Source organism: Phallusia mammillata, chromosome 4 (genome assembly GCF_965637545.1).
Source record: "Phallusia mammillata chromosome 4, kaPhaMamm4.hap1.1, whole genome shotgun sequence".
Lineage (NCBI taxonomy): Eukaryota > Metazoa > Chordata > Ascidiacea > Phlebobranchia > Ascidiidae > Phallusia > Phallusia mammillata.
The window spans coordinates 17,307,594-17,409,995 of NC_137255.1; the positions used below are offsets into that span (position 1 = coordinate 17,307,594).

The following is a 102,402-nucleotide window of genomic DNA, read 5'->3' on the forward strand; positions in this document are numbered from 1 at the left end:
TGCAAACTATCTGATCTTGTGGTGTTGTTCTTACCTGCACAACTTTCCCTTGGTAGGTGCTACGGAAAATGACTGAACCGTTTTCGTGACCTACCTACCAGTTTGTCGACAGAAATAGCTCAAATGTTTTTTAAAAGTTTGCAGCACGAGTACGTGTTGACAATATTTCACATGTACTGCTCCCACTTTATTTCTGCAATGCAATTAGATGTCGGTGCTCTTGTCATTTGGAACACGAAATATCACTGGCCTTTAAACTGATTTTGTGCAGTTTTATTACATACTTCTCAATATACTTTTTATCTACGTAACGAAACATTTTCATACCAGACATAGCGTAAGCTGGTAAATCAACATCAATGGTTGAAATATATTTTTTTTATTTTGACCTTCAACTACTTTTCTGCACATTCAAATGACCAGATCAGTTTAGCAAAGTTAAACGATAACAACATCCGCACAAAAGTCTGCTACTAAACACTAAGATCGCAACAAATTTATATCCCAGTTTGCTTCAGAGTCGTGTTCGAGCCGTCTCCATTTTATACTCCATATCCTATTTACTAATCACATCCTTTGATCAACATTTTACACACATGATTGTTTTTGCAGCAAAAACAAATGGATCCCCACATACGTGTTTATGGGAATTGGTTGCGCTATTAAATGGTGCGATATATGAGTCTTAAAGACAAATTAATATAGAGCATCAACCCATATTAAGGTTTTGTACTTTTGTCAAGATTCTATTTACATTATTATATTGTCACATTTTTAAAAAAAAGTAGTAAAAAATACTTCTTTTCGATATTGTTGTCCAAGCCCAAATTTTTTACAACATTTAAACCCCTGACAGTATTAGAAACACTAAGAATTAACAAGCCATTTTGCAGTAAAGAGGGTAGGGACTCATAATTACCGTCGTAGGAGTATCGTCTTTTACAGCTCTCATCTGAACAATTAAACACGGCAAAGACCAAGATATTTTCATGAGACGATTGTCCCATGTCGGGTCGTATTTTTTATTACTGCACTACTGTCCGTACATGTTGGTGAAACTAGTAAATGTGAGAAATGACAACCAGACAAAATCGGATGATCGGATTTATATTTTTGGGGAAACAATGATTTTCTTCTGGATAACTATCAAACTGCAGACCGTTCATAGCCGAAACATAAAGATTAAAATTGGATCATTTAAACTTATCTGCGCTAATTGAGGTGCCATCTAGTGGTAAATCATTTTTGTAGCTAAAGCGACTTTTGTAAGTTTCATAAATAATATGTTATACATTATGCACACATGTTCGTTACACATTTGCTATTTTTGGTATTTACGTAGCATTTAGCCCCAAAACACTCGTTAAGGTTTTTCGGTTGCAGTTCTTCTGGGTTAATGCTGTAGCGTATTGGCACTCCGAAACTTCTGCAGTTTGTTTTTATTTTTGGTCTCGCCGGTTACCTGGCTGCCTTATGGTCATCGTCGAATCTGTCTAATTTATTCCGGCCGCCAGACCATTTTTAACTGATTTTTGCGGCTTTTAGTGACTTTAACCTATCAGCTTTCTATGGGATTCCGCTCAAGTTTCTTGCTTATCGAAACACGGGTCGAAAGAAGTGGTCGAAACACATTTGTAACTCAGAACCCAACCTTTAAGGAGATTTGCTTATTACTTCGACGAACTGATGTACTAATGCAGCATGGTTTATTTGGTTTGTACAAGTCATGCTACGCATCATACTTTTTATCCGATATAAAGTAGACCAAGGGAAGCAACACAACCGTCCACCAACATTTCCAAGATCTTAGGGGAGTCAAATTCAAGGTTGTTGCAGCTGACGTAGTCGTGGCAACAGTTGTTGTTGTTGTGGTTGTTGTCGTCATTGCTGCTGTCGTCGTCGTTGTTTGGGCTGCTTGCAAATAGGTCCAGTTTGTCATGTCTGTACAAAAAAAACATAGTTAACTCCATTAGTGAACGGGTATACGTGTGATTTATTCATATAAGCAGGTATATTTTTGTAGAAAATGGTGTGGAGATTGAACGTTTTGCCTACCGGTAACTTGAACAGATACAATAATGGAATCGTGTTTGATGTACGACTTCATAGTACGCACGTTGTCTACCACCTCGAAATTCCGATTGCCCCATCCACCATTAAATTCCTGTAAAGATTTTATAGGGAAAACAAGTTAGTTCTACATAGAAAAAGCAATAAGTCATATAACTTGTTTTTATATTACCGTGGTTGGTTGTCCCCAAGGTTCCGAGTTAGTGTCTGTGAGAAAGTTTGAAACAACGTTACTTTGCTGCAGGGCGTCGGCAGTTTGATCAACGAGAGAAAGTTTGATGTATCGGTTTTGAAACGGCCACTCAAGCTGATCATCATTTACTCCTCGAGCGATGTGAAAGAACACTGACATATAAGTTGAGTCAGATGACAGGCTGTCTCCTAACGGGTAAATCTGAGGATAAAAACCCCAAAGATGCTTTTGGCCTATAATTTGTCGTTTTTAGCTATGTCTTACTAGTTGGTTCGTTGAAAAATCTTTTTAGTTGGACGGTTGTGCATTTGTAGGTCACAAGCATTTACCGTGCAAAATTAGTTTTAGCATTAGGGCACAAACCGTTCTCGAAGTCAAGAACATCGTATTACCGTGAGAACAAAAGCATATCCGTCGTCTGTATACATCAAAGGACTTCTGAAACCGTCTCCTCTGCTGGATGTATCTAGCTTATCAGAAAAACCTTCAAGGGTGAAGAAACCAGTTTCACACGATCTGTCAATCACGTTGACGTCATCGATCGCAACAACATCAGATGTCCCTAAAAGGTTGTATTTGCAAAATTTGAATCGTTGGCTGTGTTTTTGAAAGAACTAAAAAGTTTTCATATCCAATACCAATTTACCGTACGGAGAAGTGACTTGGTTGAATATCGTTTTAACTTTTTTAAACTCTACATATGAACATAGATATTTTGTCTATGGGTTAAACTCACAGGAGGAAATCACCTTTTTTTCAAACTAACCTACCTGCTGTGGCTGTAAATTGGAGATGAAACTCTGATGGAGCTGACATCGTCACTCGAGCTTTCCTCCACATTTCTCCTTGGGCTCCATTTAATGTAAATATTTCACCGAGATTGCTTGAAGTAGTTGACTCCAGTGTTACACTGAAACGATGCAAACTATGTTAACAAACTGACCTTTTTTCCAAACCTTTTACATCAAAAGCATCCACACCTTAAAGTTATTGCTGCGCTTGTAGAGTGCATGTAGTATGAAAACTCCAGACACTGTTTGCTGACAGTGGATTCCAGCAAAGGGGTTCGAACATTCACCGAAATGGGAGAAACATTTGACGACCTTGCAGCAACCAGGACGCTTCCTGTAAATTTTGCAACCAAGATTTAGAAATAAATGGCCGTATTTACAACTCAGATAACGTTTAAAACAACTGTGTTTTATGTTACTGGCGACTGTTTGGTTTAAGTTTGAAACGATAGATCACCTGAACATCCAAAAGAAAACCCCCAAATGACTCTGAATTATGCTTACCAGTATCAGCTTGACCAAAACTTGCATCAGTTTGTGGAAGAGTAGGTGACGTTGTGGCGACTGAGTGGCGTATCCAACCTGTGTTTTCTGCTACATACCCACATATCGAGTTGTCTTCAAAGTCGCAAAAGTACGAATACCGCTGTGTATCGCCTAAACCATATAATGTTTTACAGTAGATTGGATTTGACATCAATACGTTGTACAGTACATCCTCACCAAAGTCGTACATCCGTTGAAGTTTTTTCAGATCCCGGAACTCATAGCTTGTCCTTTCCCGATTACACTTTGAAACGCGGGGTTAAGGGTCACTATCGATGGTGAACCATTAGTTCTAAAACATAATAAGTTCACCATAATTGTATGTTAGTGGTAATACAGTTAACTATCCAGCATCAACTTACGAGAATGCGTTTTGGGTGTAGTGCATGATTGAGTAGTAATCATAAGGAACCCGCTGATGATCAACATGGCTTACTTCGTATCTGATAAAGTTGTGCTGATTGTCTAATTCAAAAAAATGTGTGTTCACGTTAGATGACATATATTGTTTTGTTACGATTTACCTTCTGCAACATTTTCTAACTGCACTGTGACGTAATCGTCGCGGTCGGATCTGGATTGTTCGTGGAAGAGACCTAGAGCGTGCAAAATTTCATGTTGTACTATGTCTATCAACTCACAACCGCTTCCGATTGAAAGAGATTGAACACCACCTTGGCGTCCAACAAAGGAAAAACACCTGAAAATGATAGCTTTGTGCTTAACATATTTGTTTAGTGGTATTTTCACAGTGTTACAGAAACGTTTAGGAAATATTCATGTGACATTTAATCAGTTTCATTTTTCTGTCATCTTATGGTTGAACAGCAATTAGGGCCACGTGCACAACCATTTACAACTATTTTTGACCAAATTATTACTATTGTCCATTAAGACGTGCACCTAGCCACCTACCCATCAAGTGGCGCTATAGTAATGTAGTCGGTTTCAACGGTCTGGTTGACAAAACTGAAACATGTTTTAAGCTCAAGATCTTCGATCGATTCCAAAATGGTCGCAATGGCCTGTGAAATCACCAAAAAATGTTTCAATCTCAAGATTAGAAAAGTACTTGGTATGTTTCATATGGTTACCAGAAGCGAAAGCTGATCAGTGAAGTGAACCGGAATAGTTTTGCTCCATCTAGCGTTCTCGTCAATAAGACCGTTTCTCGCAGTTTCCTCCAGAATATCATTGCCATGAAGAAAATTATCTAAAAAACGTTCCACACTTTTTAAAATCCTAATTAATAACCATGTGAAGCAACCAGTTCAAAATCGGCGTAAGCGTCTCTTGATATGGTGATCTAAATTAGAGTTAATATTAGGCCAATTGAATTAGCTGTTTAACAATTAAAGCTTTTGTTAGTTGATAGAGTAAATTTTTCAAATTGCGCAATGACTTTAGTTTCACAAGCCTTTGAATGGCAGTTTCGCACCTTTGTTAACTTCTGTGATTCGTCTTTTGTTACCAGCGTCGACATCAACGCGGTTGGATTTTGGCTTGTTTCCTACAGCACAACTTAAGTATTTACAAAAGATTTGGCACAAATGCTAAACTTTTTGTGATTATTGTGGTATGCCATGCTACAAAATGAGTATTCAAAACATTTTTAATTGATTTAATGGTAGGGTCCAAGTTTTTTCCTTACGGGAGGTTTTGAGAACTCTAGTTATGGTTTATGTATAAGACATAATACTATATCGTAGGAATCTGTTTTCAAGGGATAAACTTTAATATCACCGGCCAAGTCCACTCCTCCATTATCTTCTATTCTCGGTATCAAACTTGTCTGCGGGCAAAAATAACTTCAATACAAATCTATTTCCCAAACGAGTGAACTTAAAAGCAAGTACATACTTGAAACTGAGGCAGTTGATAAATTAGAACAAAAATAAGAAGTCTGCCATACAGATATTTCTTCATTTTGATTTACGACTGCTATATCTATAAAAAAAACTGATTAATAATCGTTTACCCTATGTCTTTAACAACGCTAACAACATCTGAAGAAAGTGATGTGCAGGTGTAGTCTATAATAGCAATATGACCAGCCACGCCTCTTTATACCTTTTTGCGTTACAGGTACTTTCTAGCTAATCGTTTCTTTCACTAAACAATGTTTAAAACGTCCTTCCTGAACTGTATGAACATTCAAAGCTGTATGGAACGGTTCCGGGGACGTGCACTGAAGGACTCGTCTATTGTGTCTCGTTTTGTTTTTCTTGAAAACACAACAAAAGAGGATCATGTTTCTATATGACAGGTATTTGTGGACTGGTATGGGTCTTGGAAAACATGTGACAGAGAGGTTTAATATATCTCGAAATAACTTTAACCTGTGCCTCACGAAAAATATATATTCTCATGTGCCAAACGTTGTTCAAGCGCACGACAAAAGACAAACTGATTTGTGTAATTAATAGGTTAACGCACCATCGTTCATTGCCAAAGAAACATGACTTGACCGGCCGATTATAGGCACCTAGTACGCAAAGAGTGTCGAATATGGGTATTATTAAATCATTAAAAATTGTATGTGAATGGTTCTTTAGATTAAATGTATGATAAAACTTTTTTTAGGCGTTAACTAATCTTTAAGTACACTTACGTATCTTGGCGTGAAACAAACAGTTACACCGGTCGGAATCTGACATACAATTTCACTTCAAGAAAATAAATGCAAACAAAACTGTAAACTAACCGGGGCAGAAACATACTGATATTTAAACACCATTTTACAATGGTAGAATGCAGTTTCGCATCATTATTAGTCTACGGTCGGTGACCTTTCTTCAGAGCCGGGGGTCTTTACCTCGGAGTGGGCGTATTGGAATTGTGACGTCACAAACGGGTTGTCGGAGGCTTTTAGCGCTTGGCAAACATCCGACGACACAAATCACGTGAAACGACCAATTTGCATGACGTCACGGCGATGGACGAACTTCGCTTTGAAAGTTCCTTTAAACGACGAAAGAAACTCGTTGGCCAAACACTGGGATCATACTGTTTGTTGCCCTTGTCTGAGTTTGTCAGCGTCTTGTGCCGCGAGGTTGCGCTTAGTGAGGCTGCTTGGCGCTCCCGGACGCCGATACAGGCGATTGAAAATGCGCTGGTTACAGCCTCAAACCCTTGACACCGGGCAAGGGTTTTAGGCTGGTTCGATCATGAAGGGTTTGTTGTTACTGGTAACTCGACCATACCAACCCTGTTTTCGTGAAAACTGCCAAACCCTTGAAACATTTTTTTGAAGCTGTGGCCTAATTAACTTTCCACAATTGCATTTTTTTAACCTTTGTAGTTTAAAGAACTTTTGTCGAACTTGAGGTGTTTTTAGGTGAGGTTTTCATAAAAGCATGAACTTCTCATTCTATAGCTTACTACATAACTTGTTTCTAATTTGTTGTAATTTACAACCGTAACAGGAAGCAAACAAAAGCTCAACCCAGAAAACTAACAATACTTGTAGCACCAACTGCTAAGTCAGTTAATGTTATACCTAACTAAGTATCTCCATAATTTGATACACCATTATATTAGGCATTTTAGTTGTAAAGCCAAAAACAAGCGCTTAGTTCACATTCTTTCTATTTTATTTTTGATGTGATATTTTACAATTTTTGAACTCCCGACCAGTTTCTAAACTTTGTGAAACAGTTCATATTTGGACGACAAGTTATAAGGGCAAAACATTTTAATGCTAACGTTTCTTCAGTGACAAAGATTAGTGGGAGCAAAATGGATGAACAATAATCATACATGTAGGGCCTACCTACATTGTAGGCTATTATAACTTAGTGTAGAGTGAACTAATATATCGTATGTTAATCGTAAGTACAACAGTCTGTTTATATATATATATATTATGTATTTATATGTACAGTCCAATAGTTTTGTGTTTATGCGTATGTCCATAAAATCAGCAGAACAATTGCCGAAAGACAGTGCCAATAATTTAATTGAACTGATTTGCCTGCACGCGAATTGGTCCAGTTTGTCATGTCTGAAGATAAAACAGTAATATAAGCTATATGTTAATATAAGCTACGCATTTCGTATCGCGCAAGCGGAAAGTTTAGTACTGATTTTTGCACCTACATGTTACTTATACAGAAATAACAACTGAGTTGTGCTTGAGGTACGACTTCATGTTGCGCACATCATTCAACTTTACAAGTGTTTGATAACCACTTCCAATATTTAACACATTATGGACACTTGCCTGTAACTTGCACAGAAATAATGACTGCATTGTGCTTGACGTATGACCTGAGGTGACGCACGTCATCCAACTTCACGAATGTGCGATAGCCCAAACCAGTATTTACACTCTACAAACGTAGAACATAGGTCTACATGTTTTGTTTATTCGAAATATTTACATTTACTGTATCTGGTCTTTTCCAATATTCCGCCGAGTCTGTGAGAAAGTTTGCAATAACGTTACTTTGCTGCAGGACGTCGGCATTTTGATCAACGAGAGAAAGTTTGATGTATCGATTTTGAAACGGCCACTCAAGCTGGTCATCATTTACTCCTCGAGCGATGTAAAAGTACACTGACATACAGATTGATTCAGACGACAGGCTCTTTCCTAGCGGGTAAACCTGGAAAATTAACATACACCTTAGTTTGACGGACGATTCTTGCAGATGAATTGTTTTTGTACGTAAAGAGTCAAAAAAGGAACACTAGTGATTACCGACACCCTAAAAGCGTATCCGTCGTCTGTGTACATTACAGGACTCAGGGTTGCATCTCCTCTGTGGAACACATTGAGAATTTTCAGAAAAACCGAGTGTAAAGAAACCAGTTTCACACGACCTGTCAATCACGTTGACGTCGTCGATCGCAACCGCGTCTAAAGATCCTTGAAATAATGCGTCACAGAACTTGTTATTTTGCGATTTGTCATTAAAGTTTTGAAACATGTAACGATTTATTGCAACCAATGCTGAACCCTTAGATAGTCATCAGCACTTACGACGTTGGCGGAGAGTGTGTGGGCGATAAACCTAAAACTATACTATTCTTTTGTTTCAATGTTTACAGCATTAATGGAATACCGACGCAACGTCAACCGGAAAACTTAGACCTCTCTAAGCATTTATACTGAAACTCGGCTATGAATGGCTAATGGTTATCCTAGCTAATGGTTATTTACCTGACGAGGAATGGGATGAAATGATTTTGCTATCAGATTGACATTTTAATTAAGATTGAAGTTAACTATAAAGTTTTTTTTGTGTGTATTTTTCAAAGAAAAATTTAGTATGTACTTGTGACAAACCAACCTGCTGTAGCTGCAAATTGGAGATAAAACTCAGATGGAGCTGACATCGTCACTCGAGCTTTCCTCCACATTCGTCCTTGGTCTCCATCAATTTCGAATATTTTGTTACCCATCATATTTGATGATGGTGACACTGACACCAGTGTAACACTAAAATAAATTTTGTTGTAGAGTTTTTTAATAGCATTTAACGTGAAGTGAATTGAAATTACTTTGCTGAAATATTGTAGATAGGAAATGTTTACCAGATAAACAAAATCAGTTTTACCTTAAACTTATTGATGTACTTGTCGAGTGCAAGAAGTAGGAGAACTCAAGACACTGTTTGCTGACAGTGGACTTCAGTAGAGGGGTTCGCACAAACATGGATGAGGGCGAATAAGTTGGCGAGATGGCAACCAAAATGTTTCCTATAAAGTTAAAATGTTTTAAATTATGTCAATTGTTGTCGCCCGGTCATTACTTTTTCTGTCAGTTATGAAAACGTTTCAACATTTAAAAGATATTGCGGGGAGTAAAGAACCTTGGCGAAGGGTATTTGGCTCTATAAATTCACTACTGTGATCAGATCTGAAGCGTCTATGCCAGTGGTTCTTAACCTTTTCATAACGGCCGAACCCCTACGATATTCTTCAGCCTTTGGTCGAACCCCAAAGTTACATCCTAGGTTTTGGCCCCATTTTCTTTGGTAGGTCATAATTAGTTTTTGTTCAAACGTAGTGGCAACAGTTACTGTTTGTCATTTTGTTAAATTCTGACATAATAGTACAAGCAACTTCTTCATGATTGCTTTAATTCCGGCAATTTTTTGTTTTTACCAAAATGAAGCATTGTATTTTTAGCATCTGTACACAAACATGAAAAAGATGAAGAAATAAGTTTTTGCTGCCAACAAAATTTCGTTGCGTTTCTGCTTAGGAACAACGCGAACAATGCTCTTTGTTACGTCAAAAAAGATAATTAAAACCTTAGTGCAGGGGTGCACAACCATTTTGCTAGGTCGGCCGCATCGCAAATTCTTATTTCACCAACGGCCGCCATTTACCTATTTTATTTTTTTGTATTTACCATCTAATAGCGCCCAAAAAGCCCAGATTAATTTCTAGCTCGGTACACAGATTGAGCTGCACAGCGAGGAGATCAGTCTTAAGTGTTTATGATGTCATAATCTATATTGTGATGCTTGTGGTACCTGTTTTGTTCGCATTGTTGGCACACAATAGGCGTACAAAAAGTCTGATACATATGGTTATTAGTAGGGCTGTTATCAAATAAAGGTTTTGAATTTTTCAAATAATCAAATAATTTTTTCCTTTCAAATCAAATAATCAAATAATTCAAATAATTTAAAAATCCAACAATGTAAGGCCCAGAACCGTTAAAGAATAGGGGTATTTATTAAACATAAATGCAATGTGGTTGTGCTTTTAATCATTAAATCGATGCTAAGCCTTTTTTAATAAAAGAAATTAGTACAGACATGCACAGACATTTGGTTATTCTCCGTAATTTGGCAGAGCCATGTATTCTACACAGGTATTTTTTTCACATTATTTAACAGGTTTCTCTGGGACACTTGGTTAATTAAACTTTGGTCTTTAACATTTCAATCACTTGCTTAAATAACCTTAAATGTAAATTTTACCAGGTGTAATTAATACCAAAATATAAGCTAAAAAGTAAAGTATCATGCTTTAGTCCAATATAATTTGGGAAAGGTTATGTAATGCTGGAAACACATGTTTCGTGCTTTTGTTTACACTCCATTTCATAAAAATGTCACCAATTTGTCAAAATAAATTGATTTTGCACCTAAATTAAGATTTACTGCATAGGAAAAAATTGTTTGATTATTTGAAATTGAGTAGAAAATTATTTGATAAATTTTTAAACAATTAAAAATTTCAAATGATCAAATAATTATTTGTTTGATAACAGCCCTAGTTATTAAGCTGGTAATACTCTTTTTAGTACCACAAAAGCTGTTTCGAGATGTTTAAAACAGCCCTGCCTAAGTTTAACCTTCCAGTGTTTTGATATCTGGCAAATACAAATTGCCATTTTTAGCGACTATAGACCCTAAAGTCAAAAACGAGTATTTGTATTGCACTTCAAAAAGACCTTCGTCGAACCCCTGATCCGGCGTTGCCGAACCCCTGGGGTTCGATCGAACCCCGGTTAAGAACCACTGGTCTATGCAGACCAGCGATCACGGCACACTAAAAAAATCACAGTAAGCCAGACATAACGATTACAATGGGCCTGGCGTATACTGCGAAGATTTAATTGTATATATTTTGGTTTATTATCAACAAACAAAAATACCCTGTGACATTTTCACCATAGTACTGGAAATATCTACACTTAGATTTTTACCTACCTTTTCCAGTTACACCAAACGTTGCGTCAGTATGTGGAGCAGTTGATGACGTAATTTGAGATACCGAGTGACGTACCCAACCCGTGTTTTGTGGAACATACCCACAGATTAAAAGGTCTTCGAAGTCGCAAAAGTAGGAATATCGCTTTGTGTCGCCTGCAACGCCATTGTGTATATTTGACTTGTAAATCCAACGTTAAAAACTAAATTTACTATTTTACTCACCGCAGTCGTACATTCGTCGAAGTTTTGTGAGATCCCCCGAACTCAAAGCTTGACCTGCGCCGATTACGTTTTGAAACTCGGGGTTGTGGTTTACGATGGATGGTAAACCGTTTGTTCTACATGTAATCGGTTTTTAAAGAAAGCTGTATATTCAGCAAAAAAATTCGCATACACTTACGAAAACGCTTTTGGACCATAATGCATGACCGAATAGTAATCGTACGGAACACGCTGATGATCCACCAAGTTACGGTCATACTTGTTAAATGCGTGTCGGTGTTCTAACACAAAAGTGTTACTTTTACTTTGTATGCAACAACATGTTGTTATTTTTTTACCTTCTAACACATTTTGTAACTGAACTTTTACGTAATCGTCGCGGTCGGATCTCGATTGTTCGTGGAATAGACCGAGAGCGTGCAAAATTTCATGTTGTACTATGTCTATTCGTTCACACCCGATTCCGATTGAAATGGTTTGGGCATTGCCTTGACGACCAACATACGAAAGGCACCTTAAAAGAATAATTGTTCATTTGAACAGGAAAACCTCGTTTTCTAGGGTCACATAGCTTAAAATGCTCTTTTTTGACCCCTTTGAAGCAACTTGGTTGCCTGTATATCGACGTTATAGAAACACCATTGTGTTACACCCACCCATCAAGGGAAACCACTTCTAAGTAATCTGTTTCAGTTGATCGATTGACAAATTTAAAGCAATTTTTCAGCTCCAGATCTTCTAATCCCTCCAAAATTGTTGCAATGGCCTGATGGATTAACAGACATGAGAATAGAATTTCAAGTAATAATTTGAAAAAAAGTAATTAATCACCAAATAATCTTGGCAATGACCGAATACTTTACGTTTATAAGTGCAAAAATACAGGCAGAAATAGTTTGAAAAACTCTTTGCAAATATTTTGCCTTGCTGACCAGAAGCGAGAGCTGATTGGATAACTGATAGGGGATAGTTTTGCTCCATCTAGTGTTCTCGTCAATAAGACCATTTCTGGCAACGCTCTTCAAAATATCACTGCCATGGAGAAAATTGTCTAAAAACCAACAAACCAACAATCCAAGTTCAAAGAATCAATTTTGTGATAGTTGATGATCTGATTTAGCGGTAAAATTCATTCTATGCTCTTGCTGCAGTGATTTTATTGGTATTTACTGTTTAGTGAATAGTTATAACGTATATGACAACATCGTTTTTAAGTCCAAGCAGCGGTTTTGTGGCAATGATGCAATTAAAAAAACGGAAAAGGAGTCATTGGATTAAAGCAGGGGCGGGCAACTTCTCCAGTCGGCGGGCCTGATATGGGAAAATGAAGTACTTGGCGGGCCGGATTCCTGAATCGATACATTAATCGCGTATTTATCCAGTGATTTAAAACGGATTTTTGACCACCTAAACCAGGGGTGGGGGACCTTTTTGTTTATAAAAGCTACCTAACGATTTATCGACACTCGTGTAGGCCTACGCCGCATAGACTATTTCCCAGGCCAAGGGCAGTGATGTTCAAACTTTTTGACTTACAGAATGGTCGTTTTGCTATTTCCTCGTAGTTTGTAGGACTTACGGTCCCAGCTAATTAAAATTCCTCACTACATTTTCATCTTCACTACAACATTCAGGATTTATTTAACCTAGAAATTGCTGAACCTGGAGTTTTTGGTAGTCCTAACTATGGAAATCGCTTTATGTACCACTATGGGACCACATGGGTCTTGTTTGAAAACCGCTGCCCTGGAACTAATCAAAAAATAATCTGCAATAAAGTCAAAAATACGTTTCTGTCTATTTTTTTCAGCGCCTGGTGCAGTCGGTTATATCAACATCTTAAAAATGTATTTTGCCATCGAAGGCCGCACTTAGTGCCCTGAAAGGCCGCATGTGGCCTTTAGGCCGCAGGTTCCCCACCCCTGGGCCTGAACTAGGCTATACGTGTGGAAACAAAGAAAACCGTTGAAGTAGGACACACACAAGGTTGGTAGTTATGTCGTAACAATGGACGTATGGTGCAATGGTAACAACGGCGGGAAATGTTTTTGCTATTGGGGAGCGTTACTGTGCGTTACAACTGTAATTTGACGTAGTAAGCAAGTAATGGGGGATTGCGGCAGACTGTGGCCGCGGGCCACATTATCATGTAAGACCGGAAACTGTCCGCGGGCCGCTCAAAATCCCGTTGCGGGCCGGATCCGGCCCGCGGGCCGTATGTTGCCCACCCCTGGATTAAAGGATATATGTAGAAAAATAGGCCCTAGTACCCACAAAATCACTTAACTTCGCAATATCTAAACATATTTTCTCATACCCTTGTTAATTTCCGTAATTTGTCTTACGTCGTTGGAGTCGACATTATCAACAGAAACTGAACTTGATGTTTGGTTGTTTCCTGCATCAATTATATCCATACAAACTAGGTTCAATAGAACAAATTAGTAACAAAACAGCATTGATTAATTTCTATTAATGTCACCTGTCTCAAGTATTAATACACTTGACTGTTTTAAAGTTTAGCGCTAGACTTGTAAGAAATTTGTATTGATCGTTGTTTCAGCTAAAAGCTAAGCGACAAACAATGTATATAGCTCTCAAACTATTTTCTTACATTACCTTGTCTTTTTAGTACCCAACTTGCTGCCTGTAAGTAAAATATGTTTTTTTATAAAATCACAAAAACTAAACAAACATTTTTATACCAGACATAGCGTAAACTGATATCAACATGAACATGAAAAGTTGAAATATATGTTTTTTCATTTCAAACTTCATCTACTTTTCTGTACATTTAAATGTCTTTAGCAGTTTTGCAAATTTAAATAGAAGCCTATGTGACACAGCAACAACATTTGTACAAAAACCTGCTACTAAAAATTGTGATCGCAAACATTTTATGTTCATGTTTGCTTAGTTTGTAAAGTCGGGTTCATTCGGTATTAACTACTTTTTATAGAACTTAACTACCGTCGTGGGAGGTTAGCAGGTCTCGTCCAAACAATTAGATTCGGTAAAGACCATGGTGGAATTTTCATGAGACATTTTTTTCCATATCAGGGCTTATTTTTTATTACTGCGCCTTTGTCTGCACATGTTCGAGTAACTAGTAAATGTAGGGAATGTCAACCAAAACAAAGTCTACATAAAAAGCTAAAATTTAACGACTTTCGTTCCAGTGATACTGGGGCAACATCAGACATATCCTACCGTTATTTTGGAGAACGTTTAACAACTGGTGATTAATTTGTGTTGTTTAAGTTGATGACGTTACTCTTTCTCTCATGTTTTGATTTCTTGAAAATATTTACATGTTACCTATAATTATCCAGACGCATCCACAACATTTGGCGGAAGTAAACAATCGTTACGTTTGAGAACAAGAACAGATTGCTGGTTTAACGTTTTCAAACGTTAAGACCGGATTTCTTTTTGGGAAAAGGTACATATTTTCTTCTGGGATACTAATAAACAGCAGGGTCGAAACACATGTAGGACTCATAGCCCAACCTGCACAAAGCGATTGCTTACCATATCGACGAACTGATTACTAATGCTGCATAGTTTATTTGCTTTGTACCAGTAATGCTACGCTTCAGTTTTTTGTCTGATACAACTTTATGGGCACTTTACAGGATATATATACACAAAAGTCATTATCAAATCACTCGATAAAGTAGACCAAGGGAAGGAACATAACTGTCCACCAACATTTCCACAATCTTAAGCCTGTCGTATCCTTGGTTGTTGCACCTGACGTAGTCGTGGAAACAGTTGTTGTTGTCGTCGTGGTAGCTCTCGGCGTCGTTGTTTGGGCTGCTTGCAAATAGGACCAGTTTGTCATGTCTGTATAAAAAGCATAGTTCATTTTATAAGTTAACATGTATAGGTGTGATTTAATCATAGGAAGCAGGTACATTTTTGTAGAAAATCGTGTGGAGATTGAAGTTTCGCCTACCTGTGACTTGAATAGAAATAATAATGGAATCGTGTTTGATGTATGACTTCATAGTGCGCACGTTGTCCACCGTCACGAAAGACCTATAGCCCCATCCACGATTAAATTCCTGTAAAGATATGATTTGAAAAACAAATTAGCTCTGCATAGAAATAGAAACAAGTTTCGACAAAACATAATGACATGTTTTCATGTTACCGTGGTTGGTTGTCCCCAAGGTTCCGAGTTGGTGTCTGTGAGAAAGTTTGCAATAACGTTACTTTGCTGCAGGACGTCGGCAGTTTGATCAACGAGAGAAAGTTTAATGTATCGATTTTGAAACGGCCACTCAAGCTGGTCATCATTTACTCCTCGAGCGATGTGGAAGAACACGGACATATAAGTTGAGTCAGATGAAAGGCTGTCTCCAAACGGGTAAATCTAAGAAGAAAAACCTCTTTTACCGATGTCTTATAAAAATATCGTTGGTTGGACGGTTGTGCATTTATAGGTCACAAACATTCACCTAGTTAGTGCAAAATTAGTTTTAGCAATAAGGCCCAAACTCTTGTCGAAGTCCAGAACATCGTACAATACCGTGAGAACAAAAGCATATCCGTCGTTTGTATACATCAAAGGACTCTGAAAAACGTCTCCTCTGCTGGATGTATCTAGCTTATCAGAAAAACCTTCAAGGGTGAAGAAACCAGTTTCACACGATCTGTCAATCACGTTGACGTCATCGATCGCAACAACGTCAGCTGATCCTAAAGGGTTGTATTTGCAAAGTTTGCATCTTTAGCTGTGATTTCTACAGTTTTCATATCCACGGTTTTCAATAATTTATGTACTTAAAGATGAGTATAGGTATTTTGGTGTCTGGTTTAAACTCACAAGAATACAAATTTGTCTGTAAGCTATCAAACCTGCTGTAGCTGTAAAGAGGAGTTTAAACTCGGAAGGAGCTGACATCGTCACTCGAGCTTTCCTCCACATTTGTCCTTGGTCTCCATTTAATGTAAATATTTCACCAAGATTGCTTGAAGTAGTTGATTCCAGTGTTACACTGAAACAGTATAATTTTTTTATCAACCTAAACTTTAAAATACACACAAAATAGTGTTAAATGCGTTAATAGTTCCAAACAATCACATGGAAGCATTCCCACCTTAAAGCTATTTCTGTGTTTGTAGAGTGCATGTAGTAGGAGAACTCTAAACATTGTGTGCTGACAGTGGATTGTAGCAGAGGGGTTCGAACTTTTAAAAAAGTTGGAGAAGGATTTGACGAAGTTGCAACCAGGACGTTTCCTGTGAATTTTGTCACCAAAATTTAGTAAAAGAAACTTTATTTACAACATAGCCACGGCCCATAGTGGTACTGTATTGACAAACACATGAAACGTTTTTCTCGGCATCTAGCATCCTACAGGGTTTGAATTTGGCCCAGCTACAGTCCTCTGATGGGTTTCAACCAAGATTCTCAACCTGTAGTGAAATTCTAAACTTATTTGGATTAAGAATTGCAACAAATTACTATCCACTCCCAACTGGCTGCCCTGGTATTCGGCGGGAACTCGTGTCTTGGACATTCTTTTGGGATAACATCATTGCTGACAAGGAGTCAAGAAGAATTTACCCACTCTCTTGGTACAACCATATAATTCAGATTCAGGTGGTACGCAGCGATAGGAAAAGTCATCAGGTGGTACGCGATCAGTAGAAGGTTGGGAATCACTTGTTTAAAATTTAAACAATGGACCACAAAACATTATCTGCAGAATATCTACAAATGACTGAAAATGCACTTACCTGTATCAATTTGACCAAATGTTGCATCAGTTTGCAAAAGATCGGGTAACGACACGGAGACTGAATGACGTATCCAACCTGTGTTTTCTGCTACGTATCCACATATCGAATTGTCTTCAAAGTCACAAAAGTACGAATATCTCTGTATATCGCCTACACCACATAAATGCATAACAGTAGATTGGATTTGACATCAATAAGCTGTACAGTCGACCCTCACCAAAGTCGTACATCCGTTGAATTTTTGTCAGATCCCCGGAACTCATAGCTTGTCCTGTACCGATTACACTTTGAAATGCGGGGTTAAGGGTCACTATCGCCGGTGAACCATTAGCTCTAAAACATAACATGTTCGCCATAAATGTATTTTAGTGGTAATACAGTAATAATACATACAGTGTCCAGCATCAACTTACGAGAATGCGTTTTGAGTGTAATGCATGATTGAGTAGTAATCATACGGAACACGCTGATGATCAACAAAGCTAACTTCGTATCTGAGGAAGTTATGATGATTGTCTAATGAAAAAAAAAGTTTGTTCATTTTAGATGACTTCCATTGTTTTTTACGATTTACCTTCTCCAACATTTTCTAACTGCACTGTGACGTAATCGTCGCGGTCGGGTCTCGATTGTTCGTGGAAGAGACCTAGAGCATGCAAAATTTCATGTTGTACTATGTCTATCAATTCACACCCGCTTCCGATTGAAAGTGTTTGAGCACCACCTCGACGTCCAACAAATGAAAAACACCTGAAATGGTACCTATGCTTTGTGCTTAACATATTTGTTTAGTGGTATTTTCAAAGTGTGTACAGAAACGTTTTCGGAAATATCCATGTGTGACATTCAATCGGTTTCGTTTTCGTGTCATCTTATGTTTTCAAGCAATTGCACAACTATTTACAAATATTTTTAACAAAATTATTAATATTGTCTGTTAAACCTTGCACCTACCCTTCAAGTGGCGCTATGCTGATGTAGTCTGTTTCAACGGACTGGTTGACAAATTTGAAACATGTTTTAAGTTCAAGATCTTCGATTCCTTCCATAATGGTCGCAATGGCCTGTGAAATCACCACAAAATGTTTCGATCTCAAGCTTAGAAAAGTACTCGGTAGTTTGTGTTAGGTTACCAGAAGCGAAAGCTGATCAGAGAAGTGAACCGGAATATTTTTGCTCCATCTAGTGTTCTCGTCAATAAGACCGTTTCTTGCAGTTTCCTCCAGAATATCATTGCCATGAAGGAAGTTATCTAAAAATGTTTCACACTCTTAATCTTAATTAATGACCATGTGAAGCAAACAATTCAAAATGGATGTAAGCATCACTTGATTTGTTGATCTCAATGAGTTAATAATAGACCGATTTACTGAGCTGCTTAACAATTAAAGCTTTGGTCAAGCCCAGAGATTTTACAATTGGTTATTGTATATCAGTCGATCAATAGGCTGAACTAAATGACAGCAAACTTTTTAATTTGCGCAATGACTTTTACTTCGTTTCACAAGCCTCTGAATGGCAGTTCCGTACCTTTGTTAACTTCTGTGATTCGTCTTTTGTTACCAGCGTCGACATCAATGGTGTTTGATTTCGGGTTGTTTCCTACAGCAAGTATTGACACAACTTACAGAAGATTATACTTTTTTGACTATTGTGGCATACCATGCTACAATATGAGTATTCACCACATTTTTAATTGATTATTGGTAGGCTGCATTTTATTTTTCCTACTGGAGGTTTTAAGCAGTTGAATTAAGGTTTTATGTGTAAGTCAAAATACTATATCTTATGAATCTTTTGTCAAGGGATAAAATCATATGTCACCTTCCAAGTCCACTCCTCCATCATCTTGTCTTTTTGGTATGAAGCTTGTCTAAAAGAAAAATAAATTTAATACAAATCTAACGAGTAGCAACTTAAAAGCAATGACATACTTGAAACTGAGGAAGTTGATAAATTAGGACAAAGATAAGAAGTCTGCCATACAGATATTTCTTCATTTTAATTTACGACTGATAAATATCTTTAAAAAAACGTATGCTTTCAACAACGTTAACAACAATTGAAGAAAGTGCTCTGCAAGTGTAATCTATAATACCAGTATGACCAGTCACGCCTCTTCATATACTTGTTGCTTATCTTTTTGCGTTACAGGTACTTTCTAGCTAAACTTTCTTTTACAAAACAACGTTTGAAAGGTGGGGATCGCTCCTGAACTGTATGAACAATTAAAGCTGTATGAACCAGTTCTGGCGACGTGCACTGAAGGAACTCGTATCTTGTGTTTGTTTTTCTTGAAAACACAACAAAGGAGGATCATATTTCTGTATGAGGTATTTGTGGATCGGTATATGTCTTGGAAAACATGTGACATACAGTTGTATATGTGTCAGCTCATATCCTGATTTAATATATCTCAGAATAACTTTAACCTGTTCCTCACGAAAAATGCATAATCCCATGTACCAATCATTTTCTAGACGTTCTACAAAACAAAACTGACGTGTAGTTAAATAAGTTAACGCGTCATAGTTCGTGGCCAAATAAACGAGACTTGTTTAAGAAACAATCAAAATGACCGGCCAATTATAGGCATCTAGTACGCCAAGAGTTTCGAACATGGGTATTATAAAAAAAATTAATTTGCGTAAATAGTGCTTCATGTCAAATGTCACCTAAACAAAAATATTGAGTCCCGTTTTTTCTCAGACATATATATAACATATTTTACGTACACGTACATATTTGGTGTGAAACGAACAATTACATAAAATAAGATGTGCCATTTGCCCTACCGGTTGGAGTCTAACACACAATTTTACTCTCTTGTACTCTCACGAAATTAAAAATGTTACTCTCACGAAATTAAATGCAAACAGCATTGCGAACTAAAACGGAGTGAAAATATTATGCTATTCAAACAGCATTTTACAATGATGGTGAGAAATGTAGTTTCGCACCATTATTTGCTTAGTCACTCGTCTTTTGTGCGTTGCCTTGACTTAGGCGTCTGTTGATATTAGGTTGTTTCCAGACTTGCGTAATACTTCGTATCCATATGATTTCTATGTTAGCTTTTGTTTATTGGGGTAGAGCTACTAACACGATACCTCCTGGGTGATCCAAAAGTGCCTAATTTTTGAAACGGTATATCTAAAAAAATGCTAACGGTTAGGGCTATTAGGGCCGGGGTAAGGTATTAGCATTTAAAATTCAATAAAACTAACCCAAAAAATTAGTTACTAATGTAAAATTTTCAAACATTTGCATCCTTAACCAACCCCTCTTTAGTCGCTAAAAAAATAATTCAGCTCTTTACGCCACTTATCGAAAATTAAGCACTTTTGGATCACCCAGGAGGTATCGTGTTAGTAGCTCTACCGGTTATTGGCTGCAAAACGCGACAGTTACATGTTTACAAAATACACCAATTATTGTTTAAAACGCACTATATCTGTAGGTTCTATTGCACTTAACCTGTAGTAGGTGTGTAATAAATTGTTGGCAAACCACTTTCCACTAACTTTTTATCTGTCAATGGACTTTTTGTAACAGAACCGGCTGAAAAATATGACGTTTGTGATAAAACCGGCTGACAAAAAGTTTGAATCCACCACTGCTTGTAAACCTATTGTTGTACCTCCCTATTCTATATGTATATATTGTATTTCTGTATTACTGCTCATTACAAAACATCATCTGGTGGGCAAAACATTATTAGCCAGAATCGTCGCAGCAAATTTTGAAACACAACACAGGAAGCATATTTTTTATGCATTCAGGATTCTTAATAACAAGCGAATGCAAACATCTAAAGCCACGCGAAAGACAACGACAACGGCGTATATTTAAGCGCATTTGGTTTGATTGCACCTAAATGTACAACATGCACACAATCATATGCAACAAAACGGATCCTGGCCATTTTGGTAAGAGTCCAGCAGAACCACACTGCCTGTCATCATCTGCCACAGACGTCTTTTTCGGTAATTCTTTCCATTTGTTCATGTCTGCCACAGAAATTATAAATGCGATATTATTTCTATTTGCAACAACTAGTAAAACGAGACAACCTTATGTTCAGTAAAACCATCATTACACGGTCAGCGTGCAGTTGATGTATATAATAATCAATAACTAAATAAGCTGATTTCTTTTGTAGACTTGTAGCTTTTTCGTTTTTTTATCGTTGCTGAAGAGTTGCTTTTGAAATAACCTATACTCACTTCTAATTGCTACTTATAATTCCTACTGTATTGAATGCTACTCACCTTTAACCTGTATGGAAAACAGCAAAGTATCATGTTTTATGTACGAGTTCTTGTTGAGGACATCTGCAACTGGCATAAAGTAGCTGTAACCCCAACCAACACCAATCTCCTGTGGACAAAAAAACCTTTATTCCACCAAGCATTTTTTTCAGCACAGCTGCTACAGACTTTATTTAATCTTTTGAAAAAGGGTTTTCTAAAGAACTTGTCGATTTCCACGTGTGGCGTTTTTTTTTACAAAGGTTAATTAGCTGGACCGATAGCCATGACATCGTAACTAATTAAACCAATGAAGAGAAAAAAAGCTCTTACTGAAGTTGGTCTTTCCCAAACTGGGTTATCAGCAGTAGTGTTGAGATTACGAAATGAGTTCATCCGATGCAAACTATTGGACGATTGGTCGACTACCGAAAATTTTATGAAACGATTTGCAAACGGCCACTGCAGTCGATCATCATTCACTCCTTGAGCCAAGTGAAAGAACACGGACATATATCCAGGATACTCGCTGCTTCGTCCGACAGGATACACCTGTATGAAATATGAATATCACTTTGTTAAATAACTTCTCTTCTGCGATTCACACCTGCAAGTTCCGGTAAGCAAACTCGGTAAGTGACCATATTTTCACATAACTTACTAATAACAGTACGAACCAATTTAGCATAGCCAGGCTCTATATTTACCGATATTCTGAAAGCATATCCATCATCGGTGTAAAGCAACGGGCTTATATAACCCTCAGCGATTTCAGTTGTGCTTAAAATTTGGGAATAGTTTCGAAAGTGCACGTGCGCGGTTTCGCAAGGCCGGTCGATCACGTTGACGTCATCGATTGCAATGACGTCATTAGACTCTGCAGAGTTATGTACGATTATGATTAAAACGTTTTGCTTTTATAAAATTCGGATGTATGCAGTAGTACTGTGGTACATCAAAGTTTAGAATTTCTCCTGTTAGTTATACGCTAATTACCGTTTACATTTAAAAGGTCGTTGATGCAATTGAGTTACCCAATGTTACAGTGAAGCGTAGTTTGTATTCTGTAGATGAGGTTATCGTTAATAACGCTGTGGTCCACATTTGTACTTGATTGTTATCTACAACTAACAACTCCGTAATGCTGACGCTGCCATCAGAATTTTGCGTCTCCTTAGCAACACTTAAAAAAAGAATTGTTTACGCAGCTATAAAACAACCTCTTTAAAAGCAGTCTAGTTTTCAATGACTTTTTGACAGGCATTAATGCTACACGTATTTGTTTACCTCAATGAAATCGCGTTTGAACTAACATAGTATGAGAATTCTAAACACTGTGCATCAGCTGTAGGTTCCAGTAACGGTGAAAACATTCTCTTTGTTGTTCGGTAGAAGCCACCAGTTTGCTGGGCGATCATCATATGTCCTGTGACAAGTTCAATTTTGCACTGTGTGCATATTGTTTCGCACCAATGCAAATGTATTAAGATCTGCTGGTGGTCGATTGAAACAAGTAACTGATAAGCAAAAAGCGTATGACATTGGCATTTCAACCTTTGTCTGCTACATCATAAGTAGCGTCGGTTTTCGGTAGTATCGATGAAGAGACTGTGGCAGATTGATGTTTCCAACCGCTTTCGGGTACGTAACCGCATATTGAAGGATCCTCGAAGTCGCAAAAGTACGAAACCCGCGCAGTGTCGCCTTCGAAACACAAGCAAAATATAAGTGATGCCTGCACGTGCTCAGACTGCAGAATTTGTATAGTATTTTTGTATGACAGTTGTAATTTCGTACATGTCTAAGCTTGTTTCAAATTTTACTTCGCGGTATGGCACAAGCGTAACGAAAGCGTGCGTTATAGCCAGGGTTGCCATCGACTTGAATCCAAAAATAAGGACAACCGAAAAATTAAATTTTAAAACGAAACGAAGCCAACGTTTTTTTAACAAATCTTTGCATTTATACGTCCCCTGACATATAATATGCAATATTTTGGCCAGAAACAATCTGTTTCAGCAACTCCTTGCTCGTAGTAAACACCTTGCGCATCTCACGACCGCTAATGTCTCGTTTTACGTTTACTAGTAGCATGGTTTTGACTTGTAATTGTTGAAAATAAGACAAAAGAAGGACTCAAGTCCAAAATAAGGACATTTCTTAGAAATAAGGACATTGAACTTTTCTAAGACACTACCGTTCAAAATAAGGACAAATCTTAGAAATAAGGACGGTATGGCAACCCTGGTTATAGCTAACGATAGTGCAAGCCGATGTATAAATTTTACAATGCTTTGACGTCAGTAATTCGGATAAAACAAACTACAAGAGATTTCATGTCATGACGCAATCCAGTCTTAACATCACGTACACCCACAGTCACACTATTCTAGATCTTACCACAATCGTACATTCTTCTCACTTTTGCAAGGTCACCTTCACTCAAAGCTCGTGTGGTTCCAATAACATCTTGAAAAACTGGATTTTTTGTCACGATCGTTGGTGATCCATTCGTACTAGTTAGTGTGATAAAAAGTATTTGTAAATGATTTTACCGATTGGCTATGTTCAAATGCAATAATTTTGGAACAAAATGATTTTCTGTAACCAAGTAGTTATAGGACTGTTAAGTTCTGAAGGAACACTGAAAGCTTGAAAAAACTGTGGTTTGTGACAACATTTTCCCCTGTACATAAACTATGAAGTGAACTTTAACAAACAATGCTATTAGACCAGCTTTTCAACATAAATATGCGGTAACATGTAGTGTACATCCAATCCTATATTTACGCTTACCTAAATGCTGTGGATGTATAGTGCATTAGCGAATAGTAATCATATGGGATTCGCTTTGGATGTATCAAAGTCTTGTCGTAGCTGTCAAAGTTATGTTCTCTTCCTGAAATGTAAACAAAAGTTCACGCATGTACATATGTTGGGAAAGACATTTTACACAGCAAATATACCTTTAAACGTTATAAACCACCAGTAGATTGCAAAATTTACAGTCATCGCCACATTTCACATTTTACCTTCCAAAATATTTTCAAATTGAATACTGACGTAGTCGTCGCGGTCCGATCTCGATTGTTCGTGAAATAAACCGAGAGCGTGTAAAATTTCATGTTCAACTGTGTCCATTAATTCACACCCGCTGCCGATCGACAAAACTTGCACACCACTTTGCCGACCGACGTAAGAAAAACATCTGTTAAATTTAATCTACAGTTGAATTTAAAACCGAAAAAGGAGTAGATATGAAAGTACATGAAGAAAAGAAAAAAAATATATTGTCAAGTTTTTTTGTGTTATGAAGTCGCTTTTGATTTTCAACTCATTTTTTTTCAAAAACAAAACACCAGTATTTTGATTTGAAAATATATAATATATCATGTTTGTAAAATAAACTGGATAATATACCCCACAAGGCGTTGAAATTCAATGAAATCTTTCTGGTCCGTTCGGTTAACGAAAGAAAGACATGTTTTTAATTCCAAATCTTCAAATGCTTCTAAAATAGCCGCAATCGCCTGCAAGTACAAACACCAAGCCATATTGTTTGAATTCCGAAATTCCGGTTTAAAGGCGTTACCACAGGGTATAAGTGTTGAGCGAATTGAACAGGGACTACTCTACCCCATCGAGTAGTTTCGTTAATAAGGCCGTTCTTCGGCGATCCTTTTCCGGGAACAATGTCATCACCACCCAGGAAATTTCCTTTTAAGCAATAAAATCCATTGTGCACAATGCCCGAACCAACGTGTTTAATTGAGACGAAAGCATACCTTTGTTTACTGCTGTGATATCTCTCTTGCTAATGTCGTCGACCCCGATTACTCTGGCCCCTTCATCTGAAGACGTAAGTAAATTTGCACTGCGTTAAGATCAAACCGCGTACTATACTGCCTAACTTATGTAAACAGTTTTAACATGAAATAACTTGTTACCTGACGATGCTTGCAGTCTTGTACTGAAGCTGTTGATTTTTATTATTTCTCCCTGTAAAGATTGTATCTTGGGTCTTAAAGTTAAAATATAAACTGACAAAAATTAGAGGTTATTGTTTGAGACGTTAATAGAGTCAATTTTGTGTTCTGTTTATCTTATTGTCATGAAATTCCACCTTCACGAACCAGTAAGCTGACATTTTCTCTGAATTAATTAATGCACAGCTAGATTTGCACTGTTTCCGATGTAGTAGGACGTACTGTTAAATAAGATACAAAATGTTCTTACCAGCGATACAGCATACTGCAGGCCAACCGCTAAAAGCAAAAGCAGAACCAAACTCGGAATAACTTTCATCCTGTGGATGCTTTTCTATTTTTATCTGCAATGTACAAAAACTGTTTTTGTTTCTTGCTGATAATAGATTTTTTTATTTCCAACGTATAAAGAAGACAATGCTCATGCGAAAAATTTAAACAGAGACATAAACGTTCAATCTTTGACTGATTTAACTTTTGCGACACAACCTTTTTATAGGTCTTCGGAAGAACAATAGAACAATAGCAGCTATTTGTTTTAGACTAGATGAGTAACAGCGCGTTGGTTGCCAACTTTCAGGTTTAGCTATTCTTATTGGCACGTTTAGTTTTTTAAGAATCATTGTTAAATTTTCGGAACGCTGAAAGGAGAATATAAAAGGCAAACAAATCGTTTTACCTTACAATAAAAATAATTGACAAATAAACTTGGGGATCTGTACTTTGTTTGTCAAGGTTTATAGCATTTTCGTAGCAAGCCTGAACCTGTAGAGATGAAGCAGTTGCAAAAGATAATAAATTATTCACAATTTATACATTCAAACATTTTGCTTTTTGTTTAACCTTTGAAGGTAACTTTGTATTCATTTAGATTTGCTCGTGGGCTTTAATCTTAATGAGTGGGTGATGCAGCTCTATAATTTCATATTTCTTACTATCAACAAGACCCTTTCAATGTTGTTTTTCACAGTAATAGCTGTAGGGATGGCTTTGATTAGTACTTTTATTGGAGATTTTGTTTATTTTATTGAAGTGGCTACTGATCATCGTAGTTACCTGCGATAACCCTATTAATTTGTCTGGTCTTGTATAATTCTCTGTAGTAGGAAAAGATGGATTTTTCATAAAGAATACATAAATATAACCCGTTTAAATTATGTAAACAATCATCAAGACAAACAATTACCCGTTATCTGCAGGTATTTCATAACTTATATGCAACGAAGCGCTTTAAAATTCAGTGTCTTTAAATGAGAACAGCATATTGCTCAAACTACATTCCACATTACTAAACGTACAAGCTGCCATACACCCAACAATTAAAAAAAACACAAACTGTTTGAAAATAAAGTTCAAGAACCGAATCTGCTATACAAAACCTACACACTAATACAACTATATAGGATTGGCTTCTTTGCTCGGGATTTCCGGCCCCGGAACCACCGGATCCGACCAATGCACAGACAATTTTCTCGAATCCCTTTCGGGCAAATCCAAATCACATAAGTTCCTTACATCATCAGTTTTACGTGGCGATGACCTGCTACTTGCCCTTGAGTTTGATGAACGTACATAGTCTCTCAAAACTGACCACTTGGAATTATACTTTTTCCACTGCTGTGATTCAGATGAAAGAGCAATTCGGTCACAAAACCCACGAATCCTGGAATCAACTCCCTGATCGTGCGTCAATTGATCTTTCATTGTGCCAGGAACGGCTTGCGATCCAACTTGATACTCGGTCGCTTTAGGCGTGTTAGAAAATCCACCAATTGGGCTATAGTAAGAGGTTTTTCTTGTAGGAGCCAAGAGTCGCTGGCGTTGTTGCATTCTCTGTAACTCACGAAGAGATTTTGCGTTGTTGGAAAGTCGACAGGAGGTTCTGCGGATCGGAAGAGTAGCGTTGGTGGTCGACGGTCTGGAAATGTCTGCGCTTTGTGTGCTTTCCTCACAAACACTTCTCGATCGAACTCTTGAACACTAATGAGACATAAAGATTTCGTGAAACGATATTTTCATCCTGAAATCTTTGCATGATAACTGCAAGTGCATTTATTCAACACGTGATAAAATATAATTTAAATGACAAAAAATCGTTTTCGAATGTATGTGAGTCAATTATGCTGACACATCTTTGACAATGAACATTAATGTACATATCACTTAATTATTTTGACTACTTTTGTTTATCATCCAAATATACCAAGTAGTTCTATCTGTCCGTTAAACCAGGGGTCGGCAACCTTTTTTGCACTGCGGACCGTTTTTGAAACTAAAATTTTATCGCGGACCCGTCTTTAAAAAACTACATATATTTAGCAATAAAAACGCCTAAATTAGTTTATCATCCCCGGGATACTTGGGCAAAATATTTAATAGCATTTAACCTGAAAACCTATACGGCCCGGTAACGAACTCCTCGCGGACCGGTACCGACCACTGCGTTAAACTAAAGGTAATTCAGCTTTGTACCTGTTGCGTTTGAACATCACGACGTGACTCTGGTCCAAAACTATCCCGGTTGCCAGAATATCGCATACTCTCTCTTCTCTCGCTCCACGATTCCCTTTTGACTCTGCTCTCTAAAATCTGTGGCAGAGTTGGGGAACTGTGCTCGCTGGTTTGTTGAGTTAGGAAGAACGACTGTGCAGGTTTCTTGGAGGTTTCTGCAAGTGATTCTCGCAGACGTTTGGTGTCCACCCGCTGCATCATTGCTTGTGAAAGATAGATCTCTGAAAGTTCCTTATAAAATATAAAGTCCTTATAAATCGTATAAATCAGTGTTTCTTAACCTTTTTAGCGCTTGTACCCCTTGAGATTTCATGACATTTTCTCGTACCCCCTGTCTACAATGGCCAACGGAAGTAAACAATAATGGGAATTAAACTCAGTGTATTTATAACTTACGTGTTGAATGCATGCATTAAAATAGTCTTGAAAGTTCAACAAAATTTACAGAACACCAACAATCAGTCAATTGAAATCAACTACACATAACAAAGTAACTTGTTACGCATTCTTCACAAATATGCCTAAATAATGCATAATTTCACACTGACTGTCGTACCCCCTACTTTGGTGCTTCGTACCCCCAAGGGGTACATGTACCCCTGGTTAAGAACCCCTGGTATAAATCATTGCAGGTTGTGTCAAAGTTGTAAGCGGGCCTAAACCAGCCCGAAAGTACAAGACTCGTTTCCGACCTGAAACCATTTTTTTGTTAAAACCATCCCCGAATTAGGCCCAAAACTGCAACACTAATGAGCACGAGTGCAAATACAGGTCAAAATCAAAACTCATTTAACTTAAGCCCAAACCCGACCCGACTATGACTTAAAGTAGGGGCTACGACATGCAGGATGAAATTATATGCTATTTAGGCATATTTGTGAAGAATGCGTAACAAGTTACTTTGTTACAGTATCCAGAACGGGTTGGTTTTGTACTACTTACAATACTGTTTTCACGCATGCATGCATACAACACCCAAGTTATAAATACACTGAGTTTAATTGTTACAATTTTATTTACTTCCGTCGGCCATTTTAGACAGGGGGTACGAGAAAATTTTATGAAAGCTCAAAGGGTACGAGCGCAAAAAAGGTTAAGAAACACTGACTTAAAGCCTGCCCCGGACTTATAACTTTGGCTTATACCCCAATTTCTTAAGTTCACAAGCGATGTGGTGGGACATGAAAACATTGCTTTGTAGATTTTTACCGTATACCGTAACCAGCTTCACGTCGTTAAATACATGTCGTTGACTATTAATGTATAGCTCGGAATAGTACTTTAGATTCGATCACAAACAAAACGAACTATTGGGCGACCAACAACTTTTTGTGGTATCAAACCGTCTCTCCAGGAGTCACTGACACCACTTTAGAAACCACTATTTTGTTTATTTCTAAATCAATTACTTTTTTGGTTACGATGCAAACGGTCCAATGATAATTTTAACATGTCTTAGTTAAAAAAGGCCTGCCTGTATACGTTGCATTGCTTCCCGATCTCTTGAGGCGCATATCCTTGCACTTGACTTCAAAGTGGAAGAGTTCTGGTTGGAAGAATTTATAACGTCCATGACGTAATCACGTGCTGCTTGTGTCCGGTTGTGCCAAATTTCATCAGCTGTTTAGGTAGAGTGTATTTCAGCAAGCGAGTTGTTTTGGACACAGATTTTAGTTACCTTTAATCCGATAATCTTGGTTGATTGCTTTCAGTTTTTGCTGATGCTCGCCTTTCCACAAGATGGCGTTCTTTGTTATTGCGTATTTCAGATGAGGTGACAAAGACTCCAAATCGCTCGATATCGACATAATGTCACGATATTGTACGTAAATTCACAGGCTTCAACGTTATGTCGAAAGGTATAACAATTTGTCAACGTATTAACTATAAATCACTATCTGCAGTTCAAAGTAAAATTCGATTCTTGTTCGTTGATCTGTTACAATAACGACTGTAATTTATAGTTACTGTCTTGAACTTAACTAATATGTAAACTATTTGAAATAAACTTAAAGGACAAATTACACCTTACTTGGCGGCAGAATATGCTATAGTTTCATTAAATCACTGCAGACTTCAATATGTACAGTGGACCTGGGTTAACTTATGGTTGAAACTTGTTGCTGTTGTATTCTGTCATGGTCGAAATTGCGTCTTATCACTTGTTTGCTTAACTCACTACTCTTAACTCCACTGTTCGAACGTTTTTGGCTTGTTATCTTGTTTTCTTAGGCGCAGACAATGTCATTGTTGCGAGTCCTAAACGAACGGATTGTTTGTTATCAGAGGGCAAGCGTAAGAAGTGAAAACGCAGCCAAACATGCGTTGGACCTTACCAAAAATCGTTTGTCTAAGTTCGTAATCCTAGCAAAACGTAATACCTGTTTGCTGTTTAAATTTGTAATTGGTATTGTAAAGGTAACACGTTTCATACACTCTTCGATTTGCTGATCCTGCAGTTTTGACAAGTATTATTCTTTGCGTCCAAAATGACTAAATATAAGCCCTCTGTCACCAAACCGACCCTTACACATTGTCACAGTCCATTCGTAAATCACACAAGGCATATACTTTCGTCAACGTTAACACAATAACTTAGTCCGCAAGTCAACACAAAAAATCGCCTTACAAATGGTTCTTCGGTTATAGTGGCGTGTATTTTTGAGGCAATATTTGCAAAAGATCAACACTTTACCAACAGACAAAGCTGTGTCAACACAGGCCGGTTTTTGACGCCATTTGTCTGGTTCCGTGTAATCTTTATAAGTTTCTAAGGGTATTGTTTACGCGGAAATAGATTTGCCGTGAAGTGGTTATCGTCATACAAGGGTGGGCAACTAAAAACCTTGAACATTATTTTTTTATTTCTCAAAACAACTTGAATCGTTTCCTACACTATACCAGAAAACACTATTCTCAATGATTAACCAGGTTTTCGCATAGAAAGCTTGGCTTCTAAAGGATGAAACATATTGCAGACAATTATTTTATTAAAAGTTTTAAATACAGTGCTTGCGTCAGGCACAAGGTCGTGTTGTTTACGGCAAACTTCTTTAACAAAAAAATACTTGTTTCGGCGCACTTGAAAACTTGCACAAGTGCAGTTTCAGCGCAGAAGTTATTTCCGGCATTAGTCTGATAACAGGTACGTCTTCGTCACATGTACGTCATCTTCGTGTGACCACCAAACGTGACATCACGTGGTTTCGAAGGAAGTTCTTGTATTTGAAGTTCGCTGATGACTTCAAGGTTAGAAGACGGATGTTTTCCGCATCCATGTTGACCAAGGACTTTGGGTGGTAGATGACAGCAACATCCGACACTGACTCCTGAAATCAGTTAGAATGAACATAAATCCATACTGGGATCAACCTTCATGCAGACGAGCAATGATGACATTCGAACACATGAATCGCAACTTAGACATTTTCAGGAATAAACCAGGCCTACTGAAGGTGTCATGCCGAATTAACCGATTATCAAGCATTCATTTATCGCAAGATATAGGTTAAAAATAAAGCCTGCGGTGGGATTTGAACTAATGACAGAAGCCTATTCGGGCCTGGCGCTATGACACGGTGGTAAGCCCACCAAAAGTCGAATCACAGCATGGAATGCTTATAATTCATAACAAAACTTTCACTTGGTCTGGCGTATTCCTGAAAACGTTTAAGTTGTGCAACAACAGCAAGTCAATAGCATCAATAATATTGGCAAGAACGTTTACCGGATCCGCTGCGACTCGCCACGTATGCTGCAGCAACCGTCGCAAGAACAGAATCTCTTCTCTTGGCGGCGTTTTTGCGTTCTCTTAAAAAGATTGGTTGCAGTTAACACGAGGTTGACACAAACTAAAACCACAACAACATCTTTAAAGACTACAGTGCGTCAGATTTGAAGGGGTGTATTCAAACCATATAGCAATTATTCTGGCTAGTTGAAACATACATATAAGTGTTATCCTTTCCTATCTTGCGAGAACTGTAAAACGAATTACGCTAACTTTGCCATACCCTTGTCATACCCAACATTTACACCTTGTGTTGCAGTTTTTATAATGTAGCGTACCTCCGCCAGATTGCGCTGCCAACCCATAGAAAAACCGCAGCTGCGTAGGAGAAGGCCACAGACCCCCAACCAACAAATATTCCATCCGAAAGTTCCATCGCCTTTCCCTCGTCCCAGGCAGAGTTAATGACATCAAGGCCATACCAAGTACTTGCAACCAACGCGAAAGTTCCTGAAGAAATCGTGTGAGTTTTTATTCGTTGTTAATTAGCCTAAGCGCTTGTTGGATTACAAATGTAGCTAACTATAAACTTATTGGTCACAAAGTTAAGACAGTAAACGTTCACCAATTTGAGATACCGTCCCAAGAAACAGGGTAATTGCAAAACTGTCTTAAAATTGCAGAATAGTTTAAAACCTGCAATTTTGCTTTCCTATTATACCTAATTTCTCAACTGCACTTTGTGAATAGATACAACAGCACAATAGGCATGACCAAAAAGAAGGCGCGTGCAAACACTAAAAAATCAGTAGTATGCAAAATAGTTCAAACTTTACCGGATAAAGACCACACGAGGGCGCTCCAGCGAGTTAGTTTCTCTTTGGTTTTAAGGGAGAGTGTGAAAAGCAAAACACATTTCATTCCGAGTACGTTGAGAAGAAGAGCAAAGAAACTAAGCAGACATGCTGTTATCATCAGTCCTCTGCATACGATCCTTTGCGCTACAAGCAAAAAAATGGATTATATTTTTTCTAATCCTTTTTCAAAAAAAGACTAATCCTAAACATTTGGTCCTGGCAGTTTTTACGCTTTCGTCTATACCTAGTAATAATTTATTTTCCTTTACCTCCGTGTGATCCAAGTAACGAGCCAGAAAGCCATTTTCCACAAAGTCCTGTTGAACTGCAAAATTTCCATAACCCATAGCAGTTTTCATAGGGTGAAATCTAAACAAAAAACAAATGGGAATTTTAACAAATACCAAAAATATTGTTTTGTTTCAAATGACATTTTGCGCTAGTTTCGCGCTTATTGCCACACAATGTTTAATGCCACGTGATAACAAACATCGCGTCAACCTAAACCACGTGATTGGTTTGCATCTTGTCATAAACGATTCGACTAATTTAGCGGTATCTATTCTTTAGTATTCAGTTTCGCTCCAAATCTAATTTGGGCGATCACTTACAAAAACACACTTGGTTGCACCCATGATGGTACAGTGGTTATGTTTCGTTTACGTTTTTTTCCCAACCCGATTTGCGCAAAAGTTTACAGATCTAGAACATTTTAAAGTTATGTATGCTAATATAAAAGCAAACTTACCGAAGCCTCTGCATAGCTAACATACCAGCAAGGTGTAATTGTAACAAATACGTAGGACGAGGCAGCTGCCAAACCAAGTAGAAAACCACATACTGTGCAAGTTGGTGCAGCAGCGCTTGAGCAATCACCGTCGCCACCCATTATTAACGCCTGCACCGTATTTATTACAACATGCCCTACCCGTAACTGCTCCACACGCTAAGTGATAATCAACTGAAATCTCTGGACCTTTGTTTGCTAAAGATAGTTGTAACAAACCTCTCATGCACATACGTTGGCAAATAATCAACAACAAGGTACACATTTAAAAATATTACCAACTGGCATTCTTCCAATGCAAGAAAAAGGCACAAAGAATTTTGAACGCACTGTTTTCGCACCTTTTGGGAAACGTTTAGCAACAAGGCGTTAATGTCCAAGAAACAAGACAACGTCGGTACCAAGTAAGGTTCAAATGAGGATAAGGACACAGTAACAAGCCGAGCCGCATTTACACGATTGCAGGCAGCGACCTATAAAGTTTTTGAGCCTTTTTTTACACATTTTTTATTTCATGTTGATATTTTTTACCTCCCTGCATTTTTATACAACTTGCATTTAATTTTTTGGCATGCAGACATTACTTAACTTTAACACCACATCATGTGGCTAATAATTGGGAAAATAAAACATGTAGAAAACATTTTATCAGTCTTGCTGGGGATTTAGCATGTTTAGAGGTTGATTGCTTGACTAGATTTGCCAGGATAACAAAGGTGACTGACTGTTACACATCAACATTTTCACTGTAATATAAAACAAAACTACAAAGATTTTTGAACATATAACGAAGGTAATCTGGTATTCAACCTTTCTGTTTTCACATCGTCAAGGTTCACTGTCAAATGAAACACAACAGAAGAGCTTTTACAGCCTGCATATGACAGCTCAGTCAGCCTGCATTTCACTGGTGATCATGTCATGATACTGAGACTTCCACACCATGATGTTGGACTTGCCGTAGAGCTACATAGTAAACATGTGTGCAACAATGATTAATTCAATGCATATTTATACAAAAAAAAATATGAGAGTACATGCAATACTGTATTTTTGCATAGATAGGTATAAACTCAAAAATAATCCAATTCGGTAACTTAACTGATTTTTACAAAAAGTAACAACAGTAGTGTTTGATGTACAAAGGGTCAGACATTATTGTTCTTTGTACTACATACTGCTATGATTACTCTAGTACTTTCATTTATTGCTCACACCGAAATCAGGTAAGAGAATAGGATGTTTTTTTCTGGTTGATTTCAAGTTATTTACCTTGGTGACGAATTCAAGTATTTGCTTTTTGCTTATTTCATGTTCAGTTCTCAGTCCCCATCTATAGTTAAACTGTGGTGGATCACAGTTTGGAACTTTTGTGACTTCAATATACCTGTAATCAAGTTTAAATGCAACTTAATAATACACAGAATGTTGCTGCCAAATTAGTGATCACTAATCAAACATACATTTGTCTTGCAAACTCCTGGTGTAGTAATTTTTTAACATCTCCAAACACAGCATGAGGTTTGTCTTTTTCAATTCCCAAACCTTTGAGCGCATTCCATAATGTTCCTAAATTGGTGCAAGTATATACATGCAGGTAAAGCATTTGAAATTTCAGCCTGGCATGTCAAGAAATAAATCAACCCTTACCATCGGACATGGAATTTCCTGACATAAATATTAGTGTCAGCACAGTCAACAGCAGTCCACGCTTAGAATTTCCTTTCCTGTTAAAAATACAAAATGACCTTATCAAGAGATAACATAATATATGAGGAAAGTAGGAAGCAGTTTATACACTTTTCAGTTTAGTACCAGTTCATCATTTCACTGCTGTTGGATTGATCCAGTACTGATACAAGAATATAAGCTTTTTTGGGAGCTTCACCAATTTCTACAAGCTGTAACCCAAATACATCATGAAGTTTTTTTTCAACATGTTTCATCACTTCAGCATAGGATGATTTGTGATCCTGGATGATATAAAAAAATGTTAAATAGGATCGAAAATAGGATTGAACACATGTGCAATTGTTTTAAAACTTATAAATATTGACAAAATCTATTATTGTATGTGGGTAACAATCTGTCATTTTCAGGCAGTTCTTTAAGATACCATTACACATGACAAATTAAATTTTAATGAACCCATACCATGAGACCTGTCAATCAAGAGGGCCAGGGTAAGAAATTTAATCTGACTGGATATTAAAGTAAGATATGTAAGTTTAAATGCGAAATACCTTCATGACATATTTGTTAATGTCTGCTCTTTTTATTGGAATTTTTCGTTGCTCCCAAACAAGAAACAGGTGAACAACATTGTTTGCCTGAAAAAAGTAAACGTCAGTAAGGTCAGTGCCGCAAAATAGTAAAAAAAATGTGGACGTACCTTTCGTTGAATTTCACTAGAACCCAGGGTTTGTGATTGACTCATAGCAGATGCAATTAGAGGTTTCCGAACCTCAACCAACCTCCAACTGATTCGCGAAAGTTGCAGTTTGCGCGGTAAAGCTGTGAGCGCCGTCGAACCACGAAAGGGAATTTCCCCAGGCTAGAGAAATCAAATATTTTTTTCTCTCCAAAGTATCCACTGTAATAAAACTACAATGTTTGTATTGCAACAAAATGTTTTTATTACAAAACGTTTATAATTTCTTTTATCGTGTTTTCATTGATCGAAGCGAAAAAATTGATCATTGGCTACACTAAATCAAAAGATAGAATAAGTAAATAATTTGTGGGTAAACATTCTCATTAATCAAATACAGTATTGTTAGTCGTGTTTTTTTGTTTTATCTGATCTTAGAGCTATACTTTATTCGGCGTCAGTGTTTGAACGAAAGCGTGCATTTTGAGCCAGATCAACACAACTTCCAAAGTCAGGTTCTGCAATACGTATAGGCCACACTCGCATGCGATCAAGCTTGAGCGCTGTAAAATATTAAACATACTTTGGTTTTTGATATTGAACTTTGGCACAGTCCGTCGCTGGCTCCCATTTTTTTCTCACACCACGGTCGCCGTTTACACAATCGCGATTACAGTTGTCAGATACGGTGACATGGTAGGTCAATATTTGCCATTTTAATGCTGAATAATGCTCTGTTGGTCGGATCTTTGGCACTCACAAACGAATTTTTGACAGTGTGTGTGCTGGTTGTTTTTTGCAGTAATTACACTCCGAAATACATTTATTGTACGTTGATACTATTTTAAACTTAATTTATATTTTCATTTTTGCATTGATTTCCTAAGGCTGGATTACTGACGCTTGCTGCACCATGTCTAAGGAAGCTGAAAACTTATTGGGTGAAACAGTCGACCTGCTTCCAAAAGAATGCTTACCAGGCGCAAAGAAAATGGCGGAATTTATCAAAGAGTGTTTCGTGGATCGAGGCATGCCAAACGAAACTGAAGGTTATCAACTGCAACCTGGTTTTGAACCAGAGACCGCAAAGTATGCTTACGACAAGTTGCAACTGGGCAAAGGAGATATTATAGTCTCAACTTATCCCAAAACAGGTAGGCAAATTGTTAAATACGTTTTTAGGGGACAACCAATACGTTTATTGCGACGTTGCTTGTGTGTAAATTGGTCTGTCATTATCTAAACCAGGGGTCACCAAACTTTTTTCACTGCGGGCCGGATAAGTTTAATAATAATTCGCGCGGGCCGGATAGTTTACATGGCCTAGCGCCGTCTTTCCGAACTTAGCCGAATTTCCGAAATAGGGGCGCGCGCGGGATATGGTCTTTCTATAATCCCATTAAAAATCTGGTCATGCGACTATTAAATTGTATAGTTAGTCTCATCTTACAAGCAATGCTTGTATATTACGTCACAAGTGACCAAAGAAAGCAATTGTTTGCGCACAATTAACACTACATGTAGTTTTGTTTGTGACGTAACAAACTGACTTTGGGTCAATCCTCGGCGTTGTAATCCCACAAAACAAGGTAATATCAATTCTACATATCGCGACAGGAAAACTTTCGTAACAAGTAGATTAATTTTTAAATGTTACAAAGTTATCAATGCGATTTTACAAACCATAAAATGTGGTCGCGGGCCGGATGAAATGACCTCGCGGGCCTGATCCGGCCCGCGGGCCGTAGTTTGGTGACCCCTGATCTAAACAATGGTATTTTTTTAATGTCCAGTGGGTAACTTTATCAAATTTTACGAAACCCCTAAAAATAATAGTTAAAAATAAATAGCAGAATACAAATAGGTTACACAGAGTTACAGTTGACTTTATAGTTGCCGAGAAAACGATTTACTTAAACGCATTGCCATGTTGCATGGGTTGTCGTTTATATTCTTCACTTGCAATTCGACCGCAGAGTAGGCCTACTGTAGAATCAATTTCGTAATCTTGACCCTAGAATGATGGAAAAGGTGAACCACACTGTATATGCCAGCATTACTGTTCGCAAAGATACTATTATATTTGATTTAACCCTTGCGAAACTCCGGTGGGCGTTGCATGGAACCATAAGCTACCGCGAAACCCCGGTTAAAAGAGCGCTGACCTGGTTGGCTTCAACAAAAACAAAGACTTACGCTGCGGGTAAACGCAGAACAAACTTGGAGCTATATGTTACTGTACGTTGTCGGTAAACATCAAATATCAACACAGTGCATTTTACGACGCAGTGTCACGGTTAAGTATTATGTCGTTACACATTTTGTACTGCAGGTACAACATGGATGCTGGCTATTGTAAATCATATCTTGCACGGAAATAACCCAGAGAAGATGCAGAAGTATCAAAAACTTCGACAGTTTATTGGCTACCTTGAATTTAACCATGGTAATAATAATAAGTTATAAAACTAACAAACTGGGTGACGGTATGTTTAGTTGTCAAAAATTTTTGCGCCTTTTGAGCAATAAAAATGTTCATTCCATCAACAACGATCATTCTATCAATGCCTTATATTTGGCAACAATACTATGTTGCACCATACACAGTGTGAGACTTGCTGCTACATGTGCTGTCTCAACATGTTTTTCTGTTCGGAAAAGACTCCCTGTATTTGCTCAAAGGTTCATGTACGCGCCGATAACATTCCTGCCGAGTTGCTCTTATTTTATCTCTCTTCTAGTGTTTATGACGAAGCTGGAATCAATAACGCCTAGCTGTACGTTTCAATTTTAACAAAGCCTATGTCCCACACATAATTATGCAACAATTGCTTGAAACTATTTGAGACTCTAACTAATTATTTAACCAACTAAACTTACCCTCGTATTTTCGTCTTTCACAGTTTCGAAGTACGTCGACGTATGGGAAAAACTATCGTTTCCGCAGCAAGTGTTCGGAACCCATCTACCCGCCCCTTTGATCAATTTGAAACGATATCGGGAGAATGGGGTGAAGGTGATAACAATTAACAGTTTAAAATCAAAAAATCCATAAAAAAGTTTTTTTTTATATAATAAGCTTAATTATTACTACTAATTCAGAATAATTTACTTTGAAGGTTTGTGGCTTTTGCTTTTCTGTGTGTCAAATAAAGTTCAATATAATGGTTAAAAAAATGTTTTTTCAGGTTATATACGTGATACGAAATCCAAAAGATCAACTTGTCTCTTGGCGAAACTTTGTCATGAAGTTTCCTTACGCCAAGTATGACTTCTGGAAATCGTGTTTTCCCGAAAACGAAACAGAGTTTTACGACAAATACTTGGAAGGTATGAAACTTATTCTCTGAAAAATTATTGAAACTTTGAAGGTGGCGTAAGGATGGCGACAAACTTACTAGTCAGAGCTAAGTTAAATTGTTTCATTATTAACAGGAAAACAATACGCCTTTGCCAAGGAAGGCGAAGGTTATTTGGAGATTTTGCGAGAATGGTATGCTCATAAAGGCGACAATATCTTGTTCGTGGTCTTTGAAAAACTAAAAAAGGTGTGTTTACTTTACAATTAAAAAGCAGTTGCTGTTTTTTTTCCAATATTCCAAAAAACATACAGAATCCTAACGAGGAAATAAAAAAGATAGCAGAGTTTATTGGTAAGCCTTTATCAAATGAAGAGTTACAAAACGTTGTCGACAAGACTTCTTTCAATTCGATGAAAAAAGAATACGGAAAATTGTATTCAGAAAAATTTGGCATCACAATGTTTCGCAAAGGTTTGTCAAATAAGGATGTCATTGGAAATTGTTCGTTACAAAAACAACAATAATGTATTTTAGGTGAAATTGGAGAGTGGAAAAACCATCTTACAGTGGCACAATCAGAATTAATTGATCGCAAAGTTGAACAAGTTCTCGGGGAAACAGACATCAAATTTATTTATGAATAAATATGCTGAAGTAAAACTGGCTAAATGCTACGAACCATTTTTTGTGAGAATAAACTTCGTGGATCACTAATCACCATTACCATCCTTTTTCGAAACATGTAACCCAAATTAATTGCATCCAATTTTTTCTGACAAACCAGTTTTTTAACTAAACTTTATGTTTTTAACTTCACGCTTTATTGGCTTTGAATCAATAAAAGCATAGATAACTTAATTCACTAGATGCGCAACTCGGCGAAATCGCTCAGACAGGTCACGCTTGAATGAACCAGTACACATGGGCTTCTTTACAATGGCGGGTAATGGGTGAAGAGTGAAGATATTGGCAAAAAATCGCAATTTCTTGCATTAAACGTCAAATAACTTTGGAATTGAAGTGATAATAAACTTGCAGGTTACGTAAGTGTCATGTATCTCGTGTATTTTATTCGTTTTTAAAAGTTTATTGTGTGTTTTAAAAGGATCACTAACCGTTTTTGTTTGATTGATTTTTTATGTCAAATATACCGTGGACAAGACTAAATTCTCGTATTTGTGATTTGGTTGTATTTCTGTGTAATAGCTAGGTAGCCACACCGTGCCAGCCAAAATCAAACAGTAATTCTTTTAGAGCATTCATATGTGAAGATCACATTAAAAAAGCGATCTGCTGATTATTGGTTGCAGAAAAAAGTTAAAAATTGGTGCTTTGCCATCCAAAAAAATTCCTAAACAGCAGTACAGAAAAAAATTGGTAACATTGCCTATGAACATATAAATGTTTATTACAGCTAAAATCATTTGTTGTGGCCAAGACAAGCAAAAAAGCACCATTTTACAGAAAGGTTCTTTCATAAGTTAAACACCACAGCGTTAAAAGTGTTGAGAAAGCTTTTAAACAATTAGGTCCTCAGCTGAAAGTTAGTACACACTTCTTAAGTTAACAATTCATTTTAAACAAGAAGTTGTACAACATTTAGAAAAGTGGCCATTTTACAGAAAAGGCAAATACCTTTTGGTAGAACAATATAAAAATAAAATTGTTAAAGCATACATAAGGTACAGTTATGTTTATTCTGAATTAATCTGGGTTTCTGTATGTTATAATTTTTGTGGTAGACTTTGCATCTCAAGCAATGTTGAGGTTAAATGGGCTCCATTTTATGGATGGTGAGTTAAACCACTATCCTTGGGTATTACTCCATTGAGGAAATCAACTTTAAATGCATTTTTAAGTATAACACCTGCTTTTAAAACAAGATAGTTTTATCATTAGGTTTTTATAGTTTTTTTTGCATCATCACAGGGGAGTTGGATAACTTAAAACTTTGTATGGGAGTAAGCAGGAAAAACAAGAATATTAACAAACATGTCATACAAGCATGGAACACCCTGACAGGCACAATCATAATTCGCTCACCTCATTGCAATGTAGCCAGTAGATATGCCAACACATTTAAAACTAGATCACCTAATCTTCAAACACAGTAACAGAAAAAGGGCCGGTAATGTGTAAAATGTGTGCAAAGTATGGCAAAAAATGGAACGCAACAGAGTGCAGCAAATGAAATCCAGTGCAACTAGTGAAGAAGAATTGGTAACAGTGGATGACCGAATTCATTAGGATATCTTGGTATGCAGATTCAAATGTTTCTCATTTAATTTTGGAACAGTAATGTGTCATTTCCCATCTGCAGGATTTGGTTGAAAGTCAAAAACACTCACTAATGAGTGGCAAGCCACATTTTTTAAAAATGCAATGTAAAAATGCTTCAAAGACCATTAATCGGAGACGGTACCACCCTGATGTGGTTCATTGGGTAATTGAGTTGTTTACTAGAGCTTCAGCAGCATATAATCATCTCAGAACCAGTGGTGTTCTTATATTGCCATCATCACGTGGGTGTATGTAAATACCACTTGACCGCTGTGACCGCTGTGGCCACTGTGGCCAGCCTGTACACACTTTCTAAATGCTGTGGCCAACCTGTAAATACTGCGTGACCGCTGTGGCCAACCTGCATATACTGCGTGACCGCTGTGGCCAACCTGTATTTACTGCGTGACCGCTGTGACCATTTTTTAACACAAGCGTTGACGGTTAGTGCTAGTGGGGTTAGGGTGAGGGTTTGTATTGGAAATAACACTTCAATCGGGTCTCATTTACCTATACAGGTTGGCCACAGCGGTCACGCGGTATTTACAGGTTGGCCACAGCGGTCACGCAGTATTTACAGGTTGGCCACAGCATTTAGAAAGTGTGTACAGGCTGGCCACAGCGGCCACAGCGGTCAAGCGGTATTTACATACACCCTCATCACGTACTTTACAGTAGTACAGGTATAAGTTGCAATTTTACACATAATTTTTTAAACTGACATACCATCACACAATCCTAAAAAACACTGTATGGTAGATTGTTAAAAATATTGGCTCTGGTGCATGTGGTATCAATATCAACCAATTGGCAGTCAATGCTCTGTGGATGAAAAGTTAGTTTACAGCAGCAATTTATGCACTTTTTCATGTTTTTTTTTAATTTATTATTTTCATGTAGTCAAGAAAATTGGTATTCTAGGAAGGCCACTTAGTTGGATTTATTGACTACGGGGCCAGAAATGCAGACACCATAATGGCAACCCATATATGTAGTTATGTAGCAAGGTGGTACACATAATGCAAATTGTCCAATTCAGCGAATTCAAAGTCCAAACTTGCTACATAAATAAGGTTAATTGCCATTTTTTTATGATATTATTAAGAAAATTCCAAAAACTAAAACATTTTTATCAAACTAAACGTCGCAGCTCAAAAAAACTATCGACAAGACGACAAAATATGTGTATGTTCTTACCTATGCCCACGAAATGTGTACTTGTTCATTCAAGCGTGCAACGTCTGAAGGAAGGCAAAACCAATATATTCGCATTCATGGTAATTAAGTAGATTTGTTAAAATAAAAATGTTCAAAAAATACATCAACATAGCATAACTACACATTAAAAGTTACATCTTGTTCTATGTAGTAATTCACCCGAGAGATTTTTTTAAATATTTAGTCGGCAGACGAGTTGCGCATCTAGTGGTAAGCACTTTTTTCCAAGGAATGCAGCCTGACTACCATGAATAAAAATGTACGCATTATGACGTCACATACCGTTGTAAACAAACTGGCGCCAGTTTGTGTTCTTGGTTTTAGGCAAAGTCTATACAAAACACAAGTTGTCCAACCTATTGTTACGCAATAAAGCCTATGTAGCCATTTTGTGTCCAAAATGATACTGTGGGTAGAGAAAAATAACACATAAATGTCTGATTTTTACAAACTGGAGAGCATAGACGCGAATTTGATTCGCCAAATTGAATGAAAATTTCGAGTTCTAACATTTCACCGTAATATTAAAAGCTAAATTGCTGTTTTTCATGTAAATTTGGCCGCTTATTTTTCATGTAAACTTTAAATATTTGCGTTCAGCGTGCATTATCACGCTCAAATGTTAGAACCCAAACGTTTTATTCGATTTTGCCTATCAAACACGCGTTAAATCCCACCAGTTTGTAAAAATCAGACAATTTATGTGTTTTTCCCTATACCTGCTGTATTAATTTGGACACAAAATGGCGTCCATGCGGCTCTATCGCGTAACAATGGGTTGGACTACTTGTGTTTTATATATACTTTGGTTTTAGGCAGGTAAGTTATATTGTGTACGCTCTCAAAAGGAGTTTGAGGTACTTATTAAACATTAAATGCGTATAAACACTCCCATATAAAAGATTCAATGTTAGGGTTGATTCTGATGAAGTTTTGCTCCTACTCGTGAACTTCACTGTCCTGTTTTTTTAATATATATACTCGAACTATTTTATTCAACATCGAATTTTTAACACAGTTGGGAGACCCAGCCATATTGCGACTTAAATGACTAACAAAACGGAACTGTTCTCCCTTTTTAAATGGAAACTTTTTCTGAGAAATGAAGACCACAAAGCTGTGCAAATGCCTTTTTATTTTTGGTATAAACTCCACCCAGAACCTACTACACCATACACAATGTTTTGATCATGCATTAATATCCTAACATAAAACACAGTTTACTGGCTAGTTTGAAGCAAACATGTTTGCGATTTTCTTAAAAAAGCATTTAATCATACAATTGTAATTACAGAAGCCATATTTTTGTTTTAAACAAAAAAATCCATGTTTCACATTCTCTTTCACATTTCTGTTTTGTAACATTTTACTGTTTGTGCCAGTGCATTGCAAAAGGCTGTTTTATTCATAAATTAAACACACATAAAATATGAGTCCTTTAGTTATATAGAGTACAAGCCTGTGACTGTCATTAAAAAGGCAAATTAGGTAATCATATTGATTTTGAAATTGTATTGTAAATGAATCAATAAACAATCATCAGTTTTTCAAAAACTTCAGAAAGAAAATAAGGAATATTCATTTTTATTACAATATTAAACTGAAAGTATACAATTTGATTGAAATAGGTACAGTAAAATTTGACCGTAGTGAGAAGGTTTTTACCAACAAAAATACCAAAAACACATTTGCTGAAAGATGTGGCAGGTTTGTCAATTAGAACAAAAACCTCAAGTTATTGGTATATTTAGCTCCTGATGTTAATTAAACCTTAACTGAGTCTTCCTCACAAAATGTAAAAATAACCCAATAGTACCAAGAAAAAAATCTGCACTCAGCATGCATAAAAACAGCTTCCATCATATAAACTATCTTCAAATGTCATTTGTGGTAAATAATCATACAAGGAAAAAAAACTGTTTGTACTACTGTATTCGACAACCAAGTTCTAATTGGTTGGAGAAATGATTAATTGGGTAATAACCAACACCCAGACAATATGTAATCTTTATTCTGACTGCCTGTAGAATGTAGACCAGTGGTTTTTAACCTTTTTTTCGCACCCCCTGGGTTTTTTAATTATATAGAATAGATCTAACCAACCTTAATGATTCAGCATCCCCGCACCCCCTAGGAACAGTTCTCACACCCCTTGGGGGTACGAGAACCCTTGGTTAAGAACCCCTGATGTAGACATTGCTAAAGAAATACTAAACCTTTTCAACAAAAATAAAACTACCATGGCAACAGATTTACATATTGTATGAGCAATAAATTTTGTACATTGGAAGAAAATTTAGTATAGCCATATACACTGCAAAAATACCTGCGCACAATTATCAGCCCGATAACACAGGCACGCATGCTGGAGATTTTATGTGAGAGTGGGTTGCACAGAAAGAAAGTGTACTGCAAGTCTGCAACCAACAAAATCTGTATTAGAAAATAGAAAAAAAATGTTTTTAAGTATTTCTAGAAGTTGCACTTTTTTCAGTCATAAACACCATGCACTCACTGGATGACAATAGTAACTGACCAAATTTCTTGTTGATGCTATCATCTTGTGTAAACATCACCTCATTGCAAGAAGCATCTTTTACTTGTTTATGAGATCTGTTTATAAATTCAGAATCAATATTGATGTAAAAACCTGAACTTTCTAAATTAGTAAAATTAGTAACTAAAAGTTAAGTTTTTATGAGGAACACAGTATGTACTATTTTGAGTGAGTATTCATTTTTTAAGGCAAGGGTCTTTGGTTAACTGGACATTTTTAATGAAGCAAAATCCTTTCAAAAATTAGGTTTTTTTTCTGTTAACTTGTGAAGTTTCTGTTATTTATGTCTGTTCTTAATCTGACACAAAAAATATGTTTGTGTTCTGCCATCTGATACCTACCTCACACTTATTGGTTGATTTCTTGCCCCTGATTTAAACACCATTTTGCTGCTTTTGTAATTGGCAGACAAAATTGTTAAAGTTGAAAAATATGTTCCCAATGGTGATGGCCATGGCATGTCAGTCAGGAAAAAAGGTTTCGCCCATCAGAACCAAATGCTTTCACCAGTGGCTGACTTGATGCTGTAGACTTAAAGGGCACATGACCTGTATTATACTATTTTAGTATACTATAAGATATTTTAAAATTTTAGTCAACTATAGTACAGTGTAGCTGTTCTTTATACAGTCTTTCTAAAAAAACAAACAAAAATACATTGTGTGATATTAAACAGGTTGCAGACGATGTTCGCGACTTTGCGCAAAATAAATTACAATTCTGTTATCCGTAAAGTTTTTTTAACAAAAATAGTTGGTGCAGACTGCAGACTACATGTCACATTATAACAAGAAGCCAGGTATCACCACGCGCCAAATTGAAACCAACTACCATGACGGAAACAATCACCTGGCTATAGTTACCGTAGTCAGGCTGCATTCCTTGGAAAAAAGTGCTTACCGCATCTAGTGAATTAAGTTATCTATGATAAAAGACAAATCACGTGAAAGTTATGATCACATGACGTTTCCTGCGAAAAAAAGGTAAACATGATATCCGATACAGTACAGACGTTAAAAATACAATTTGGCTTTGTAAACAATTCTTAAAATGTCTTTCCGCAAAAATTTATCAAAATAGTTGCAAATCAAGGAACAAATTGACAATTAATTTACAAAATATTTATGTTCTCGCCATTTTTGAAATCGTAGGTTCGTTCCTAGTGCTACGGATTAAAAATAAACTTTAAGCAAGCAAGTGCAAGCAGTGACAAAACAATCGAAGTCAAGCAATCAAAGTTATTAAACGTCAATATTTTCTAAAATTTAAAGAAATCGTTTGAGGTAAGTTTTTGTTTAACGTTAAAATATATTGGTATCAAAAATAAATATATTCTTTACTTTGTTGAGTCGCTGATTTTTACATTAGTGCATAGGTAAACGTGATTTTGTTTTTGTACTTAATGTGTTTGAAATTTGAATGTTTGCAAGCATTTGTTACTTGTGTCAGTCGTCAGCGGATAATATATTAGTTTTCCATGTTTAAGCTGTAGTAGTGGTGGTCATATAATATGAATTGGTTGTAATAGAAAATAATAATTTGTCTTCAATACTGGTGTAACAATATACTGTTGGTTATGCAAGTGTCATAGTATTTACTGTTATATAATGAGATGAGCTTTCAAAAACTCCTTGAATTAACAGCTAGTATATCTATATGAATTGTATATAAATATAATTGGTGTATTTTTGTATTTGAACATGAATATAGAAGTTTTTAAAGTGAACCATGTGTAAACTTTTACGCAGAGAAAGAAAAAAACATGCTTAGCGCGTGGGCAGTATTTGCTATCGTCACCATTTTCTGGTTGGTAGTTGGTGCACTTGGACCTTGGTTAGTGCCAAAAGGTTACTACAAAGGTGTTTACCAGACAATGATTATCACTACAGCAGTATGTTGCTGGCTGCACTGGTTTCTCACCTACATGTCTCAGTTGAATCCTTTGATTGGACCAAATCTTTCAAATGGAATGGTATACATGATGATGTGGGTGTGGGACTGAAACTGTCATAAACATTTTAGATGTGCAATATTCCTTGTTGTATGGCTAGTTTTGCCAATTTATGTTTATTTAACACAACTATAATTTAGTTGTGTAACACATTTCTTTCTTCTCTTTGTATGTTGTTATTTTATGTCTTGAATTTGTTTGTAACTCTTCTGCAACTTTGTTTTGCTGGCTTGTAACCTCTTAAAGCACTACTCTGAAATGTATTGCAACAAGCCTCAAAAAAGCATATCCAAATACAAACAACTGGACAGTTAAGAATCAAACTGTGGCAGTGATGAAAATAGTTGTCTGAGGTTTATTTTTTCACATTAAAATGTATGTAAGACATTATTGTATTGGTGAACAGTCAGAAAAATTAATGCAGAAAAAGCAATTTTGCACATATGCATTTAAGTTGAACAAACCTTGTTTAAAAAATGGTTTTAAAATTAAACTGAATGTACACAGCGCAAATACTTGTGAAGGCTCATTATTGCATTAAAAAGTATTTAAGAATATATCAGCCAGTCTGCCACCAACTGGAGTCTTTTTTGTTTTTATGGGTGTTGTCATAAAAGGATTAAAAAGCATGTGACAGAAAATGGACATTGTTTGCAAGTAGTTATTGAGCTAAAAATGTAGACTACATACAGGCCTTTTTTAAGCTGAAATTGTGAACTGGTGTTTGCAGCTACACAGAATGTCCAAAATGGTGTTTTAAAGGGCCTGGCGTACTATGATTTAATCAGTTTTATTTCTTGAGACAAACTATTAGTATGAAACTTTACTGCAAAATTTATGCTGCCTTGTAGAACAAATAAACTGCAGTCGGCTGGTAATTTCCTAGCATTGCATATAAAAGCACACATTTGGAATCAAGGATGTGTTTACTGTATTATTATCATTTTGAAAAAAAAAACAATGCAAAAGATCAAAGAACATAATTTCACAAAGTGCACTGGGACACAATCACACTTGAATGGTTGAAGACTGCAGACAGTATTGTTTCAATATACATGTGTTACTGCAAAATTTTGATTAGTGACACTGATAAAGTTAGGTTGGCCATTATAATAGATTCATTTACAGTGTGAAAAATCCAATGTTGCTGCAAAATTAGTAAAATTCCATGTCATACTTCTGACTTAATCACAATGAATTTTGAAAAACAAAATGGTGGATAGATGAATGATACAACGTATGCTGGAAATCTATTTCAATTGGGGTCGGCCAGCAACAACAGAGTCCTCAATACCACACTCATTGACGCCCCGCTTGATCTTGAAGAAACCCTCTGCTCCCCAATCACTGTTCCAGCTATTGGCAACCAACCAATATGGTGTACCTTCCTCTGTTCCCCAACCAATTATCTTAATTGCATGGCCACCAAGTACACCTCCAGTGACATGTTGATAAACACCTAAAATATTTGAGCATTATTTCACAGAAATGTACTTTGTCGGTAGATTGTTCACAAACGCAACCCAACAAGGACTTTAGAGAAGTTCAACCAAACTTGATTGACCCAAAAAGAGAGTGTTAATCCTGTTTAATAGTTAACCCAAATGGTTAATCTGACTAAAAAGCTGTTAAACAATTTAACCCAAACGCAAGCCACACACTCACCACTCTTGTAAGTCGGGAAATCTGCATAAACAGTGAAAGCAGCCTCGACAGGCCCATGCTTCTGTATTTCAGCTTGTATTTGTGACACATCAGAGCTAATTTCATATGAGTCTGCACCAAAGTGGAGATCTTTTTTGTAGTTCTCAGTAGTATTGCCCATACATGCTCTTTCACACTTTGGAGTGGATCCACCTTCACTACATTTTGGTCGTTTACCTAAAAGTAAAAATCGTTTTTTTGAAAAATTATCAACCTTTTCAACTGTTTTGAATGAAAAAGTAACAAATTTTATTACATCGTTAGGCAAAAACAAATGTTTGTTGCTCAGAGTGGGACAAATCACAGCATTTCACCTATTGTTAGGTAATGAGCATAACAAAAGATCAGCTACAGAGTAAACTGTTTGTGTCATGTGACATGTTAGCAATTGATTAACAAACTAAGCTGCTGGCACTGAACAAATGAGAAATAGGTCCCTAAGCATTCAATTGCCTAGTAATGGCTGTTGGCCAACTTTTCTAGGAAGTTGGTGCAGGAAATGCTTTGTCACGAGATTTAACTTCACGTGACACTGATGTTTGCTAATTTATCTTGCTGAGTTACCTATTTTTGTGTGGCATCTAATGCAGTATAGTTATACGTTTCCTTTTTATAACAAACATTCCTCATAACTACCTTCAACATGATGCTCGCATGGTGGAATAGAGTAGGGTTGGCAATATTGGTCATTACCATATAAGAAACCGGTGACTAGCCCCTCATTAACCCAATGCCTCCAGGCACCAGCTGGGTATCCACCATTACATCTACAAGGACGCAGTTTTCTTATTATTTAAACATGCAATACATTCTAGAGACACATATGAACTAATTAAGGTTTTGTAATCTAGTTTAGGTTATATGTAAAAAAAGTCGAATTAATTTGCAATTGTGTCATTAAAGGCACAAACAGGCTGCAACATTTACCCATCTCCACATGTGATACCACAGCAGGTCAGCATATCTTGTGCAGAAATTTCAGTTTTGATGGCGCCTTTACTGAAAATGCACAGCCTATCAGACATTGCTTCCACTGCACCAAATGCCCAACATGAACCACATGATCCCTGAAAATACACATTTAGTCATCAAAATTATATATGTTTGTATGCAAAATTATGCAATACCCATTTCAATGTTCTATTTATGACACACATCCATTTTGAATAAAAGAGTAATATATTTACCTGGTCACGAACAGCCTTTATTGAAGGACAATTTGGCCAATTTGTTCTTGAATCAAATGTTTCAGGGAGATCTTTCTCATCAACTTCATGAAACCTGTGGTCCCCCAACAGAAGATTGATTAACAGCACATTCCATTAAAATAATTAAAACAATAAAACCTCACATTACTGGAAGTACATATTTCAAATCAGTTTCCTGCTTCACACCACATAAAACTTTCAAGTCAGATGGAAGGTAGTTTTTAGGGTCAAAGTTGTGGGCAGCCTGTAACAAAATTTACATTTTTAAAAGACCAAAACAAAAATGCCTAATACAAAAAGATTCAAAAGTAAAACAAAAAAGTACCTTCCATGTTGTGTGAAGGGAATTCACGGTGTTCACGATTTCGTAGAAGTTTTGTTCCTTTGTCACAACATAAGCTTGCGCTACGCACAAAACAGCCAACAAAAAACCCAAAACTTTCATATTGAATAAAAAATAACAAAATCTAAATAAAATTTCTGAAACAGCACAGTTCAAATTAAGATTAAATTTAAGCAACATTCGTTGGCCACTACATTAACATTTGACAAACGAACGGTCGTCGCCATCAAAGCTCAACAACACGAACGCCTCGTTTCAGTCAACACGCTTTGTTGCAATTGTTGGTGTCTCGTGACTGAGCAATTAGGCTATGTCGTGCAAAATTGCAAATGGAAAAAAAGAAAATTGCGTCATACAGCAATAACAGCACTGCCTATTTGTCCAATTTTTACTGGATTGGATTATCCCTTTTCCTTTACCAGCTGCTTTTATAAGTGCCTCAGCATTTCAAGACTTTTATATGTTTCCAGTTATGATTTTTTAGAATCAAGTTCGATTTTGCTTGACAGACTCACCTTTGTTTTCGGGCAGTGACGTATTAGGTTCAAACTTGTTTGGTGTATTCTAATACTACCACGCTAAAACATAAGAAAACTGGCTTTGGGAACTCCGCCAGCACCCTATTTTCGTCTCTGTGCCCGCTGTATTATTCGCTCATTGCTCTGAAGAAGTCCTACCTTTCTGGTGGACGAAACGTCAGCAAAAATACAAGTTCTTGAAAACAACAACTGGTATTTTGTTTAGAATTACACCAGTTGAACGAAATAATTTATTAAGCACCCTATTTGTTGCACATTAAGAAAAAACAATGATCTCAATTTTTGTTTTGTTGGTTTTAGATCACCATGCAAACGCTTGACGATCGAATAAATGTGCACATAGGCGCCGAGTGGACGGTGGCGGGGTGGCGCGGCCACCTTGGGTTTGTAAAGCACGGTGGCGGCCACCGTGGATATTTTGAATTGTTTGTAGCGGTATCGTACAAAACATCGTAAAATTTGGAACAATTTTGCTTTTAAACAAGCGTACTGGTAAAAAAGCAACAAAATGTGCCGAAACTGCAACCTGTTTTGGTTAGTGTCTTGTTTATAACGTCAAACACACAATTGTTGACATTAAATGTGTGGCCATTATTGTGTACAATGCGATTGTACTGTAATAAACGGTAGAGCTACTAACACTGAGCTTCACCTTTGGCCCGACCTGGGAACTTCTGGTAGGTGGCGCAAAAGAGCATAGGCGTTTATGGTGCTGACTCAGCAATTATTCTTACCATAAACGCCTATGCTCTTTTGCGCCACCTACCAGAAGTTCCCAGGTCGAGCCAAAGGTGAAGCTCAGTGTTAGTAGCTCTACCGTAATAAACAGGTATTTTGGTGATACGAGAGCAACTATTAGACGAAACGTTTCCTTAACGTTGCTAAACCAATAATAACGTTAAAGCAAAGTGTTTTAAATGAACATTATTTCAAATATTTTGACGAACGTCGCATTTTTTAGTTGGAGCTCGATCGTGCGGTTGTTCGCTTTGGTGACGTCATAATTTACGTCCGCCACCTTGCATTTTTGTACAATTCGGCGCCTATGGATGTGCACATAATTTACGTAGGAATACAAAAGCAATAAAACAACAATCAAACTTTTGCAAACGTGGTTTAACAATATCACATTTGTGGCGATTAGGCTTAAGGCAACTTTAAAACAAAATATGATTTGGCCATTCAATTCAAGAGAAGCATTTTAGTCAGATCTTGCGCGTCCAGCAACCACCATTTCTTCAATTCCACACATATTTACTCCTCGTCGGATTTTGAATGTCCCTTTCGCTCCCCAATGTTTCCCCCATGTGTTCACAGCTAACCAGTATGGCAAACTATTTTCCTCACCCCAACCGATGATTCTGACCGATTGTCCACCGACCTCGTCTCCAGCTAAGTGTTGATACACACCTACGAAAATATAATTTTGACTTTTTGTGGTTTAGCATATGAGTCGCAACCCAAACTTAGGCTGCTCAAAAATTCTTTTGGGAAAACCGCTTTTGTCAGAAATGCACGTTTTAACTTCCTTTGGTAGCATTTTTTCTTATCCACGACTGACACCCTTGGCTGGGTAACAACAATTCCATAATAACTATAGAAGCTTTGTTTTTGTATGTGACGTAATAATTTAGTTGTTATAGCCTGCTGTGAAGTCTTGGCAATTGTGACTCTTAATGCGTTAAATCCGCATTAAAGTTGGTATAAAATCAATCTACAAAATACAAATATGGGGGCATTAACATAGACGTCGCTGGGTGAACGAATCGATGTAAATTGTAATTGGACTGTATAGCTGTTTGGATCGCATACGCATACAGTATACACAGACCGACAAAGGCGATCTATATTACCTGACTTGTAAGTAAAGAAATCTTCATATACTGTAAAAGACGCTTGAACGGGTCCGTTTCGAATAATTTCGAGTTGGATCTGTTTGGGAACGCTGCTCACAGTGTAGGAATTGACCCCATAATACTTCTGCTGATCGTAATCAAGCGATTTGTTACCAAGACATCTCGGCACGCATTTTGGCGTCGCAGGCGTGGTGGTGGTTTCTTTCTGCTTTCCTATACAAAATAACTGTGTAACATCTGTGAAATAAAAACGCTGTAACGTTTTTGTGTACAAACCAAACTATCGCTAAGTTGTAACGCAATTGAGTGATGTCCGATAACGAAAAATATGGAAACAAAAAACAGTCAAACCGAACACCTCGATATACCTTTTCCCATCCGTTGCAGTGGTTTAAAACTGTATGGTTGGCAATATGTGATGTCACCATATCCCAATCCAGTAACAACTCCATTCCACTGAAAGTAGTCCCAGGCAGCCAACGGATATCCACCATCACACCTAAGTTTTTTAATTCGAATCTGTTTCTTCCATTTTAAGTCAAAAATAGGCAACTTAATACAAGTTTTCCTGTCTTTTACCCAAATCCACATCTCCAACCGCAGCAAGTAAGCAGATCTTGGGCTGATATATGCGTCACAATTCGAGCTTGACTGAAGATGCACAGACGATCCGACATCGTTTGAGCTGCTATGATAGCCCATGATGCTTTGCATTTTCCCTGATGCAAGAGGAAGTTTTCTTGAATAAATTAAAACGCTTTTATATTAAGAAATCTTATACCTGGTCCATGACGCTGTTTATTGATGGACAGTATGGCCAGTGACCTCGAGCATCAAATTCGGTTGGAAGGATAGTACGCAACTGCGGATCGTGGTATCTTAATTACAAATGATTTATTCGTTATATATTTTAAAAAGTCCGTTTCTGATGTTTGTCGCGGATTTCAGTCGCAGTTGTAACCATTTTGTTTATAGCATTCGAAGTTGTAACTGGGAAAATCATACTTGTCGGTAAAACTTAACATTCTCTTTAAAAAGGCAGATTTTGAAAGATTAAAGGTTACGAAAAGTTTTTTGGGGTGCCTTTTTTCATTGATGCTCTAAGTACGTGCTTACATTGCCTGGTGGTTTATCACTGCGCATTTTGGTATTGGCCAAAAACAATCTTACATGGTGGGGATAATTTTTCCTCCAGTCCACCGTTCACTTCTAACACCACTCAGATTTTTCAAATCTTCAAGACTGTAAAGATGCGGGTTGAAGTTGAATCCGGCCTAAAACACAACATTTATTTTTTGCCAACGTTAAAAGAGTCCATAAATGCTGGTATATTTGGTAAAATCGTTAATTACCTTTATAATAATCACATGGTTGTAGCAATGTCATACGCTTAATGTAAAGCTTATGTCGTACCTTCCAAGTGGACTGTCGCTTATTCACCAAGTTAATGAGTTGAAGTTGGTCGCCAACCACCAACAAAACAATTTCTGACATAACAGTGAAGAGTACTGCAACATATTTACATCTTTCCATCTTATACAAAATTAGACTGCAAATTTATGGCCTGTTATTGATTAATATTGCAGGCAAGACATAAATAAAAACTACACAGTAAAATCTGGTTGCCTAACCTAAACAGTCTGATTCGCTGATATAAATGCTGCACCCTCAGGCCATTATCGAATCACGCAGGAATAAAACCAAATCCGAGCTCGCCTGACTGTTCTATCTAACCTTGCTGCGACACAGCTTACTGCATAATCCCAAAACAGGAGCGGCTTAAATTTAAGTTGTCCAAGAACGTCGATAAGAACTTATAAGACACGACATATACACATACCACCGACACTAAACTATCTCCCAAAATAAATTGTTTACAAAAGTATTACATTTCACTTGTATGTGTGTTAACTTCTTTATTACTTTTGTAAAACATGTCCCTAAAATGCATTTTTTGTGTCTTTGCTTTCGCTCTTTACAAGATCGTCGATCCTGGGACGTCCTGCTACAATGGATTCCTCAATTCCGCAAGCATTGTTGCCTCGCTTGATAAGAAAGTAACCTCCATCTCCCCACTCTCGGTTCCACGTGTTTGCAACGGTCCAATACGGAAAGCCGTCCATTTGACCCCAACCGATGATACGGACCGCGTGGCCACCGATCAACTCCCCAGTTACGTGTTTGTAAACGCCTGAAGGACATTTTTAACAACTAAAATTGTTGCTTCTCTTACAAACAGAACACGGCTACAACTCCAAGATATTTTGATTGTCAAATTATGTAAAAGAAAAAAAATGTGATGAGAACTGTTAATGCAAAACTATGAAGAAAGCTATATAAAGTTCAAGTAATATAGTTTCTTAAAATAATTTTTCACGTACGATATTGGATACACCGTACCTCCTTTGTAAGCGAAGAAATCTGCATAAACGCTCATGGTGGCTTGGACTGGGCCGTTCTTATATATTTCCCACTGGATCTGGGATACCTCGCTATTCACTTCATAAGCATCCATAGCATAAGACTTGTCTTTGTTATATTCTAGACTTGTATTTCCCGTACATGTCTTAATGCATTTTGGTGTTCCTTTTGTCACATTGCACGGATGTAGCTTACCTTTAAAAAGATTAATTAGTTTGGGCACACGTAACGATATATTGAAATGTACGCTGTGTTATTAGTCAGGCCAGTTTGAACGTGCGAAGGCCAATTTTATTACTAAAGTATCGACCTTTCGTGTGATGTTCGCAGGGTGGGAATGAATACGGCTGGCAGTATTTCACGTCCCCATACGTTGATCCTGTCACAATCCCTGTGTACTTCAAATACTCCCACGCTTCCAGTGGATATCCAGCCTCGCATCTGCGAAATTTTGTTACGAGTTACAGCCAAACATTTCGATGACAACAAAACCGTGTTTTTGTCGATGATATCAAGAACCACTTTTTTGTTTGGTATGATTTTATTCTCGGCGGGCAGATACCACCATAATGCGTTTTATGGTCGCAAAATGAATCCATCACTTGGTTATCTTGTCGATGTCAGTTTATATTTTTCAGTACTTTGCTTGTGAACTCACCCAAACCCGCATAGTTCACCACAACACGTCAGAAGATCTTCTGCTGACAACTGAGTTATAACCCGACCCTCGCTGAATATGCACAGCCGATCGTTCATAGCTTGTACAGCACTGACTGCCCAGCTTGATCCACACGATCCCTGCAATAACATTTATTTGTGGAAGTAAAGAGAATAACACGGGTTTCAGGTGAATAGACCCCTAACACACAAAAAAAAACAAGTTGAACATATGAGATGTTGTGTCGCTGTTTGTTACAATACATGATTTCGCGGACATGGGATTCGAACCCACGTCCTTGGAGACCAGAACCTGAGTCTAAATTCCACATATTAACGATCTTAAAATTACTGAGAAAAAAAAAGGTACAGATCACATATTGCGCTCTACCCAACAATCAGGTTAACAGGGGTTTTATTGCCTAAAGCCGATCTGGTTGTAGGACGGGATGTGTAGTAAGATGTGGACCTATACCAGTGGTTCTCAAACTTTTTCACATTTTTTTAAAAAACGGTCCCTTTGTCATTATATCGAGGGCTCGCGGTCCTTAAGCTTGAATGTGTATTTCAGAAAAACGAAAGTTAATTGCAGGATTTTAGCTAATTATGTAAAATTGCGCATAGTAATGATAATGCGTCAAGAGACCGCTTGTGACATCACAGAAAAGACAAAAAAAAGATTACGATTGTGGGCGAACAATCTTTATTGTCTCGCAATAAAGGCTATTGTTTAGCAATGGAGACAGTCGATTCTCAATTCTACTTCGATTTAAACTTTTTCAGTGGCACAAACTGACGCCAACTAAGATTATAGATATACTTCAACTTTTTCGCGGTCCCCCCAAAATTGGCCCACGGACCCCAAAAGGACCGCGGACCCCAGTTTGAGAACCGCTGACCTATACGAACCTACTACTATTACCAGCAAGATTATTTTACTCACCTGATCAACAACTTGCACAAGCGATGGACAGTTGATCCAATGTTCTCTGCCATCAAACAACAGTGGCAAAGCACCTATGTCTGTGTGTGTTCTGAAATGCCAGTTAGTGTAAGTAAAATTAAATAAAAGTTCAACTAATATTACTTTTACTTCTTTTGCCGCAGCTTTCCAGCATTTCGCAGTTTGGCTCCACAAAGAACTTTTAGGTCCTCGGGTTTGTAAATATCCGGATCAAAATTGTGACCTGCCTTTATACGAATTAGTTTTTAAGTTTATGTCCAACCAGTCACACACAACAAGTAAACAACTATTAGTTAAATTATATATGCAATAATGCAGTATTGACAGTACAGTATATATTTTACAGTATATATTTTTGACAGTATATATTTTTGTTTAAAATTTATTGTTTGCATTCTTACCGTCCAGGTAGTCCCTACACTGTTAACGTAGTTGACAATTTGGTGAAAAGTTTGGTTTGCAAAAACCGTGTTGGCAAAAACTAAGATCAGCTGAACAGTCCAACAAAAACCCATTTAAAACGTTTGAAAGAGCTTGAGTCTGCATTATAAAACGAAATTAATTAGCTGCGGTAAACAATTGCAATTTGCCCAAGCTACTAATCTCGCCTTTTCTTAATTAGGATTTATTTTCTGTACTACAAGTTTAATTAAGTCATACGATGCTACCTGCTGTGCTGAACTAAAAATTTAAATTGCCCTGGGGCAAGAAACTTGTTACTCGCATTCAAGTTAAGTTGGCTTTGTCGCATTAACCGTTTTGCAAATACTGACCTTAAAAAACAATGAAGTACAATTTATTGGTAAAGTAATTGTTTTTAAGTCGAGTTTAAAATTCAACACGTTTTCTTTCTCTTTATTGCCTAAAAACGATACAATTAAAAATCGAATACGAATTACACAGGAAACGAACATGATTCGCAAAACGCTTTCATAAACGTTACACATCATAAAATTCATACATACACAACACGTACACAACACAAATAAGACGTGGCAAAAATAATTGTAATTTACAAAAAGGAGACACTAAAACGGCGTTTCCTTGTTTTTATCAAAATCTTTTGAGAAAAATTTTGTCCGAAAGTTTTCTAAACGGATCCTTGTTGCATCATCGTCGATCCTCGGTCTTCCAGCAACAATTGACGACTCAATACCACATTCATTGACCTCTCGCAATATTTTGAAGAATCCTTTCTCGCCCCACTCAGCATTCCATGTGTTGCTAACCGTCCAATATCTGATGTTTTGCTCCTCACCCCAACCTACTATGCGGACTGAATGTTCTCCGAGAAAGTCACCAGTCACATGCTGGTACACCCCTGTGTGGAATGGCAGGTTGGTTGAGTTTATCCAAAGTGGGTGACTTACAAGGTACTGCTGTTGTGTTACTTTTTAACTTAGACACATCACACCATCAAGTTTCTCAGCTTATCAAAACCTTCCGATTTTGTGTAATACACATGTGTTAAGTCAATCACGATTTGGGGTAACTGTTACTGCATGATCGACTGTCCTACTAGGTTTGTGGATAAACTTCTTAACTGGCAACTTTATGTTATCACGAGCATAGTACAAGAAGTTTGTTATGCTTTTCCATACAATGAAGACAAGTTTACCCACCGACTTTGTACATCAAAAAGTCTGCATAAACAGACATTGTGGCTTGCACTGGTCCGTTGATGAAGATTTCCATCTGAATCTGCTCGACCTTGCTGCTCACCGTGTACGAATCAACCGCAAACAACTTGTTAGTTGCGTATTTTATGGAGCGGTTGCCTTGACAAGATGTAAGGCACTGCGGCGTGGAAGTCGTTTCGTTGCACATAGTTTGATTTTCTGTTTTAACATAAATTTCACCCGTATTGATCTTGAATAATTGTTTGTTAGGCTCAAAAAAAGGCGTTAGCAATATACAAATTCTCAAACCTTGTGGAAAATGATGACAAGGTGGAAATGTATATGGCTGACAATAGCGATTGTCTTTGTACCCGGAACCTGTCACAATTCCGTTTCTTTGGAAATAATTCCAAGCAGCAAGAGGATAACCACCACGGCAACTAACAAAGAGTTGTAAAATGCTTTCAATTAAACCTTTAAATTGGCATTACATCATAGGTAAAATTCGGCATTGAATCGTTTTTCCTGTGGCACTCACAATTTTTGACGCAAACACCTTCTAAAACACGTAAAGAAAAGAAGGTAGACCTGGGATGGGCAACCCGCGGCCACATGCGGCCCTTGATTGAAGGTTGTGCAGCCCGCAAAGACACTTGGACTTCAAATGTACTGGCAAACGAGTCCAATTATTACATATTTTGAGCAGATTAGTGTGCCCTGTGCTATTTTTCTGCAACTTGACAATATGCTGCGAGAATCAAATGCGAATTTTACTTGTAGTAAGACATTTTTGATAAGCAACGAAGTAAAATCATTTTGTGTTATATAAAGGTGCGGCCCGCGATTTAATTATCACAATTGTATTTGGCCCCACAGTGACAAAGGTTGCCCACCCCTGAGGTAGACCCTGGACAAAAATACGAGCTATTACCCCTCGCCACAACGCCAACCACAGCAGGTCAACAAGTCTTGTACCGACAATTCTGTCACGATTCTTCCTTGACTGAAAATACAAATTCGGTCGCTCATCGTTTGAACTGCGCTAACTGCCCAATCTGAACTACATGAGCCCTGAAAGAAAAAAAAGTGATTGACACAACATGTTGCAGGCCATAATCAGAGAATGTTTACCTGATCCATAACTTGTTTAATTGTTGGACAAAAAGGCCAGTGTCCTGAAGATTGAAATAGAAATGGGATTGGAATGTCCACCTTATGGTATCTGTATTAAAACTATATCAATTATCATAAATATGGTCATTTAGCAATATGCTTTAAAACAACGGGTTAGAAAAACTTACATGGTGGGTAAAATGACTTCCCCGTTCGTATACTGCTTCGATCCTATTGATCCACACAAAAAAGCCAGATTAGATGGAGTGTATATGTCTGGGTTGAAATTATGTCCCGCCTGAATAAACACAGTGAATGTAGTATTATGGTAAGTACAGCTTTAGTTTCGTTAGGGCCAGGCAAGGGAAATTTATTTGCTGACATACAACGTTATAAAATAACCTGATATTACACAAAACAAATCCCACTAACCATCCATGTGGTGTTTTGCAAATTTACAAAGTCAACGAGCTTTGACAAACTCCCCATACTTTCTTCTGTTGCTTTGATTGCGCTGCAACGATTAAGGGCATTCAATGTCAACAAAATGTTAAACAATAAAAACTGCATCCTTATGCCGATGACCACTCCCTAAACAACCTGAAAATTCTACAAAAAACAGACAAACGTAAATATGTTTGAATGCAGCAAAGAAACTAAATTAACGGTGTAACCATGCAAATCGACGCTAACGGAAAATGGACAATTGTTTTGATGCGCAACTTGGCCTGAGGCTACCATTCAATCCAGACCAACAGGGTAAAGCACACGCTACATAAATTTTACAGTGTTCTGCTTAGTTTATTACTAGAACGCGTTTTTAAAGCAAATGCAAATATTAGATGACATACAATCTGTTAAACACCGTCTTTAATACAACATTGACGCTTCCAAAATTCTTGTCTGAATTCCAAACTGTCTGATGCTCCATTTTTGCAAATATGTATACTGCGGTAGGCTTTCCCTATTTTTCTTTCTTCTATACAACATTACATTTCCTCTATTTTACAACGAAATTACATTACATTAGGCCTACTACACATCTTAGCCAAATAAATGCGTTGGTTTAATTTTTAAGCTTGTTCGTTCCGCACCTACCACATCGTTATCAGTCACCGAAAACCGCTGTTATAAGTTTGCGAAGCAGTTAAGAATTTATGAATCATTTTGCACACTTATGACACCAATATAAGCATAACCGGTGTTTACGAAGATATCTGCAATGACTACACCAGAAGTAAATGTTACACGTCACATAAACACCACGTAATATCAAGTCACCGCTCACCTGAAGCATTTTTATGCAGTTGACAGATCGGCATGATTCACCCGATCCGTCTGGAAGTCCCCGATTAAAATCGGCTGTGTTACGCAGAATAATGCGTTTCTTATCGGGCGGGATTAGAATCTTTAGAACCTGTGTTATATACAGCCCGATTGCGGACGGTTTTATCGGTAATGGCAGTGGAGCATTAAATTTGTTTTTTATTGGCAAATATTATTTTTGCTGTGATAATAATCGCAGGTAAATTGGGTTTTATATCAAAATGGCAGTTAATTGTAAAACAGCAAGACAAAAACAAATGCATTCTAAGATGTGAAATGAATATCTTAAACACTAAATTGAGCCAAGAATCAAGATTGAAGTACCTGATTGGCATCAAGGTTCTGGCAATGAAGCAATGCAAAGAGACCTTTCAGTGAGAAGAATCTCAAGTTCTTACCTTTATATGAAGCAAAGTGAGGACCAGCACACTGTCATATGAGGGCATGTAGATTGGATTTGAATTGAAATGATTCACAGTAAGTGGCTGCCTTGTTACTGCCTTTCTAAACTCAACTCTTTCTGTATTTCTGGATGATGTTAATTTGATTTTTAGCACAGTTAAAAACCCCAATATTGAATATTAACTCTGTTTTATAACACTTAGACTGCTTATTGGTGACTAAACTCAAGCCTCTTTTGTTTAACCCATAATTGTCAAGTCAAATGAGAATACACTTTATCTTTATTTTTTATTGCAGTTCACCATCTGGAAAAATGCTTAAAGCTTGAAAAAATCAACAGAAACATTCCATATCAAAAAAATTGAAGAAACTCTTTTATTGCAGAAGAATTTTGTCGACAAAAACAGCTCTCTCTTAAAGTGTCAGCAAAAGCATTGTTGTATACAACCTGTTACTTGCCTCACAGGAGAAAATTGTGTGTTGAGATATGCACCACATACTTTAGTTTTACATGAATCAAATCGGACTATGTGTTATTTCTTTTCCACTGTTCTACCTGCCTGCAAGTTTATTTATTAGTTCTCATACCCAAATTAAGAATTTGTATTCAAACATTTGTAGGCGTTGATATTATTTTACCTCCATGGTGATTATGGTCTCATGTAAATTTTGAGAATGTTTTGCACTCTGATGTAGAATCGGACAGTGAAGTGATTCATCAGACATAAATTGAGAACCTCTAGTTTTGACCAGTAGTCTGCAGTTAGCATGTTGTAACAATTGGGTGGTTCAACCTCATTTTTCACATGATTTGCGGTTTAATTTTTTTGATAATTCAGCAAATCATTACATGTTCAGCTGTACAATATTGTTTCACCTTTTTGTTTTATTTTAGTCTGTTTACTAAAGATCCTTGCTTAGTATGTACTATGTACTTGTAAATGCAGGTTTTTAACTGACCAATCAACCAATTGCTGTAAATGTAATTATTTATTCTCTTCCCATTTATTTCTGCTTTCATATAACTATGGGACTCAACTTGAAAATGTTGAAGTGTGGAAATTGGGTTCATAGGGTCCTTTTTCCATCAATAAAGTGTTGTCCTCACTGTGCATTTGGTGTTTCATCATTTTCATTAGTACAGGCTTTAACGTGTTTGAGACCACTAACGGCTTGAGGTATATGTAAACGGTTTTTACACGCCAACTCTAAACAACATTCAGTAAACGCTTGCAAAATATCGTTTAAATCTGATCATAACCTCGTAAATGAGAGACGTGCATCATAAGTGAAGCGCTGTCGAATTATGTAGCCTATAAAAGCTCAAGATGACAAACGGTTTAAGATAAACACAAACGGTTTTCACAGGTCAACTCTAAAATACATCCAGTACAGACATACAAAATATCGTTTAAATCTGATCATAACCTCGTAAATGAGAGGCGTGCATCATAAGAGAATGCAGGGCGTGACCGCTTTAATAATGATTTTTGCGCTGTCGCATTATGTAGCCTATAAAAGCTCCAGATTTTAAACGGTTAAAGATAAACACAAACGGTTTTTACAGGTCAACTCTAAAATACATCCAGTAAACGCTTGCAAAATATCGTTTAAATCTGATCATAACCTTGTAAATGAGAGGCGTGCATCATAAGCGAATGCATGGCGTGACCGCTTTAAATATGATTTTTGCGCAGTTAACCAATGGTATACAAGCTCCAGATGTTAAACGGTTTAAGATAAACACAAACGGTTTTCACAGGTCAACTCTAAAATACATCCAGTAAAGGCATACAAAATATCGTTTAAATCTGATCATAACCTCGTAAATGAGAGGCGTGCATCATAAGCGAATGCAGGGCGTGACCGCTTTAATAATGATTTTTGCGCTGTCGAATTATGTAGCCTATAAAAGCTCCAGATTTTAAACGGTTAAAGATAAACACAAACGGTTTTCACAGGTCAACTCTAAAATACATCGAGTAAAGGCATACAAAATATCGTTTAAATCTGATCATAACCTCGTAAATGAGAGGCGTGCATCATAAGCGAATGCAGGGCGTGACCGCTTTAAATATGATTTTTGCGCAGTCAACCAATGGTATACAAGCTCCAGATGTTAAACGGTTTAAGATAAACACAAACGGTTTTCACAGGTCAACTCTAAAATACATCCAGTAAAGGCATACAAAATGTCGTTTGAATCTGATCATAACCTCGTAAATGAGAGGCGTGCATCACAAGCGAATGCAGGGTGTGACCGCTTTAAATATGATTTTTGCGCAGTCAACCAATGGTATACAAGCTCCAGATGTTAAACGGTTTAAGATAAACACAAACGGTTTTCACAGGTCAACTCTAAAATACATCCAGTAAAAAAGTTATATGAAAGCAGAAATAAATGGGAAGAGAATAAATAATTACATTCACAGCAATTGGTTGATTGGTCAGTTAAAAACCTGCATTTACAAGTACATAGTGCATACTAAACAAGGATCTTTAAGTAAACAGACTAAAATAAAACAAAAAGGTGAAACAATGTTGTACAGCTGAACATGTAATGATTTGCTGAATTATCAAGAAAACTAAACCGGATATCATGTGAAAAATGAGATTGAACCACCCAATTGTTACAACATGCTATCATGCAGACTACTGGTCAAAACTAGAGGTTCTCAATTTATGTCTGATGAATCACTTTTACTGTCCGATTCTACATCAGAGTGCAAAACATTCTCAGAATTTACATGAGACCATAATCACCATGGAGGTAAAATAATATCAACGCCTACAAATGTTTGAATACAAATTCTTAATTTGGGTATAAGAACTAATAAATAAACTTGCAGGCAGGTAGAACAGTGGAAAAGAAATAACACATATTCCGATTTGATTCATGTAAAACTAAAGTATGTGGTGCATATCTCGACATACAATTTTCTCCTGTGAGGCAAGTAACAGGTCGTATACATCAATGATTTTGCTGACACTTTAAGAGAGAGCTGTGTTTGTCGACAAAATTATTCCGCAATGAAAGACTTTCTTCAATTTTTTTGATATGGAATGCTTCTGTTGATTTTTTCAAGCTTTAAGCATTTTTTCCGGATGGTGAACTGCAATAAAAAAATAAAGATAAAGTGTATGCTCATTTGACTTGACAATTATGGGTTAAACAAAAGAGGCTTGAGTTTAGTCACCAATAAGCAGTCTAAGTGTTATAAAACAGAGTTAATATTCAATATTGGGGGTTTTAACTGTGCTAAAATTCAAATTAACATCAGCCAGAAATACAGAAAGAGTTGAGTTTAGAAAGGCAGTAACAAGGCAGCCACTTACTGTGAATCATTTCAATTCAAATCCAATCTACATGCCCTCATATGACAGTGTACTGGTCCTCACTTTGCTTCATATAAAGGTAAGAACTTGAAATTCTTCTCACTGAAAGGTCTCTTTGCATTGCTTCATTGCCAGAACCTTGATGCCAATCAGGTACTTCAATCTTGATTCTTGGGCCATTTTAGTGTTTAACATATTCATTTCACAGCTTAGAATGCATTTGTTTTTGTCTTGCTGTTTTACAATTAACTGCCATTTTCATATAAAACCCAATTTACCTGCTATTATTATCACAGCAAAAATAATATTTGCCAATAAAAAACAAAATTTAATGCTCCACTGCCATTACCGATAAAACCGTCCGCAATCGGGCTGTGTTATAACACAGGTTCTAAAGATTCTAATCCCGCCCGATAAGAAACGCATTATTCTGCGTAACACAGCCGATTTTAATCGGGGACTTCCAGACGGATCGGGTGCATGATTATAGATTTGTTTACATTGTTTGGAATTGTAGCTTATGAAATTTGCAAAATATGCTTTCTTACCCCCCTGCTGGGTGTGTTAATAGGCTGAAAACGTTGCAATCATTGCTAGCATTTTAAAACTGAACATATAATTAGCGGATTATATTTTGCCATAGTTAAGCCACCAAACGTACTTCATTATTACTGATTCAAATTATCTACGAGCTATATCCAGAAATTAAACATCAGCTGATAAAATACGGTCGATACCGATGTAAGCCAAAGAAAGAAATAACAAAATCCTATGCCGTTTGGATTATCCCTGATTTACGTAATGATCGATATACGTATGTTAACGGATAGGACGGACGTTTTTAGAAGATGTGGATGTTAACCCGTTATGTCCAAAGTTTTATTGGGGAGTTACTGGTCTGCTTTTTGTTTTCAACACAATCAAACAAGGAGGAAGGTCATGTCACAATATTAGTAAGTGGTGACTCAATCGTCTGGTAACTCAAAAATTTATGCTGGCAGCGCATGTACAGGTTCTAAATTCAAGTGGATTCTCATTGTATCAAACCAGCTGGTTGCAAAATAGTATGCAATCCAATACCGTTAACAGGATTTTATTCTACCATACGCGTACGTCTTATATCTTACGCAGAATTTTAATGCCAGTGCTAAAACACGGTTAGCTAAAAGAACAAAGAAACTCTTTTTCTAAATTATTGCTTTTCAGTTTTTTTCTTGGTTTATGGAATTAGGTTCGCTTATTTACTTTGCTTATGCACAAATCGTAAAAATCGCTCATCAAACTAGAGCTCTATTAAAAACATAACTTTTAATGAATTGGATGACTACATACTGTGCCCGCAAAGCAATTCGTTTGAAACCTACTGCACGTACGAGACAATAACTTTGTGCCAAGAAACATATTCACTGCACACTTTTACGTCGTGGCAAGTAAAAACTATCTGTTTTGCACTAATATACACGATAGGACAAACAGTAAGAAAAACTTTTTTTTGTTTTTTTGTGCAACAGAATTTGTTTTCATAAATAATCGACTTTTGATGTATTATTGCATGTTGAATACTTATCACGTACTGCCTCAATCATTTTTAACTGTGTTTAGTTGTATCGTCTTTTATACTTTTTTGGATTTCACAAATTAACGTTAAACACCCTATTTTCATATAAAAGAGTTTTATAAACTCTGTCTGTGCAAACAACAAGCTCGTATCAGATGCTTTTAGTGCTTGTTTGCACTGCCCTATCTAACAGGTCAGTTGAACATTGAAAGTTTCAGGTTTGCAGAGTTTACGCAACCCGAAAACACCAAAACATGCATAAATGTTGCCTCACAACACACGTATAAATACGCTTCATCTTTTATAATTTAACTGGAACACCATGTACGATCGTGTTGCCAAACATTTGCCTTCTGGCGAACAAAGATAAATGAGGCTACTCAAGCATGACGAAAGTTGTGCGTGTGGTGCGCATAGCGTAACTTGTCATATGTTGTTTGCAAGTAACTTCACTTTCGGGCTAGTATGCTGCATTGAAAACAAGCATTCTGCTGTAGTTTTTATGAAACTAGAATCTACCGCTTATATTTAATATAGTGCTTTTAGCTTTGTTGCTTCAGCCTTTGCCTTTTTGATTTATTGATTGGATTTCGTTTGCTAGTATTTATGTATTGGGAAAAGGTTGCTGGTATGACTCAACGCGGTTTGTTTTTTGCATTTGTGCGCCATGTGTCAACATTAAATTCAGCATGTTTAATCTTAATTTCCTGTTGTCAATTGTATACTGTAGGTAACGTGCCACTTTTCATGTGTAAACCTCAAACCTTAATGGTAACTGTCTTTGTTTGTGGGTGCTGCAACAACTTCAAGCTATGCTTTGTTCCGATAGTTTATGGCATTTTAAACACTGTTTGAAGATTGACATTCAATGCGGGCAATAATAAAATATTCTCATAGCGAAACTGTTTATTTTATTCAGCTAAGACAAGAACAGTAAGATACAAATTTGCAAATATTTTCTGGGATCAAAATGGTAAAAAGTACATCTTTTTTTCAGGTGTCAATAAAGCTGTAAGAGAGTGGTTGTACGCTGTTTGTTTTAGTTTGTTTACAACTATTCAACATGAAGGTAATATGCGCAGGAGCACCAAAAACCGGTACAAAGTCTGTGGCGAAGGCACTTCGCTTATTGGGCTACGATCAAGGTAGGTTACCTGCAGCGACAACATGCCAAACTATTGTATAGCTTTTCCCACAACGAAAGCACAGCCGCGTACAGCAGGCTAGAAAAGTGGCTTCCGGTACGTCATAGAATATACAACGCTCTCGCGCAATATGCGTCATTTTTATGTTAACGTTTGGATAGGTAGGGATAGCTAAAGAAAAGCTAACCTGTGTCAGTTTAGACTCGGCTGGAAAAATGACAAAGTGTTTGAGTTTAACTATAGAAGCGCTGGGAATTTAAGTTCGGGATGCCATTTAAACATCTTGGTTCAAATTTGTTCCGTAAATATTTAGTATGGACGTTTTGATTTTGTCAATGATCTTGCATTGACAAGAAACTGTCGCATAAGTTTACTCAAACGATATTAATCCATGTTTGTAGTTTTTGACGTTGAGGAGTCAATGGAATTTGCTTTCGATGAATGGGAGGATTTGTTTGAAAATCGTGTACCGAATATGGACAAGATATTCGAATCGTACGAAGCGCAAAATGTCGAAGCGGTTGTGGACATGCCCCATTCCCACTTTTTTGAGCAATTTCTGAATCGTTGGCCGGAGGCAAAGGTTTAGCAAGATTAATATTATACGTTTGATTGTAATGTTAGTTTGTGGACTAATTGTTTGCCGTTATCATGTTGGGAATCTTATAACACTACTGTTTTGACCAGGTTATTTTAATGATGCGGGATGAAGACAGCTGGTTTAAAAGCTTCGAAAATATGACCAAAGAATTACAAAAATACGCATTCATGGGTTACCTGACTCCTTTCTCGAAATCGATGCAAAGACTAATAAATTTCACGATGCAATTTTCTAAAGTTACGTTGGTAAGTGCTGACCATCTTGTCAATTTTAAATTTGGCTCATTGCAATTTTACAATCACGTAAGTTTACGATAAACAATTCTTTATTGACAAATCTTATTTTTTATGTAGGGATCATATGTTCCACACCCCTTTACATGGAAGATCTGGTATAGACGTCACAACGCATACGTAAAACTCGTAGTTCCAGAGGAAAAGCTTTTGACCTTCAACGTTACCGAGGTCAGTTGTAAGCTAACAAGTAACAAGTATAAAGTAAAAGCAGCAGTCTTAGGTATATAGCTGTTATAAACATTATTATAAACAAAGTTTTAAGTCACCCTGTATAGTTTTATGCTCTTGAGTGGACTTAAATCAGCCTTAACATCACCGTCTTATCGCAGGGATGGTCGCCACTGTGCAACTTCTTGGGAAAGCCGATTCCCGATGAAGATTTTCCAACAGAAAATCGAGCTACCAGCAAAAGCAAAATTGCTGACCGCCTGCTACAAGATACAAAAATTGTTAAAAAAGCGCAAAGGGAAATTTTGATAGCTTTTGCACTTATTGTATTAGCAGTTAGTATCGCAGTTGGATATTTAGTGTTTTAAATTAGCGATATGCTTATGTAAAACATTGGTTCAAGCTATTAAAAATGGTGACTTTCACACATTGGCGTTATGTCTACATGACTTAAAAACGTACTAACATTTATTGCATAGCATTATATTTTACATCAAGTTTCAATCCAAGGTAAACCATAAAAAATAACGTTATGGAGTGGATAAACTTTTATTGCGCAGATTGATTAAATCTCTTATTAGCGCAATTTAAGTTTTTGAATGTTAAAAGCGTATGTAACTTATTTTGCGCCATCTGGGAATACATGTAGGCAAGTTAATTTTTGCTTTTGTGTCTACACGAAGCATTTCACTATTGGTTTAAAGTTAGAAAAGAGTCGAAGGTTTAGTGAAATCTTTTAGTGTCGTTTTTTGGTATTGTTCGGCTTCGTAAGTTTTAAACTTGTTTCTCGGTATCTTTTGTTGGTTTCAAATAGAACGAGAAAAAACTTGCTTGCGTACTGCCAGAGCTACAGCCTCCAGAAATAGTGTGTGTAACGACGCAGTCAGCCTGTGAGCGCAAGATTGTGGGTGGAGCCTCGTCCCAGTTTATTGAAGCCCAGTTCTGTTGGAAAAGATCAGTTACTTTAAATCTGAGCATAGGGTTTCTAACATTTCAACATGAGTCACCTAAAATTAGTTTCTGACTTCTGTTACTCAATTGCAAATACGTGTGTGCACGTTTTAACAAGCCAGTGAGTACGGACACTCATCTGCCATAAACTAACTCAAACATTATGATAACAGTTTGTATCTCATGACTGCTCAAGCGCTATACTTACACTGCTCTGGTATACTTGTGAGCTTGTTTGCTTTGGTTCAACGTGCTGTAGTTTGCTGGGATTGTTTTGAAAATGGAACCTATGCGCAGCGTTGTATGGCAACGATTAGCCATTACCATTACACGGAAACACGCCACGTAGGAAATAGTGTGCTTGCGGACCTTGGTTGAAATGTCAGGAATGCTATACTGCGCCATAAGCACACAAGGCTCGAACTGAGCTGCTAATTAAAACACAACGTTGAAAATTACAAAGAAACAATAGAAATCCTTAACACCTCCACAACAAGTATGAAAAACGGAAATTAGCAACACAATAGTTGTCGGGGTTTATGTTTTCGTTTTGAACGTCTTGAATTGCCCGGACCTAAATGTTCAGGGTCCGCGATCTTCGGTGGTGAGGATTGTATCGTGTCAGACGTTTTCTCATTTATTCTCTCACTCAGGGGGTTAGGGTCATCCGCCGGATTTTCATCTTCTTCTGTTACGTAACGAGGACGGAGTTGTTCAACGTGACGTCTCCATATAGGTCCTCGGGGAATAACACGTACTTCATCGCTGCGATTTCAATGTCGCTTGATAACATTTGCTGCGAGCGTGGTTGTTGGTTGTGCCTAGGACCAAAATAAAGGGCATAGCAACAATCCCCATCGGTAGGAAAAAACATCTTCTCTTCGCACCAGAGATTGATATTTGGTGGCTATTTTCGATTGCTTCCCTCGTGTGGTGAGGCTGGAGATGGAAGCAATGCATCAATCTTTCTACGCATCTGCCGGCGGTTTAAAGGTTCGCTCGGTGAATAACCACTTCCGGCCGGTGTTCGGCGGTACTGCAACAAAAACTTGAGCAGTGCTTCTTTCGGTGGACTTGACGACTTTCGAAGAGGCTGCTTAAAAGTTTGTACCAAGCGATCAACAGCCCCATTAGTGGCTGGATGGTAAGGTGCTCTAGTCACGTGAAATATTCCTCGCTCTCTGCAATAATTCTGGAATTGTTTAGACATGAACGTTGGATCATTATCTGTGACAAGCGTGTGAGGATAACCGAAATGAGAAACGTCGTTCTCCAAAAGATTAATTGTAGTTTTTGGTAATATCGACTGCGTCGGATGAATACACGGGTATTTCGAATATGCGTCAACTAGCAGCAAATAGGTGTAACCCATAAAGTTAATTGCATGGTCAACATGTAACCGACTCCACGGATTTTCTAGGATCATCCATGGATGCAGGGCAACTTTTGAAGGAGCTATTTGGTATACTGCACACGTATTGCCTTTCCGGCAGACGTCAACAATGTCCCTGTCGATGTTTGGCCAGTAGACCACTCTACGAGCCAACTGTTTCATACGCTGCATACCAAAATCTCCTTTATGTAGTAGTTTAAGAACTTTCGGTCAAATACTGTCAGGAATCACCGCTCGTGACCCGTATAATAGACATCCGTAGCAGTGATCCTTTGATTTTTCGAAAACTCTCTGCTGGATCATCATTATAATCTACGCGAAATTTTGCCGGCCGACCTTCTTGAGTGTAACGCATCACCTTGGTCAGAGTAGGATCTTTTGTAGTCTCTTTCTGCAAAGAATATGAATCTGATGGTTGATGGTGGAAAGTTGAAAAGTCCGAATAATGCGAACGGTATCTACATCGTCAGCACTTTCGTTTCAATCAAAACTGGATCTTGACTCACAGGTAAGCGGCTTAGGACATCGACATTTTGATGCTCTAAACCAGGGGTGTCCAACTCGAACACACCGCCGTGCCAATTTTGGTTTCAAAATATACTCGCGTGCCAGCCTTTGGTACTTTTTCCAAACCATGTCTTAAACGTCTTAACGGCACGGGCTCAATCCGAATATTTGGCCAATATGTAGAACCCTACTAAACGGTTAGAAAAAATGGGGCACTGGAGTACTTTGTGTGCGTCAAAAACTTATCTTTGTTCAAGTTACGTCGGTTTAAAATGTTTTTCCAACTAAACACAAATGCGTTTGTAGTCACGTAATTAATTGAACAGACATCGGTTGAAACGCAACAATTACAATTGTTTCGAAATAAACGGGCATTTTATTGCGACATAAACATGGCACGTTCACTAACGTTTTAGTATTATGTGGCGCAATAACTTTCTGAAATAAAAATAATTATAATTTTTTTGTTAATAAATTCCATGGGCCAACATTAAACAATGCAAGGGGTTTATAGCCGCTTTTAGATGTTGTTATGTACGTTTGCATTACCGATTCCTAAGCCGTGTTCAATGTCCGCTTGCTACGCACTGCAACGACCCAAACTTGATTCAAGATGACCTAAGTTTCGGTCAGCTATATTTGAAACGTGACTTGGTTTTACTTTTATTTCCTGCGTAACAAGTTCTTTAAAAACTAAATCGTTGTTAAAATGACTGATTTGGCAAATCGTCCTTTCGGTATGTGCATACGTTATTGGACGCACAGCAAACACCCCAACCACACAAAGAAATGTATCAAGTGACTATTTACAATATAATGTGACAGAAACTACAGGCTAAAACACAGAAGGTATCGGCGCTATTGATCAAAAGTCGCACCCCTGGCATTTTTTTGAAGCTCTACGCCTATGGCAAGGAGGCTTTAAATTTTGTCAAAAACGAACAATTTAATTAGTGGGTTGTGTACGGTAATTAGTGGTTTACCACTGGTAATCTTTACAGAGGTTAGAATAAAGGCCAAGAAGAATCAATAGAAACAAATTTAATTGCGTGACAAATGTTTACTATCTGAATGTACAAAAGCTCGCGTGCCATTTTTAAATGCTCTGCGTGCCCCTTTTGGCACGCGTGCCACGTGTTGGACACCCCTGCTCTAAACTAAAGTTTTGCGGTAAACGATGTCGTACGAAAAATAATTCAAGAATTTTGGCTGCAAGGGCTGGAGTAGCCTTGTTTGGCCCAATCAGCGACAGCAGAGGCTTGTATTCGGTCACAAGGATAAACTTTCTGCCAAACAAGTATTGATAGAACTTCTTTAGAGCGTAAACAATGGCCAAAACTTCTTTTTGTATCTGGCTGTAATTTCGTTGACTGTCGGTCAATGTCTTCGATGCATTGGCTATCGGCCGCTCGCTTACATCTGGATAACAGTAGAACAATACAGTTCCGATACCAACCTTCGAGGCGTCACACGCAATTCCAACAGGGAACGTCTGGTCAAAATGCGTGAGCATGTTGTTTGATGACAACATACGTTTCAGTTGCTCAAACGCGTCTTTTTCTTTTTCCTTCCACTTTCACTCGACCCTTTTTCTTGTACGTCGATGTAACGGCTTGACACTGTTAAAAAATTCGGTGGCATGAACTTCCCTAAAACCGCACAGAACCAAGAAACGAACAAAGTGTTGAGACGTTGTGCGGTGGATGTATTTTAATGACGTCATCTACTTTTGCATCTTTCTCCACTCCGTCTTTCCATAGAATGTGGCCCAAATACTCCACCTTGTTTTGGGCAAATTTGCACTTTTCTATGCGACAACGAAGACCTTTTTTTGTCTAGTCTTTCGAAAAGACGTCGCAGGTTTTTGATGATCATCCGCTGAAGAACCACTCACGAGGATATCATCTAAATCAGGGGTGGGCAAACTTTTTAGTGCAAGGGTCGCATTAAAAGTTCTCAATCTTATGGTGCCGCATAAATTAACCTTAATTATTAACATAGTATGTTTCCAGTTAAATACAAATACGTTTGTAGTTACTTCATTGATCGTACAAACATTGGTTGAAACGCAACAATTGTAGTTGTTTTAAAATAAACAGGAATTTGTTGCAACATAGGCTACTCTACGTTTTTTTGTTAATAAATTCTTTGCGCCAATATCAAACAATGGGTAGAGCCATAGGCGCCGAGTAGGCGGCGGCGGGGTGGCGTCGCCACCTTGGGTTTGAAAAGCACGTGGCAGCCACCGTGGATATTTTGGTTTGTTTATAGCGGTAGCGTACAAACCATCGTAAAATCTAAGTAAAAATTAGTAAAATTTTGCTTTTAAACAAGCGTAATGGCAATAAAGCAACAAAACTTGCCTCAAAACTCCAACCGGTTTTGGTTAGTGCGTTGTCTATAGGACATCAGACACACAATTGTTTGCCAGTGAATGTTTGGGCATTATTGTGCACCATGCGAATATATTGTAATAAATGGTTATTTCAGGAGCTACAAAGCAACAATAACTTGACGAAGCATTGTTTAACAATGCTAGGCATAAAAAACAGCAACGTGTTTAAAAATAAACAATGCTTCAAACTTTACGATTTTTTTCTAAATTTTGACGAACGTGCCGATCTATGGGAAATTCTGGGCATTGAGTTTGAGCTCTTTGTAGTTGCACACATTAGTGACGTCACATTAGGCGTTAATGGTGATAATAATTGCTGACTCGGCAATTTGGGTTTATAGCAGGGCTACTCAAATGGCGGACCGCGGTCCATGTCCGGACCTTTGAGGCGTAAGGTGGGACCTCGACAGTCTTTGACTATGGTAACATATTATAGACTATCATTTGTGTGTTATCACCTAAACATTGCTATGTAGAGGCAGTTTTTAAACTGGGGTCCGCATAGCTATTGATCTGCAAGGGGCTTACAGTCCTGCCAATCTCTTATGCGAGTTCAGATTGTCCAACAGTTACGAAAAAATGGTCGATTATTCCCCAATTACCAAGCGGCGATTGTTTGCGCACAATGATATCTGTGATGTAACAATCATTACCTTACGGAGCAGTCCTGCAAAACCAGATAAAATGTTTACTGCAGGGGTCTCAAACACGCGGCCCGCGGGTCGCATGCGGCCCTCCAAGGGTTTTGGTGCGGCCCACGAAGGAACTTTTGGATGTTATGTGTTTTACTCGGAATACCCTGTAAAACCAGTGAGTTTACATGATATAATCATCCTCTGATAGCAGTATTTGCAACGTTTAAATGGCATGATCGAAATAGTCCTTCTTTAGAATCAGCAATTGCGATTGTTGCGTCATGTTTTTCATTATTGTGTCACTGTATGCCATTGTTTCCACACAAACCAACAGGGCAGAGTTGGCTCTTTCACTTTGCTACACTATGTATTTGTTTGTTATTTATTACAATATTGTTTTTTTTAATAAAGATAATGGGATTAATGAACATTTCCCTTTTTAATCACGCAATATGTTTGTTGTCATGTTACATTGTAACAAATTTTTCGATAGTGCGGCCCTCAAAGCAGTTTGAGTTTGAGGCGCCTGGTTTACTGTATGACGTTAGGCCTAAATACCCTCGCAAGGAGTAAAATCACGTTTATTGCCCGGTTCAAGGCTTAATTTTTGACCGCGATTCTCCCCATTAGCTATGACCAAAATCGGCTAAGACAAGCTGCATTTACATTTCTTACAGATGTGTCCGAACCTTTGATAATTTTAGAATGATTGCTGAGACAGCACCATATAACGCCTATGCTCCGTTAGGCCACCTATACCAGAAATTTCCCAACCGGGCGTGTTGTGAGTTCTTGTGTTTGTAGTTCTACTCAAACAACGCGAGCCGCTTTTAGTATCCATCTTTAGGTGTAGTGCGGGTCTGTGTTAACGATCCCCAAGCCGTGTTTAATGTCCGTTTGCAAAGTACTGCAAAGACCTAGTGTCCAAAGTGACCGAAGTTTTAGCGTCAACAGTGCAAAGTGGGCTATAATTGAAAATGTGATTCGCTTTTACTTTTATTCCCCGCCGTAACAAATTGCCCAAAAACTAAATCGTCATTTAAATTGCTAATTCGGCAAATCGTCTATCCAGTACGTACATGCGCTCTTGAAGACTTACAGCAAACGCCCGAGAACGAACGAAGAAATTGTGCCAAGTGACTATTTGCAAAATAACTTAAAAGCTAAAGCACGTAAAAGGTATCTGTGTTTAGTCCCAAAGTATACTACGTACTGTTTCCCGGACGGAAACAGATACTGCATTTGGTATCGGCAAGTCGCAGTACGCTATCTTTTACCACTCTACGTCCATGCCCATAATACTATTTAGCGTTGCTCGGTAACTGTCGCTTCACAGGTAAGGTCATCCATGATTTTCTGAAAATAACTTGGAGCAGCGAGAAAATATAAATTTTCGTGCTTCAACAAAATATTGTTTGCGTAAATTATAATTTTGCGTAAAATTGATGTATTTTTTCATGTTGAATACTTTATCACGTGTCTCAACGATTTTTAACTATGCTTGATTGTATTGTCTTTTATACTTTTGTTTTGGATTAAGTAATTAATGTTAAATATTTTCTTTTACAAACCTTATTGGCTTTTACAAACTATGTTTGACTATGTAAACAACAAGCTCGTATCAGATGATTTTAGTGCTTGTTTGCACTGCCCTATCTAACAGGTCGGTTGAACATTGAAAGTTTCAGGTTTGCAGAGTTTACGCAACCCGAAAACACCAAAACAAGCATAAATGTTGCCTCACAACACACGTATAAATACGCTTCATCTTTTATAATTTAACTGGAACACCGTGTACGATCGTGTTGTTAAGTATTTGCCTTCTGACGAACCAACAAAAATGAAGCTACTCAAGCATGACGAAAATTGTGCGCGTATAGTGCTCACACCATAACTAATCATGTGCTGTTTGCGTGTATCTGCACTGTGGACTTTCGGGCTAGTATGCTCACTGAAAACAAGCATTCTGCTGTAGTTTTTGTAAAACTAGAATCTACTGCATATATTTAATGTAGTGCTTTAAGCTTTGTTGCTTCAGCCTTTGCCTTTTTGATTTAGTTGACTGGATTTCGGTTGCTGGTATTTATGTTTTGGGAAAAGGTTGCTGGTATGACTTAACGCGATTTGTTTTTTGCATTTGCAGTTGTGTGCCATTTGTCTACATTAAATTCACCATGTTTAATCTTAATTTCCTTTTGTCAATTGTATATTTTAAGTTACCTGCCACTTTTTATGTGTAACCCTCAAACCTTAATGACAACTGTGTTTGTTTGTGGGTGTAACAATTTCAGGCCGTTAAACTGCTTTGTTCCTATATTTATGCACCTGAAACAACCAAACCGTTTTGGTTAAACTAATAAACTACTTTCTCATAGCGAATAAACTTCTTCTCATAGCGAAACTGTTTATTTTATTCAGCTAAGGCAAGAACAGTAAGACACCAATTTGAAAATAATTTCTGGGATCAAAATGGTAAAAAGTACATCTTTTTTCTAGATGTCAATAAAGTTGTAAGAGTTTGGTTATACGCTGTTTGTTTTAGTTTGTTTACAACTATTCAACATGAAGGTAATATGCGCAGGAGCACCAAAAACCGGCACAAAGTCTGTGGCGAAGGCACTTCGCATATTGGGCTACGATCAAGGTAGGTGACCTGCAGCGAAAACATATTATGTAGCTTTTCCCACAACGAAAGCACAACCGCGTACAGCAGGCTAGAAAAATAGCTTACGGTACGTCATAGAATATACACCACTCTCGTGCAATATGTGCCAAGTTTATCCTGATTCCTGACCAATCATTATGCATGACCAATCACATCGGTGGGAATTCCCCTCACACACTAGTATATTTACTGGGATTTTGGTAAAAGTCATTTTTATGTTAAATGTTAACGTCTGGATAGCTACGGATAGCTAAAGAAAAGCTAACCTGCGTCACTTTAGACTAAAATGGAAAAATGACAAAGTGTTTGAGTTTAAATAAAAGCGCTGAGAATTAGAAAATTGAACGAAGGCTCGAAAAATGAGAAAGTGTTTAAGTTTAACTAGAGGCCCGCGGACTTCAACCTCGAACACCACAGTCCTGCAAAATTATCAAGGTGAATTTAAGTTCGGGATGCCATCTAAACACCTTGGTTCAAATTTGTTCTGTACATATTTAGTATGTGAGATATCAATCAACAAGCATTGACAAGAAACTATCGTAAAAGTTTACATAAATAATATTCATGCATGTTTGCAGTTTTTGACGTTGAGGAGTCAATGGAATTCGCTTTCGATGAATGGGAGGATATGTTTGAAAGCCGTGTGCCGAATATGGACAAGATATTCGAATCCTATGAAGCGCAAAACGTCGAAGCGGTGGTGGACATGCCTCATTCCCACTTTTTTGAGCAATTTCTGAATCGTTGGCCGGATGCAAAGGTTTAGCGAGATCAATAGTTTACGTTTGGTTGTGATGGTAGTTTTGGGATTAATTGTTTGCCGTTATCATCTTGGGAATATTAAAACACTACGGTCTTGACCAGGTTATTTTAATGATGCGGGATGAAGACAGCTGGTTTAAAAGCTTCGAGAATATGGTTAACGAATCACAAAAATACTCATTTATGGGTTACCTGACTCCTTTCTCGAAATCGATGCGAAGACTAATCAATTTTACGATGCAATTTTCTAAAGTTACGTTGGTAAGTGCTGACCATATTTTAAATTTTAAATTTGGCTCATTGCAATTTCACAATGACGCAATTTGAGTAAAACTCACGTAAGTTTACGATGAACAGAAATATTGACAAATCTTATTTTTTATGTAGGGATCATATGTTCCTCACCCCTTTACATGGAAGATCTGGTATCGACGTCACAACGCATACGTAAAACTCGTGGTTCCAGAGGAAAAGCTTTTGACTTTTAGCGTTACAGAGGTCAGTTGTAAGCTATCAAGTAACAAGTGTACAGAAAAAGCAGCAGTCTTAGGTATATAACTTTTGTAGAATAGGCTACTAGTAAAAAACGGTTTTATAGTGTCTGTTTTTTTTTTTAAATACGTTGCCAATGAAACAAAGCATAGCCCAAAAGGTTGTCCAAAACATTGTTTTATTACAAACAACGTCTTAGGTCACCCTGTATAGTTTTATGTTCTTGATTGTAATCAGCCTTAACTTCACCGTCGTATTGCAGGGATGGGCGCCACTGTGCAAGTTTTTGGGAAAGCCGATTCCCGACGAAGATTTTCCGACAGAAAATCGAGCTACCAGCAAAAGCAAAATTGTTGACCGCCTGCTGCAAGATACAAAGATTGTTAAAAAAGCGCAAAGGGAAATTTTGATATCTTTTGCACTTATTGTACTAGCAATTAGTATCGCAGTTGGATATTTTGTGTTTTAAATTAGCGATGTGCTGATGTAAATCATACTTGCTGGTTAATTCCACGTTCAAGCTATCAAAAATGATGACTTTCACACATTGGCGTTATGTCTACATGACTTCAAAACGTACTAAAATATATGGCGTGGCATTGTATTTTACATCGAGTTTCAATCACACGTAAAACATTGTTATGGAGTGGATTAACTTTTATTGCGCTGATTGATTAAATATCTTATTGAAGTTTTTGATTTTTGGAAGCGTATGTAACTTATTTTACGTAATCCGGGAAAATACATAAAGGTAAGTTAATTTTTGCTTTTGTGTCTACATGAAGCATTTCACTATTGGTTTAAAGTTAGAAAAGGGCAGAAGAAGTTTCAGTCAAATCTTGTAGTATTGTTTTTTTGGTATTGTACGACTTGTCGTAAGTTTTAGACTTGATTCGGTATATCTTTTGTTATTTTTAAAAAGAATGAGAAAAATCTTGCTTGCGTCCTGTCAGAGCTACAACCAGTGGTGAGATTAATTTTTTTTTCAGCCGGTTCTATCACAAAAGTCATATTTTTCAGCCGGTTCAGTTACAAAAAGTCATTTGACTGTAACTAGTGATTCAAACCAGTTCGCTGATCTCATAAAATTCTGTAAAACGGTTTTCTGTGAAACTGATCTCAAGAAATTCTGTGAAACGGTTCTATAGAACGGGCCGGCTGAATCCCACCACTGGCGAACCGGCTGAATCCCACCACTGGCTACAACCTCCAGAAATAGTGTCTACAAAGATGCAGTGAGCCTGTCAGCGCAAGATTGTGGGTGGAACCTCGCCCCAGTTTATATTGTAGCCCAGTTCTGTTAGCCAAAAGATCAATTACTTTAAGACTGTGTATAGCGTTTCTACTATTTTAACACGAGTCACCTAAAATTTGTTTGTAGATTCTGCAACTCAAATGCAAATACGCGTGTGCCCGGTTTAATAAGTCAGTGAGTTTGGGCAATCATTTGAAATAAAATAACTCAAAAATGGTAAAAGTTTGTATCGCGTGACTACTGAACGCTATATTTACACTGCTCTGGTATACCTGTGAGCTTGTTTGCTTTGGTCAAATACTTGCTGTAGTTTGCTGAGCTTGTTTTGAAATTGGAACCTACCGAACTAGGTTTTCTGACGCTTTAAGTTTTTGAAGTTTGTTGGTCGACTGGGTTATTTAGTTTTTTTTTCATTCGTAAAGATTTGACAGGAACTTGAGTGGAAAACTTTGAAAGATTTCGTACCTTTTCAGTTTGCGTCTTGCATTTGAAGCGCGCTTATTAAATTTAGTAGCCATTCATTGCCAAAAAATATTTCGTGTATGGTTTAAACTGCAATCCACTAAAAACGTGGTAACTGTTTTGTTTCGTCTGAATTACTCGATAATACAACATACTCTCTAGCACAGTGGTTCTTAACCTTTTTATAACGGCCGAACCCCTACGATATTCTTCAGCCTTTGGTCGAACCCCAAAGTTACATCCTAGTTTTATAACCAGGGTTGCCATACCGTCCTTATTTCTAAGATTTGTCCTTATTTTGAAAGGCTCTGTCTTAGAAAAGTTTATTGTCCTTATTTCTAAGATTTGTCCTTATTTTTGACCTGAGTCCTTCTTTTGTCTTATTTTCAACAATTACCGGTTAAATTCCTGCTACAAATGAAAGTAAACCTAGACCTGAGCTGTTGTGCGATGCACGAAGTATTTTCTACGAACAAAAAGTGACTGAAACTGATTGTTTCTGCCCAAATATTGCATATGATATGCCACGGATCGTATAAATGCAAAGATTTGTTCAAAAACGTTTGTTTTGTTTCGTATGAAATTTAATTTTTCGGTTGTCCTTATTTTTGGTTTCAAGTCGATGGCAACCCTGTTTATAACCCATTTTGTTTGGTGGGTCATAATTAGTTTTTGTTCAAACGTAGTGGCAACAGTTACTGTTGGTCATTTTCATTGAATAATACAAGCTACTTGTTTTAGGATTACTTTAATTTCGGCAATTTTTGGTTTTACGAAAAATAAAGCATTGCATTTTTAGCATCTGTGCACAAACATGAAAACGATGAAGTAATAAATTTTTGCTGCCAACAAAGTTTCGTTGTTTTTTGCTTATGAACAACGCGCACAGTGCTCTTTGTTACGTCAAAAAAATAAATAAAACCTTAGTGTAAGGGTGCATCGTAGATTCTTATTTCACAAACGGCCGCCATTTACCTGCTTATTTTTGTTTAATATATTTGGTTTATATCACATATCTACTATCTAATAGCGCCCAAAAAGCCCAGATTAATTTCCAGCTTGAACTGCACTGGGATCAGTAAAGTGTTTGTGATGTCATAATCTATTTTGTGATGCTTGCAGTACCTGTTTTGTCGGATTGTTTGCACACAATAGGCGTACAAAAAGTCTGACGCATATAGTTATTGGGCTGGTACTCTTTTTAGTACCACAAAACTGTTTAGAGCAGTTTAAAAATCAAAATATTTAGCAAAAGAGTTTTTTTACGCCTCGACCGCCAGTACACATATTTTAATAAACATGTTTACGGGCCCTAAAGGTTGACGAAAACGAGTATTTGTATTGTACTTCAAAAGACCTTCGTCGAACCCCTGGGGTTCGATCGAACCCCGGTTAAGAACCACTGCTCTAGCATAAGTATTGTTGCAGGGTTGTAACATCCCACAATTATCAAAAAATCTGCACCAGCAACATGGGCCGGTAAACACAATCAATACTTGAACTGCCTCTTTATTTAAAGCTGTTTTTTCATAAGGTTTAGAAATTTAGAAGACACAAAGCAAACAAAACAACTCACGTTGTCCGAACAAACCTTTTACTTTTTAGTGTGGATTATAATTTAAAGAACTTTTTCCCCTTGTATAGGTTTGTTTGGGGTTATGTACAGTTTGTAGGTATGAAGGTTATATGTGCTGGAGCACCCAAAACTGGGACCAAGTCTATGGCGAAGGCCCTTCGCATGTTGGGTTACGATCAAGGTAGGTTGGCTACGAAAATTTCGACATAAGTTCAGTTGAGGACTTAATATAATCGGTATTTGTTTAAATTAGTACCGTATACTGTAATATGAGTTGATATTCTTATCAGTTTTGATATTTCAAGAGTATTGCATTGATTGAAGAAATTAATTTATAAGTTTTAAAGATATTCTGATGGTACCAATCTATGTTTGCAGTTTTTGATATTGGGGAGGTAATTGATTTGGCTTTTGATGAATGGGAGAATTTATTCGAAAATCGTGTACCGAATATGGACAAGATATTCGAATTGTACGAAGCGCAAAACGTCGAAGCGGTAGTGGATATGCCTCATTCGCACTTTTTTGATCAGTTTCTAAATCGTTGGCCAGAGGCAAAGGTGACTGGTTTTCTCTCTATTGAATATAAACCAATCTTGAAACTTTGTCTTCACTAGATTATTCTAACGATACGAGATGAAGGCAGTTGGTTTGAGAGTTTTGAAAATATGACGAAAGAGTCAAAAAAGTATCGCTGGGTGACATATCTAACACTCTTCTCCAATTCGCTCCGACGGTTTCTTAGTTTAAGCATAAAATTTGCAAAAATTGCTTTGGTAAGTGCTGAACACATACTGATGATCTAATGCACAACGAAATACCATTTTTCTAATCCTATATAGCGCGTTGCAAGAGTTGTTTGTAAGTGTACTGTAGAACGTTACGATTTAACATTCATTTTGGTTAAGGCGATTTTTTACCTTTTAAATTAAGTATACTTACATTATATTTTGTGTAGGGATCCCACATTCCCCACCCCTTTATATGGAAGATCTGGTATCGTCGTCACAACGCATATGTGAAACTGGTAGTTCCTGAGGAAAAGCTTTTGACTTTTAACGTTAAAGAGGTCAGTTGTAAACCAACAAAAGAAGAAAACATGTAGTCGTGGAAATAATACATTGTTCAATTTTTACGATGTATGTCTCTTTTTTTGTTAAAACCATCTGTAATTCACTTTGTAAAGCCTATTCACATAATTCGAAGGTAGGTTGACATACAGAATGGCCCATTGTAAAACGCATTGTTTTACACCAGACAAACTGTTGTTTTTAACTGGCAACCTGCGCCGTGTGGTGATGCAGATGCCTTGTCAATAAAATTAACGGTCGCATATTTGTCGCAGGGGTGGGGGCCACTGTGCAAATTCTTGGGAAAGCCGGTTCCTGACGAAAATTTCCCAACAGAAAATCGAGCAACTGGTAAAAACAAAATCGTTGACCGTCTATTGCAGGATACGAAGATGATAAAAAAGGCGCAAAAAGAAGTTTTGATGTCTTTTGCAGTTATTGTAATTACAGTTAGTGTCGCAATTGGATATTTTGTGTTTTAATTATGAGCTGTGTCAATGGTTTGCTGTTAAACGTACTTGCCGGTTAATTGCAGTATTCAAGTTTGCGAGCATCGTGTCTTTTACAAATGTATACAATATGTGCCTTACTACGTACTAAAACTGTGATAAAAAATTGCGTTCGGGTCTTGATTCCACGTCCGGTCCGACAAACAACATAAAGCATTCAACGAAAGGTTACAGGTTTGACGAAGAATCTTAATGTTTTAGTCAATCCTTTCATAGTTGTTATGGTCAATAGTCTGTGGATTGACTTGCCGATTCAAACGTTATGTTGAGTAACAACCATTTTGTGACCCTGTTAAATTTTTGACTTTCAGAATTGTTATGCGTGATGACAAATGACGCAACAAAAATGTAAGTGCAATCTTTGTCGTTGTACCTTCGCCTTGGTTTATTTTGTGTGACTTTTATCACAAATTAGAGGTATTTAACATTACTTTAAATTGTAATAAATCTCAGTTTGCTGCAAAGAATTATACGTGTTTATCGTTTATTTGCTTGTCCCATTGATCTTGTTTTGGTTGTTTGCTGTTGCAATATCGTTACCTTTGCAATAACAATGTTGAAGAGCGAATGGGTTAAACAACGCAATTTCACACCAAACCATTAACAACAGCAGCAAACACTTCAAACGTTGTACAAGAAAGGGGCACTTTATGTCGTCATTATTGAATCACAACATCCTGATTAAACCAACATATTTAGTTGACTCAGAAAATCCCGACATACGTTAATACACTTCAAGCCATGACACAGGATGCGTTCCAACTATTACCTTGAAACCAAACACGCTCATTTGACGACAGAACACACTATGTATCTACTGGAGCATAACGAAAGTAAGGTGTGCATTGCTTGACTGACCACGCGGTATTTACGCAGCCCTGTGGCTATGTAGATTTTCTGCTTGTTTGCTCTTGTCAAGTTACCTCGATTTATAGAGATTTTTAAATACTAGACTTACTGCACCTTTACGTTTATCCTGCGATTTGGTTTTTTGTGTTTGTTGGTTAACTTGGTTATTATGTTTTGATTGGAAAAGGTTTGACAGAGCTGCAGTGGTTGGTTTGGTGCTGTTGTGCAGCTTTGTCCCTTGTTTTTGAAATGACGTAACCAAATGTAGCTATTTTCATTGAGGAATGCTAGAATACTAACTTGAATCAACTCCCACCAGACGCATCTGTGCAGGACTTTTAGCTTTGGAGTGCTTCACAACCCAACCACCGACAACTAAGTAGTGATTTTAGGGCACAACTTCAACGGACTGGTTGGGGTATTGAATATCCACGAATGAATGGTCAAAACTGTTCTTGTGTAGCTGCAATATCTCCAAACTGCTGACATCTAAACCAGCAACACGGAGCGGTTGACGTGATAAATAATAATTAAATGTTATTTCATTTAAAGTTTTTGTTTTATTTGTTTTTTTTAAACTGATAAACACGTAAACAAATAACTTCTGGGCACATACCTTTGATATAGTTTTTCACCTTTTATGCGTCACATAAGAAAACGTTGTTTACCCTTATTATCGGCTTGTTTGAGTATTTGTGAGGCACCATATTCTACTTTCCATTATGAAGGTAATATGTGCTGGAGCACCTAAAACTGGGACCAAGTCAATCGCGAAGGCCCTTCGCATGTTGGGTTACGATCAAGGTGGGTTGTCTACGAAAATTCCAATTTAGTTTTTAAATTCGGCGTTAAAATTTGTTCCAACATTATAAATTTACAGTGTTTGACGTTGAGGAGTCAATGGAATTCGCTTTCGATGAATGGGAGGATGTGTTTGAAAACCGTGTGCCGAATATGGACAAGATATTCGAATTGTACGAGGCGCAAAACGTCGAAGCAGTGGTGGACATGCCTCATTCGCACTTTTTTGATCAGTTTCTAAATCGGTGGCCAGAAGCAAAGGTGAATGATTTGCCAAAAGACAATAGATCACATTTGATTGTTATTTTTTTGTGATCCACTAACCTTAGAGAATTGTTTTGATCAGGTTATCTTAACGATGAGAGATGAGGACAGCTGGTTTAAGAGCTTCGAGAATATGGTCAAAGATTTAAAAAAATACGCATTCATGGGTTACCTGACTTTATTTTCAAAATCGATGGAAAGAGTAATAAATTTCACCATGCAGTTTTTTCTGATTACAACGGTATGTGTTGATCATATGTTGAAAAATTAACACACAGAAAAATATCTAAATGGGTTGTCATTAGACGATTAGTTTTACATGAATTAAACTCGTCAAACGACTCTTGCGTTTCGGTAAAACGATGTGTTAAACAAAACAATGAACTGCGTGTCACTGAAACTATATCGAATGGCGAGAGGTTACTGCAGGTCAACATATCCATATTAAGTTAGTGATGATTTAATTGCTAACATGTTTCACTACATGGCTTTCTATTTTGTTCGTTTTTATAATACTATTTGTGCCTTCTACAAGATCCAGTCGTTTAACGGCTTGTGACATATATATTCCTTTCCATTCTAACACTATCGAACTTTTCGTTTTTGCTTAAGTAAAACGACTATAGACTATGCATGGTGCTAACCAAGAACGGAAAGGTATTCGTTTATGCAAGAAGGAAAAAGATAGATAGATGCTTTTTCAGTTTTATTATGCTTTTTTGTGTGGCAACGCAAAACCATTAAAATATGTTTTGTTTTTGTAGGGTTCCCTGAACCCTCACCCCTTTATATGGAAGATCTGGTATCGTCGTCACAACGCATACGTAAAACACGTGGTTCCTGAGGAAAAGCTTTTGACTTTTAACGTCAAAGAGGTCAGTTGTAAGCTATCAAGAGATGAAAAAAGGTTATAGTCGTAGAAATCGCGTCATAAAATGCTTTTAGAGTATGTGATCTCTTTTTAAATGTGTAACTGAATCTTTGTGTTGCAAGGTGGGTTGACCACAGAGAGCTACAGAGTTGTAAGCAAGCCTGGAATTGTATTCCAAACCCAACTAAAAAACTAATTCAAGTTTGTGAAATTGCGGTATAATGATGCCCAAGTCACGCTCAATTGTATTTAAATTTAGCCAGAACCCCACCCAACCCTGCAGGAAATTGAACGAGTAGTAGTGATTTGTTCTTGAGTGGATGAAACTAACTACTTTAAAACTAAACTTCCTTGTTTTACCGCAGGGATGGGTACCACTGTGCAAGTTCTTGGGTAAGCCCGTACCCGACGAAGATTTCCCAACAGAGAATCGAGCAACTGGCAAAAACAAAATCGCTGACCGCTTGATGCAGGAAACTAAGATTGTTAAAAAAGCCCAGAAGGAAGTTATGTTATCTTTCACACTTCTTGCACTTGCTGTTAGTGTTGCAGTTGTATACTTTGTGTTTTAACCTGCAGTTATGTCCACAATTTTATGCCCTACATACTTGCCAGGTTCCTGTAGCATTTAAGTTAGTAATTAAATCATGGTGAACAGTATACACATTGACGTTACGGCCGAGACACGACTTCGCATGTTATTGCTTGTTAAAGCGACAAACATAAATTATCATTCGACTTTTCGATCAGTAATGCATCAAAGGTGATATTAGCACAAACTCAGCTTTTCAAACTTCTACTGTGTATTTTTGATTCAATCAAATGAAGGCTAGTCTATTACCAATGCTGTGAGAGATTTTCAAATGCCGCGAAATATTTACGCAGTGTTCAACTTTATTTAAGTTTTAGGACTAACGTGGTGCAAAAAGTAAGCGTCTGTAAGAACCTCATTTTCAACCCATTTGTTTACAAAAGCAGCTTCGCCAATTACAATATAGTTGCGTGTTCTTAGCCTGCAAAGTGTACTGCTAATATCTGTGTGTTACTGTAATGTTGCCTTTTTTCCCAAGATCAAGTATTTGAACCTTCATGTTGGAGAATGGATACGTTTTGATCAGACCTCTCAGCAACTTGTGTTGTTCGTAGTGATGGACTTATCGCAAGTTTGATGATTGCTTAATAACTTTTTAAGATCACAAGAAGAATCGATTTTTGTGGGCTGCTGGAGCTTCATGATGTGTATCACATCAATCCAATGACCTATAGGATTAGTATGTGATGAAGGTTGAAACTTCGCCCTTGTTTGTTGCCTTTCTCTGAATTAGAATATAATTAAATTTCGCCTCAAACCCTATTAAAAGCATCGAACGAAACGGAACTCCGGCCAACAAATTCGAATCATAGCCGACTATGTAATTAGAGGCTTATTTGTACATCTTCTTATTAAACCAAAACCAGGATTAGAAAACAATCGCGTTCACGCCTTTAGTCTAGCAATATTTCGTAACCAGGTCCTTCACGTGGTACACAGCTTCAATAATGTATGAAGCAGCTTAACATTGTTGACCGTGCATATATGTTTCTTACCACTGGGATAGATCTCTTGAGATATAAAAACGTATTATAGCATTGCAAATAAACCCGTAAGTACATACAATGTTTCTTTAAAATAAAATTGTGAATGAGTCCTTTCAGTAAAGAAAATGTGTTAAAATTTTGTTATAATTACGTTTACTTCAAAAATGCCATTAAAGTATTAAAGTTATTGAATGTGAAATTAGGCTGGACTGACAAAATCTCACGACTAAAGCCTAATGTTTAATGAAACGATTAATAGGAACCAGTTTTGATTTGGTATTACGTTTTGTGGATATTGATTACATGGTTGCCTATTCCGATTTTATTGATTTGGGGGATTATTTGGATGTAAATAAGAGCGTGGATGATTTCACCTTGCAATACTAACGACGGATCTTCGTCTTTTTATCGCTGGTATTGGTCTAAGAAAGGATGTAGTTAAGCTTAATCACGACTTTGGTAGCAGAAAATTCAACACTTTTATTGAAAGCAAGTTCAAAGCAGTTAACAAGTACACCTTAAACGTGTCATTACAAAAGACAAATAGTACAGGCGTATAGTAAAGCTAAAAGTTAGATTACTGGTGCTAATAGTGAGATACAACATGCATGGCTTTTCAGTTATAAACTATAGACTGTCGTAAAATTTTCGGTGTAAAAAAACAGTTTTTTTCTAGACGTGATAAATGTCCTACTTGGCTTCTGTTGCAGTTATCTTTCACTAAATTAACTGACAAAAATCCGTAAAAGTTAACCGTTTTTTTATACGTAAGGACAATCGTACAACTTATCTAAAGCAAAGTCTCGCGACCGAAAGTGCACAAAAGCAAAACATTGTGTCTAATATATTTAAGTCAGTTCTAGCAAATCCTTTCATTTCTTAGTTGTTTGTGAGCAGATCGGTGTGTCAGTGTTAATTTTCACTGTTTGGTCAGAATAACCTGCGATTTTCACTGGCAGTGATAATATGAGTGTGCTTAGCCTACAAAAAAGGATTTTTTTGTTTTAAGATGTGGCCAACGCCGTAATTATATGGGGTATAAATATATTTGGCAAAACCGTGAAAAATTGTGCACACTTTAGACCTAATAGATCTCTCACATCACTTCCTTGACAATCGCTACTTTGCTTACCTTCAAGGGATACATTGCGTCTGCATCCAGTAAACATGTCAAAAATTAACGTTATACATGACTGTCATTTCGATTTTTCGCTGCCCAAAGTTGTCGGTCTCGCGATTCAAATTTGTGATCTAAAAACGGTCCTAATGCATCCCCAGGTTGCTAGATGACGGTATAAAGATATAGATTACAAAGTCAGCGTAAATTAGAAATTGCATGTTGCAAGGAAAGTTTTTTAGCTTTAGGCAAAAAATGCTCCCGTAGCAAACAGTGGCTTTCTTTTAAAACCTTGGTTTAAAGCAGGGACGGGCAACATACGGCCCGCGGGCCGGATCCGGCCCGCGACGGGATTTTGAGCGGCCCGCAGACAGTTTCAGCTTCAGTTCTTACATGATAATGTGGCCCGCGGCCACAGTCTGCCGTAATTCCCCCTATATGCTTACTGCGTCAAATTACAGTTGTAACGGACAGTAACGCTCACCAATAGTAAAAACTTTCCCGCCGTTGTTACCATTGAACCATAAGTCCATTGTTACGACATAACTGCCAACCATGTGTGTGGCCTGCTTTCACGGATTCCTTTGTTTCAACACGCGTAGCCTAGTTAGTGTTTCAGCAAGTCTGTGGTGTATGAATTAAATTTGCTGTGGTGGATAATTTTATGTTATATCAGTTAGATTGTTTGGACTGTATTGTATTTGTGATGTTCTTGAATGTATTTGGTTTAGGTGGTCAAAAATCGGTTTTAAATCACTGGATAAATACGCGATTAATGTATCGATTCAGGAATCCGGCCCGTCAAGTACTTCATTTTCCCATATCAGGCCCGCCGACTGGAGAAGTTGCCCGCCCCTGGTTTAAAGGCTTAGTTTTGCTTGTACGTAAATCAATACATTTATAAGCTTAGTCGAGATGCGATATTCAACGAATCACAATCAATCGCGTGGCAGATAACCATAGAGACTAATCAATTATATAATCATAATTAATTAAATATAATCAATTAAAATAGATTAAAAATAAACAAACAGACACCCCATTTCAAAATTGGTTTAAGCCATTTGATTTACTTTATTGCCCTAATCGACCGGAACTTTACTCTGGGGACAATAACATTTGCTTGACTTATTTTGGGAGCCAAACATCAGGTCCAGTAATGGAATTCAGTCGATTTGCACTGGTTCCTATAGGAACCCGTTTCTTGACTTCTAAAGTTTTAGCACCGTTTTATATACATTGTCTTGTACAGAACGTGTAATGAGTGTTTGTTGGGATACTATACTAAAAAAATTAATTTGAATAATTGTTTAAATGTACCAAGCGTGCAAACAGTTTGTGGTAAAGTTATGTAACGTATATCGTAAAGCTTAAGACTTCGTTGTAGAAAAGACAAAACCGTTTAGCGACAAAGAGAAATGCCTATGCAAGGTTTAGAACGAAATCATTAACTGTTAAGAGGTATAAACATAAGATGAAATGCTTACGACACGAACAGGTGCAAAATATTTTTCGTGTTTAGCGTTTTAGCTCCTTGCACATAAAAAAATGATATTTGGAACGCTGTCAGTTTGGATTTTGCTGCTGGCCGTTCAATCAGGTAAGACATAAATAAATAATTGTTGAGGTAAAGCACTGTCTCCCTGCATTATATTGAACGTATTTTTGTCGTACCAAACTGCAACAAAGGACACTACAGTGTGTCCTTTAAAATAGAGTCGACAGTTTCTAGTATCACAGCTTTGTGAAGCTTTCGTGATTATTTTCTGTTTAAACTGTTTTATTTCATGTTGGCTTTTGTTTTTTGAAATGCAGCAACGCCACTAGTTTGTTACAAGTGCAAGGTAATTTCACGATACCCGTTCCCGGCGTGCGAAGGTCCAGAAGTCAGAAGCGCGACAGAAGAATGCGCTAAGGGCGAAGTATGTTCAGTTCGCCGGACGTCGGAAACAGTTGGTAAGAAGAAATTATAAAGTAATTTGCAATTGGCTAACCATTTTCAGTCCAGCGTACTTGTTTAATTAACAATCTGTATACAAAGTGGATGCTGTTATTACCAGTGGTAACATCAATGGTAGATAAGTGCTATTCCTTTTAAATTTCCAAATTGTACTTTATGACATTCGTTCTTTGCTTTTACCTTACGTTTTATTGATATAGAAGTCCATTAGAAACCGTTTTTTTCTTTTGTAAACTTTTACTCAGCTATAGGTAAAAGTTACTCTTTTACTCAGCTATAGACCTACAGTCTAAAAATATATCGGCCCATCAAAATTTTGGCCTCTGTTGTCCACATGTAACCATTCAATTTCAATAACACAGATTTTGTGCATAACCATTTTCCTAATTTGAAATTTGCTTTCATTGTAACGACTCTATTTAACAAGGCTGGGTCACACATGATCAGACTTTGAATTTAGGTCATTACTTATCGAGGACGATTGAACGAAGCTGTCAAGCAAACTCAACTGCCACCGGATGCTTTGGAAAGCCCCATCGGCGCGTATGTGTTTCCCTCTGCAACGAAGGTTAGCAAAGTCAAATCACAATAACGCGGTGCGCACCAAGCGGCACTAATTTGGAACAATCAGCTATCTGGCTATGACACAACGCAAACAAATAATATATGAGTCGAAGTATTTTTCATGTTTACGTAATTATTTTAGGCTTGAACTTCAGTCACTGAACTTGTGTTTAGATCTATGCAATACCGACAACGGCGTTCAGCGAAACAAACACTCGATTGGAATTATTCTATTACACATGTGGGCCGCGCTGGCACTTCTGTTTTGGTGAACCACACTGGAGTAGCAAAAATAGGAAAAAAACTAAGATTTTAAGGACTAATGATTTCCGATAAACTTCTGGAATCAAAGCACAAGTTTTGTTGTTTACAATGCATATAGTTGCAACACATTGAACTACTTGTGTATCCAGTGTGATTGCGTCTAGATTTATGACCTGCAGGGTCATTGGTTAGGCAGTTTATTTTCACATGCAAACTATACTTACTTTGTTAAAACCGTTGATTTAAACATGAAAAGAGTGTTTTGAACAGGGAAATAAAAATGGCATACTTCACGTAACTTATGAACCAAACGACTTGACGTCATCCTGTTCGAGGTAAGGAAGAGGTCGGCGCCGTGGAATGCCAATGCAACGTAGTAATCCGCCGCGACACTGGAATTGGCTTGGTGTCGGCTGTACAAACACTGCACTGTCTCCATTGGCGACCAATAACCTTATAACATGGCGTCGCTTGCTGCTGTTTTCACGAGCATGTCCCGTCGAGAGACGCCACTGGTGAGGTGATGTGCAGCCAAAATTGTTGTAAACTTTCAAGCAATTAAATGATTGTTTGACCAAATTTGCTACTACGTTCCAAAACTCACGCCTAATCTGTCGCGTATTGAGAGAAAGATATAAACTTATTTGGAATTTTAAACCCACAAAACTTAAACAAAGAGATATGAACTGAGAATATGTTAAAATTCGTTGTGTAAATTCTGATGAATCTGTTTTAAAAGCGCCTAAGAAAGGTACTAAAACAAAAGCCAAAACTCACATCAATTCATGTCAAAATACAACGGGGAAATGTGCGAAGTGAGTTCGGCGCACCTGCATACCAGCGTCGCGCCAGCAATATTGACGAAAAACTCTTATATTCAAGGAAATTACTGTAGCCACAATCTGCAAATTTTGCGACAATATTTCCGGCTTTGCCCCAATTCTTGCTGGCAGTGGCTATTTTCTGAATGAGAGTCAAACAATTACTCGCGTTTGTTACAAAAAATTTAGCGCCTGATTCACTATTAAACAGTCTGGCTTGGTGTTGAAATGTAAGCCAAAGGGAACATTACGTCAAATCGAAGTCTCGGTCAAAGTCCAGGCGCCATACAACTGACCAGCTTGTATCGTGGGAATTGAATGGCCGACAAACGTCTGCTATTTTCAACCTTTTCCCAACTTTTCTGTCGGGTCACTCAGACTGTCGTGGGTTGTACGTTCACTCCATAGTCCATGTACATTTCCTGCGTTCACGCAAGAAATAAATTATTGCTCGGCTATCGTGTGACAAAGATATAATGTAAAGTTTCATTTGTGCACGTAGGCATTGTTGTGGACATAAAATGAGCTGGGAAAAATATCGCAAACAATTCAAAAAAATCATTCGTGGTTTCAAATCTGGTTGGCAAGGGTCTTTCAATTTTAAATTTCAAATTCCAAGTCAGTAGTGCATCTATCTTAAACGAAATGCGACTTAAGTTGATGGGTACAACTTGGCTCGTAAGAGAGGTATTATCAAAGGTCAAGAGCAAATGATTCAAATGCCATTTCGGTTGTTGGAGATTGTTTCCAAACAATTGTCCTTTGAAAATCCCTTTGACACTCTCCAATTGCAGACGAAAACCATTGTTCATTATCAAAATAGAAGCCAAAAACCGCAATTGTGTGAAGTACCTTTCTCGTCGCGTCAGATTTTTGACGCCTTTGCAACTAATATTTCCGGACAAAGTTCACATAAAGATCATTTTAGCAAATAACAATCGGCTGTAACGACGATTAAAAACAATTTTGTTTATAATACCAGCTGCATTCATTCTTTAAGAAATTTAAAAAAGATATTACTAAAAACAGTCGTGCGTAAACAACGGAAGAAGTTTTGAAGTAAATTAAAACGTGAAAGTAATTGAAAGAATTATTGTAATTTCGCAGTGGAGCCCATGAAGCGATAGGAAGTAAACATAGTAGCCAAAGACGTGACTACAGAAACATAGAAGTTCCAATGAATGTAGTGCCATAAAGAAAAAAATATACTCCAAACGAAGAAACTAGTTGGAAGGCTCATTTCGCTTCAGTATTGCTTCCTGAAATTGCCGGTCTACCAGTTCTTTAGCCGGTGTAGTGCTATGCTGACGGGAAACACACGACCAGTGGTCGTATCGAACAGGTTCAGCTGGCAGGTGCACACAGTCAAGAACACCAAGATAAGAACCTTATTGGAGTAGTATGAAGTCCGACTACAATCAATTGGTCGTGGTTTTGCTCTGCGTTCTCCTTCCAGGTAAGCTACAGTTGTTTATTGCGCATTAAATGTTTTTTTGTCTTTTCGGTGAAGATTATTATTTAGAACTGTGCAAATATTTTCAAAAGCACTACGGATTTATTTTTTGAAGACTGTTCATCACAAACTATGCAACCGTAAAAGTTTCAAGTTGCGTCCTGTTAAAAGTTAAATTCAAAAGTATCTTATATTTTACAGTTCGTGCATTAAAGTGCTACACGTGTCATGATGCATCCCTTAATTGCATGAAACCAGACGCAACGACAAGCACGACAGAATGTCCAGCCAATCAAAAATGTGCAATACATTCAGCGTACAAAGGTATGTTTGTTGATTAATTGAGAAACACATTCACAAAGAACTTTTGTTGTTTTGTGTTTCTTCAACATTGTAGCTATGCAAAAATATAATTGAACATATTTTCTGGAAAAGAATGAGTTATGGTCTGGGGTTGTTCGATTTTGGAACGCTAACAGTCAAATACTTGTTTGAAACTTATATTTTCAAAAGGAAACTCTAACCGCGTTTATTGAAAATTAGCATAAGTTTAGGGTGCCGAAAACGAGGCCACCCGCAAAAGTGTATGGGATTTTACAGTATAAGTTGAGTACAGTTCAAACTCTAGCTTAGCCTACTATGTGCGTCGCAGGAAATGACACCAAACCATTGATGTTCACTCGGTTCTGCAGTCCAGGCAGCTTGGACATCGGTTGCACGGAAACAAACGACGGAAAAACTTGTTACTCAGAATGCAAAACAGGTAACGCAGAAGAAAGCGAATGGTAGAAGTTTTGCATCTTTTGCACTCACCCGCATAAAACTTTTTACGCACAATATATGTGTCAATAAAAATCTTTGTGTACTGTCATAAAATATTCAGTGTTTGTTCTGCTTTAAATTTTTGTTCACCAAACAAGGATTTGTCGGCATGCAGAAAACATAGCTTAATTTTTATTTATGTAGGCCTGTAAGCCATTTTTTTTATTTGCAGATTTATGTGGAGGATCACATGCCTCTCGTACTTCGCAATCTTCATTGTTGATTATGCTTTCAACAGTTTTGTTTTATTTCTTACACACGATTCAATCGTACTGCGTGTAATTTTGGTGTTTAGCCCTACTTTGTAAAATTTTGTTTGAAAGAAAAAATATCTCGGAAGATGCAAGAACGTATATTGCCGTTTAGGTCGAAATAAACAAATTAAACATTTGTCTTATTTCGTGGAGTTGGTGACGTGCGTCTGAGAAACAAATATGAATAGCCTAAACCAGTGATTCTCAAACTGTGTGCCGCGGCACACTAGTGTGTCGTGAGAGATTTCCAAGTGTGCCGCGAAATATTTTCTATTTTAAAGTGCAAACATTCCCTGGTATTTTAGGACATTATGACGAAATACTGGTGCACATGACAACGTTTCAAAGCTCATGCATACGTTTGTTATTGGTAACAAAAAGCGTTCTTACCCACCACAGTACTCTCTTGAAAGTTAATAACAAGTACTGTTATGTTTACCTGCGAAGTGTGCCGCGGAAGGAAATTTTAGTTCTTTAAGGCGCCGCATGCTTAAAAAGTTTGAGAACCACTGGCCTAAACCCATCGATTGAAAACAACAGAGACAATTGCAAATTGCATATACAACAAACATCAGGTTCCGCAGTAATTAATCGGATAAGAATGATTTATTTGGGGTGCAAAGTTTTACTTTTCATTCCTAGTTTTACTGTCAGAGTACAAACTCCACCTTGTATGTAAATCAATGGGCATGTTTTCTCGAATCGTCTGCATATAGCCTAGGTCTACAGAGGCAGTTGATACGCCAACCTCGTCGCCAGCGTCGGCCAGAACTGTTCCCCAGGGGTCTACGACCAAGCTATGCCCGTAGAATGACCGTGTGCCATGCTTGCCAGTCAGTGCAGCTGCGACAACATAACACTGAGTTTCAATGGCCCGAGATCGCAGCAGAGCATGCCAATGAGCGTGTCCTGTCGGGACCGTAAAAGCTGAGGGGTAAGTCAGGATTTCAGCACCACGGCGTCGCAACTCGCATGACATTTGCGGAAAGCGGACGTCATAACAAATCAATGACGCAACGCGACCAATTGGCGTCTCAGTGACGTCAGTGATCGCGCTTCCTGGCACACAGCGGTCCGTTTCTTTTAACGTGATCTTGCCGGGTATGTCCACACTAAACAAATGACATTTGTCGTAAACTGATGTTATCTCACCAACATCGTTGATGATCACGTGAGAAACACGGCACTTTGATTGGTCGTCACCAGCGCATTTTCGGTGAATTCCACCCAAAGATATCCAGATCTTTTCACTGCGCGCTAGTTCGCAGTACCACGAGCTAACAGAGGTATCAGAGGAGATAAACTCCGCTAACTCCGGTGAGTTGCTTGCTACAAAGTCGCAAGCTTCCGGCAAAAAGGTCATGACTGCACCGCGTCGCTTGCTTTCGCAAACCAGTAGTTTTCCCTGCTTAAAATTTTCCAGTTTGTCGTCACTCACAGCCATTTGGCACACAGCAACAATTGATTTGGCCATTGTGTTAAATCCACAGTAAAGCTGATGCTTGTTTGTCCTACTATAGACCAGCAATATTCGAGTTTACTTAGCTCTGCACAAATATCTAAACTTTTAGTTCACAAGAATAGTCAAATAGATTGAAAAGCGAGGTTCAACATATAGTTGTCACAAATTTTGGTGCATAACGCAAAGTTAACACAACAGTAGACAACTCACAGTGAATAGATTAAAAAAAAGCGGTAAATGCATTTTTCAAATGGATTTAAGCCTATTATAAAATACAAACAAGTAGAAAATATATGTGATACATGTGGTTTCAAATAAATTGCTGCATACGTGTGACCAACAATTAGGCGTTTTGAAAACCAGGTTTTGCAGCAAAGGCAAGGTATAAAAATGGTTAGCATCCACTACATGACAAGAATATGCAACCAACAAACTTGAAAAGGCAACAATGGGAAAACTACAATGGCTTTAATATTCAACTATAATGGAATATAATTAATGGCAACAGCATGACAATCAACACATTGGTCATTTTATGTTTTATGGCAAAGATGAGCAAACAAAACTGTTGACATGGCTATAGCTACCAAAATGTGCAACCCAAAACACACACACATCAAACTGGTCCTAAATCATCTTCATTTTCAGTATCCAAGTGGTGATCTCGTTTAAAATACCCTTGCAAGCGCTCCCAATCTCTTTTCCATACAATTTTTCTGGTGTCTTGAGGAATTCGTTCCTGGGTGGCCTTGGCAACTGCAATGTCCAGCAAACTGTTCAAAGTCATTTTTATGTACAGTTCAACAGGCATTTCTCTTAAAGTATGGATTTTATCCACACAGGCCTGTTCCGGTTTAAACCAGTCAATCTCAAAGTTATCTTCAGAACCAGATTGCTGATTAATCTCCCTTGTCTCTTGTAGGGCCTTGTAAGACAACTGCAATTCTTTTCGCTCATCATTACTGCTATCATAATTTAGTTTAAGAACGCGTGACAAAACACCTGTTTTGTTTCCCAGTAATGGCAGAATTACTAAAAAGCTGGTCAAGCCATCTGGATTTAAATACAACACATGGGAACCTGGATTAATTTTATTGATTTTAGGAGGAAGAATCAGACCATGGTTGATATTAGCAGCCTTTTCCTTGTTTGGTGGTGAATGAACAACTTGCCTACCACTGAGAAGTGAGTAGATCTGCAGGTTTCCAACTACATTAAATGCAATGTATTCTGTACCAAACACTTGGTTTACTCTGGAAACTGAAAACCTTGCAGCAACACCAGCCCTACATAAGTCATAGTTTTCAGTTGAAATGTTGACAACAATTGGCCCAATGTTACCAAGTTGGTACTGCTGCAAATCAAAATCTATAATTGTGATGTGCTTTCGAACTTTGGGAAGATGCTCATTAAACAGCAACTGGAAGTATATTCGGTCACCTGCTGTTGGCACAAATGTCTGCAAAACATTAACAGCTTGCATGGTTGAAGGTTCATATACACGCTCAACAAACTTAACCAAAAGCTGGGTTTCTCTTCTGTATGTGAGAAGATAAAATGTGGCACCACCAGCAGAAATGTCACTTTGCTTGTAGCCAGGTGGAGCATAGATACGGCTGATAAGTTTTGGTAGCTTCTTGGTCTTGTTTTCCCCTTCCAACTCATCAGGAAACTCATCAGTATGCCAGGGTTTTTGCTCTAACAAAGTGCTGTTTTGAATTTCCCGTAGAACACCACGCCTTTCCTTCTCAACCACCAGTTTGCTTTTGGTTTTTTTGCCTTTGGTTTTCTTTTTTAAAGCCACTTCATCCTCAAATCGAATGACATCTGCACCCTGGGGAACTAGAATCTCCTCTACAAGAGATAGCTTAAACTTTTTGTAGGGTGTAAACCACCCAAAAGTATTGACAAACTCAGAATCATGTCGCCAAGTACAAATATTGTAAGCCACATCCACAGAAACCATTTCCTTATTATTTTTAACAAAGCACAGTTCTACAAGCTGATGTCTGTGGTAACGAAACAACTCGACCTCAATTTCTTGGCCTATTTTGTTGACTTTTTTGTCAGGAACAGCATCAATTCCCCACACATAAGTGACTTCTTCAACGCGTTGCAATGTGTCTTCCATTATTTGTTCTGTGCAACGCTTCCTGATAACTTCACTCAGGTTGCATTTCAACATGTCACCATTTTTTAAAGCAACCACAATACTGTCTTGAGTTCCAGCAAATGATATCGTGGGAAAAAATGCCACATGTGATGGTAAGTGTAGTTCATTTGTTGATGTCACAAGTGGTCCATCTTGAAATGTAAAATCTTTTTTAACAGTTTCTAGCACACACAACGCTGTAAGTTGCTGGCTGTTAATATCTTCATCTTCAATTTCCAATGAATTAAGGTCACTTATTGTAACATATGGAGCATAGGATAAACTCCACACTACAACACAGCCATTAACGGACAGAGTAACTAGCCTTGACATGTCCAAGCTCCATTGGATGCTAACAATTGCATCAGTTGTCCTCCCCTCAAAAGAAACACAACGAACTGGCCTTGCTGGTTGCCAAGTCATGTCATGCACCAAAATGTCACCTCTAAGTGTACCCAATGCTAGGAGCTTATGGTCAAAGGAAGGAGAAGCAATTGATATACCAATACTTTGCTTGGAATTCAACGAAAATTCTGGTAGTTCTGCTCTAAAATTTTCCCACATGTTGAATTCTTTTAGAGCATATTCAGATAAAACTGGAGAGTTGCCAAATTGGGAGTTTTTCTTAGAGACAGCAAGTTCTGAGGATACAACCTCGGCATCTGCACCACTTTCAACAACTACTGGTGGAGGTGGTGTCGCCACTTTTTGTATAGTTGGTGATTTTCGTTCGATAGGAGAATCTTCTCTTATTGTGGCTTGACTGTGTGTCCACAATCCAAACCTTGTTCTGGAACGAGTGACCTTCACACCTGACCAAGTTTGTTCCACAATTTTGCTGATTGGCTTTTTGGTTCTTTCTTTACTTCCAGTTGCTATGTTATGAGCATTTTCCAATATAATATCTTCAGGATACACATTTGACATTAACCCCAGATAAAAACACTCTGCACACAAATCCCTGACAAGATCATTGCAACTTTCAAATATCAGATCATTTAGTACATCTACAGTTATCTTTCGCTTGACAGCTTCAACCTGAAAATCATCCCATTGCTGTTGGTCTGACTTAAGCAGCAATTCAATTAACTCTGAATCATTAGCACTGTCCTTGCTGGTCTTTCTGTACACATCATCAAGAATTTGATCAATGATCCACGAAGCTATACCAACAGGGATCCTGTGAGTGGATTTAAACAACTCAAATGATGCAGATGCATATACCCTTCTGGGTTTTGGTGGATCAGCATATCTTACTTTTAGGACTCTAACATGGTGTTCCATTGAACTAATCTTCTTTTTGGTTTCATTTACAAAGTAACCAAGATCCTCAGACAAAGTTTCAGGTGATGACTGTTGATCTCTCCAATGCAGGCCAGGCAGACCAACTGCCGTAGCCTGATCATCCAATTCCAGTTGTTTTTCTGCAAGTAGTTGTTGTTTTGCCACTCTTTTTTTGCGATTTTCTTGAAGATTTGTTCTCCCCTTTTTTGTTAAGGCATCAAGAAACTGTTTTCGTTGAATTTGTACCTTCTCCCTACTGTCTGGACGCTGCTTTTCTGTAGTTAAAGTAACAAAATGGCTTGCTGCTTTATTCAAGCCGTCATCACCGAATGCCTGGTCAAGTTCATTTTTTAAAGTTGTCCCTTGCAATAGTGGCACAACATTTTTCTTATCCAGTGGTGGTATAATCTGCTGTGGTGCTTGTACTGTTGGAAGATCAAAACTTGTTGAACTATAAGATCGTAAACGATTTTGTTGAATCAGTTTCATTCTACGAAGTGCCATTAAATCATTGACAATCTTTTTCTTTTTTTCAATTTGCTCCGAGTTGGCCTGAACATCTGCCGAAGAACCCAATACATTGCCACTTGTATAGTTTCTGCCTGGCAATGCTTTGTTTCTTGTTGGTTCTAGACTCCAAAATGGTCTGTCCATTTTTGGAGAACTTTCACCTCATGTCAAATAAGTGGTAAATTTTCACACAATTAAGTTTAGTCTGTAAAAAAGTTTTTTGAAAACTATGTTAATTTGATGTTTGAACAGTGCTTTTTAGTATATGTGTGCTTTTTTGAAGCAGAACATTTAACAAACAAAATTAAATTCTTATTTGGGATTACTGGAGATTTTAAACTTGCATAAACAATTTAATTTATGTAAAATTAAATATTAATAACTTTAATTTTATAACTTTCAAAGCCTTGGCATTTCAATGTAAGCAAATAAAACTCTGACTCTTTCGTATTAACTAAAGCATAAAAATTAGTGACTGTCACTTTTTAACTGCTTAAACATTTACAACAGTCAACATATATCCAGGGATTGTACTTGGATTTGTGATTAGGATTGGAAACATGCCTAATTATATCATTACTTTTTTCATTGTACCTAAATTTTGATGCATAACTTACTATTTCTAGTACTAATTCTAATTCTTCCATCCTGCACCATACAGTAATCTATATACGTGCACTTTGGTAATGCCTTCAGTTTATTTTTCGGTTGAACTAGAGACCTATTATATTTATGTCCCATTTTTAACGACAAACAACTAGTCCTTTTAGGACTGTAAAAATACTTGAATGTTTTCAGTTCTGCATTTTCCTAATAATATTTGTTAGGCTTGCCAAAACTGTTAAAAACGGCTTAAATGTTTAGTTGTAATTGTTCACTAAAATAACAGAAAGTTAATTTCATCCAAACTAGTGGATCTATGCTAATTGCGTAAAAAATGTCCAATGTTTGGTAAAAAAGTATTATTTGACAAATTTAAGGGCGGTATGTCGTCATTTTTTAGTGACTAAAGTATGGTTGGTCTTGGATCCACATTCAAATTTAAACAATCAATTTCAGCACGTACAAATCTCAAAGGCTCTCAAGATTAGGTTTAATTTAGACAACATGATGAGTGATTATTTTCTTTTCACAAAAAGATTGTGAAGCGTAATAAACGCATAAAAATAAGAACTACATGATTATCTTCAATATTTCGCAACTCCTTTTAGACTCGGATCATATGTTTGTAAACAATCAGGTGGTTGGGACCCAAAACCAAGTCAACCGTGACGGTATAATTTTACCGAAGCCCTGGAGGTACACCACAAAATTAACTTTGGTCAAATAGAAAATAACTATCAAAATTATAAAGTATTTCGGATAAAAAAATACTCCCGTAGAAACTGTCCTATCAGATGGTGGAAGTAACTGATTTGCGTGTCAAAGTACATTCGTTGACATATGATTCATCACAGCGATTTATAAACCAGGGGTGCCTTCACAAGATTGTATTGTTTAGTTTTAATTTTACATTGATTTATTTTGAGTCTGACAATTGTCTCAAAACTTTCCATTGTAAAACGTTGTAGGGCTCAATAAAGGTTCGAACGCAATGATGGCCTTAATACAGTGACGAGTCCCAAAAGTTATGCGTATTAACGATTTAAATACGAAGGCCCTAACTACTGCTTTATCCAGTAAAGTGTTTTACCGGAGGACTATTTGGTGAGCTCGTAAAGCTGTGGGGAATTCTCTTACATCCCTAAATTTGATTTCGATACTGTGTGGGATTAGATCTGTAGCGTGGTTGGTACGAGGGTTTTTCAATGGACCGCGGGCCATAGTTCGGAGATCGATTGTTTATTGGAAGGGTGGGTTGTTTAAGAGTAGTCTATCAACGTGGTTTGCCTTAGGTGGAGTTTAGTTAGTTAAGCAGTCATTACCACACGTCCTAGTCCAAATTGATTTTGATCGTTTATGATCTAATCATTTATGATGTAATCAATTTAGTAATTTTAGTAAATCTGCGCATTAGGCCTACGTTAGAATAGAAGTTAGTCATACTGATAATGAATAATCAAGACGGAACAGAACGTACGGAATTTTACTAAAAAAGAAGTAATCGGCGTTTGCTTCATTGCAACACGTGAAAATTGGTAAAAACTTTTTGTGATTTAAAATTAGCTAAATTGTTTGTCCAAGGATCATAAGTGATCCGATAACCTGGGTGAACAGAATGAACTCGTCTCACTGAAGAAGGGGTGTGCGCTTACAATATGACGCTGGGTTTGGAAATACAATATCCTCGCGCCATCGCAGGCGAACGCTCGAACAGGTGGAAGGGAATGTTTGGGAAACAAAACTCGAGAAGCGATCACAGCAAACAACGACGCGACGTGATATGTCAGTGTTTGGTG

At 37.4% G+C, this 102,402-nt stretch overlaps 19 protein-coding genes, 3 long non-coding RNA genes and 1 pseudogene across 26 annotated transcripts; 8 read left to right on the forward strand and 15 right to left on the reverse strand.

Annotated features, from left to right (window-relative positions):
* Positions 1–1,704: 1,704 nt before the first annotated feature.
* LOC145223554 (meprin A subunit alpha-like) lies at positions 1,705–5,526 on the reverse strand (annotated as a pseudogene). The gene is made up of 14 exons (XR_013859492.1): positions 5,461–5,526; positions 5,300–5,392; positions 5,039–5,153; positions 4,695–4,813; positions 4,516–4,625; positions 4,125–4,300; positions 3,963–4,065; positions 3,559–3,892; positions 3,244–3,388; positions 3,034–3,173; positions 2,656–2,825; positions 2,243–2,464; positions 2,056–2,164; positions 1,705–1,941 (listed from the first exon to the last, which is right to left on the reverse strand). The product of XR_013859492.1 is annotated as a meprin A subunit alpha-like (transcript).
* A 2,156-nt stretch (positions 5,527–7,682) lies between these two features.
* LOC145223555 (meprin A subunit alpha-like) lies at positions 7,683–14,210 on the reverse strand. Its single transcript, XM_080089961.1, has 12 exons — positions 14,204–14,210; positions 13,816–13,920; positions 12,431–12,549; positions 12,155–12,264; positions 11,837–12,012; positions 11,677–11,779; positions 11,499–11,620; positions 11,274–11,429; positions 9,162–9,303; positions 8,895–9,043; positions 8,318–8,470; positions 7,683–8,272 (listed from the first exon to the last, which is right to left on the reverse strand). Exons 1-12 carry the CDS (start codon positions 14,208–14,210, stop codon positions 7,953–7,955), a joined length of 1,662 nt encoding a protein of 553 aa, XP_079946087.1. The 3' UTR covers positions 7,683–7,952.
* An 849-nt stretch (positions 14,211–15,059) lies between these two features.
* On the reverse strand, positions 15,060–20,932 carry LOC145223223 (meprin A subunit alpha-like). The gene is made up of 15 exons (XM_080089604.1): positions 19,184–20,932; positions 19,074–19,122; positions 18,780–18,851; positions 18,383–18,501; positions 18,204–18,313; positions 17,824–17,999; positions 17,663–17,765; positions 17,467–17,582; positions 17,247–17,399; positions 16,604–16,745; positions 16,362–16,501; positions 16,033–16,202; positions 15,655–15,876; positions 15,457–15,565; positions 15,060–15,344 (listed from the first exon to the last, which is right to left on the reverse strand). Exons 1-15 carry the CDS (start codon positions 19,247–19,249, stop codon positions 15,163–15,165), a joined length of 1,929 nt encoding a protein of 642 aa, XP_079945730.1. The 5' UTR covers positions 19,250–20,932; the 3' UTR covers positions 15,060–15,162.
* Positions 20,933–21,004: 72 nt separating this feature from the next.
* On the reverse strand, positions 21,005–25,853 carry LOC145223225 (meprin A subunit alpha-like). The gene is made up of 15 exons (XM_080089605.1): positions 25,736–25,853; positions 25,447–25,498; positions 25,285–25,350; positions 25,092–25,216; positions 24,920–25,029; positions 24,532–24,707; positions 24,296–24,398; positions 23,900–24,015; positions 23,054–23,203; positions 22,787–22,925; positions 22,534–22,682; positions 22,207–22,376; positions 21,833–22,051; positions 21,521–21,629; positions 21,005–21,259 (listed from the first exon to the last, which is right to left on the reverse strand). Exons 1-15 carry the CDS (start codon positions 25,802–25,804, stop codon positions 21,123–21,125), a joined length of 1,890 nt encoding a protein of 629 aa, XP_079945731.1. The 5' UTR covers positions 25,805–25,853; the 3' UTR covers positions 21,005–21,122.
* A 9-nt stretch (positions 25,854–25,862) lies between these two features.
* LOC145223226 (uncharacterized) lies at positions 25,863–30,890 on the reverse strand. Its single transcript, XM_080089606.1, has 4 exons — positions 29,675–30,890; positions 29,471–29,616; positions 27,958–28,227; positions 25,863–27,465 (listed from the first exon to the last, which is right to left on the reverse strand). Exons 1-4 carry the CDS (start codon positions 29,802–29,804, stop codon positions 26,881–26,883), a joined length of 1,131 nt encoding a protein of 376 aa, XP_079945732.1. The 5' UTR covers positions 29,805–30,890; the 3' UTR covers positions 25,863–26,880.
* A 78-nt stretch (positions 30,891–30,968) lies between these two features.
* On the reverse strand, positions 30,969–33,486 carry LOC145223227 (claudin-15-like). Its single transcript, XM_080089607.1, has 6 exons — positions 33,332–33,486; positions 32,853–32,952; positions 32,563–32,727; positions 32,065–32,236; positions 31,724–31,806; positions 30,969–31,325 (listed from the first exon to the last, which is right to left on the reverse strand). The coding sequence occupies exons 1-6, from the start codon at positions 33,470–33,472 to the stop codon at positions 31,153–31,155; spliced, it is 834 nt and encodes a 277-aa protein (XP_079945733.1). The 5' UTR covers positions 33,473–33,486; the 3' UTR covers positions 30,969–31,152.
* Positions 33,487–33,628: 142 nt separating this feature from the next.
* Positions 33,629–35,951, reverse strand: LOC145223228 (non-structural maintenance of chromosomes element 3 homolog). Its single transcript, XM_080089609.1, has 7 exons — positions 35,763–35,951; positions 35,614–35,700; positions 35,186–35,343; positions 35,021–35,097; positions 34,834–34,939; positions 34,643–34,757; positions 33,629–34,336 (listed from the first exon to the last, which is right to left on the reverse strand). The coding sequence occupies exons 1-7, from the start codon at positions 35,805–35,807 to the stop codon at positions 34,259–34,261; spliced, it is 666 nt and encodes a 221-aa protein (XP_079945735.1). The 5' UTR covers positions 35,808–35,951; the 3' UTR covers positions 33,629–34,258.
* A 686-nt stretch (positions 35,952–36,637) lies between these two features.
* Positions 36,638–40,210, forward strand: LOC145224019 (amine sulfotransferase-like). Its single transcript, XM_080090435.1, has 7 exons — positions 36,638–36,895; positions 38,074–38,187; positions 38,645–38,757; positions 38,930–39,071; positions 39,177–39,289; positions 39,355–39,514; positions 39,578–40,210. The coding sequence occupies exons 1-7, from the start codon at positions 36,655–36,657 to the stop codon at positions 39,685–39,687; spliced, it is 993 nt and encodes a 330-aa protein (XP_079946561.1). The 5' UTR covers positions 36,638–36,654; the 3' UTR covers positions 39,688–40,210.
* A 3,448-nt stretch (positions 40,211–43,658) lies between these two features.
* Positions 43,659–45,929, reverse strand: LOC145223122 (uncharacterized). Of its 4 annotated transcripts, none has more exons than XM_080089465.1 (3): positions 45,440–45,929; positions 45,078–45,154; positions 43,659–44,974 (listed from the first exon to the last, which is right to left on the reverse strand). In XM_080089465.1, the coding sequence occupies exons 1-3, from the start codon at positions 45,556–45,558 to the stop codon at positions 44,916–44,918; spliced, it is 255 nt and encodes an 84-aa protein (XP_079945591.1). In that variant the 5' UTR covers positions 45,559–45,929; the 3' UTR covers positions 43,659–44,915. The 4 variants fall into 4 exon arrangements, with proteins under 4 accessions (XP_079945591.1, XP_079945590.1, XP_079945588.1 ...); XM_080089464.1 differs by having other exon boundaries at positions 45,057–45,154; positions 45,440–45,874; XM_080089462.1 differs by having other exon boundaries at positions 43,659–44,958; positions 45,057–45,154; positions 45,440–45,871.
* On the forward strand, positions 45,908–46,381 carry LOC145223124 (uncharacterized). The gene is made up of 2 exons (XR_013859412.1): positions 45,908–46,081; positions 46,250–46,381. It is a non-coding gene; the product is annotated as an uncharacterized LOC145223124 (long non-coding RNA).
* Positions 46,382–47,963: 1,582 nt separating this feature from the next.
* Positions 47,964–50,464, reverse strand: LOC145223119 (cathepsin B-like). The gene is made up of 7 exons (XM_080089459.1): positions 50,287–50,464; positions 50,105–50,205; positions 49,941–50,034; positions 49,681–49,820; positions 49,390–49,520; positions 48,715–48,930; positions 47,964–48,508 (listed from the first exon to the last, which is right to left on the reverse strand). Exons 1-7 carry the CDS (start codon positions 50,404–50,406, stop codon positions 48,300–48,302), a joined length of 1,011 nt encoding a protein of 336 aa, XP_079945585.1. The 5' UTR covers positions 50,407–50,464; the 3' UTR covers positions 47,964–48,299.
* A 1,211-nt stretch (positions 50,465–51,675) lies between these two features.
* Positions 51,676–54,416, reverse strand: LOC145223121 (cathepsin B-like cysteine proteinase 3). Its single transcript, XM_080089461.1, has 7 exons — positions 54,113–54,416; positions 53,870–53,973; positions 53,481–53,577; positions 53,279–53,418; positions 53,068–53,198; positions 52,697–52,912; positions 51,676–52,253 (listed from the first exon to the last, which is right to left on the reverse strand). Exons 1-7 carry the CDS (start codon positions 54,230–54,232, stop codon positions 52,045–52,047), a joined length of 1,017 nt encoding a protein of 338 aa, XP_079945587.1. The 5' UTR covers positions 54,233–54,416; the 3' UTR covers positions 51,676–52,044.
* A 44-nt stretch (positions 54,417–54,460) lies between these two features.
* On the reverse strand, positions 54,461–57,276 carry LOC145223120 (cathepsin B-like). The gene is made up of 7 exons (XM_080089460.1): positions 57,143–57,276; positions 56,871–56,968; positions 56,721–56,811; positions 55,779–55,918; positions 55,431–55,561; positions 55,100–55,315; positions 54,461–54,890 (listed from the first exon to the last, which is right to left on the reverse strand). The coding sequence occupies exons 1-7, from the start codon at positions 57,254–57,256 to the stop codon at positions 54,640–54,642; spliced, it is 1,041 nt and encodes a 346-aa protein (XP_079945586.1). The 5' UTR covers positions 57,257–57,276; the 3' UTR covers positions 54,461–54,639.
* Positions 57,277–57,575: 299 nt separating this feature from the next.
* Positions 57,576–60,109, reverse strand: LOC145223858 (cathepsin B-like). The gene is made up of 7 exons (XM_080090261.1): positions 59,906–60,109; positions 59,662–59,771; positions 59,492–59,582; positions 59,292–59,431; positions 58,670–58,800; positions 58,364–58,579; positions 57,576–58,062 (listed from the first exon to the last, which is right to left on the reverse strand). The coding sequence occupies exons 1-7, from the start codon at positions 60,041–60,043 to the stop codon at positions 57,770–57,772; spliced, it is 1,119 nt and encodes a 372-aa protein (XP_079946387.1). The 5' UTR covers positions 60,044–60,109; the 3' UTR covers positions 57,576–57,769.
* A 687-nt stretch (positions 60,110–60,796) lies between these two features.
* Positions 60,797–62,313, forward strand: LOC145225036 (uncharacterized). Its single transcript, XR_013859792.1, has 2 exons — positions 60,797–61,276; positions 61,499–62,313. It is a non-coding gene; the product is annotated as an uncharacterized LOC145225036 (long non-coding RNA).
* A 731-nt stretch (positions 62,314–63,044) lies between these two features.
* Positions 63,045–65,013, reverse strand: LOC145225037 (uncharacterized). Its single transcript, XR_013859793.1, has 2 exons — positions 64,538–65,013; positions 63,045–64,314 (listed from the first exon to the last, which is right to left on the reverse strand). It is a non-coding gene; the product is annotated as an uncharacterized LOC145225037 (long non-coding RNA).
* A 2,076-nt stretch (positions 65,014–67,089) lies between these two features.
* Positions 67,090–68,673, forward strand: LOC145225012 (uncharacterized). Its single transcript, XM_080091652.1, has 5 exons — positions 67,090–67,240; positions 67,642–67,823; positions 67,928–68,086; positions 68,195–68,305; positions 68,467–68,673. Exons 1-5 carry the CDS (start codon positions 67,159–67,161, stop codon positions 68,671–68,673), a joined length of 741 nt encoding a protein of 246 aa, XP_079947778.1. The 5' UTR covers positions 67,090–67,158.
* An 8,075-nt stretch (positions 68,674–76,748) lies between these two features.
* Positions 76,749–78,574, forward strand: LOC145223556 (uncharacterized). Its single transcript, XM_080089962.1, has 5 exons — positions 76,749–76,830; positions 77,430–77,611; positions 77,716–77,874; positions 78,001–78,111; positions 78,368–78,574. The coding sequence occupies exons 1-5, from the start codon at positions 76,749–76,751 to the stop codon at positions 78,572–78,574; spliced, it is 741 nt and encodes a 246-aa protein (XP_079946088.1).
* Positions 78,575–81,496: 2,922 nt separating this feature from the next.
* Positions 81,497–83,248, forward strand: LOC145224297 (uncharacterized). Its single transcript, XM_080090763.1, has 5 exons — positions 81,497–81,579; positions 81,777–81,958; positions 82,016–82,174; positions 82,357–82,467; positions 82,744–83,248. The coding sequence occupies exons 1-5, from the start codon at positions 81,498–81,500 to the stop codon at positions 82,948–82,950; spliced, it is 741 nt and encodes a 246-aa protein (XP_079946889.1). The 5' UTR covers position 81,497; the 3' UTR covers positions 82,951–83,248.
* Positions 83,249–83,968: 720 nt separating this feature from the next.
* Positions 83,969–87,400, forward strand: LOC145223869 (uncharacterized). The gene is made up of 5 exons (XM_080090269.1): positions 83,969–84,630; positions 84,707–84,888; positions 84,974–85,132; positions 85,656–85,766; positions 86,128–87,400. The coding sequence occupies exons 1-5, from the start codon at positions 84,549–84,551 to the stop codon at positions 86,332–86,334; spliced, it is 741 nt and encodes a 246-aa protein (XP_079946395.1). The 5' UTR covers positions 83,969–84,548; the 3' UTR covers positions 86,335–87,400.
* A 2,348-nt stretch (positions 87,401–89,748) lies between these two features.
* On the forward strand, positions 89,749–94,734 carry LOC145223850 (uncharacterized). The gene is made up of 7 exons (XM_080090253.1): positions 89,749–90,057; positions 90,273–90,413; positions 90,878–90,985; positions 91,156–93,522; positions 93,721–93,843; positions 94,172–94,282; positions 94,514–94,734. The coding sequence occupies exons 4-7, from the start codon at positions 93,468–93,470 to the stop codon at positions 94,621–94,623; spliced, it is 399 nt and encodes a 132-aa protein (XP_079946379.1). The 5' UTR covers positions 89,749–90,057; positions 90,273–90,413; positions 90,878–90,985; positions 91,156–93,467; the 3' UTR covers positions 94,624–94,734.
* Positions 94,735–95,182: 448 nt separating this feature from the next.
* LOC145223849 (deaminated glutathione amidase-like) lies at positions 95,183–96,075 on the reverse strand. The gene has a single exon (XM_080090252.1). The coding sequence runs from the start codon at positions 96,067–96,069 to the stop codon at positions 95,221–95,223; it is 849 nt and encodes a 282-aa protein (XP_079946378.1). The 5' UTR covers positions 96,070–96,075; the 3' UTR covers positions 95,183–95,220.
* Positions 96,076–96,188: 113 nt separating this feature from the next.
* LOC145223848 (uncharacterized) lies at positions 96,189–100,228 on the reverse strand. The gene has a single exon (XM_080090251.1). It carries the CDS (start codon positions 100,145–100,147, stop codon positions 96,674–96,676), a length of 3,474 nt encoding a protein of 1,157 aa, XP_079946377.1. The 5' UTR covers positions 100,148–100,228; the 3' UTR covers positions 96,189–96,673.
* Between the last annotated feature and the right edge of the window lie 2,174 nt (positions 100,229–102,402).

What these genes read in the sequence shown, in the direction of transcription:
- LOC145223555 (XM_080089961.1), bottom strand. An exon ending in GTTACAAAATGTGTTAGAAG is followed by an intron (nt 11,780 to 11,836) that starts GTAAAAAAATAA and finishes CTTTTGTGTTAG; the next exon opens with AACACCGACACGCATTTAAC. An exon ending in TCGACGAATGTACGACTGCG is followed by an intron (nt 11,430 to 11,498) that starts GTGAGTAAAATA and finishes ATGGCGTTGCAG; the next exon opens with GCGACACAAAGCGATATTCC.
- LOC145223223 (XM_080089604.1), bottom strand. Translation starts at nt 19,249, where the DNA reads ATGAAGAAATATCTGTATGGCAGACTTCTTATCTTTGTCCTAATTTAT. An exon ending in GATATGCTTTTGTTCTCACG is followed by an intron (nt 15,877 to 16,032) that starts GTATTGTACGAT and finishes TTTTCTTCTTAG; the next exon opens with ATTTACCCGTTTGGAGACAG. An exon ending in TATTTCTATTCAAGTCACAG is followed by an intron (nt 15,345 to 15,456) that starts GTAGGCGAAACT and finishes CTTTTTATACAG; the next exon opens with ACATGACAAACTGGTCCTAT.
- LOC145223225 (XM_080089605.1), bottom strand. Translation starts at nt 25,804, where the DNA reads ATGAAAGTTATTCCGAGTTTGGTTCTGCTTTTGCTTTTAGCGGTTGGC. An exon ending in AAGACTGCAAGCATCGTCAG is followed by an intron (nt 25,351 to 25,446) that starts GTAACAAGTTAT and finishes TTACGTCTTCAG; the next exon opens with ATGAAGGGGCCAGAGTAATC. An exon ending in TCAAACGCGATTTCATTGAG is followed by an intron (nt 22,683 to 22,786) that starts GTAAACAAATAC and finishes TCTTTTTTTAAG; the next exon opens with TGTTGCTAAGGAGACGCAAA.
- LOC145223226 (XM_080089606.1), bottom strand. Translation starts at nt 29,804, where the DNA reads ATGTCGATATCGAGCGATTTGGAGTCTTTGTCACCTCATCTGAAATAC. An exon ending in CCAAGATTATCGGATTAAAG is followed by an intron (nt 29,617 to 29,674) that starts GTAACTAAAATC and finishes CTACCTAAACAG; the next exon opens with CTGATGAAATTTGGCACAAC. An exon ending in AAGCAATGCAACGTATACAG is followed by an intron (nt 28,228 to 29,470) that starts GCAGGCCTTTTT and finishes ATATTTTATAAG; the next exon opens with GAACTTTCAGAGATCTATCT.
- LOC145223227 (XM_080089607.1), bottom strand. Translation starts at nt 33,472, where the DNA reads ATGGGTGGCGACGGTGATTGCTCAAGCGCTGCTGCACCAACTTGCACA. An exon ending in CCTCGTGTGGTCTTTATCCG is followed by an intron (nt 32,237 to 32,562) that starts GTAAAGTTTGAA and finishes CGATTTCTTCAG; the next exon opens with GAACTTTCGCGTTGGTTGCA. An exon ending in GGCAGCGCAATCTGGCGGAG is followed by an intron (nt 31,807 to 32,064) that starts GTACGCTACATT and finishes AATCTTTTTAAG; the next exon opens with AGAACGCAAAAACGCCGCCA.
- LOC145223228 (XM_080089609.1), bottom strand. Translation starts at nt 35,807, where the DNA reads ATGAGTCAATCACAAACCCTGGGTTCTAGTGAAATTCAACGAAAG. An exon ending in AGGAAATTCCATGTCCGATG is followed by an intron (nt 34,940 to 35,020) that starts GTAAGGGTTGAT and finishes GCACCAATTTAG; the next exon opens with GAACATTATGGAATGCGCTC. An exon ending in TACTTGAATTCGTCACCAAG is followed by an intron (nt 34,337 to 34,642) that starts GTAAATAACTTG and finishes TTTACTATGTAG; the next exon opens with CTCTACGGCAAGTCCAACAT.
- LOC145224019 (XM_080090435.1), top strand. Translation starts at nt 36,655, where the DNA reads ATGTCTAAGGAAGCTGAAAACTTATTGGGTGAAACAGTCGACCTGCTT. An exon ending in ATCGGGAGAATGGGGTGAAG is followed by an intron (nt 38,758 to 38,929) that starts GTGATAACAATT and finishes ATGTTTTTTCAG; the next exon opens with GTTATATACGTGATACGAAA. An exon ending in TCTTTGAAAAACTAAAAAAG is followed by an intron (nt 39,290 to 39,354) that starts GTGTGTTTACTT and finishes AAAAACATACAG; the next exon opens with AATCCTAACGAGGAAATAAA.
- LOC145223122 (XM_080089462.1), bottom strand. Translation starts at nt 45,558, where the DNA reads ATGCCATGGCCATCACCATTGGGAACATATTTTTCAACTTTAACAATT. An exon ending in AATCAACCAATAAGTGTGAG is followed by an intron (nt 45,155 to 45,439) that starts GTAGGTATCAGA and finishes ATTTATAAACAG; the next exon opens with ATCTCATAAACAAGTAAAAG. An exon ending in TCAGTTACTATTGTCATCCA is followed by an intron (nt 44,959 to 45,056) that starts GTGAGTGCATGG and finishes TGTTGGTTGCAG; the next exon opens with ACTTGCAGTACACTTTCTTT.
- LOC145223119 (XM_080089459.1), bottom strand. Translation starts at nt 50,406, where the DNA reads ATGAAAGTTTTGGGTTTTTTGTTGGCTGTTTTGTGCGTAGCGCAAGCT. An exon ending in CCCTTCACACAACATGGAAG is followed by an intron (nt 50,206 to 50,286) that starts GTACTTTTTTGT and finishes ATTTTGTTACAG; the next exon opens with GCTGCCCACAACTTTGACCC. An exon ending in ATGCGAGCATCATGTTGAAG is followed by an intron (nt 48,931 to 49,389) that starts GTAGTTATGAGG and finishes TTTTACTTTTAG; the next exon opens with GTAAACGACCAAAATGTAGT.
- LOC145223121 (XM_080089461.1), bottom strand. Translation starts at nt 54,232, where the DNA reads ATGGAAAGATGTAAATATGTTGCAGTACTCTTCACTGTTATGTCAGAA. An exon ending in AGCGACAGTCCACTTGGAAG is followed by an intron (nt 53,974 to 54,112) that starts GTACGACATAAG and finishes GTTGTGTTTTAG; the next exon opens with GCCGGATTCAACTTCAACCC. An exon ending in GGTTGGAGATGTGGATTTGG is followed by an intron (nt 53,199 to 53,278) that starts GTAAAAGACAGG and finishes TAAAAAACTTAG; the next exon opens with GTGTGATGGTGGATATCCGT.
- LOC145223120 (XM_080089460.1), bottom strand. Translation starts at nt 57,256, where the DNA reads ATGGGTTTTTGTTGGACTGTTCAGCTGATCTTAGTTTTTGCCAACACG. An exon ending in TTGTGCAAGTTGTTGATCAG is followed by an intron (nt 55,919 to 56,720) that starts GTGAGTAAAATA and finishes ATGTTATTGCAG; the next exon opens with GGATCGTGTGGATCAAGCTG. An exon ending in GGTGAACTATGCGGGTTTGG is followed by an intron (nt 55,562 to 55,778) that starts GTGAGTTCACAA and finishes AAAATTTCGCAG; the next exon opens with ATGCGAGGCTGGATATCCAC.
- LOC145223858 (XM_080090261.1), bottom strand. Translation starts at nt 60,043, where the DNA reads ATGCAGTTTTTATTGTTTAACATTTTGTTGACATTGAATGCCCTTAAT. An exon ending in TTGTCATCATTTTCCACAAG is followed by an intron (nt 58,580 to 58,669) that starts GTTTGAGAATTT and finishes ATGTTAAAACAG; the next exon opens with AAAATCAAACTATGTGCAAC. An exon ending in CTTTTTGATGTACAAAGTCG is followed by an intron (nt 58,063 to 58,363) that starts GTGGGTAAACTT and finishes CATTCCACACAG; the next exon opens with GGGTGTACCAGCATGTGACT.
- LOC145225012 (XM_080091652.1), top strand. Translation starts at nt 67,159, where the DNA reads ATGAAGGTAATATGCGCAGGAGCACCAAAAACCGGTACAAAGTCTGTG. An exon ending in AATTTTCTAAAGTTACGTTG is followed by an intron (nt 68,087 to 68,194) that starts GTAAGTGCTGAC and finishes TTTTTTATGTAG; the next exon opens with GGATCATATGTTCCACACCC. An exon ending in TGACCTTCAACGTTACCGAG is followed by an intron (nt 68,306 to 68,466) that starts GTCAGTTGTAAG and finishes GTCTTATCGCAG; the next exon opens with GGATGGTCGCCACTGTGCAA.
- LOC145223556 (XM_080089962.1), top strand. Translation starts at nt 76,749, where the DNA reads ATGAAGGTAATATGCGCAGGAGCACCAAAAACCGGCACAAAGTCTGTG. An exon ending in AATTTTCTAAAGTTACGTTG is followed by an intron (nt 77,875 to 78,000) that starts GTAAGTGCTGAC and finishes TTTTTTATGTAG; the next exon opens with GGATCATATGTTCCTCACCC. An exon ending in TGACTTTTAGCGTTACAGAG is followed by an intron (nt 78,112 to 78,367) that starts GTCAGTTGTAAG and finishes GTCGTATTGCAG; the next exon opens with GGATGGGCGCCACTGTGCAA.
- LOC145224297 (XM_080090763.1), top strand. Translation starts at nt 81,498, where the DNA reads ATGAAGGTTATATGTGCTGGAGCACCCAAAACTGGGACCAAGTCTATG. An exon ending in ATCGTTGGCCAGAGGCAAAG is followed by an intron (nt 81,959 to 82,015) that starts GTGACTGGTTTT and finishes TGTCTTCACTAG; the next exon opens with ATTATTCTAACGATACGAGA. An exon ending in AATTTGCAAAAATTGCTTTG is followed by an intron (nt 82,175 to 82,356) that starts GTAAGTGCTGAA and finishes TATTTTGTGTAG; the next exon opens with GGATCCCACATTCCCCACCC.
- LOC145223869 (XM_080090269.1), top strand. Translation starts at nt 84,549, where the DNA reads ATGAAGGTAATATGTGCTGGAGCACCTAAAACTGGGACCAAGTCAATC. An exon ending in CATGTTGGGTTACGATCAAG is followed by an intron (nt 84,631 to 84,706) that starts GTGGGTTGTCTA and finishes ATAAATTTACAG; the next exon opens with TGTTTGACGTTGAGGAGTCA. An exon ending in AGTTTTTTCTGATTACAACG is followed by an intron (nt 85,133 to 85,655) that starts GTATGTGTTGAT and finishes TTGTTTTTGTAG; the next exon opens with GGTTCCCTGAACCCTCACCC.
- LOC145223850 (XM_080090253.1), top strand. Translation starts at nt 93,468, where the DNA reads ATGAAGTCCGACTACAATCAATTGGTCGTGGTTTTGCTCTGCGTTCTC. An exon ending in GCTCTGCGTTCTCCTTCCAG is followed by an intron (nt 93,523 to 93,720) that starts GTAAGCTACAGT and finishes TATATTTTACAG; the next exon opens with TTCGTGCATTAAAGTGCTAC. An exon ending in AATACATTCAGCGTACAAAG is followed by an intron (nt 93,844 to 94,171) that starts GTATGTTTGTTG and finishes TGTGCGTCGCAG; the next exon opens with GAAATGACACCAAACCATTG.
- LOC145223849 (XM_080090252.1), bottom strand. Translation starts at nt 96,069, where the DNA reads ATGGCCAAATCAATTGTTGCTGTGTGCCAAATGGCTGTGAGTGACGAC.
- LOC145223848 (XM_080090251.1), bottom strand. Translation starts at nt 100,147, where the DNA reads ATGGACAGACCATTTTGGAGTCTAGAACCAACAAGAAACAAAGCATTG.